General features: G+C 43.3%; 3 protein-coding genes across 4 annotated transcripts; all 3 read left to right on the top strand.

The window, feature by feature from the left end:
- Nucleotides 1-39,866: 39,866 nt before the first annotated feature.
- LOC139377409 (C2 calcium-dependent domain-containing protein 4C-like) lies at nt 39,867-41,303 on the top strand. Its single transcript, XM_071120437.1, has 2 exons — nt 39,867-40,604; nt 40,752-41,303. Exons 1-2 carry the CDS (start codon nt 39,867-39,869, stop codon nt 41,301-41,303), a joined length of 1,290 nt encoding a protein of 429 aa, XP_070976538.1.
- Nucleotides 41,304-60,420: 19,117 nt separating this feature from the next.
- Nucleotides 60,421-108,694, top strand: LOC139376289 (CUGBP Elav-like family member 5). Of its 2 annotated transcripts, none has more exons than XM_071118660.1 (12): nt 60,421-60,763; nt 61,502-61,584; nt 74,262-74,310; nt 92,705-92,833; nt 99,704-99,783; nt 99,879-100,028; nt 100,161-100,311; nt 102,753-102,959; nt 103,194-103,283; nt 103,471-103,614; nt 103,713-103,855; nt 104,099-108,694. In XM_071118660.1, the coding sequence occupies exons 1-11, from the start codon at nt 60,421-60,423 to the stop codon at nt 103,838-103,840; spliced, it is 1,554 nt and encodes a 517-aa protein (XP_070974761.1). In that variant the 3' UTR covers nt 103,841-103,855; nt 104,099-108,694. The 2 variants fall into 2 exon arrangements, with proteins under 2 accessions (XP_070974761.1, XP_070974762.1); XM_071118661.1 differs by having other exon boundaries at nt 103,194-103,277.
- A 1,030-nt stretch (nt 108,695-109,724) lies between these two features.
- LOC139376290 (protein fem-1 homolog A) lies at nt 109,725-113,505 on the top strand. The gene has a single exon (XM_071118662.1). It carries the CDS (start codon nt 109,893-109,895, stop codon nt 111,744-111,746), a length of 1,854 nt encoding a protein of 617 aa, XP_070974763.1. The 5' UTR covers nt 109,725-109,892; the 3' UTR covers nt 111,747-113,505.
- Nucleotides 113,506-123,867: the final 10,362 nt, after the last annotated feature.

Genomic DNA, 123,867 nt, shown 5'->3' on the forward strand with positions numbered 1-123,867 from the left:
ATGAAAAATGATCAGGCCTACTGTACATCTTACTGTATAAATTATTGTTGAAATAAAGTCTAGGCTGGAACTGTTGCTGTTAAAATACAATATCTATTTTTTTCTTTCTGAACTGGAATAAACTGATTGATCACATCACACAGATGTAGACCAGAAAACACACACAGTCCTAATGAGAGCATGTCTATTCTGGGCTCCGTTTTTGACAGTACCACACTGAGGTTATGCTCAGCCTTGAAACTGTTTCTGTACTTGTTTTTTAAGTATGTCAGGGTTGAGAACCCTTTCTCGCGTAGGTATGTGGTGCCAAACTGGATGAGAACATCTACTGCTTTCTCAGTCAGGCAGGAGACCGCTTCCTGCTGTAGATGAACAACCCAGACCTGTGTGAGTGTGTTTGCCTCAAAAAGCATCTTGCTTCAATCAGTTTATTCCAGTTCAGAATAAAAATGGTATTTTAGCAGCAACAGTTCAAACCTAGACTAGTTTTCAACAATAATTTCTACAGTAAGATGTACAGTGGGCCTGATCATTGTTCATCTTCATCTGTACTGCTACTGGGGTTGCACTGTCAGTAGGTAGTTTGCTTAGGCGAATGTTAACTATTAGCTGTGGTACAAGGCCAGGGGATTGTTTGAAAGAGAAACTCACATCTACTACTATGAGAGTTAGTTAATACTACCTTATTTCTGCTGATCATCACCTGTTATAAAATGACAACAATGCCTTGCTAGCTGACGTACTCTTCAACTGTCGAAACACTGTTTCCTGAAGCATTCTGCAGCGGTTCTGAAAGAACTCCCTGGGTTTACCATCATTTGTTCGTTATGAGAGACTCATTACTAAGCACATGCCCTTACAAAACACATTGTGGGCGCTCCTCGTTATAAGTTGGTATGAAAGAGAGAGAAACTCATCGCTCTATATGCATTTCATGACATTTGAGCTCAGTCAGAACTTGTTACTAACATGAGTCCATTTCATGACAGCGGTGAGTGAAGGCTAGTGGTCATGACAAGTCAGTGGCAGACAGAGCATCATCTGCTGCTGAACGACAGCGCTGCATCATGTGTGTTGCAGAGTGATCTTCAAGAAAACTGCAGAAAAAAGATCCGGTAAACCGCAAAGCACGAGGATATCCCCCTTCACTCGCGCAGCTGCCAAACTGAGCAGAGACCGCAGATGCACTTGGCCAAGTCAATTCCAGTAATTAACGGAAAAATTATAAATTTACTCGGACACGTCGCGACCCACCATTAACAGGTCCGCGACCCAATTTGGTAGTATTCATTAACTCTGTCTCTAATGCTTTTTCGGGTTGCATCAGTCATGGACAGAAACTTCTGAGGCACAGTATTAATGATGAACACTCTGAGGTTCACTGGTATGCCACATTTGCCTCATTTGCCATTTGGATTCTTCCCAGTTGGTATTCTGTGTCCGGTCGTGGTATCTCTCTTTGGTTTCACAACCTTGGAATAGCAGAACAGCATAATGATCTGGACGGCCCTTACTGTGCTTGGTGAGCAGGTGGTCAGTTTGCAGCAAATGCTTTGATCATCTCAGCAATGTTTAACCTGTGGTCGTCGAGCTGGGGGGGGGGGGGGGGGGGGTGCAACTACAATGTGGTTGAGATCTGATGCAGCGCTCCATCACTCTCCTTCTTGGTCAAATATCCCTTACCTGGATGTGTGTTGGGTGATAGTCCCACTAAGCGCAAAACAGATGGGATGGCGTATCACTGCAGAATGCTGTGGTAGCCATACTGATTAAGTTTACCTTGAATTCTAAATAAATCACACTGTCACCAGCAAAGCACCCCCACACCATCACAACTCCTCCACTATTCTTCACGATGGTAACCACACACACTGAGATCATCAGTTCACCTACTCTGCGTCTCACAACGACACAGGGGTTGGAACCAAAAACCTCAAATTTGGACACATCAGACCAATGGACAGATTTCCACTAGTCTAATGTCCATTGCTCGTGTTTTTTGAACCACCAAGTCTCTAATTTTTATTGGTGTCCTTTAGTAATGGTTTCTTTGCAGCAATTCGACCATGAAGGCCTGATTCACTCTGAACAGTTGATGTTGAGATGTGTCTCTTACTTGAACTCTGTGAAGCATTTATTTGTGCTGCAATTTCTGAGGCTAGTACTGTAACTCTAACGAACGTATCCTCTGCAGCAGAGGTATTTCTAGGTCTTCCTTTCCTGTGGCAATCCTCATGAGAGCCGGTGTCATCATAGCACTGGTTTTTGCACCTGCACTTGACACTTTCAAAGTTCTTGACATTTTCCAGATTGACTGACTGTCATGATTGACTGGCCGTTATGTTTTAAGGTGTAATGGACTGTCAATTCTTTTTGCTTATTTGAGCTGTTCTTGCCATAATATGGACTTGGTCTTGTACCATATAGGGCTGTATACCACCCTTACCTTTTCAGAACACAACCAATTGGCTCAAATGCATTAAGAAGGAAAGAAATTCCACAAATTCACTTTTAACAAGGCACGCCTGTTAATTGAAATGCATTCCAGTTTTTATTTAATAATTTTTTAAATTTTACCTTTAGGCAAGTCAGTTAAGAATAAATTCTTATTTTCAATGACGGCCTGTTCAGTGGCAGAACGACAGATTTGTCAGCTCGGGGGTTTGAACTTTCCGGTTACTAGTCCAACACTCTAACCACTAGGCTACCCTGCCGCCCATGACTACCTCATGAAGCTGGTTGAGAGAATGCCAAGAGTGTGCAAAGCTATCATCAAGGCAAAGGGTGGCTACTTTGAAGAAAAAATATATATTGTTGAACAATTTTGGTTACTACATGATTCCATATGTGTTATTTCACAGTTTTGATGTCTTCACTATTATTCTATAAATTGTCAAAATATAGAAAAACCCTTGAATCAGTAGATGTGTCCAAACTTTTCACTGGTACTGTATATGCATGTCCGTGTCCAGTTACTGATTTTTTTTAACAAGGTAGAAAAAAATGTTACTTTTTTGTGTGAAATTGCTTTATCCGAAATTTTGTAGGATATTAGTAGGATTTTAAACAAACACTCAAATAGGCAACAGAAGCAGGAACAGCATAGAGCCGAGTGACTAACTCATTCCTGGCTTTTGTTCAAAATAGGTTATATTATTAAACGAAGACTGGTGCTCTCTAATGTGTGGATAGGCCAATGGGAGTAAACGGATACCGCACTCTGGTCAAAGAGTGATGACGGACACAGAAGCCCAGTCTAGGAGTTTAATGATTACTTCCGGCGCCGACAGAGATGGCCGCCTCGCTTCACGTTCCTAGGAAACTATGCAGTATTTAGTTTTTTTACGTGTTATTTCTTACATTGGTACCCCAGGTAATCTTAGGTTTCATTACATGCAGTCGGGAGGAACTACTGAATATAAGAGCAACGTCAACTCACCATCATTACGACCAGGAATATGACTCTCCCGAAGCGGATCCTGTGTTTTGCCTTCCACCCAGGACAATGGATCGGTTCCCAGCCAGCGACCCTAAACAACTACGCTGTAAAAGGGGCAAGCGTAGCGGTCTTCTGGTCAGGCTCCGGAGATGGGCACATCGCACACTACTCCCTAGCATACTACTCGCCAATGTCCAGTCCTTTGACAACAAGGTTGATGAAATCCGAGTGAGGGTAGCATTCCAGAGAGACTTAAACCGTCATCTAGTTTAGCCCACTCAACCTTTCATGGTTTCAATGACATGCTTTTCTTCAGCAAATATCCTACTCGTGTCCGACATCTCTACATGAGCCACAAACCAAATCGAGCCTGTATTTCACTTACTCCAAAGTGCTTAGTATTCAGAGACTGTAACGTTCTTTGCTTCACGAAAACATGGCACACTCGAGAGACGCTAACGGAGTCGGTGCAGCCAGCTGGTTTCTCCACGCTTCGCGCCGACAGAAACAAGCATCATTAATGAGACGTGGTGTGATCATAACAACATACAGGAACTCAAGTCCTTCTGTTCACCTGACTTAGAATTCCTCATAATCAAATGTTGACCGCATTATCTACCAAGGGAATTCTCTTCGATTATAATCACAGCCGTATATATTCCCCCCCAAGCAGACACATCGCTGGCCCTGAACAAACTTTATTTGACTCTAGGTAAACTGGAATCCACATATCCTGAGGCTGCATTCATTGCAGCTGGGGATTTTAACAAGGCTAACATGAAAACAAGACTCCCTAAATTCTATCAGCATATCGATTGTGCTACCAGGGCTGGTAAAACCCTGGATCATAGTTATTCTAACTTCCGCGACGCATATAAGGCCCTCCCCCGCCCTCCTTTCGGAAAAGCTGACCACGACTCCATTTTGTTGCTTCCAGCCTACAGACAGAAACTAAAACAAGAAGCTCCCGCGCTCAGGTCTGTTCAACGCTGGTCTGACCAATCTGATTCCATGCTTCAAGACTGCTTCGATCACGTGGATTGGGATATGTTCCGCATTGCGTCCAACAACAACATTGACAAATACGCTGAGTCGGTGAGTGAGTTCATTAGATCACGTGGATTGGGATATGTTCCGTATTGCGTCCAACAACAACATTGACCAATACGCTGAGTCGGTGAGTGAGTTCATTAGAAAGTGCATCGGCGATGCTATACCCACAGCAACGATTAAAACATTCCCAAACCAGAAACCGTGGATTGATGGCAGCATTCGCGCAAAACTAAAAGCGCGAACCATTGCTTTTAACCAGGGCAAGGTGACCGGAAACATGACCGAATACAAACAGTGTAGCTATTCCCTCCGCAAGGCAATCAAACAAGCTAAGTGTCAGTATAGAGACAAAGTAGAGTTGCAATTCAACGGCTCATACACAAGAGGTATGTGGCAGGGTCTACAGTCAATCACGGATTACAAAAAGAAAACCAGCCCCGTCGCGGACCAGGATGTCTTGCTCCCGGATAGACTAAATAACTTTTTTGCTCGCTTTGAGGACAGACAATACAGTGCCACTGACACAGCCCGCTACCAAAAACTTGCGGGCTCTCCTTCATTGCAGCCAAAGTGAGCAAAACATTTAACCCTCGCAAGGCTGCAGGCCTAGACGGCATCCCCAGCAGCTTCTATCTCAAGGCCATCAGACTGTTAAACAGCCACCACTAACATTGAGTGACTGCTGCCAACATACTGACTCAACTCCAGCCACTTTAATAAGGGAATTGATGGAAATTGATGTAAAGATGTATTACTAGCCACTTTAAACAATGCCACTTAATATAATGTTTACATACCCTACATTACTCATCTCATATGTATATGTATATACTGTACTCATTTAAACTGCTGCATCTTGCTGCATCTACTGCATCTTGCCATCTTTGTGTAATACATGTATCACTGGCCACTTTAAACTATGCCACTTTATGTTTATATACCCTACAGTACTCATCTAATATGTATATACTGTACTCTATACCATCTACTGCATTGCCTATGCCGTTCTGTACCATCACTCATTCTTATATCTTTATGTACATATTCTTCATCCCTTTACACTTGTGTGTATAAGGTAGTAGTTGTGGAATTGTTAGGTTAGATTACTCGTTGGTTATTACTGCATTGTCGGAACTAGAAGCACAAGCATTTCGCTACACTCGCATTAACATCTGCTAACCATGTGTATGTGACAAATACAATCTGATTTGATTTGATTTGATGATGAAGCAGAGTATACATGCGGTCTGTGCACAGAGGACAACAGGATCAAATACATAGAACATTACTACAATGTAAATCTAATAAACAATATTACATTAAACAGTAGTGTCAACAATCTCTATATACAAAATAGAAAAAGAACACACCATTATTCCCCTCAAGAGAACTAACATTACAGTTACACCAACTGGTAGGCTAATTACACAATTGACAAAAGGGTAAGATAATTGGTGATGAAAGTTACCCCTCTACATACATATTTCTTGTATTTACATACAGCGGGAATAAAAGGTATGTGAACCCTTTAGAATTACCTGGAATTCTGCATAAATTGGTCATAAAATTGTATATGATCTTCATGTAAGTCACATCAATAGACAGGCTGCTTAAACTAATAACACAGAAACAATTATAATTGTTCATGTCTTTATTGAACACACTGTGTAAACATTCATAATGTTGGTTGGGAAAAGTATGTGAACCCTTGGATTTAATAACAGGTTGACCCTCCTTTTGGCAGCAATAACCTCAACCAAACATTTTCTGTAGTTGCGGATCAGAACTGCACAACGGTCAGGACGAATATCGGACCATTCCTCTTTACAAAACTGTTTCAGCTCCACAGTATTCTTGGGATGTGAACCACTCTCTTGAGGTCATGCCACAGCATCTCAATTGGGTTGAGGTCAGGACTGACTGGGTCACTCCAGAAGGGGTATTTTCTTCTGTTCAAGCCATTCTGTTGTTGATTTACTTCTGTCTTTTGGGTTCTTGTCCTGTTGCATCACCTTCTGTTGAGCTTCAATTGGAGGACAGATAGCCTTACATTCTCCTGCAAAATGTCTTGATAAAGTTGTGAATTCATTTTTCCGTCGATGATAGCAAGCTGTCCAGGACCTGAGGCAGCAAAGCAGCCCCAAACCATAATGCTCCCTCCACCATAGTTTACAGTTGGGATGAGGTTTTGATGTTGGTGTTGTGGTGGAATTATTGTAATCAAAAGGAGAGACTTTTAGATTTCTTCAAAACAATCAAACTTTATTATCTCATCAGTGCAGTAATGGAGCTGGTCGGTAATCACCCCTGGAGGTGATCACTGAGAACTCAACCAGCTGGTTTGAGCCACAGCATTTTATACCAAAGTCCATCCTCATTCAGTCTACATTACAAACAGGAATGGGTCACAAGGTTAAGATTTGTATGAAAGATACTAATAATTCACAGCAGACAGTAACTGCTGTAATAACTGTCCTCATTGTGTAGAGACCAGTGTCTACTCACCAACTCCATAATGGAGCCATCTCCACCTGGGACCCCAGTACAGAAAAATTAGCTCATGCTCTGGTATGCGGTATCACCCACAGACATCGTAAATCTCCTGTCAGTGTTAGAGACCAACTTTCAATTCACACAGACACAATAGAGTTATAAGAACCCTCTATTCTGTTGCATAAAACAACCATTTGATGGAATTACAGCATTATAACATAATCTTGCAATTTTGCTCTCACAGTGTGCTGTGCCTTCTTTCACCAAAACACATAGTGTTGAGTGCAGTGGTGGATTTATGTATAGATGAAAGCCCGAGGTAGGGGGAGTGGGGGAATCTATCAAATAGCACACCTCTAACTTTGAACAGTACTAATGCAATTAGTAACGTAATAGGTTGTGCAATTTAGTTTGTGTGTTTCTTGTTTGAAGTGCAATAGTGTAATAATCAGGTTCTCTTCTTTCTAAGTGTGTTATTCGATTTGTGTATTTGTGTGATGTAGGATTTGTGCAATTTAGTTTTATTTGTGTGTTTTTTGTTAGCAATAGGGTAATAGTGTAATAATTACATTCTCTTTTTTTGTTTGTATTTATATACTACAGTTTGTTTCTATTTGTCTTCTTCTTCTTTTTGATATTTCTGAGTCTTATTTTTTGTGTATATTGTTATATTTAAATAGTTTTAAATGTTATGATTATTTATTTGTGTTGTTCCAAATGTCTGAATAGAAATGCCAGTTAGTGCAGAATGGTGCTTTTTTATTTTTGGTGGGTGTGGATATCTGAAATCCGCTGTGGATATCCGATAGCCCAGGACATGAGAGACATGTTGCTTGCGTGTAGTGGAGTACACCAAGATGCCATCTATGTACACCACTACACAGCAACCCAACATGTCTCTAAACACCTCGTTAATGAAGGATTGAAACACTGAGGGGTTTACTTGTCAGGCCGTATGGCATTACCCTGTATTTGTAGTGCCTGGTGCTGGTGCTGAAGGTGGTCTTCCAAACAAACAGTGTAAATCCAATTTGGTAAAGTACTGAGCATCGTGCATCTGTTCGATCACAGTGGGTATGAGGGGCAGGGCATAACTGAATTTAGCGGTTACCTTGTTCAGTGTCCGGTAATTGATACAGGGGTGGAGACCTCCATCCTTCTTCTTCACAAAAAAAGAAGCTGGAGGAGGCCGGAGAGGTGGACAGACGGAGGAATCCATGGGCCAGCGCCTCGTGGATGTACACCTCCATGGCTTCGGTCTCTGCATGCAAGAGAGGGTAGATGTGCCTTCGCGGGAGGGCTGAACCAGGTAGTAGGACGATAGTGCAGTCCCAGAGACGATGAGGGGGCAGGCACGTGACACGAGTCTTCGAAAAAACTTGTAGGTCCCGGTATACCTCCGGGATAGGGACGTGGTTGACCTGGTCCGGACTTTCCACAGAGGTGGCACAGATAGAAACAGAGAGACACCTCCCCTGACACTCACAACCTCCTCTATGTCCATGATATCCTGTGGTTATGCAACTGGAACCAGGGGAAATCTAAAACTACGGGGTATACAGGAGAGTCTAAGATGAGGAAAGTGATGCGTTCATGGTGGCTGTGAGCAACTATGAGGGAAATGGGAATCATGGTCTAGAGCACCAGTCTGCTTCCTAGGGGACGGTTGTCTAGGGCATGGACGGGGATAGGGGCTTGTAAAGGGACTAGAGGTATGCGTAATGATAAGGCCACTGACTGGTCTACGAAATTGCCTGCAGAACTTGAGTCTACAAGAGCAGGACTCAGTAGGGTCCAGGATAGTCCGGGAAGGTGACAGGAAGGGCTGGGTGGACCAAGAGGAGCAAGGCACGTCCACGCCTACCTGGGAAGGTGCGGGAGTACTCCTCAACCTGTCGCTTCCTCGCCTGGTTCTCCTTCTGGGACAGGTGTTCCAGGGGTGGTCCATCTCTCAGCAGTAGGAGCAGAGACCCTGTTAATGGTGGCGGTGATGTTCCTCTGGGGGAAGTTGCGTCGTGCCCACCTCCATGGGCTCAGACTCACTGGGGGTTCGTGGGAGAGACCCGAACCCATGGGATGGGCGACAATGGGCACGCAGGAGATTATCCAGGCGCATGGCGATGAGCTGGTCCAGCGTGAGGTCCTCATCGCGACAGGCCAGCTCGGTCTGGACGTCTGCCTGTAACCCATTGTGGAAACCATCAACAGGGCCTGGTCGTTCCAGCCAGTGGACGCAGCCACGGTCCGGAAATCCAGAGCATACTCAGATGCTGTCCTGGACCCCTGGTGTAGACGGAGGAGATGCTCACCTCCCTCTCGGCCCTCTGTAGGGAGATCGAAAACGACACAGAAGAGTCGCTCATAGAACTGCACTCCCAGACGGCATGTGCCCACTCCAGAGCCTGGCCTGTCAGCACCGAGATCACCAAGGTCACCTTGTCCCTCTCGGAGGCCGTCCCTGTATGACGGCAAGGTGGAGGTCACACTGCAAAAGAAACCCCCTACATTGAGCTGGAGTGCCGTCAAACTGCTCCGGGGAGTGGCAGGTGGACGTTCCTGACCAGACCTGGCGATGTAGATGGTGGTGGGTTGGCTGGAATGACCGCAGGGAGCAGGGAAGGTGGTGGTGTAGCCTGCAGCTGGCGTACGGTCCGGAGCACCTCGTCCATGGCAGTCCCAAGGTGCTCCAGGCACGAGTCGTGGTGTAGGATCTCCGTTCCTATTGAGGAGAGGTTGGGATGTCCTTCTGCTTCCTGTTCTGTTGGCGTCGCCGGCCTTCTAGCTGCTGCTGAACCTGTTGCTGGCAAACACCCTTTGTCTCATCACCACTGCACACACCTGTTTCCAATCCCCACTCTATCACTGTATATATACTCCCTCTGTCATTTGTCTTTGTCGGTCATTGTAAATGCTGCTTGTTTCCTGAGAGGAATCTCTCCTACTATTTCCTGACTACTTTATTATTTTGCACTTTGGGTTTCGTCCAGCTTTTATATACAGTGCTTTAATAAATTCAGTAGGTCTAAACCTGAGACTGCCTCCTGCCTACTCCTCTCTACACTTGTGACAATAAGGAACAATGACAAGCTTGCAACACACATCTGATTACTCATTATGAATAGGATTTATTTTATTTGTTTACATTCTTCATTGCAAACACAATGTCACAAATAATTGAAAACACACAACATGAGTAGATTCACTTGGTCAAAACATTTCTTTATTAGAGACTATCAGAAAGACAGCCACGAATGAGTGAGTCACTCAGCTTTATGCTGACAAATCCTCACTGGACTCTCTTTCATTCAGTTTCTTCTTTACATCAGCAAAGAAGGACTCCATGTTTCAGAAACTCACTTTATATAGAGGAGCCATCACTTTTTCACACTGTGGTAAGTAAAGCCAGTGTGTTATTTTGAATTATTTCTTTCTGTTTTTAGCGGGAGAGAAACCAAAAGCCCACCGTGCCTATTTTTTGAAAAGTGTAATTGCGCCATTGCATTTACCTAAGTTTTCTCTCAACTCCAGGATCACCGGCAGCAAAAAAAAATCTATATCCCCTGTAAGTCCCCCGTCACCACCACACTGTTTGAAAGAGGTTGGTGTTACAGACATTTTGTTTTTACAGTGAACAATAACTTTTTGGCACAGTGTGCAAAAACAGTGCAATTACCATATTCGGACACTTTGGAGAGGTTGGAAGGACACTTGAATGTACCCTGGATACCCCATAACACCACCACAATGTTTGAGTGAGGTTGATATGGTAGACATTGTGTTTTTATACTGAACAAATTGCATTTAGGGATTGCTAATATGTAATACCACTGGAATGATCTAATTTACAGACATATGCCACTTTGGAGAGGTTTAGGGACACTTGGAATACCCAACAAAAATGTACGTTCCCAGAACAGGTGAATTTCTTTTGTTTAAAATAACTTTCAATTTTACTGGTCAGGAAATGTATGGCTAAGTTCCCACAACTAATGTGAAATTAAAAATATACATTCCCCCAACTTCCAAGGAACCAAATGTGCTAGATGGGACATTTCCATGTTCATATGTGGGAAGGAAAAAAGTGGAATTGGAATCTTTCAGAACATTTCTTTCATAAGTCTGGAATTTGAAAAACCAACTGCTTCGGAAATCCCTGCTCATCTGACACTGACTCACCCTCATCACTTCCCCACGTAAAGACGGGTTGATCCCAGACCTGCTCATCACAGAAACATGATGGGAATCATATTGAAGGATGGGAGGAGGAGAATAAGGTGAGAGAGAGGGCTAGTTGAGTGGGCGAAAGATGCAAACCTGAGTTGGAAATAAATACTGGAGATTAATCCGATGGATCATCAACAAACAAAAAAACTTTGGCCAAGAGTTAGACGGAGAGAAGAGATGATGGAGAAAATGGATGTCAGGGTAGGAAAAGATGGCAGGAGTATGTGCCACGGATGATTGAAGTATCAGGACAACAATGTAAGCCAACACTTCCACATTCCAGTGATGTCATTGATCATTAGCTAGCTCTTTGTTTCAATCCTCACGCTTTCCAATAAGAGCATTTAAATTGGAAAGCCACTCCACGGAGACAATGAGTGACAAAACACATGTGAAATAGAGGCCATCGTTTCCCCTTTGCAAGGGTAGATTACTTGATATGTGAGGGAGAGAACAACACTGTGCATTGATAACCACTCCACTACATGTGCGTCCACGTACTCCTATAAATACAGACAATCATCCACAAGCACTTATGTGCTGAAGCATGGCAGTGAGTCACACGCAAGGTGCCCTTATAATAGCCAAGCTAAGCACTGAGCAGGAAGGACTGAGAGAAGGAGAGAAGGATGGAAAAAAGGGTGTAGAAAAGAGCAAGTTGATTTTATTGTCATGAATCTTGCCATTCTGCTAGATGGGCCAGCTGCAAAGTCAAAATTGGCTATACTGTAAAAATGAATGAAAACAAAAATTTGCTTCTCGGTCTTATTTTACAGTTAGTACTAGGGTTAGCAGTGTGGTTAAGGTGAGAGTTAATATTAGGGTTATGTTTAAAATCAGATTGTATGGCTTTGTGGATGTGCCAGCTAGTGACCACTCTATAGAGCTGCCTCCAGGGCAAGACTCATGACAATAAATGCCAACCTGCTAGAAAAAAAGCCCTGAGGCTCCTCACTTTGTTGCACTCGTTTGATTGGAAAGATACTTCGCTCCTTCCATTTTCTCCTCTCCCTCTGGTCGATGTGTTGATGCCGTCAATCGAGCTCAAAACCAGCGGGAATCCTTCCTGCCGTCGGCGGCACTCTAAATAGACTTAAACTGCATCTATTAATGCATCAATTGGAAATGAAATTTGGGTTGTTAATGTGGGCTGCTGGGGAGAGAGAGTCAGTAGTCACTTAATTGAGATCCGGCTGTCTGGAACACTCCACAGAGGGCTGTGAGATTTTTTTAAATCTAACATGCACACCTTGTATATCAAGTGTTGAACAGCCTTTCCTTCTGGACTCTATGGTTTAAAGTCAGGTTTGAGTTGAAGCATATAAGTAGCCTATGTGAGTTGTATTTATTCATTCTTCAAGTGGAATTGTGATGGTTGATCTTCTCCCCCTCATCACCCTAAGTTCATATAGTATACATTTGCTGCACACCTGATTCCCTTCGATTGATTCTGTTCATTTCACTAGTTCGGCTTCTTCTCAACCGACGAACATTTTGGAAGGGGTAGTAGTTGATTGAGTTTGGTATGAGGGTTTTAGAGATTGTTTGAGAATTTTTCAGTACTGTACATCCAACTGGCCTCACAACCGCAGACCACGTGTATGGCGTCGTGTGGGCAAGCGGTTTGCTGATGTCAACGTTGTGAATAGAGTGCCCCATGGTGGCGGTAGGGTTATGGTATGGGCAGGCATAAGCTACGGAAAATGAACACAATTGCATTTTATCGATGGCAATTTGAATGCACAGTGACTAGATCCGGAGGCCCAATTCTTTTAAGGTTTCTGTGACCACTTTTAAGGGCCAGCTGTGCTGCCCTGTTCTGAGCCAACTGCAATTTTCCCTGACCATACTACTGAACCGTAGGACTAGGTGCGACAAAACCAGGGCCTGTAGGACCTGCCATGTTGATAGTGTTGTTGATGAATGAAAAGCAACGCTTTATTATGGACAGACTTCTCCCCATCTTAGCTACTGTTGTATCAATATGTTTTGACCATGACAGTTTACAATCCAGGGTAACTCCAAGCAGTTTAGTCACCTCAACTTGCTCAATTTCCACATTATTCATTACGAGATGTAATTGAGGTTTAGTGAATGATTTGTCCCAAATGCAATGCTTTAAGTTTTGGAAATATTTAGGACTAACTTATTCCTTTCTATCCATTCTGATACCAACTGCAGCTCTTTGTTAAGTGTTGCAGTCATTTCAGTTGCTGTAGTAGCTGACATGTATAGTGTTGAGTCATCCGCATACCGCACACACTGGCCTTACTCAAAGCCATGTCGTTAGTAAAGATTGAAAAAAGCAAGGGGCCTAAACAGCTACCCTGGGGAATTCCTGCTTTTACCTGGATTATGTTTGAGAGGCTTCCATTAAAGAACACCCTCTGTGTTCTGGTAGACAAGTAACTCTTTTTGTATATATTTTTTATTTATTTTAATTTTACCTCTTTTTCTCCCCAATTTCGTGGTATCCAATTGTTTTAGTAGCTACTATCTTGTCTCATCGCTACAACTCCCATACGGGCTCGGGAGAGACGAAGGTTGAAAGTCATGCGTCCTCCGATACACAACCCAACCAAGCCACACTGCTTCTTAACACAGCGCCATCCAACCCGGAAGCCAGCCACACCAATGTGTCGGAGGAAACACCGTGCATCTGGCAACCTTGGTTAGAGCTCACTGCGCCCGGCCCGCCACAGGAGTCGCTGGTGCGCGATGAGACAAGGATTTCCCTACCGGCCAAACCCTCCCTAACCCGGACGACGCTAGGCCAATTGTGCGTCGCCCCACGGACCTCCCGGTCGCGGTACAATTCTTGTCTTTCATAATTTGGTCAGATATACTTGGATGTGTAGTGTCAGTGTTTGTTGCTGGCATGTCATCCCTACGTTTGTTTATCTTGCTAATTGTAAAGTAATTAAAGTAGTTGGCAATATCAGTGGGTTTTGTAATAAATGAGCCATCTGATTCAATGAATGATTGAGCCGAGTTGGCTTTTTTCCCCAAAATTTCATTTCAGGTGCTCCAAATCTTTTTGCTATCATTCTTTATATCATGTATCTTTGTTTCATAGTATAGTTTATTTTTATTTAGCTTCGTCACATGATTTCTTAATTTGCCAATCAGTTGGGCTGCCAGACTTATTTGCCATACCTTTTGCCTCATCCCTCTCAACCATAACATTTTTCAATTCCTCATCAATCCAAGGGGATTTAACAGTGTTGAGTCATGTTCTTAATGGGTGCATGCTTATTAGGAACTGGAAGGAGACATTTCATAAATGTGTCAAGTGCAGCATCTGGTTGCTCCTCATTACACACCACAGAGCTGCAAATATTCTTTACATCATCAACATATGAATCATTACAAAACTTATTATAATGACCTCTTATACACTATATTAGGCTCAGCTATATTAGGCTATTATATTGTGATCACTACATCCTATGGATATGGATTCTGCATTAAAACACATTTCTGCAGCATTAGTAAAGTTGTGATCAATACATGTAGATGATTACATTCCTGTGTTGTTTGTGACTACCCTGGTAGGTTGAATGATAATCTGAACCAGGTTGCAGGCACTGGTTACAGTTTGAAGTTTTTTCTTGAGTGGGCAGCTTGATGAGAGCCTGTCAATATTTAAATCACCCAGAAAATATACTTCTCTGTTGATATCACATACATGATCAAGCATTTCACACACATTATCCAGATACTGACTGTTAGCACTTGGTGGTCTATAGCAGCTTCCCACAATAATGGTTTTTAGGTGAGGCAGATGAACCTGTAGCATATTACTTCAACAGTATTTAACATTAGATCGTCTCTAAGCTTTACAGGAATGTGGTTCTTTATATAGACCGCAACACCGCCCCCGTTGACATTTCTGTCTTTTCGGTAAATGCTATAAATGCCATCTATTTCTACCACTGTATCATAAAAGGTAAATGAGTTTCAGAGATTGTCAGAATATGAATGTCATCTCTTACAAGCAAGTCATTTACTTCATGGACCTTGTTTCTCAGGCTGCATGTGTTAATATGGGCATTTTTTGTTGCACTTTTCTGGGTTGCTCCATTGTTTTTAATGCTTTCCTGGGAAGCTTATCAGAAGTAGACTAGATAGTGCAGGGTACGCTGCACAAAGTGGTCTTCCTACTAGAGCACTCCGCCTCAGTGCTAACAGTGTAACTCTGGTTCATTGGCTCATTACTGCATCCAATAGCTGTAGGATTTAGAAAGGTATTCAGGGAAATTAGGGGGACATAAATTAAGTTACTTACATTGTGTCTGCCATTGCCTATAGGATAATGTACATTTGATGCAGCATTATGACAACTCATTGGCACAATGGTAGGGATTAACTGAGTTGGTCTTGGATCATTGATAAGTCATTGTTTCAACGCATCCTTGAAATGCGAGTCCAGGAGCCAAGATGATTTGGATGGACTCCATCATAACTGTAGAGTATCTTCTTTTTCCAGAAGGTGTCAAAGTTATCTATAAAAGTGACTCCAGCAGAGCTACAATAATATTTTAGCAGATGTGTAATGGCCAGTAGCCTGCTGAATCTTTCACACCCGTGACCCAATGTTGGTACTGGACCTGAAATGATTGGCCGTTTTTGCCTAGGGAACCGATATGTTTATCACCATAGAGCTGCCTATGAGGACAGCTGGCGATGTTAATGGGCCGGTCTCTCAGGCAGCCTCACGGTCTGATGGTGGGAGCTCCGAGGATCTGAACCCGATGTAGAAGCCACCGGAGAGGGAGACCGAACAAAGGAGGAAGACTCAGGTACCTCCGGATCTGATCTTGAATGGGAAGCCCCCAAGGAAGAAGGAGTTTGAACCTCTGGATCCTGGTTGGCAAAGCTGTTTCTGGTCTGTGTCCGGTCCGGGCTCAACATCTCCAAGGAGACACCCGTTGCCAGAAGATGCTTCAACCTCCACGGCGAGTGGCGTATCTCCATGGCTGGTTTGGTTGGGTTGAGAAACAGCTCCGTTCTCCAGGGTAGAGGAAGACCCCTTCGGGGATGGAACCCTGCTGAGCACCAGCTTGTCGGCTGTGGAGAGCCGACACGTCCGCAACACTTACACCAGACCAGAGCAGCGTCCGGCTGCTGGGGTGGAAGGAAAATAATAAGTAGGCGGGTGTGGATTCCCCAGTAGCTTTGCTGCTTGCTAGCCACTTCACTCATGTAGTCCTCTGCAAGCTTGCAGTTGCTGCATTGAAAGTCAGCGCGGTCCATAGACAACTCCTGCAGCGCTGGAAATGTTCAATAGCGACCTGCATTTGAGACCACCAAGCCAGCTGGGCTTCCGTGTCTCTCCCCCTCTGCAGAATCTGGAGGGTATACATATCTCCCTGGCATATTACATAATTTATGCAGGAGCATACAAGACATTTTTGGACTCACCTTGTTGTGCTGTGCTCACTTGAAAAGGAAGGTGGAAGGGCGGTCCTTCTTGTGGGCAAAAAGAAGGTCGAATCATGACGTCGGTGATCTTCAGAATGGAGCTCTAGAAAGAGGCCCGTTCCCGACTTGGAATGCTGAGTTGGATGACTGTTAAAAACATATTTTCCAAGTCAGAGGTACATTTTGAGTTCCCAGTTGTCTTGAACTCACTGAAGTCAGAGATTTCCCAGAGATTTCCCAGTTCTCGAGTTTCCAGTTGTTGTGAACGGCGGCTGATTGAGAGAAGGTGCATGCAGGAGCCTCAGTCCTGTCTCAGCGTAGGTGGGCTCATTTGCGGAAGGCCGTAGGAGGAGGCTCTGTCCAATCTCTGTGTGGAGAAGCCATACAATGGCTGTGGGGGGACGTGGGAACAGTGATGTAGTCAAGTCACTAAACCTCGAGTCGAATCCCAAGTCCCTGCTGTTTGAGTCCCAGTCCGATTCCTGTAAACTCTAGTCAAGTCGAGTCCCTTGGTAGTGCTAAAGCTGTGGTCTATTCATTTAAAGCTACATTTGGTCATGTGTTGCACATTATGAAGGCTAGCTAGGTAAAGCAGTAGCTACTGCTGAGCAATTAACCAAACAACTATTTGACCGACATTGGTTAAATTATTTGAATTACATGTCGTTTTTTTTCTCCTGTGAGCGCAATGCGCAGTTTTTCGAGAGATAAATCAGGACAAGCCCGAATTGTGCGATGTAGTAGGGAGTTGTAGTTTCCAACAGGCCATTATTCTACATACTGTAGTTTAGCACAGAACATGTGGTTATTAAAATACAACGACCATAATCCATTGTGAGTTTACTTGTCTGGTCTGAGACGGAGAGAAGAGACAGAAGAACACATTATTGAGAGCAGCTGCTTCGTGAGGTATCTCTACCTGAAAATACATGATCTAATATTGTTAGTTGGTATTCAGCAGTCATAAAAGTTTGCCTTATTTCTTTTGAAGAACTACTAAAATAGTGATTTTGTTAGGCATCATAGGCAGCAGCTCTTTAGAGATGAGATGACTTGGAATTAAATAAAGTAATCAAATAGGCCTAAAACAAAAATGATATACATAACTGAAATATTTTATTCAAGTAAAGTAATGTGAATAAATGGTTAATTCAAAAAAATTCACCTTTATTTAACCAGGTAGGCAAGTTGACACACACAACAACACAGTGTTCCACATGGAGTAAAGCAAACATACAGTCAATAATACAGTAGAAACAAGTCTATATACGATGTGAGCAAATGAGGTGAGATAAGGGAGGTAAAGGCAAAAAAAAAGACCATGGTGGCAAAGTAAATACAATATAACAAGTAAAAAACTGGAATGGTAGATTTGCAGTGGAAGAATGTGCAAAAAAAAAAATAATAATAATAATAATGGGATGCGAAGGAGCAAAATAAATAAATAAATACATTTTATAAATACAGTAGGGAAAGAGGTAGTTGTTTGGGCTAAATTATAGATGGGCTATGTACAGGTGCAGTAATATGTGAGCTGCTCTGACAGCTGGTGCTTAAAGCTAGTGAGGGAGATAAGTGTTTCCAGTTTCAGAGATTTTTGTAGTTCGTTCCAGTCATTGGCAGCAGAGAACTGGAAGGAGAGGTGGCCAAAGAAAGAATTGGTTTTGGGGGTGACCAGAGAGATATACCTGCTGGAGTGCGTACTACAGGTGGGTGATGCTATGGTGACCAGCAAGCTGAGATAAGGGGGGACTTTACCTAGCAGGGTCTTGTAGATGACCTGGAGCCAGTGGGTTTGGCGACAAGTATGAAGCGAGGGCCAGCCAACGAGAGTGTACAGGTCGCAATGGTGGGTAGTATATGGGGCTTTGGTGACAAAACGGATGGCACTGTGATAGACTGCATCCAATTTGTTGAGTAGGGTATTGGAGGCTATTTTGTAAATGACATCGCCGAAGTCGAGGATTGGTACGATGGTCAGTTTTACAAGGGTATGTTTGGCAGCATGAGTGAAGGATGCTTTGTTTTGCGAAATAGGAAGTCAATTCTAGATTTAACTTTGGATTGGAGATGTTTGATGTGGGTCTGGAAGGAGAGTTTACAGTCTAACCAGACACCTAGGTATTTGTAGTTGTCCACGTATTCTAAGTCAGAGCCGTTCAGAGTAGTGATGTTGGACGGGCGGGCAGGTGCAGGCAGCGATCGGTTGAAGAGCAATAAGTGATAAGCAGTAATGGGCAGTCACTACTATCATGGGACTTGTTGTTGTGTTACAGCATTCAAACCAATGCATAGTGCATTAATGTTTTTGTTGTTGTTGAAAACAGTGATTATTTTTTTTATAATCTAACAAACCGAACCAACCTCAAAAAGCACTAATCTCTCAGTACGAGCAATAGCTATCTGACATTTCCTGTTGTAACTAGCATATTGAATTATGCAGGAAAGAGAGACTTTCTGACAAGTCGTCACTGGTTCAAGGCCAAGTCCCCACTAGTCAGGTCTAAGTTGAGTCACTGCGTGGGAGCTTGGTCTTAACTGCTAGGGAAAAGATGGGCACATGCTGGACGTTCAGAGAAAAGATGGGAACATGCAGGTGGTTCAGCCCCATCCTGGGTTGGGACGTAACACGTGGGGAAGGCTGCCCTGGTGGAACGGGAGAATCTGTTCCATCTCGGCGTGGGCGAGAACCACGTGGGGTATGCCATGTGATGGCTATGAGGTAGAAGCGGGAGTCTCTGCTCAATCTCTGTGTTGCGAGACGTGTTAGGAAGGCCACGTGATGGCCGTACAGTGGAAGTGGGAGGCTCTGTCCTGTCTCAGCGTGGCGAGGCACGTGTGGGCAAAGAAATGTTATATCTGCTTTTCTTCTAATTAATTTCTGTGTTCTATTCATGTTCTGTTCTAATAACTAATTTATGTGTTCATGCATGTGACTGATTTAATGAATCCTCACTTATCAGTATCTGCAATTTGGCAGTACGCCCAGACCTTGTTTTGAGAACAAAGATATCTCAGTTTCAAGGTCACATGTTATGAACCAGTAATGATTAATTATGCTAAATCATGCAAATATAACTTGTCTGTGTATGGCCGAATATAAGACAACTGCTGGGACTGCACCCGCAGGGCTTCTGACAAACGTTCACTATGGTGCATCGAGTTTGACAATAAACAATGATTAATTAAAGATTGACTTTGAGTGTCCCTGTGGAAGAATTTCCACAACATGGTGGTCCATCTGGGCCTTTGTAGCAGGCTGCAAGAAGAGAACCTAGATGTGAGGAAGTTCAGGAGGTCCAGGGTTTGGTTCAGGCAAAGTGCCAGAGCTCCAGGAGGGTGCCAAGTTGGACTGGCCAAGTTGCACTGTGGTGAATAAGCTGAGTCATCCACTCGACCTGGTTGAAGTTTTTGCTTGTAGACTTGCACTAGGGTGGAGGACATCGATAGAGCATTTGGCACAGAGGAGGTGAAAAGAGCTGAAGGGGGTGGAAGAGGCAATAAGGTAGAGTAAGGAAGGCCAACTCCCCCAATCCTGGACTAAGGTTGTGCTGAACCCCACTTCCTGGCAGGGTAAACCCCCAAGGAATGGTAGAAGTGGAGAGAGAGGTATCTTAGTTATCCTATGGTAGTTCTTGCAGGAGCCAGTTAATATGCACAAAGTCTTTAACAAGGTTATCCTCTGGAACTAGCGCTCTGTCAAATCAAATCACATTTTATTGGACACATACACATATTTAGCAGATGTTATTGCGGGTGTTGCGAAATGCTTGTGTTCCTAGCTCCAACAGTGCAGTAGTATATAACAGTGCAAAAGTATCTAAAACGATTCACAACAATGCAAGTAAAATGGAATTAAGAAATGTATAAATATTAGATCTAGCAATGTGTTGGCCTCCCAAGTGGCACAGAGGTCTAAGGCACTGCATCTCAGTGCAAGAGGCTACACTACAGTCCTTGGATTGAATCCAGGCTGAATCACATCCGGCCGTGATTGGGAGTCCCATAGGTCAGCGCACAATTGGCCCAGCGTCGTCCGTGTTTGGCCGGGGTAGGCCGTCATTGTAAATAAGAATTTGTTCTTAACTGACTTGCCTAGTTAAATAAAAAAAATACAAATAATGTTGGAGTGGCATTGACTAAAATACAGGAGAATAAAATACAGTATACAGTATACATATGAGTAAAGAAGTATGTAAACATTATTAAAGTGACTAGTTCCATTATTAAAGTGGCCAGTGATTCCAAGTCTATGTACAATATATTGGCGGGAGCCTTTAAGGTTACTGGTGGCGTTACCGGGTAGTGATGGCTATTTAAGTCTGATGGCCTTGAAATGGAAGCTGTTTTTCAGTCTCTCTGTCCCAGCTTTGATGCACCTGTACTGACCTCACCTTCTGGATGATAGCAGGGTTAACAGGCTGTGGAATGGGTGGTTGATGTCCATGATGACCTTTTTGGCCTTCTGTGACATGGGGTGCTCTAGGTGTCCTGGAGGGCAGGTAGTTTGCTCCCGGTGATACGTTGTGCAGACCGCACCACCCTCTGGAGAGCCCTGTGGTTGCCGTACCAGGCAATGTTTCTTCAATTTCTTCAGCCTCCTGATGTTGAAGATGCAGTGTTGCGTCTTTGTCACCACACTGTCTGTGTGGGTGGACCATTTCAAATCTTCAGTGATGTGTATGCCAAGGAACTTGAACCTTTCCACCTTCTCCACTGCGGTCCCGTCGATGTGGATAGGGGCTTTCTCCCTCTGCTGTTTCCTGAATTACACAATCAGCTCCTTTGTTTTGTAGACATTGAGTGAGAGGGTATTTTCCTGGCACCACTCTCCCATTGCCCTCATCTCGTCATTGTTGGTCATCAGGCCTACTACTGTTGTCGTCTGCAAACTTCAGGATTGAGTTGGAGTCGTGCGTGGCCACACAGTCATGGGTGAACAGGGAGTACAGGAGGGATCTGAGCAAGCACCCTTGTGGGGCCCCTGTGTTAAGGATCAGTGAAGTGGAGGTGTTTCCTATATTCACCACCTGGGTGCGGCCCGTCAGGAAGTCCAGGACCCAGTCGCACAGGGCGGGGTTCAGACCCAGGGCCCCGATCTTAATGATGAGCTTGGAGGGTACTATGGTGTTGAATGCTGAACTATAGTCAATGACCAGCATTCTTACATAGGTATTCATCTTGTCCAGATGGGATAGGGCAGTGTGCAGTGCGATTGCAATTGCATCATCTGTGGATCTATTGGGGCGGTAAGCAAATTGAAGAGGGTCTAGGGTTTCAGGTACGGTAGAGGTGGTATGATCCTTGACTAGTCTCTCAAAGCACTTCATGATGACAGAAGTGAGGGCTAAGGGTCGATAGTCATTTACTTCAGTTGCCTTTACTTTCTTGGGTACAGGAACAGTAGTTGACATCTTTAAGCAAGTGGGGACAGCAGACTGGGATAGGGACAGATTGAATATGTCCGTAAACACTCCAGCCAGCTGGTCTATGCATGCTCTGAGGATGCAGCTAGGGATGCCGTCTGGGCTGGCAGCCTTGCGAGGGTTAACACGCTTAAATGTCTTACTCACGTCGGCCACGGAGAAGGAGAGCCCACAGTCCTTGATAGCAGACCACGTCGGTGGCACTGTGTTATCCTCAAAGCGGGCGAAGAAGGTGTTTAGCTTGTCCCGTAGCAAGACATAGGTGTCGCGACATAACTGGTTTTCCCTTTGTAATCCGGGATTGTCTGCCCATGATTTGCGACTCCACTTTGTCTCTGTACTGACATTTTGGCTAATTGATTACCTTACGGAGTGAATAACTACACTGTTTGTATTCTGCCATATTACCAGTCACTCGTGCTTTCAGTTTTGCGCGAATGCTGACATCTATCCACGGTTTCTGGTTTGGGAAGGTTTTAATAGTCACAGTGGGTACAACATATCCTATACACTTCCTGATGAACTCAGGCACCATATCAGTTTATTCGTCAATGTTATTCTGAGGCTACCCGGAACATATTCCAGTCCGCGTGATCAAAACAGTCTTGAAGCATGGATTGTGATTGGTCAGACCATCGTTGAATATTCCTTAGCACGGGTACTTCCTGTCTGAGTTTCTGCCTATAGGAAGTGAGGAGCAAAATGGAGTCGTGATCACATTGGCCGAAGGGAGGGCAGGTGAGGGCCTTGTTGGCACTTCGAAGTTGAGTAGCAGTGGACAATATTTTATCAGCGCGAGTACTACAGTCAATATGTTGGTAGAACTTCGGTAGCCTTTTCCTCAAATTTGCTTTGTTAAAATCCCCAGCTACAATAAATGCGGCCTGAAGATATGTGGTTTCCAGTTGGCATAAAGTCCAGTGTAGTTCCTTGAGGACCGTTGTGGTATTGCCTTGAGTGGGAATATACACGGCTGTTACTATAACCGAAGTGAATTCTCTTGAGAGGTAATACGGTCGGCATTTGATTGTGAGGTATTCTAGGTCAGGTGACAAAAATACTTGAGTTTCTGTATGTTATCACAATCACACCATGAGTAGTAAATCATGAAACAAACACCCCCGCATTTCTTCTTCCTAGAGAGTTCTTTATTCCTGTCTGCGCGATGTACTGAGAACCCAGTTGGCTGTGTGGACGGGGACAATATATCCCAAGAGAGCCATGTTTCCAGGAAAGAGTATTTTACAATCCCTGAAGTCTCTCTGGAAGGACATCCTCCCCCTGAGCTTGTCTACTTTATTATCTAGACTGAACATTAGCGAGTAATATACTCGGAAGTGGTGGACTAGAAGTCCACTCAAAATACCTCTTCTCCGCAGGCAGTGTTTTGGAACAGCCTCTGGAATAAAATAAATTGCCCTGGGGGGTACGAACAAAGGATCTAATTTGGGGAAAGTCGTATTCCTGGTTGTAATGCTGGTGAGTTACCGACGCTCTGATATCCAAAAGTTATTTCCGGCTGTATGTAATAACACAAGAAAAATTCTGGGCTAATAATGTAAGAAATAACAGACAAAAAAACAAAATACTGCAAAGTTGCTAAGGAGCAGAGCTGCCATATCTGTCAGCACCATCTTACACCATCTTTAGCATCATCTTGTTTGTGGGTTGCTTTCATGATTGTGGTTTTATTTCCCAGTTTGGTGCATCTTTCAAAGGATTACCATGTTGATCGAATGAGTGTTAAGACTTGCACAAAGGGCTAAAGTTGGTTCTGAATGGTTAAGGCAAACAAATGGTACAGGGTGTGGATGCCAGAATGGCTCATCTGGAGGAGCCAGGAACTGCCAGAAGGCAGCAGCGGCGAGAGAGGAAGAAGGGCCCTGGTTGAGCAGAGGCAGCCGGAGGTGAGGCCGGGCCGGTGAGGGAGGAAGAGGAGATAGTGGCCGAGAAGGCAAGAGGAGTGGCAAAGTGATGTTTTGTTTTGTCATTCATTTCTCCCATAGGAAGGGGAGAGAGGAAGAGTTCGCAGTAAATGGGGCAAAGCCCAGGAGCTCCACGTCGGGGGAACCCAAAGACGGAACCATGACAATGAACCCTGGCGGTGAGACATCATGACGGGTAGATCAGGTAGGTGAGGCGGGCTTGTGGCTAATGAAAATTTGATGCAGTTGAGCAAATTGGCATGATCACGGCTCTATGATCAAATATGGAGTTCCTTGCTAGTAGGCAACGTTCCAATATGGGACTTTCAACTCCAGGGCCGCGTTCCAATATGAATGTCGGTGCCCATGTATGGAGTTCTTGCTCTAAGGCTGCATTCCAATACAGAAGTCACGTTCCTTTTGTGGATTAGATGTGTTGTCTGAAGCTTAAAGCTCTCTACCCGAAATTGCGTTATAAACTACACTTAAATAACTGAAAATGAAAGACGCACTTCACTGTATTCTTTGTGTGAGAATGGTTTGAGATATTGAAGAGGGAACTGGTGTTGATTACAAATCCATAGCTACAATAGATGCAGTGTTCTGTCCTTACTCATTAGGGAAGCTTACACTGAACAGAGATAACTGGGAGAAACACACACCGTAACAGATGCCTAGAAGACGAAGGGGGAAGACGGACACTAACTAGACGACTTCATTATGTCTGTCAAATCAACACAGCGACTGGAGAGAGAGAAGTAGGTACAGGAGGATAGAGAGAGACAATTAGACAGGATATGGGAGAAAAAGATAATTATATTCATCTGAAACCTCGGATAAAGTATATGACAGGCAGAGAAGTTATATTTCCTCTGTACAGCTTTCGGGTTGGTATGAATGTGTTTAAATATTTGAGCTTCACAGGTTTTCTGCTTGAGATCTGGTTTGTCTGTGAATGAATTAAATAGATTTTTACAAGGATAAAGCAACTGCAGCAGGGGTTTTGTTCATGTAGATGTTGAGGGATCAGAATGGTTTATGGCGGGGATATTGTCTTCTCCCATTGCTCCAATGCAATATCCAGCCCTGTCAATGAGGAGTCTCTTATAGAGGGAAGGTATCACAGACTGTACTAAATTTACCTTTAATGAATAGTATTAATGGCATTGTTTCATGAGCATTGCTTAAGAGCATTCCTATGTTTTTTATTTTACCTTTATTTAACTAGGCAAGTCAGTTAAGAACACATTCTTATTTTCAATGACAGCCTAGGAACAGTGTTCAGGGGCAGAATGACAGATTTGTACCTTGTCAGCTCAGGGATTTGAACGTGCAACCTTTTGGTTACTAGTCCAACACTCTAACCATTAGACTACGCTGCCGCCCAGGGGTGTAGTATTTTCCAAGGCAATGAGAAGGGAGATATTGTATCAAATTATATTTGAAAGGGAATGGAAACATCCTTGACAGAGTTTATAGCTCCTTTATAGCCATGTGAAAACAAGTCCAGCTGGGAAGGGCCTGTAGGAAACAGAGGTGTATAACACACACACACACACACACACACACACACACACACACACACACACACACACACACACACACACACACTAGTAAATTAAGGATAGCTCAGTGCTGTGCTAGCAGAGCTGTGGTGATAAATCTGTACAGCCCAAAGCAAATACAGAAAACACACAGAATAAGTATGGACCCAGAGGAGATGTCTGGATGCGAGACAGTACTAAGGAGTCCGGAGTAGGGAAGGAACACTCAGTGTTCACCCATGTGGCAGCCTAAAGTCAAGACAACCCACTTGAAAAAGTAAACAGATCAGCATTCAATTGTGTCTGGTGTTCCAGTTGTCAACAAACTTTTAATTTTCTCTTTAAATAATCTACATGTTGAGCTCTTTTAGATTTTTGGGTGAAGCCTGAGATTAATTAAACAAGTCCAAGGTTGTCTGCGTCGATGGCATACAAACACACAGAATGAGACAGAGCTGATTGTTAATTAACTAACTATGTAAACGCCAATGACAAGAACAACTATGTTGGCATAAAGTGATTCAGCCAACAAGATGATGTGTTGTGTTTTCTCTTAAATCTGGAATCCTTACTTGGTGAAACTGCCACATCTGTTTTGTGATATTGCAACAACAAAGAAGTTCCTGCAAACAGCGAACAACTTTTTTTCCTCTCAGACATCATTGCACACGTGATAGAACAGCAGAATATGTACTGCGGGCTCTTCTCTTTCTCCTTAGTTTCAGCAACAAAACAATAACAAAAGTGCTGGGAGCGAACAGGAGTGCAGTTTCCTCTAAGGCCGATTCAATCTTTAAGGTATATAGCCTTAGATGTACACTACATGACCAAAAGTCTGTGGATGCCTGCTCGTCAAACATCTCATTCCAAAATCATGGGCATCAATATGGAGTTGGTCCCTCCTTTGCTGCTATAACAGCATCCACTCTTCTGGTAAGTGCCCAACAACTGTAGATGTTGGAACATTGCTGTGGGGACTTCCATTCAGACGCAATAGCATTAGTGAGGTCGGGCACTGATGTTGGGCGATTAAGGCCTGGCTCGCAGTCGGCATTACAATTCATCCCAAAGGTGTTTGATGGAGTTGAGGTGAGAGCTCTGTGCAGGCCAGTCAAGTTCTTCCACACTGATCACCACAAACCATTTCTGTATGGACCTCGCTTTGTGCACGGGGGCATTGTCATGCTGAAACCAGAAAGAGCCTTCCCCAAACTGTTGCCACAAAGTTGGAAGCACAGAATCATCCAGAATGTCATTGTATGCTGTAGCGTTAATATTTCCCTTCACTGGGACTAAGGGGCCCGAACCATGAAAAAACGCAGACCATTATTCTTCCTCCATCAAACTTTACAGTTGGCACAATGCATTGGGGCAGGTAGCGTTTTCCTGGTATCCGCCAAACCCAGATTTGTCTGTCGGACTGCCAGATGGTGAAGCGTGATTCATCACTCTAGAGAACACGTTTCATAGTACCGCCACTCCAGAGTCCAATGGCGGTGAGCTTTACACCTCTCCAGCCAACGCTTGGCAGAAATCTGACGAACTGACTTGTTCGAAAGGTGGCATCCTATGATGGTGTCATGTTGAAAGTCGCTGAGCTGTTCAGTAAGGCCATTCTACTGCAAATATTTGTCTATGGAGATTGCATGGCTGTGTGCTCGATTTTATAGACTTGTCAGCCACATGCGTGGCTGAAATGGCTGAATCCACTCATTTGAAGGGGTGTCCACATACTTTTGTGTGTATATATAGTGTAGATAGTAACCTATGGCCTGTGCTTCTGAAGTAAAAAGATAACTGGGTTGTTAATCTAAGGATTATGTTTATGCAGATACGGTGGACTGAATTTAGATGCTTTCTTATAAAGGCTGCACGGAGGAGTCCTGAAAGAAAATACCCCTGGAACATTTTGCCGGTCTTGTTTCACGAAGGAATGTAAATAAGCGCGTCTGTGTGTGCGCTTGCCTGCATGCCCAAATACAGGTATGCGTGCACGTTTGTGTGTAAACGCTCTGTATCTGTGTGGATCTTACAAGAGACAGAGAGATCTATGGATGTGGCCACTAAACAAATTATAGAATTTCATAGATCCATCTTCTCTTTTGTTCTTTATCAAGGCATTTTCTCTCATCTGTCCCCAGCTCCAGTCCATGGTGCTCAGTGGGAGGCAGCAGTCGCCTCACAAACCCCTGGACTTTACATAGCAACAGGAGGTGAAAAAACAGTCCCTAATTGGCCACTTGTCCTGTACCTATGAGATGTATTTTATTTTTCTTCATGGTGAGACAGTTATTTCTTTATTTTTCCACTGAGTGAGAAAAGAGTTAGACGAGAAAGAGAATAATGAATAATCAGATTTTGGGGGGGTGGAAGGATACAGCAAAGGGATACAGTTAGATGAAGAGGGAGACACACAGACAAGGGGGGAGAGGTACAGAGAGAAGGTGGCGTGAAACAGAGGGGAGGACATGAGTCAGAGAGAGAGGGGCAGAGATATGGAAGGAGTGAGAAAGGGACAGATTAAAAAAGGGGAGACATGAAGTTACAGTATACTTTGAGTGGTTGTGCAGACTGTTGGGTAAGAGGGAGGGAAATAAGGAGGTTGAGAGGTAGGTAGGGAAGGATAAAGAGGTAGGGGGTGGTGGGCGGAATGGGAACAGCAGAGCATTGGAGTTCTAGTCATAGAACTCATTATAAATAGAAACAGACTTGTTCCCTCTCGGCTTTTCCTCCAATTAAAACAGACCGTGTGCCTTTGGAGGGCATGCAGCAGTTTAGCTCTGTAACCATTACATTACCCTGTGTTCTAAACCCAGCTAAACGGTGTGTGTTTCTGTGTGCGCACGTGCGTGCAGTACAGGGATAGGGTTAACCTGCATGGATTGCTGTTGTACATTAGTCATGAGAGGCCTGAGCAATGCTCTAACTTCAACCAAAACATTTTTTTATTTTTTTTATTTGTATAGTATGATTCAAATATTCAGAACATTCTCAAATGTTCTTTCCTTCCTGTATTCGGCTCCCTATTAGCTGTTTCTTTAGCAACTGAGGGGGAGAAATACACAAAATACAGTCTGTTACAATGACATAACGTAGACACAGACAGTGCACATGACTGTGAACGACGATGATGAGACAGCCTATAGTGAAGAGGTCAGTGACGTCAACGTCAGCAAGACACAGGAGCTGATTGTGGATTACAGGAAACGGAGGGCTGAGCATGCCCCCATCCACATCGACGGGGCTGTAGTGGAGCGTGTCGAAATCTTCAAGTTCCTCGGTGTCCACATCACTAAAGAATTATCATGGCCTACACACACCAACACAGCCATGAGGAAGGCAGGAGGCTGAAAAGATTTGGCACGGGCCCTCAGATCGTCAAAAGGTTCTACAGCTGCACCATCGAGAGCATCCTGACTGGCTGCATCACTGCCTGGTATGGCAACTGCTCGGCATCCGATCGCAAGGCGCTTCAGAGGGTAGTGCGTACGGCCGAGTACATAACTGGAGCCGAGCTCCCTGCCATCCAGGACCTCTATACCAGGCAGTGTCAGAGGAAGGCCCTAAAAATTGACAAAGACTCCAGCTACAAAAGTTATAGAATCTTTGCTACTGCACAGCAAACGGTATCGATGCACCAAGTCTGGAACAAAAGGGACCCTGAAAAGATTCTACCCCCTATATAGCAGCCATACGACTGCTATATCGTTAAAACTCTGCGTTGACCCTTTTTGGTTCAGCTCTTTTGCTGCTACTGTTTATCTATCCTGTTGCCTGGTCACTTTATCCCTACCTAGACTACATGACCAAAAATATGTGGACACCCCTTGAAATGAGTGGATTCGACTATTTCAGTCACACCCGTTGCTGACGTGTATAAAATCAAGCATACATCTATGCAATCTCCATAGACAAACATTGGCAGTAAAATGGCCAGTACCGAAGAGCTAAGTGACTTTCAACATGGTACAGTCATTGGATTCCACCTTTCCAACAAGTCAGTTCGTCAAATTTCTGCCCTGCTAGAGCTCAACTATAAATGCTGTTATTGTAAAGTGGAAACGTCTAGGAGACTTTGTGGCAACAGTTTGGGGTAGGCCCTTTCCTGTTTCAGCATGACAATGCCCCCGTGCACAAAGCGAGGTCCAATTATTTGTTGAGATCGGTGTGGAAGAACTGGCCAGCACAAAGCCCTGACCTCAACCCCATCAAACACCTTTGGGATATAATTAGAACTCTGACTACGAGCCAGGCCTAGTCGCCCAATGTCATTTCCCAAACTCACTAATGCTCTTGTGGCTGAATGGAAGCAAGTCCCCTACAGTAATGTTCCAACATCTAGTGGAAAGCCTTTCCAGACGAGTGGAGGCTGTTATAACAGCAAAGGGGAGAACAACTCCATATTAATGCCCCTGATTTCGGAATTAGATGTTCGGCAAGCAGGTGTCCAAATACTTTTGGTCATTTTGTGTATATGTACATACAGTATCTACCTAAATTACCACATACCCCTGCACATCAACTTAGTGTTGGTGCCCTCTGTATATAGTTATTTTAACTCATTGTGTATTCATTCCTTGTGTTATTATTTTTATTTCACTTTTTTATCTCTGTATTGTAGAGAAGGGCCTGTAACAAAACATTTCACTATTAGTCTACGCCTTTTGTTTACAAAACATGTAACAAATAAGATTTTATTTTGACTTACCTCTAGTGAAACACAAAGCCATTATTAGTGACCTGCAAAAAAGAACAGCAATGCCCTACTGTTTATGTGACCATTCTCATACTTGGTAAGACCACTGTTGGTTTCACAACTGAAAGCCCCCCTGGTTGCATCAGGAGCCCTCCTCTGAATATCGGGGGGACCCCTCTGTGTATTGGCAGAGCACTGCTGACGTGGGCTATGTGAGTGACTGTCAGAGACTGACATAACAAGTGGAAAACTGCTGATGCACGACCCATTTTCCAAATTGCACCTTGTGTATTATGCTTTTCTAACTCTCAACAGTCAGTTGCGACACCAACTGGGTTCCCAAAAGTTTTGTTGTGGTTTTCATGGGAAGTTTTGTTATTGTTCTCTGAACAATTTGAGAACATGAATTTAAATAGAACCATGGGGAAACATGTAGGAAACATTATGCTGAAGTACTGAAATTCCCACAGAAGAACATTGTTTCTTAACATTCTTGGAAAAATTTGAGAACATGACTTCAAATAGAACCATGAGGAAATCTGTAGCAATCGTTATGCTGAATTACTGAAATTCCCACAGAAGAACGTTGTTTCTCAAAGGCCCAGTACAATAAAAAATATGGTTTCTCCTATGTTTTATATCATATTGTACAACAGCTGATGAAACTACCACTGTAAAAGTGTGAAAACATTTGATCAGTGTTATTTCCTGATAGTTGCTGGTTGAAAATGCAATCCACACAGGACCTTCTAATCAGCAGATTTGCATGAGCGGGAGTTTTTGGTTTCCATGGTGATATCATCATGTAGATTGGTTAATAGACCAATAACAAAGAGAGTTCCAAACCTCTCTGCCAAAAACAGCTAATTTTCAGTCTTCCCCTCCCCACTCAGACCACTCCTAGACAGTCTATAGCAAAATTCTTTATTGGGAACTAGTTTGCTAAAAAGGTACCATAGTTACAATCTGATGCCATTTTCAAAACAACTGGGAACTGGAAACTCGGAGATCTCAGACTTCAGTGGGTTCATTCCAACTCGGGAACTCTGGGTTCTTTCTAGAGCCCGAATTCTCTGAACTGAAGATCACTGACATCATGATTTGACATCAATGATCTTTGACCAGTTGTCTTGAAAAGCACAATAAGTGAGTCGAGTGAACTATCCCTTCACCTCATTTTCTTATAAGATCTTTGGTCTGCTAGACACTTACGTGATAACCAGAATGCATTGTATGATGTCAACAAACATAATGGCAAATAGCTTAGCATTAGCTTATCAACCTTGAAAAACCTTCAAAAAAGTATTTTACACACATCATATGTGTCCATTACAATCTATGTAAGAATTGGAATGTATGAATTGTTACCAGTACTTGAAAACGTGAATAAAACAGTAAATACATTATGCTCCATACAGTGCATGCGGTATGCTACAGTAGAAACGACAACACAATATACAGAAAATAAGGCACTTACTTTGATAGGAACACACACATGTTCAAAGTTATTATTTGTGCGGAAAACAACAATGAAGGCAATGCAGGTGCCAGCCAGAAAATGTGCCAGGCGGAAAAGGTTATTTCTTTGAAAACTCAGTTTCAAACTTCAGTTTTACACACATAATAAGACAACACAATATGAATAATATGATATGCTTTACTAGAATGTGTTTTAAAAATAAAGAATAAGTATAAAGAGACCATAATTTAGACAAGTTAAATACAGTGGGAAGAAGGGTACAGAGGTTAAAGAGCAATACTGGAACTGAGTGGTCACCTCGCCATTGTTCCTGTAAACAGCCGAGGGATAGGAGTGTAGAAATGCAACCACTCACACATTCAGTCAGTCATGGCCACAGACTGACCATCCACCAGACCAAAATTAAAGTTTACAATGCTTGTTTTCATTTTTTTCTTTCTTTTTTACAATTGCATTGTTTCCAAACAGAGCAAAACAAGTTATTTTTTAGTCTCTGACAGGGAAAGAGGAATAAGGCATCCACAAGTCAAATTCAATAAGAATCAATGGGCACCAATCTCAATGACCTCCCCGCAAAAAACACACAAAATAAATGCTCCTCCAACCAGCAAATCACAGGGGTGTTAAATACAGATTTATTTTGGTTTTAATAACAATGCCATCAGAGAGTGGATTTTATAAAGTAAAACTGGAATGGAGTCCAAGTCCAAAGTTTAGAGTATTTACATTTTGTTATATTTAACCTTTATTTAACTAGGCAAGTCCTTTAATTAAGAACAAATTTGTATTTACATTGACAGCCTACCCTGGCCAAATCCAGATTATGCTGGGCCAATTGTGTGCTGCCCTATGGAACTCTCAATCACAGCCAGATGTGATATAGCCTGGATTTGAACCAGGGACTGTAGTGACACCACTTGCACTGAGATGCAGTACCTTAGACCACTGCACCACTCGGGTATTGGATTTTAAGAAAAAATCTAATTTCTGAGAACACAACACATCTCCCACCCAATAGTTATAATATTGGGGAACCGCCATCTTCCAGTTCTGTAGTATTAGCCGTCTAGCTAAAAGAGTTAAGCAACAGTGTCCAACTGAACTCTTGACAGAGGGCTGCCTATGGGCAGTACTCCAAAAAGTGCTTTTCCTGTAGCTGAGCAAAAGAGGCAAATGTATCGTCAAAGAATAATTGGGCCAGTGAAGAGAGGCCTAGTGAGTGCCAGATGCCAAAAGCCCCATCATTTAAAGATGGAGGAAATCAAATGTTCTGATTGGACCTGATAGGGAAAGCCTCTAAGGCTAAACGGAACTGATTCCAAATTTGAAGAGAATGCTTTACAATTGGGTTGACACACCTTTTGCCTCGGGACAGTGGGGGAGACGAGCACAACACAGAGGAAAGTGCAACAGGTTTACGTGATTCAGACTCGATCTGGATCCAGAGTGGTCTTGGGCCAATAGTATCAGTCTATAGCCAGTACAAAAGGGCTCTGAAATTTGCAGCCCAATAGAATGTCTGAAATGTTGGTAGAGTTAAACCACCCAATGCCTTAGGCTTCTGTAAATTATTTTCTACAAATCCACGGTACCTTGCTATGCCAAATAAAATACATGAATGCTTGGTTCAGTGAATTGAAAAAAGATTATGGAATAAAAATAGGTAAACATTGAAGTAAATATAAACATTTGGGCCACACATTCATTTTAATGATGTTAACCTTTCCAATAAGAGAAAGAGAGAGACTTCCAAAAAGTGTAAATATTTTCTTAGAGCAACTTTTTCCTTAAACAAATTTGATTATTTCCTTTAAAATCCCAAGTAGGGGAATTGATCCTGGACAATCCTAAACTGAATGCTTGTAAAAGAGCACCCCTACAGTATCGGTGGGTCCCCCGCGGGACAGTTGAGCTAATGTAGGCTAATGTGATTAGCATGAGCATAAGTAACAAGAACATTTCCCAGGACATAGACATATCTGATATTGGCAGAAAGCTTACATTCTTGTTAATCTAACTGCACTGTCCAATTTACAGTAGCTATTAATAAACCAATTAGACACATTTGGCCAGTCTTGATACAAAATGTTTGAACAGAAATGCAATGATTCAATGGATCAGTCTAAAACGTTGCACACGCACTGCTGCCATCTAGTGGCCAAAATCTAAATTGCGCCTGGGATGGAATAATACTTGATGGCCTTTCTCTTGCATTTCGAAGATGATGGTACAAAATACACAAAAACATGTTTTTTTATTTGTATTATCTTTTACCAGACTAAATGTGTAACATTCTCCAATAATAATTTAACATTTCCACAAACAAGTGTTTCCTTTCAAATGTATATGCATATCCTCACTTCAGGTCCTGAGCTACAGGGAGTTTGCTCTCCTAGCTGTTGTTGAGGAACTAGAGCAAGCACACTTGTGGTTATTTTGTTTGGAACACAACCCTGCATCCCTGCAATCACACAATTACTGTTGTTTACTCAATCCAAAAATGGTCCATTTATAAATCGCAATCTGGGTGAGGTGGGCATCATTTGAAACCTTGTTCTATTGCCAACATGGCTAAGTTATAAAATATGATATCACAGTGTTAGGCATTCACAAAGCAATTCCGGGAAACACATCATTTTGGTGCGCACAGAAAGGAGTCATAAGTGCATTCAGTTGCGTGTGCCGCTGTGATAATATTTTTCTTCACAATATGCTCATTCTGTTCAGAAAAACCCAGGGTATGACGCCATGTCATCTGCTAACTGTACATCAAACATAGTGATCCTAAACACTGACACTGTATATGACATGAGTTTTATGATGTGAAGTGCATATTTGTACTCACAGGTTTTTGGCTTGCTTGTATGATATCAAAGGGGTATTTATTATAATCAACATCTCATAAGAAAACAATACAGTCTTCTTCATTTACAGCATTTTCCTCACTTCGACAACAAACACGTTCCCCAATTACTGGGAGGGATTGTCGCACGTGATCCTCAAGTTCACCACTCACGTTCCACACTAGTTGTTTACATTAAAGTAATAATTTAACATTTCAATAAATGTGTAATGTGTGATATGTCATTAAAAGTACAATGTTATTCAGTTGGAACATGAACATTTTAAGTAAGGTCAATATGAGGGTAAACATATTTCAAAAATGTACCTGCAGAAAAGGATGCTGTGTAATATGCAAATGTTTTTTGCATATACTTTTTGGAAAGTATATTTAAGTAAATTGTGTGGACATTTAAGTTAAATATGCCTTTTTGTTAAAGTATACTTGTGTATATTTTCTTGAGATGTGAAACAGTGGAAGCAGAATCATTATCGCTGTCATCTTTCTCTGTACTCTTCAGAGACCTCATTTAGAAACCGTGCATACACATTTGCATTTTTTTTGACGCATGCCCGCAAAGCCACGACAAAACATAACACTAAACAATACATTAATTGCACTATAACGGTGACAAACTATGCCCACAAACTGTTAGGGCCTACATAAAGCTGTCCCCGACAGCTGAGCTTTCCTTTCAGCACCATGGAGTGAATCAATACTACACCTGGCTCTCAGCAGAGCCTTGTCTGTCAGCGAAACAGTGCATTCAGCCTTATTTAGTGCTTCCTTTTTACAATCCATAGCTGATATGGCTGAATTGCTTGAATAAATATGGTTTTTAATTGACTTTTTTTTTTTTTTTTGCAAACATTTCTAGCATGATGTTTTTGCTTTGTCATCATGGGGCATTGTGTGTAGATTAATGGTGGGGGGGGGGGGGGGGGAGCAATTTTAGAATAAGTCTGTAACGTAGCAAAGGGTGGAAAAAGTCAAAGGGTCTGAAAACTTTCCGAATGCGTTGTATATCAACACTCTCCCACTGATCCTCCACATGCCATCGCAAACAATAGATTGGACTTATTTCCCCACAGCTCAAAGGGTCTACACCGCCAGGTACGTTCTCTCTATAACAGCCCCATCATTGCCCATTTACTTATTGATGCAGCAATGGAAGCTGAGCTACAGTCTGTCTCCTCAGAGCCCAGGGAAAGTCTTACAGCTCTCCACGGTGCAACTCTGCCCATATACCATCTCATCTCCTTCCCCCAATAGCCCAGCAATACAGAGTAATCTACTGTAACAGAGGAGCCAGAATGTCACTCTAACTCCACCAAGGGACTGATCCATCAAGTTATCACAGCCATAGACCACCACGAGCCCTGCTGGCAAAGAGGTGTCATCAACTCCAGGTTTTGCAGTAATTCTATTTCTATGGTCTATCTGCTCTGGGAGCCAAATGGAACACGACTTCCTCAGAAGCGAATGCAGCAAAGTATGGTGTGAATAAATGCCCGTCAATGTTGCTCCTCCAGGAGGATCTCTGATCTGATTCACTGATGGCAGGCCCCTTTGATTTAGTGGATAAACCCGTTAATGATAATGTTTGCAAATACAATGAGAACGTTTCTATAGACATATAGGAAGGAAACAACGATTTGCCCTTCGGTTAAAATCAAAACACGTAATTAGGCGTTAGATCCTATTTTGAGGAGGGTGCGTGGACAGCCTGGGATCCTCCCATTGGCTTGTCGTCACCATGGAGAGCGCGGCAGCGGGCAGGGTCCATATGTAAACCAGACGTGGACTCATCAGAGTCCCAATTATTGTTTGTTTCCCCCACAGTTACTCTGTCTGACGGAAGGTAGGTTAGTTAGGCAACCCATGTGAAGCGAATCACGGAAAGTATTAAGGGGACAGGGACAGACGCATGTGAGCGAAGTTGAACAATTTTCTATTTCTATCGGGAGGAGTGGTAGGGAAACACTTCAGCCCAACGGTGAGTTCCTGTGATCCAACAGGTCCTTCGTTTGTCTTGCAGCCTACCGGTCGGCTCATCGCCGCTTTTCGATCAGTGACACTGTGAGTCGGTCTGTGTCTATTTTACAAGTTGTTCTGCTGTCTGTGTCTATTTTACAATTTGTTCTGCTGTCAGGGACCGTCCCGCCTAAATCGAGGTATTATGTTTAGTGCGTAAAAGTTGTTCAACGGCGCATAATGTGAAATAGGCTACAAACTTAATGGTTACATTTCACTAGATATGCAAATGATTGCTTCCACCAAACAAAGAATCATTAAACAGATGCGCACAATACAGGCCATTACGCCGCTCTCGGATAGGTTATGCGCACTTACGCACACTTACTGGAAACTTCTCGTTAATGAAAGTCAGTGCCTGAAGGGGGAAAACATTCTAAACTAAACACTCTAAATGTACTTATTTTAAAACATGATTTGTTTAATGTTAAGGTATTTCAGAGACCTACACTATTTATAGCAAATAAACCTAAATGCTTAATTCTTTATTTTATTTTATTACTTATTGTTATTTAGGACCGGATAAAATCAATAAAGTCTTATCATGTTCTCATTAGTCCACCTGGACCTATTAGCCCGAAACATTTTAATTAGACTGCATGATTTGCCAACAGCTCGCAGATACAGTGCGGGTAGGCTACCTATATTATGAGATTATTACGGACAAGAGCGGAATTATTTGTAATTGTCAAACGGCAGCCAAGCGTCGATCACTAGAATAAGATCCTGGATATTTATTGGAAAGGAGCTTCAAGCTCGTCACCTTGCATATTCACCACCCTGTGAAGTTCCTAACTTATCTGTAGCCTAATAAAGTGCATGCTTTCTAGAGTCGTAGTAGGAAGACCACACAACATATCATCACTTGACTTCAAGTTAACTTCGATATGATGATTATTATATAAATATTTGCGCATAAAGGAGTTTCCACCGCCATTTCTCTCATAATTAATTTTATAGACACAGAAAGATCCCACCATGTCGAACGAACAAATTGTCTGTTTGCGTTTATAAAATTGTACCGACATTTCATGTTTCCATGAGCCCGGTCTTGACTTTTTTTCATGCGTCAGGTAATTCACCCGCATGAAATGGTTTTATGGAAACGTGGTTATTGATTACATTTTTTACACTATTTCAGCTGAAAAGCATCCCACTTAGCTTAAAAACAATGTTCCCCAGAGAATGTTCCCAGGGGACCATCATAAGACCTCCCAATGACTAGTAAAATGAAAGTACTGAGAATGTCCTAAAAAAGTTTTGACATGGTCCTCAGTGAAGTCCTGGTAACTTTTACAGGGAGCTACAAAAAGGTCCCCCAGGGAACGTTTACGTGACATCCCCTTGACTAGCATGAAACGTCCCATTGTGGGCATTGAATGTCCCAGGGGTAACGTCCTAACAGAACCAAATAGGAACCTATTTGTAATGTTACCTAATGGACATCAAAATGCCTTATTACTATATATGTAACGTTCTGAGTGTAGTGGGTGAGAAGTCAGGCGCAGGAAGCAGAGAGTTCAGGGTAGTGCTACTTTAAAACCAGTTGAGTCTATGGGGGCGCTATTTCATTATTGGATAAAAAAACGTGCCCGTTTTAAGCGCAATATTTTGTCACGAAAAGATGCTCGACTATGCATATAATTGACAGCTTTGGAAAGAAAACAGTCTAACGTTTCCAAAACTGCAAAGATATTATCTGTGAGTGCCACAGAACTCATGCTACAGGCGAAACCAAGATGAAACTTCAAACAGGAAATGAGCAGAATTTCTGAAGCTCTGTTTTCCAATGCCTCCTTATATGGCTGTGAATGCACCAGGAACGAGCCTGCACTTTCTGTCGTTTCTTCAAGATGTCTGCAGCATTGTGACGTATTTGTAGGCATATCATTGGAAGATTGGCCATAAGAGACTACATTTTCCAGGGGTCCGCCCGGTGTCCTTTGTCTAAATTGGTGCGTAATCTTCAGTTGCGGGCATTTTCTCCTGGGATTCAGGACAGAAAGCACACTTCCACGAACGATATATCATCGAAGAGATATGTGAAAAACACCTTGAGGATTGGTTCTAAACAACGTTTGCCATGTTTCAGTCGATATTATGGAGTTAATTTGGAAAAAAGTTAGGTGTTTTGATGACTGGATTTTCGGAGCGATTTCTCCTAAACAAATAATCTTTCAGGAAAAACTGAACATTTGCTATCTAACAGAGTCTCCTCATTGAAAATCTGAAGTTCTTCAAAGGTAAATTATTTTATTTGAATGCTTTTCTGGTTTTTGTGAAAATGTTGCCTGCTGAATGCTAACACTAATGCTAACGCTAAATGCTAGCTAGCTACTGTTACACAAATGATTGTTTTCCTATGGTTGAGAAGCATATTTTGAAAATCTGAGATGACAGTGTTGTTAACAAAAGGCTAAGCTTGAGAGCTAGCATATTTATTTCATTTCATTTGCGATTTTCATGAATAGTTAACGTTGCGTTATGGTAATGAGCTTGAGGCTGTATTCACGATCCCGGATCCGGGATGGCTAAGTGCTAGAGGTTAATGCACAAAACGGGGAACATAAGCCAACCCCACGAAAACACAGCGCGTATAACAAAACAAACGCCCCAAACACGGGGACTTAAACTGTCCAGCAAAACCCACGAAATGGGAAAACACGTAACTCACAGACGTGCACAAAAGTTACACAAAACAGAAGGTCACAATAATTAATCCCGCACAAAGAACCAGGCGGGCCGGCTGACAAATAAAGCCTCACTAATTATACCCAACTCAAAACAGGTGTACTCAATAAACACATAAGGAGGGAGAGGAAAGAATCAGTGGCAGCTAGTAGACCGGCGAGCGCCACCCGAACGGGAAGGGGAGCCACCTTCGGTTGGAGTCGTGACAATATAACGTTATACTGAGACCAAACCGTGACCTGTACTGAACATCGTCTAATGGTCCCGAGGTTAATGCATGTTTTACGGCTCCTAGAATGTTCTCAGAACGTCAGTGGGATAAGGTCTCGCCGAAACCCTTAAATGGACCTAATGAGAACGTTGCCTAATGTTGTTTTCGACTTACCCTGTTTGCTAGGTTCATACTATTGAGAACCACCCACTTTTCTACATTTGCCTTTATGAACTCTCCCACTCTTATCTTTCTGTATGCAGAGTTTGAATTACATGTTGACACAAGGGGATGTCGTTTCCTACCTACCTGTGACTGTATGACGTCATCACGTTTTGTCCTTCTGTGTCTGCAGCTAGCTAACTTCAGGCTCTGGGGGGAAGCATGTGGCTCCTGGAGAAGTTCCGTGGTTCTCATGGCTGTCACTCTGCGTCATCGGGGGACAAGCAGCAGAACCAGACAGACCCTGTCTCCATTCACACCAACATCATCACCCCCGGTAAGATCCCTGACTTCTTCATCCCCCACAAACTCATCTGCTGCCCCCCAGAGACAGAGTCCCTCACGCCGGAGCCCCAGCCCCACTCCACCTTGCGCCCCTACACCTCCGAGCACGCAATCTGCAGCCAGACCCAGGGCAGCTGCAACCTGAACCCCCGCAGCCCGCGCCTGCTCTCTCGTCTTGCCGAGGACACCCGCAACCTTTTGAGGGCCTCTAACCGCCACATCATCCAGATTAAGAGCACAGACGATCCAGGGAGCGAGGTAGGGGAGGGGGGAGACACCAACGCAGAGCCACAGTCCCAGACAGACATGTCCTTGCCTTACGTCCCCAAGGTCCAGACCTCGTATGGGTTCTCCACACTGGTGGAGAGCCCCCACAGCCACCGCAAGGAGTCCATCTTCCACAGAGACCCCAGCAGCCCCCATACCTCCCCGGGCTCCCAGAGACACAACCGGGGGGAGAACCACCTGACGCCCTCTGTCCCCAACCCCTACCGCTACTTCAGTGGGGGTGAGAGCGACACGTGCTCTTCGGCCGAGTCCTCCCCCATTACCTCCCCCCTCCTCACCCGCTCCGCCTCCCTCCTCCGATCCATCACACAGGAGACGCAGGCCAAGGTAAACAGTAAGGATGTTAACATCTAAGGATGATCACTTTAAGTACATGTTTTTAAAATACATTTAGCTCAGAATTTCGTGTATATGGCCCTATATGAAATATTATATAATCATCCCTTCCCTTCACAGATTTTTTCTCCCTCTCAGGTATCTCGTGCCAAGCATACCCTGGCACGCCGCAGATCCTTGTCCACAAACGAGTGCAGCTCGCCCGACACCAGCCCCAGTCTGCAGCGCCGCCGCCTGCGTTGCCCTCCCTCCCCTAACCTCCGGGGACGCAAGGGGACCGGCTCCGGGGGGGCGAGTTCAGACCTCCTCCAGCGTGAGCACTCGGTCAACCTCAACAAAGGTGGCACGCTGAGGCTCAGCACTCACTATGATGCCGAGGCGGCCCGGCTGAGGGTCCGAGTGCTCGCCGCCGAGGACCTGTACGAGAAACAGACGGACGTGAAGAGCATCAACTGCTGCGTGTCTCTTTACCTGAACCCAGGCAAGCAGCAGAAGCAGAGGAGCACCATCATCAATAACAGCAGGAACCCCATGTTCAACGAGGACTTCTTCTTTGACGCGGTGCCGGCCGCCCAGGTCAAGAGCCTGGCCATGAAGATGAAGGTGGTGAACAAGGGAACCAGTCTGAAGAGAGATGTGCTGCTGGGGGAGAGGGAGGTACTGCTGAGCGAGCTACTGCCAGGCATCTAGAGATTCAGGCTTTCTTTGGGTTCTGTTTGGATTGACTGAGATCGAAGCCTGAGGTGGAGCTCTTTTTTTGAAAGTGTGTCCCTTAGTGGAACTAGTTGGATTGGTCACCTTGGACACCCAGCACTGTAGCAAATCAGAGTGAGGAGGTGTGTGGTGTGTGTGTTTTAGGGTTGAATATTTTCCTGATGTTTTCCAAATGTTCAATCCCGAGAATAAATCCCTTTTCTACCAGGTAACCCAGTATTTCATGTCAAACCCGGAAGTGTCATTCAAAAGCATTATAAAGCATATAAATACAGTATGTCTGGATTTGATTATAGCTTTGATCAACATGAAAATTCAAACCTGATGCTACCTGAGCCTGATGGGCCATATATTAAATACATGTTATGAACCCTACATAAACAACATTTAAAATGCCCAAGCCCAAAAAGCCTAAATGATTGTGCCATTATCTAATACATACAGGCTACTGCACCTTATGCATGACCAAAAACCATAAAAGCCCATAGATATAGCTAGCTAAATGCTCTCTTAGGTAAATAAATGAAACTAGTTTCAGAAGCTAATCTTTTGGAGTTTGTACTGTATTATACTGTGTTATATGGACTTGAATTACGCACATCGTTCAAGACCATGATAAACCATGACATTGCTTTTTTTTAGGTTTTGTTTACTCGCACCAAAGAAAGTAAGTGAAAGTACAAATACATTTTAAAAAACTGTTGAAAACGGAAGAGTTTTGAAGCCCAAAAGTGGCTTATATGAAAACCACACCACGAATATAAGTACAAAACAAACTAAACGTTTGGTCAAACAGTTAAACAAAGCACGTTAATTATAATTGTGCAGCAAATGTAGACCTGTCAAAATAAAAAAAGTTACCATGATGAGATAGATGCTAGGTCTACATACATTGTGAACTACGCTCCATACTGAGATGGGCGGTACAGTATGTCCCTACCCAGAGCGTTGATTCGTCATGCAGAGGCCGTAGAGAAGCCAGATTTAGACATAGCATATACAATAATTTAACAATTCTATTTCACTGCATGCTGTTCATTTACAGTACCAGTCAAAACTTTGGATACACCAACTCATTCAAGGGTTTTTCTTTACTATTTTCTACATTGTAGAATAATAGTGAAGACATAACTATGACATAACACATATTTCATGTAGGAATCATGTAGTAACCAAACAAGTTGATCGTGTTTCTTGGCCCAAGCAAGTCTCTTCTTCTTCTTGGTGTTCTTTAGTAGTGGTTTCTTTTCAGCAATTCGACAATGAAGGCCTGATTCACGCTGTCTCTTCAGAACAGTTGATGTTGAGATGTGTCTTGACATTTTGCGGATTGACTGACCTTCATGTCTTAAAGTAACGATGGACAGTCATTTCTCTTTGCTTATATGGCAGAGTCTACAGGAAATCACGGACTACAAAAAGAAACCCAGCCACGTCACGGACACCGACGTCTTGCTTCAAGACAACCTAAATATATTTTCCCGCTTTGAGGATAATACAGTACCACCGACACGGCCCGCTACCAAGGACTGCGGGCTCTCCTTCTTCGAGGCTGACGTGAGTAAGACATTAACCACCGCAAGGCTGCCGGCCCTGTGCAATTGGCTCCTGGATTTCCTGATGGGCCGCCCCCAGGTGTTGAAGGTAGGAAACAACATCTCCACTTCGCTGATCCTCAACACTGGGGCCCCACAAGGGTGCGTGCTCAGCCCCCTCCTGTACTCCCTGTTCACCCATGACTGCGTGGCCATGCATGCCTCCAACTCAATCATGAAGTTTGCAGACAACACAACAGTAGTAGGCTTGATCACCATCAATGACGAGATCGCCTGTAGGGAGGAGGTGAGGGCACTCGGAGTGTGGTGTCAGGAAAACAACCGCTCAATCAAAGTCAACAAAACAAAGGAGATGATCGTGGACTTCAGGAAACCTCAGGAGGCTGAAGAAATTTGGCTTGTTACCTGAAACCCTCACAAACTTTTACAGATGTACAATTAAGAGCATCCTACCGGGCTCTCCAGAGGGTGGTGCGGTGTGCACAACGGATCACTGGGGGCAAACTACCTGCTCTCCAGGACACCATCAGCACCTGTTGTCACAGGAAGGCCAAAAGATCATCAAGAACAACAACCACCTGAGCCACAGCCTGTTCGCCCCGCTACTATCCAGAAGGTGAGGTTTCACAGGTGCATCAAAGCTGGGACAGAGAGACAAAAAATTGCTTTTATCTCGAGGCCAACAGGCAGTTAAACATCCGTCACTAACACAGAGAGGCTGCTGCCTACATACAGATTTGAAATCATTGGCCACAGTCACTTTAATAATGCCACTTTAATAATGTTTACATATCTTTCATTACTCATCCCAAATGTATACAGTGAGCACCATAATTCATTGGACAGTGACCATTTTTTTGTTATTTTGGTTCTGTATTCTAGAACTTTGAGTTTGAAAGGATACAATGACAATGAGGGTGAAGTGCAGACTGTCAGCTTTAATTTGAGGGTATTTTCATACATATCAGATGAACCGTTTAGAAATTATAGAAGCTTTTGTACATAGTCCCCCCTATTTTCGGGCATCAAAAAACATTGGACAGTTTAGCATAATGTAGAATAAAGTAATCATTGTTAATATTCGGTTGCATATCCTTTGCATGCAATTACTGCTTGAAATCTGAGATGCATCGACATCACCAGACGCTGGGTATCTTCCCTGGTGATGCTCTGCCAGGCTTGTACTGCAGCCATCTTCAGTTCCTGCTTGTTTTGGGAACTTATTGCCTTCAGTCTCCTCTTCAGCATGTAAAATGTATGTTCAATTGGATTCAGATCCGGTGATTGACTCGGCCAGTCAAGGATTTTCCACTTTTTGGCCATCAAAACCGCCTTCGTTGCTCTAGCAGTATGTTTAGGGTCATTGTCTTGTTGCATGATGATGTGCCATCCAATGAGTTTGGAGGCATTTGTTTTATCTGAGCAGGTAAAATATTTCTGTAGACTTCAAAATTCATTGTTCTACTTCTATCTGCAGTCACATCATCGATGAAGACAAGTGAGCCTGTTCCACTGGCAGCCATACAGGCCCAAGCCATTAACACCCCCTCCACCATGTTTCACAGATGAGGTGGTATGCTTTGGATCATGGGCATGTCTTTTTTTCTCTCCACACTTTCCTCTTTCCATCACTCTGGTACATGTTAATCTTTCTCATCTGTCCACAATACTTTTTTTCCAGAACTCTTGGGGCTCTTTTAGGTGCTTTTTAATCTGGCCTTTCTGTTCTTCAGGCTTATCAGTGGTTTGCATCTTGTAGTGTATCCTCTGTAGTCCTGCTGGTGTAGTCTTCTATGTATGGTAGACTTTGACACATCTACACCTGCATCCAGGAGAGTGTTTTTGATCTGTTGGGCTGTTGTCAGGGGGTTTTCTTCACCATAGAGAGTATTCTGTGGTCATCCACTGCAGTGGTCTTCCTCAGTCTACTGGGTCTTTTGACATAATTGAGTTCCAAATTGAAGATTTGACATAATTGAAGAACCAAATTGTTGACTTGGGCATGCCAAGGGTTTTTGCAATGTTCCTGATTGATTGATTTTCATTTCTGAGCCTTATGATGGCCAGCTTCATCTGCATCGACACTGCTGTCTTCCTCATGTTGTCACACCCCAACAACAACCTACAAAGGCAATAGCAAAGTCTAGAATCAATACTATTCACCAACAGCTCTCCTGCATTCACTAACGAGACAAATGAATACACCTGACTAACGAGACACATCTGTGAAGCCAATTCAACAAATACTTGTAGTACTTTAAAATGGGGGGACCATGTACAAAAGGTGCTGTCATTTCTAAATGGTTTATCCGATATGTATGAAAATACCCTCAAATTAAAGCTGACAGTCTGCACTTCACCCTCGTTGTCATTGTATCCTTTCAAACTCAGTGCTAAAGTACAGAACCAAAATAACAAAAAAATGGTCACTGTCCAATGAATTATGGTGCTCACTGTTGTACTGTATTTTTATACCATCTATTGCATCTTGCCTATGCCACTCTGTCATCGCTCATCCATATATTTATATATTCTTATTCCATCTCTTTACTTAGATTTGTGTGTAGTAGGTAGTTGTTGTGGAATTGTTAGATATTACTGCACTGCCGGAACTAGAAGCACAAGCATTTCACTACCATCGCAATAACATCTGCTAACCATGTGTATGTGACCAATAACATTTGATTTGATTTTGATTAGATTTTAGCTGTTTTTGCCATAATATGGACTTTGTCTTTTGCCAAATATGGCTATCTTCTGTATACCACCCCTACCTGCAGCAAACACTGAAACGGGAAAGTTTTTTATCTTCATTCAAAGACTCAATCATGGACACTCTTACTGATGTTTGTGGCTGTTTTGTGTGATGTAATGTTGTCTCTACCTTACCCTTTGTGCTGTTGTCTGTGTCCAATAATGTTTGTACCATGTTTTGTGCTGCCGCCATGTTGTGTTGCTACCATGTTGTCATGTTGTGTGCTACCATGCTGTGTTGTCATGGTTTTGCTGCAATGCTGTCTTAGGGCTCTCTCTATGTAATGTTGTCTCTCTTGTCGTGATGTGTGTTTTGTCCTATATATATTATAATTTTTAATTCCAATCTCCGTCCCCGCACGAGGCCTTTTGGTAGGCCGTCATTGTAAATAGGAATTTGTTCTTAACTGACCTGCCTAGTTAACCTTTATTGAAATACATTTTTTTAATGTAATAACTTGTCACAATACAACTGATTGGTTCAAGCGCATTAAGGAAAGAAATTCCACAAATGAACTTTTAAGAAGGCACCAGTTAATTGAAATGCATTCCAGGTGACTACCTCATGAAGCTTGTTGAGGGAATGCCAAGAGTGTGCAAAGCTGTCATCAAGGCAAGAGGAATGTCAAATCTAAAATATATTTTGATATGTTTTGCGCTTTTTGGGGTTACTACATGATTCCATATGAGTTATTTAATCATTTTGATGTCTTTACTATTGTTCCACAATGTAGAAAATAGTAAAAAAGAAAGAACCTTGAATGAGTAGGTGTGTCCTGACTGATACTGTAAATCTTTTATTATAATTGACTGATTTCTTAGTTATTTATCCCAGGAAACGGGAGTGGTTTTGGGCGGTAAATCTCTGTAAATCTCGGTAACCAGGTACCCTCCATTCAACCCGTGTGTGTTTTCCACAAAGTGGATTTGATTGAATTCTATCATCACCTTAGCTTTACTACTGCTGTCAGTAGGTAAGATATCTCCCTCTTTATGTTGTGTTGCTGAACTGTCATTTATCCTGATATCTTTATTGATTCACTTGATAATCATTGTATTATACAGTACATGTAGCTGTGTTACTACATCTGTATCATAGTGATATGTATCTTAATTGTATAACCTGTTTCGGGAGAAGTTCAGATTCCATAGTTCATTTTTGATTCATCCAAATGGAATGTTAATATGATTGGTGTTTGTGTGACATGTTGGAATGCCCATTAAAAAGCTTAAACTAATATTAACCCTTTCAGTGATACTGTAGCTAGATCCTGTTTTCTCTCAACATATTTTGTGACAATGAGCTCAGCAAACAAAGACCAACTGCTAAATGACCAGGGCCTGTATTCATAAAGCGTCTCAGTCAGAGTGCTAATCTAGGATCAGGTCCCCCCCCCTGTCTACATACTCATATTTATTATTATCTAAGAGGATAAACTGATCCTAGAGCAGCACTAGATGCTTTATTAGATGCATTATACTCAAAGATAGATGCACTATTGTTTAGATGCACTATACCATCTATCGGCGTTTTAATTTCACCATCTTTTGATCTTATCGAACAGTATCTAAATTGGTTCTAAGAAACGAGGCTTTTTGCAGCGTGTCTCATACGTGCTGCATTGTTTCTCAGTGCTTTCGAACATCCATTTATATTTTTTCAAACTTTTGTTTCCTTTTCACCAGCTCTCATTTGAAGGAGTCAAATAGCAGGTATTAACGGTCTCATCAGGGAGAGAGATGACAGTAGATCTTCTGTTATTATACCTACCCGAAATGGCTGAAATATTGCACTTGGGGAGGGGGAACTCTGCACGGGAATGGCTCAGTATCCTTCTCCGTCTCTCTAGCTCTGTTTCTTTCTCTGTCTGTCAGTCTGTCTCTTTGAGTCTGTCTGTATGTTTGTCTGCCTGCCTGCCTGTCGGCGTCTGTCTCAGACAGACACACAGACAGACTGATACAACTACCGGTTGGCGATGCTCATATCTGGATTGGTTCATACCAACTCACTTCTCCAGAGAGATGAATTATTATAGCTCTAAATCCAGCTGAGAATAGCAGAGCGAGATGAAATTACTATTGTTGCTTCCTCTAGTCTCTCCCGTTTCATATGCAAGTGGAGCTGTGACTTTCACAGGCACAGGAAATCGTTCCTTTGTCTGGATTGGCAAGAAAATGTGACACATCACGCCCTATGCAAATGTGGGGGCTGAAACCTGACACTTCAAGTCAGCTCTGCTAAGAGAGTGGGAGTGGAGAGACCACAAATAGGACTTTCTGGCATTATAAAGCACGGGACCCTATGACATTCACAGAGCGCTTTGTACATCAAAATGTCGGTCGGAACAGGTCCAGAACCACATCTAAGAGGTACTTGATGGTGAAATCAACCTAACGAAGTTGAAGCAATGTGAATGAAGCTCCATCTTCGAACAATGACTGATATTAGTTACACTTGTCTTTGATAAATTACTTTGTTGATAATAGTGGAGAATAAATAAAACTGTTTTTATACTATGATAGATTCTTGAGAGTTATCAAAAAATGACCCGCGGCTAGACAATGTACAGTATGCCTAATTTAAAGCTGAAAAATTCTCACGTTTCGAGTACCACCTCCGCAGGTCGCAGGCAAGACTGGCCTTAGTCACCCCCTCCAAGCAGTCAACAGAATTATCTTCAAACGAAATGCTCCTACAGTAAAAATCTTCATAGCAGTGCAATGTTTTTCGAAACAGATGAAATATTTAAGCATATTTTACATTGTATTATGTTTTTAGTCTGTGCTTAGTAGCATAGGCTATATGTTGCGAGTGCTCACATGTGGAACACATGGAATTGTGGTTGTTCTACAGTTTGGCAAATGTAGTTGTTCGAAATGTAGTTGCTGTTACATCATTTACGCAGCAGCATACAATACATTTTTGGACTCGCTGTTGTGCTGTGCTCACTACAACAGGGAGGTGGTGCGACGGTCCTCGTGGTCAAACTTTGTCGTCAAAGTCTGGCATTCTCTGAATGAAGTCATGTTGGATTGACAGCATAGCCATTGTATTCAAACGTTTCCGATCTGTTTCTGTTGCATGTGAACGTTTTTATTTTAAGCTTGGAAAAGTGACCCTTTCAGACAGATCTTTCAAATCCTTCAACTCAGATTTGGACCACACACCCTCTCCACCGTATGGCAGGCAGGGGAAGCAAAAATAGTGAATGCTTTGCGACACTCACAGTTAGCCACTGATTCCTTCCGAAAACCACTTATTGTGAAATTTGCGATCTCCGACTTGTTGTGTAATGTTTATGTCCAATGGCTGATGAGGACCGATACGTTTTATCTGTACATTTCTCTTCATATGAGAATGATTGAAAATGATTTGCCACGAGATTGTCTATGTGATTCATGATGATGACTGCTTAGCTAGCTAAGATTTGGAAAGTATGGCGTTGGCATGATCAGTGCAGTCAAAGCTACGCTAGACATAATGTGAATTGACCTAATTTTATCTGTGGCCAATGACCTTGAGCCTTCTTGGATGGGCACTTCTACTGTAATTCTATGGCATTACCCAAGGGGGATTGAACTGCCTAGCTCTCCCTGTAGATTCTGTGGTGATGTAATGTTCAGATAAGTGACTGAACACTGAGCCAATCACGGCGCAACTAGAGAAGATTACCAACGCCTAAGCTCTGTGCTTTCACTGGCTGCCCATCCACCACAGAAAGCACTGAGCTAGGCTGGAACACATGCATTTTGGAGTTGCCTCACTCAAGAAAGAGACCATGTTTGTATGCAGCTTTTCACAAACAATTGGGAAGTGCTTTGGGAATTTTGTCCTGGTCAGAAATGTCTAAGAAATTAATTGGTCCGCAAAAGTTAGTTACTACTTTTATGTGAATGAATGAGGCGTAACACACCTCAATTCAAACTGTTCTTAGAAAATAAAAAACTTGTTAGAATTTTTTTTGAAGTTGACAATTTGAAAACAGCCTATGAATAAAAACAGGTTTGTAGTGTTGCGTAACAATCACACTCTGGAACGGAGAGAACGCTCTAACATCACACACGTTAAAAAAACTCCCGCTGGTGCGACCGTTAGAGATATTTGGAACTCACACATGAAAGGGTTAACTCAAGGAAAATTATACATAGAATTTTTTACATTGTTTGCAAACTGATATGTGACACAAATGAATGCCAGAATAACATTCAAAACAGGCTTTTGCCCCACCTGCCCTGAATGAAGGGTCGCCACTGCACCAAACATACGCAGACCATGGTTACCAGTCTCCGTATAAGAAACTAATTTCCTATGCATGTTTCACATGAACATTGCAAGAACATTCCTGTGTCCAATTTTCTGAGGGTGAGGAGAATATTCCCTCAACATCACACCAAACATGGTTGCTATGTCGTCCGGATATAAGATATTCATGTTCTAGACATGTTTCATGGGGACATTGCAGGAACATTCCTGTGTATCTGTTGTCCGGACATCGCTTGATGGTCCCAATGAAACGTTCTCACCCCCAAAAAACGTTTAATTGTGCGTCACCCCTTGCCACTGTTGCTCTGATTGGTGAACCCCTGATCCAGTCACAGTTCTTTGTCTGTTGGCAAGGTCAGGGACACTCACAAAGTTTTCAACTTACGTTGTTCATATATAAAGTAAATATTATTCAACATGTCTTGGGATTCAAACTCACAACAATTTGGGTTACATCATTCCTGCTATGCCACCATGTAGAGTATGTGAGCATTATCAGAGAGAATAGTGAGTTTAATTTGATTTACTTATCTCAGCAATTTGTAGGGGACAAATTGCTGAGATAAGTAAATCAAATTAAACTCACTATTCTCTCTGATAATGCTCACATACTCTACATGGTGGCATAGCAGGAAGACCAGAATGCTGTGAACCAAGGGGTTGTGAGTTCAAATCCCAGGTGAGGACATGTTGAATAATAATAATAATTACTGTATGTGAAAAGCACTGTTTATATGTCTTTAACCTTGCCAACAGAGACACTTTTAAGGTCCAAACATACCAAGACAGTTGTGAAGAGGGCACAACATAACCTTTTCCCCCTCAGGATACTGAAAAGATGTGGCATGGGTCCCCAGATCCTCAAAAGGTTCTACAGCTGCACCATCGAGAGCATCCTGACCGGTTGCATCACCGCCTGGTATGGCAACTGCTCGGCATCTGACTGTAAGGCGCAACAGAGGCTAGTGCGAACGGCCCAGTACATCACTGGTGCCAAGCTCCCTGCTCTCCAGGACCTATATAATAGGACCTATATAATAATGTCAGATGAAAGCCCATAAAATTGTCAGAGACTCCAGACTGTTTTCTCTGCTGCAGTACCGGAGCGCCAAGTCTAGGACCAAAAGGCTCATCAACAGCTTCTACCCCCAAAAACAATTCATAAAATCGCTAATTCATAAAATCGCTATTCATAAAATCGTACACTGCTGCTACTCGCTGTTTGTTACCTATGCACAGTCACTTCGCCCCCACAGATTACAGATTACCTCAAAAGGGTAATAATTACAGATTACCTCAACTAGCCTGTGCCCCTGCACACTGACTCGATACCCCCTGTATATAACCTCGTTATTGTTATTCTTATTGTGTTACCTTTTATTACTTTTTATTTTAGTCCACTTCGTAAATATTTTCTTCTTCTTGAACTGCACTGTTGGTTAAAGGCTTGGTAGTAAGAATTTCACGGTTAAGTCTACACTTGTTGTACTCGGGGCATGTGACAAATAAAGTTTGATTTGATTTGATGACTGACACACAGGAATGTTCTTGCGACATGCCTAGAACATGAATATCTTGTATTCTGAGAACATGGCAACCATGTTCTGTGTGACGTTGATGGAACATTCGCCTAACCCTCAAAAAACTGGACAAAGGAACGTTCTTGCAACATTCCAATTAAAGGTGTCGAACATTAATATATAATGTTCTGAGAACATGGTAACCACGTTCTGGGTAAGTTCTTTGTGACATTAAAGGGAATTGTTTCTTGGAAACAGTCCTTGCACGTGACTGGAACGTTCCTATGAAAACTTTAGGTAATGACCAAATGAGACTCTTAAGGGAACATTCTCTAAAGGTGTGGGGAAAGTTTGTTAGCTGGGGTGGCCAGTAGTGTTCACACCAGTAGTGTTCACCTGGTATCAGTGAGGAGAACAAGGCTCTTAAGTGTTTTTAAAAATATATATACTGTATATAAATTTCACATTTATTTAACCAGGTAGGCCAGTTGAGAACAAATTCTCATTTACAACTGTGACCTGGCCAAGATAAAGCAAAGCAGTGCAACAAAAACAACACAGAGTTACACATAAACAAACGTACAGTCAATAACGCAATAGAAAAATCTATGTACAGCGTGTGCAAATGTAGAAAAGTAGGGAGGTAAGGCAATAAATAGGCCATAGAGGCAAAATAATTTACATTTAACATTAACACTGGCGTGACAGATGTGCAGATGATGATGTGCAAGTAGAGATACTGGGGTGCAAAAGAGCAAGAGGATAAATAACAAAATGGGGATGAGGTAGTTGGGTGTGCTTTTTACAGATTGGCTGTGCACAGGTACAGTGATCTGTAAGCTGCTCTGACAGCTGATGCTTAACGTTAGAGAGGGAGATATAAGACTCCAGCTTCAGTGATTTTTGCAATTCGTTCCAATCATTGGCAGCAGAGAACTGGAAGGAAAGGCGGCCAAATTAAGTGTTGGCTTTGGGGATGACCAGTGATATATACCTGCTGGAGTGCGTGCTATGGGTGGGTGTTGCTATGGTGACCAGTGAGCTGAGATAAGGTGGGGCTTTACCTAGCAAAGACTTATAGATGACCTAGAGCCAGTGGGTTTGGAGACGAATATGTAGTGAGGGCCAGCCAATGAAAGCATACAGGTCGCAGTGGTGGGTAGTATATGGGGCTTTGGTGACAAAACGGATTGCACTGTGATAGACTACATCCAGTTTGCTGAGTAGAGTGTTGGAGGCTATTTTGTAAATAACATCGCAGAAGTCAAGGATTGGTAGGACAGTCAGTTTTACAAGGGTATGTTTGGCTGCATGAGTCAAGGAGACTTTGTTGCGAAATAGGAAGCCGATTCTAGATTCAATTTTGGATTGGAGATGCTTAATGTAAGTCTGGAAGGAGAGTTTACAGTCTAACCAGACACCTAGGTATTTGTAATTGTCCACATATTCTAATTCAGAACCGTCCAGAGTAGTGATGCTAGCCGGGCGGGCGGGCGTGGGCAACAATTGGTTGAACAGCATGCATTTAGTTTTACTAGCATTTAAAATCAGTTGGAGGCCACGGAAGGAGAGTTGTATGGCACTGAAGCTTGTTTGGAAGTTAGTTAACACAGTGTCCAAATAAGGGCCAGAAGCATGCAGAACGGTGTCGTCTGCATAGAGGTGGATTAGAGAATTACCAGCAGCAAGAGCGACATCATTGATATATACAGAGAAAAGAGTTGGCCCGGGAATTGAACCCTGTGGCACCTCCATAGAGACTGCCAGAGGTCTGGACAACAGGCCCTCCAATTTGACACACTGAACTCTATCAGAGAAGTAGTTTGTGAACCAGGTGAGGCAGTCATTTGAGAAAACAAGGCTATTGAGTCTGCCGATAAGAATGCAGTGATTGCCAGAGTCAAAAGCATTGGCCAAGTTGATGAAGACGGCTGCACAGTACTGGCTTTTATCGATGGTGGTTATGATATCGTTTATGGCCTTGAGCATGGCTGAGGTGCGCTAATGACCAGCTCGGAAACCAGATTGCATTGTGGAGAAGGTACGGTGGGATTCGAAATGGTCGGTGATCTGTTTGTTAACTTGGCTTTCGAAGATTTTACAAAGGCAGGGCAAGATGGATATAGGTTTATAACAGTTTGGGTCTCGAGTATCTCCCCCTTTGAAGAGGGGAATGACCGCGGCAGCTTTCCAATCTTTGGGGATCTCAGACAATACGAAGGAGAGGTTGAACAGGCTATTAATAGGGGTTGCCACAATTTCGGCTAATAATTTTAGAAAGAGAGGGTCCAGATTGTCTAGCCCAGCTGATTTGTAGGGATCCAGATTTTGCAGCTCTTTCAGAACAGCAGCTGTCTGGATTTGGGTGAAGGAGAAGTGGGGGAGGCTTGGGCAATATGCTGCAGGGGGTGTTGAGCTGTTGGCCGGGGTAGGTAGGGTTAGCCAGGTGGAAAGCATGGCCAGCCGTAGAAAATGTATTGAAATAATAAATTATCGTAGATTTATTTCCTCAGTGCAGTAGGCAGCTGGTGGGAGGAGCTCTTATTCTCTATGGACTTTACAGTGTCCCAAAACGTTTTGGAGTTAGTGCTACAGGATGCAAATTTCTGTTTAAAAAAGCTAGCCTTAGCTTTCCTAACTGACTGAGTAAATTGGTTCCTGACTTCCCTGAAACGTTGCATATCGCGGGGGCTATTCGATGCTAATGGGGAATGCCACAAGATGTTTTTGGGCTGGTCAAGGGCAGTCAAGTCTGTGGTGAACCAAGGGCTATATCTGTTCTTAGTTCTACATCTTTTTTGAATGGGGCATGCTTATTTAAGATGGCGAGGAAACACTTTTGAAGAGCAATCATGCATCCTCTACTGACAGGATGAGGTCAATATCCTTCCAGGATACCCGGGCCAGGTCGATTAGAAAAGTCTGCTCGTTGAAGTGTTTTAGGGAGCGTTTGACAGTGATGAGGGGTGGTCGTTTGACCACGGACCCATCACGCACGCAGGCAATGAGGCAGTGATCACTGATATCCTGATTGAAGACAGCAGAGGTGTATTTAGAGGGCAAGTTGGTAAGGATGATATCTAAGAGGTGTGAGATTCTGAATGACAGACTTTCCAACCCACATGTCTGGTTTGGAACCAGAATGGATATGAACGCAAGTAGGAGCAAGGTGGTTGGAGAGTGGAGTATACATTTAAGGAATATTTCACTCCCAACAGTAAAGCTAGCTACATATTCAGACATCAGAAGTAGCTTTCACAGAACATTTTGGTAACTTTCTACAACATTGTATTAGGTTGCAAAATGTTACTAATTGGTAACATTGTCTCAACGTTGTAGTTTGGGGAAAACCAAACGATAACATTAACCAAAGTAGAAATTACAGTTTAGAATGTTTCTCACAAAACATTTTCAAATGGCTGTTTTTGAAACATTTTCCAACATTGTAAATGGCTGTGGTGTCATACCAACTGGCACAAAACCTTAATGCAACGTTATGCAACGTTGTAATCGGGTTGTATAATGTTTCAGCTGGCAACGTTTTATGCACAACCAAAACTAACCTTTGCCAACGTTCCAATACAGCTTAAAATAGTTTCTCTTGAAATGTTTTGATGTTTGAGTTTTCCAAAACATTCTCCAACATTGTATAAGGTTGTGGAATGGTACCAGCTTGCATGAAACCTTACTGCAATGTTTTGCGATATTGTACAAGGTTGTGAATTGATTTGATATTTTAGAATGTTCAAGGTACTTCAGTAAACTGACAATTATTAAGAAGACAAAAAAATTGCTGTCCAGCAAGCAAACCATTTGAATTTTATTACTTTGAAATGTACTTTTATTATGCAGACCTGCTAGCTAACTAACTAAACTGTCATTAGCAAGCACAGTGAAATATAGAACTGCGTATTGACTTTGTTTCAGGGGCTATGGATCAGAGAGAGGACCATGCCAAATATCTCAAAGTTACATGTACAATGATTTCATCCAGTACATTTTGTTGACCCATATTCATAATTTTTTTCTTAATTCAATAGTATCAATGCAACCTGGAACATTGCAAAATGTTTTGAAACGTTTATTGGTAGCCTACACACACAAAACAAAACTTTTCAGAATGTTTTCACAACCTTACAGCAGCCAGCTGGGCTCATGTCCAGATGTGTCCATTTCCCACACCATCTGTTGTGTAGTTCCATCAAGCTATGCTTCAACTGTCACTGAAACTATAGGGAGTGACTGTGTACCTTACTATCTGTAACTTGACTGACGGGAGGGAGGGAGGGAGGGAATGTGGGGAACGAGAGTGATTGAGGAAGGGTTGGAGGGTGGGACGATGGAAAGGTAAGGATACATGTGGAAGGGAACGTCTTATCAGACTCGTTCTTCCACAGAGCTGGACCGCTTGAACGATGATTGCTGTTGGTGAAAGAAGACATTTGTGTGTGCATCCGGAGCATAGAACACACATAACAAAACAATCATAACTAAAATATAGCCGTTCAGACCCTTTGTTTGAGCAAGCCTAAATTAGTTCATGAATAAAATGACTTAAACAAATCACATAATAAAATACATGGACTCATTCAATGTCTGATTTGTTATTGTTACCCATCTACCAATCACTGCCCTTTTTTTTTAATTAAGCTTTTGAAAACCTCCCTGGTCTTTGTAGTTTAATATGTGTTGAAATTCATTACTTGGCTGAAATACCTTATTGATGTTGTAAATATGGGGGACAGAGAAATGGTTAGTAATGAAAAAAAAACTATGATTTCACACCAAATATCTCTTTAAGCATGGTCGAGCTAATAAGTATGCTGTGGATTATGTATTTAACCACTCGGACACATCAAATATAGAGTTGACCTTCTGAACTGAGCTGCAGGACAGGAAGGAAACTGCTCAGGGATGTTGCTATGAGGCCATTGGTGATTTTAAAACAGCTACAGAGTTCAAGTTCAGTGATGGGAGAGAACTGAGGATGGATCAACAACATTCTAGTGACTCCACAATAATGAGTGAAAAGAAGAATACAAATATACAGAATAACATTTTTCCAAAACATGCACCTTGTTTGCAACAATTCACTAAAGTAATACTGAGAAGAAGACAAAAACAGCAAAGGAATACACTTTTTGGCCTGAATGCAAATCCAACACAACACATCACTAGAGTTACTGCCTCCTTATTTTCAAGGATGATGGTAGATGCATCATGGTATGGGTTTGCTTGACATCTGCAAATACTGGGGAGTTTTTCCAGGATAAAAAAATAAACTGAATGAAGCTAAGCAGAGGAAAAATCTTAGAGGAAAACCTGCTTCAGTCTGCTTTCCAACAGAGAATGAGAGAGGAATTCACATTTCAGCAGGACGATAACCTACAACATAACTCCAAATCTACTCTGGAGTTGCTTACCAAGAAGACAATTAATGCTCCTGAGTGGCCAAATAACAGTTTTGACTTAAATTTGCTTGACTTAAAGCTTTGGCAAGACATGAAAATAGCTGTAGCCATGATCCCCAACATCTTGAAATAGCTTTTGAGACATTTTGAGAAAAATACTGGGCAATGTTGGACAATCCCGGTGTGCAAAGCTCTTATAGACTTACCCAAGTAGACACAGCTGTAATTGAAGCCAAAGGTGTTTCTAACATGTATTGACTCAGGGCGAAAATACTTATGAATACTTATAATTTAATTTTTTGAACTTTTTTTGTTGTTGTAAATTTTTCTTCCTCTTTGACATTACAGAGTATTTTGTGTAGATTGTTGACAAAATGACTAAATAAATAACTAAATAAATCTTAATCCCACTTTGTAACACACAACATTTTTTGAAGAAATCCAAGGGGTCTGAATACTTTTGCAAGGCACTGTATTTACATTTGACATTTTTGTCAGCACACCCTCTTATCCAGAGCGACTTACAGTTAGTGCATTCATCTTAAGATAGTCTGTGAGAGTCAACCACATATCACAGTTTAGTAAGTACATTTTTCCTCAAAGTAGTTATCAACAAAGTCCGTGCAAGTAGGAAAAGACAAGTGTTAGTACAATGAAGGCAAGGATGTTTTTTTGTGTGTTGTATATTTACTATTATTGATTTATTTATCTTATTTGGGGGGGGGGGGGGGGGGGTGCTGTAGGATTAATCAAGAGACTCATATCTCGCAAGTCTTCTGAGATCAGTGGTGTTGAAGAAAATTAGGCAATGTAAGGACTGGCAGGTGGAAGCTCTGTATGCTGCATAGTTAGCAGAGTTATACCGCATAGTTTCAGTTAATATAGTATACTGTTACCGAATTGCCTTCGTATACTGTAGTCATTTTAATCACAAGTGCAACTCTAAATACCCACCTCAAAGTGTCACTCAATAACCACCAATTCTGGTTACTGCTTTGTAGCTATCGGACATATACTGCATGTACATACAGATCTTAATTTGAGCCAGTTTGCTACAGCGGGAAAATAATCATGCAGCAACAGGAAATGTGAATTATTATGTGGATTATAATTAATGGACATTTGTGTAGGGTTTGATACATTTTCATAATGGAAAATCAAGTCTGAAATTTCAAAGTGGGAATTACAAATGTCAGAAGACTTTTTAAACCAATTAAAAAAAAAAAAAATGTCCTGCAATGCAGAAAAGTTCTCCTGCAACAGAGTGATCAAACTAAGATCTCTAGAGTTTCCGTTCTCTCATTTCTTACCCCCCATTAAGCTACCAGTGATGGGTGAGGGTAACACTTCTTGGTATATTTCACACCGAAAAACAAAAGACTTAAATGAAACAAACAATAGATTAATATCAATAAAGTGTTTTTCTAAATAAGTCACAATAATGAAATGGGTAAAACTGTAAAACAGAGGCCATGCTGATCACAGGTGCAGTTCCAGACTGGTCTCATAGTCTAGACACATAGTAAACGTAAATCCAGGACACTTAAATTAGTATGATAAGTTACTGTACGTTTGGTGTGGTTACAAAAGACAGAACGCTACTCAAGGCAAAATTAAATCAGGGGTAGGTGTATAATGTGAATGTCTAGCAACCTAAAGGACAACTTGAGCATTTTAGCTAAATAGCAACTTGCAACTACTTACCACTTTTTAGCTACTTTGGAACTACTTAGCATGTTAGCTAACCCTTCCCCTAACACTAATAACTTAACTTAACTCCTAAACCTAAGCTTAACCCTAACCTTAACCCCTAAAACTAACCCTTAGACTAGCTAACCACCTAGCTAAAGTTGGCATTAGCCACAAGAAATTGAAATTCGTAACATATCATACAAAATGGATGATGTACATACACAAATTAATACATATCATACTACACTCAACAAAAATATGTGCTGAGGAGTATTTATGTCCTGTAATAAAGCCCTTTTTCAGGGAACAAGTCATTCTTATTGGCTGGGCCTGGCTCTCCAGAGGATGGGCCTGGCTGCCAAGTGGGTGGGCCTATGCCCTCCCAGGCCCACCAATGGCTGCTCCCCTGCCCAGTCATTTGAAATCCATAGGGCATAATTAATTTATTTTAATTGACTGGTTTCCTTATAGGAACTGTAACTCAGTAAAATCTTTGAAAATGTTGCATTTTGCGTTTATATTTTTGTTCAGTATAATTGTCCAGGATTTACGTTTACTATGCTACACTACATATACAAAAGTATGTAAACACCCCTTCAAATTAGTGTATTCGGCTATTTCAGCCACACCCTTTGCAATCTCCATAGACAAAGATTGGCAGTAGAATGGCCTAACTGAAGAGCTCAGTAACTTTCAACGTGGCACCGTCATAATATGCCACCTTTCCAACAAGTCAGTTCGGAAAATGTCTGCCATGCTAAAGCTGCTCGGGTCAACTCTGAGTGTTGTTATTGTGAAGTAGAAACGTCTAGGAGCAACAACGGCTCAGCATCGAAGTGGTAAGCCACACACGCTCACAGAATTGGCCCGCAGAGTTCTGAAGCACATAAAGCGTAAAAATTGTCTCTGGAAGCAACGTCAGCACAAGAACGGTCCATTGGGATCTTCATGAAATGGGTTTCCATGGCCAAGCAGACGCACACAAGCCTAATATCATATACAATGCCAAGCGTGGGCTGGAGTGGTGTAACGCCTGCCGTCATTGGACTCTGGATCAGTGGAAACATGTTCTCTGGACTGATGAATCACGCTTCACCATCTGGCAAGCCAACAGAAGAATCTGGGTTTGGCGGATGCCAGGAGGACGCAACACGCCCCAATGCATAGCGCCAACTGTAAAATTAGGTGGAGGGGGAATAGTTGTCTGCGGCTGTTTTTCATGGTATGGGCTAGACCCCTTAGTTCCAGTGAAGGGAAATTTTAATGCTACAGTATTCAATGACTTTGTAGATGATTCAAGGCTTCCAACTTTGTGGCAGTTTGGGGAAGGCCCTTTCCTGTTTCAGCATGACAATCCTGGGCTCCCGAGTGGCGCGGTCCATACAGAAATGGTTGTCGAGACTGGTGTGGAAGAACTTGACTGGCCTGCACAGAGCCCTGACCTCAACCCCATCTAACAACTTTGAATTGGAATGCCGACTGTGAGCCAGGCCTAATCACCCAACATCAGTGCCCAACTTCACTAATGCTCTTGTGGCTGAATGGAAGCAAGTCCCATCAGCAATGTTCCAACATCTAGTGGAAAACCTCCCCAGAGGAGTGGAGGCTGTTATAGCAGCAAAGGGGGGGGGGGGGGGGACCAACTCCATATTAATGTCCATGGTTTTGGAATGAGATGTTCGACGAGCAGGTGTCCACAAACTTTTGGTCGTGTAGTGTATATCTATCCTTGAGTCAGTAAATCATCATCTCCTGGAGGTGTCGCTCAAGAACCAACGATTATCTTCAAGCCCGTGTCGTTTCCATCTGAGTGCATCCTCTCTCCATCTCAGTACTAGTGTGTGTGTGTCTCAGTGTGTGTGTTGTCACTCTCCTCCAACCTGCTCCCCGCTCAGCATGGCCAGATTTACGCAAAGTGAAAGCAGAAGGGATCAGCAGCAGCATCATCCCCAGCCGACTCATCCCGCCCCCGTCAACCTGCTTCTACAGCAGCCGCTCCTACTTATCCCTCATCAGAATCAGCTCGCGCACATCCCGGTTCCGAAACCCATGAACGGACCAGAATCTGTCTCCATGCACACGGACTGCGGCGCCATGAAAGACCAGGACGCCATCAAGCTCTTCATTGGACAGATTCCGCGGAACCTCGAGGAAAAAGACCTGAAACCTCTCTTTGAACAGTTTGGGAAAATCCACGAACTGTCTGTTCTGAAGGACCGATACACAGGCATGCATAAAGGTAGCGTTTTATGTCGGGTCTGCGCCTCCTCTTAGGCTACAGTTGGTCGTTACATTGTAATTACTGTAATTATCATCTGTATGAAACGCAATAGTCATTCCATGTTTGTACCTTTTTGTGATAGATAGTGTCTCTCATCATCTATTATCTCTTGTGGTGTCTGTTCTAGCAGTAGTGTGTTAGCCTAGGTACCTTGTAGGCTCCTACTAAAAACCCCATGTGACTTGTGGGATATTCGGTAAATATCAGGTACATTTTTTTGCTATAAGGGCTACTGTAGCATCCCAACTCTTTTTTTCTTGCCCTAATTATTACACACCTATCTTCACCGTTTTGCGCCAGGTGCGCGCATAGCCTACAGTTTATCCTCTCGCCATCCTAGTGTGTCGTGATGCAAACAAACATTTAGAATATCTGGCAAAAAATCAAAAAGATCTCAATGTTTATTGTCGAAATGTTCGGTATTTTTTAACAACGCTCATGTCTTTGCATCACATTGGCAAGCTATACATATATGATCAACAGGATTAGGCTATGTGTCCTTCATGTGTGTGTGTGTGTGTGTGTGCGTGTGCGTGTGCGTGTGTGTGTGCGTGTGTGTGTGTGTGTGTATACCAGTGTGTGCGAGTGAGCAAGCATGTGTGTGTGTGCATAGTTAAATAAAGGTTAAATAAAATAAAATAAAATAAAAAAATGTGTGTGTGTGACTAACCCTTGTTGATCTGTTTTGATTGACAGGTTGTGCGTTTCTCACCTACTGTGCCCGGGATTCTGCCATCAAAGCCCAGAATGCATTGCATGAGCAGAAAACCCTACCTGGGGTGAGTACTCCGCCGCCTACATGCTGCCAGGGTTTTGTACAGAATGAAAGATGGTATAAAAGCTTTTTCCCAAAGACATCTGGGGAAGAGTTGCCAATTCCTTTAGGATTGGGGAGAATGAGAGAGAGGAGAGTGAGAGAGAGACCGAAAAGAGGGAGGGAGAGGGTGGAGTGAAAGAGAGAAAGAGAAGGTACTGTACAAACAGCAGTAAACAGAGCCATGTAGATAGCTTGAGACTGTTCACTCTGTGAGCCATGTATGAGCAGGAATAGCAGGGGCAGGAATGGCAGAGAGAGAGAGAGAGAAGGGAAACTGAAAAGTGAGGCAGATAGAGACAGAAAGAGAGAGAAAGCAGATGAGAAAGAAAGATCTGAAGGGAGAGGCAGAAAGGAAAGAGAGAGAGAGTGAGATGAAAAGGAGGGATATGGGTGTGCGTTTTGTTTGTGTGTGTGTGTGTGTGTGTGTGTGTGTGCGTGCGTGTGTGTGTGTGTGCGTGCGTGTGTCTGTGTCTGTGTGTGTGTGTGTGTGTGTGTGTGTGTGTGTGTGTGTGTGTGTGTGTGTGTGTGTGTGTTTGTTTGTTTGTCTAGATTTATTGTAGGTCAATGCCAAGTGGCAGCAGTGTAGGGAGCAGCATTCCGTTACATAAAATAATCGAATTCTGCTCCTCTTTTTTCCAGCCCACTACACATACAGAGAGAGAGAGAGAGAGAGAGAGAGAGAGAGAGAGAGAGAGAGAGAGTGTGTTTGGAGACTATGGAGCGATTTCAGAGCCAATAGAAATTTCATTTGAATTCCAAAATGTTGAATTTCCATTAGGATCTAGAATTTTTATTTAATATTTTAAAATGTGTAATGCACATATTGAATTACTTAATTCATAAATTGAACTTGTATTTCATGTTTTGAAACTGTGTTGAATTGATATTACATTCAGTTTAACAATTCAATATCAATTGAATTAAATATTCATAAGTCAACATTTATATATTCATTTTCAATATGGTAGATATTGCATTCATGTCTGTGTATCACGTTTAAAAACCTTAATTTTAAGTTTACCAAATCCAAAGTTTTGGATATTCAACTTCTCAGATGAATTCAGATTCAGTTTTCAATTGCAGTTCTCTAAATTCAGATTCAAAACATCAGATGGTGGTACATTGCCAGCCAGGTAAAGTAGAGGAGAACAGATAGAATCAAACACTCACTGTGGTAAACAGAAGCGTCTAGCAGTTTCTAAAGCCAATGTGACATGTTGAATATATTTTCTTCCTATTTGGCTCTAGCATTTGAACCATGTTGGGTATAAGTTATTATTCAAGAAAGCTAAGACTCTCTGCAACATGGACTTGTCTTCGGTTCCCCTAATATTTCACAGGCCAGGCCTGTTAGATGGGGGTGTCACAAAAAAACAAAAATAATTTGGCCTCTATAAGGTTTGAACCAGGTCTCCTGCATGTCACAAGACTGTGTTAGCCTACTTAGACAAAGCATAGGGATAAGTTCAGGTAAAGGACGACACGATGTCACAGCGACCCCAATGGTTGAACAAGATCTCAGTCCAGTGGCACTATTGCAAAGGATGCCACGCTGCCCGCTTAGCGAGTACCGCTTCCCCCTGATTCAGCTCATTTGGAGACTAGAACTCGGGATTTCTCCCTCAAAAACACATGTGACCACACTCCTGAAACATTCCAACCCCTCGTGCTATTAAAAAAGGCCTTCTTCAATTACGGGGCGACACATCAGGCTGAGGAGTGAGTTTTACACCATCCCCATCCGCTACACTAATACAAGTCTTCAAGCTCCTGCAAGGTTACTCATCAGAAGAGCGCGGTTCGGTGAGCCATGCTTATGTGATGAGGAACCTGAAGACCTGTTCCTTGGACACGCCTTAGTTTTATGGTGAACGTGTTCGTTTCAAGTGTCCAGGTGTTGTGATACCGATGGTTTCTCAGGACTGATGGCTTCTACAGTGTGGTTGTGGTTAGATGGATTAGAGCTCCATGTAGTTGTCACGTCAGGGACAGCATTTCAGCTAAGCCTAACCCTTTTTCTAACCTTAACATAATTCTCCTAACCTGCTATGTTAATTCTCCTCACCTGATGTGTTAGTTATCCTAACCTGCTACCTTAGTTTCGCCTAACCTGCTGGTTTAGTTCTGCTAACCTGCTGCGTTAGTTCTCCTAACCTGCTGCGTTAGTTCTCCTAACCTGCTGCGTTAGTTCTCCTAACCTGCTGCATTAGTTCTCCTAACCTGCTGCGTTAGTTCTCCTAACCTGCTGCATTAGTTATCCTAACCTGCTGTGTTAGTTCTCCTAACCTGCAGCATTAGTTCTCCTAACCTGCTGCATTAGTTCTCCTAACCTGCTATGTAAAATCACTTCTGTCTGTAGCTGTACTCCATCTAGCCACAACTGTAAAAGCCATCAATTCCAAGAAACGGTCAGTATCTAAACACTGGCAATGGTAGTCATTATAAGGGTAACGTGACTGACTGAATTAAGACTTTTCATTTTTGTTTAAAAAAAAGTTGTCATTTAGCAGACACTATTATCCAGATCAGCTAGGGTTAAGTGCCTTGCTCAAGGACTCAACAACAGATTTTTCACCTAGTCGGTGAGTCGAACCAGCGACCTTTCAATTACTGGTCCAACACTCTTAACCGCTAGTCTACCTTCCGCCCCTATGTTAGCTAGCTGAACTAAAGCCTAGGCATTGGTCCTCTGACTTGGATAAATATTTTCAAGGAGGTCAAATGGGGGTAAAGTGTAACACAAGTCGTTTGGTGACCACGCTCGCGTGACGAGTATCTTGTCTGAGACCTGAAAAGTTGCATTGTCTGGCACACAGGAGACCTGGGTTAGAACCCCAACAGTCAAACTAATACGTCTTCAGGTCTCAGGCAAGGTTGCTCATCCCATGCATGGATCACTAAACCACCTCTGTTGCACTTAAATGGGAAAATATATTCAGCATGCCACATTGGATTCAGAAACCGCCATAAGCTTCTGTTTAGAGAGTTTGATTCTCTCTGTTCTCAAGATTTTTTTGTTTTTTTTCTCTGGTTTTGAATTTCAATTTAGAGAATGAATTTGAAAACTGAATCTGAATGCATCTGAGAAGTTGAATACAGTATATGAAACTTTGATGAACTTGAAATTATAGTTTGTAAACTTGATACACGGACAATGATTGCAATATATACCATATTGAAACTGAATATACAAATATTGAATTTTAAATTCAATTCAAATTTTAAAACTGAATGTAATATGCATTCAATTCAGTTTCATATTATGAAATACAAGTTTTATTTATGAATTAAGTGATACAAATGTTGCATTACAAATTAAAACATATAATGTTCAAATTCTGTATCCTAATACAAATTATAAATGAAAGAATTCAAATACACTGAAATCGATCCATAGTGAGAGAGAGCGAAAGAGAGAGAGGGAGAGGGAGGTGGAGAAGCAAAGGAAGGATACAGAGAGACAGCGCACTCTGTGGCTGAATCCTTATTCACCTCTTCCCCTTGCCCCTCGGCCCTCCGTTTGCGTTCACACACGCCTCTGCCAGTTGCACAAGTGTCCCAAAGCACAGGGAGTGAAAATTATTGAGGGTGTTGGGGCTAATTAGACCCTCAGATAGCCACTTCGACTGAGCCAGCAAGGCATCAGGCTTTAGGGCGAAGTGCTATCCCGACACGCACAGCGATATGTTAGGAGTTTGCCCCATTTTATACACAAGAATGGAGGTGTGCCTTATTATATTCACGTGCATTTATTTAGGTCCGATTTCGAGACTTGACACATGTAACAGATATAACATCCCCCATATTAAATGTTTAACTGTGACTATATATGGTAAAACTACAGCGGGGATTTGTTCATTTGAATTTCATGCTAGTTTTATTATTTAAAAAGTGAATCTTACAAGTCAGGAGTGTGTCCCGAAGTTGATGGGTTTCTTGATCCCATTTCCCCTCTCTGTAAGTCACCGTCGGAGGTTCGTCAGAAACACTTGACAATGGAAGGCACTCAGAGCGAGTTGGTAGGGGCAAGGTGGTGGTTTGGGATTCACAGACTCACTCACTCACTGAGTTTCAGACACATAGCCGACATGCAAGATGGGAAGCTCGAATGTGTCGTATAAAATACTATAACAGGGCCAACCCCCCAAAGCAGTGTGAAATGGAAAATAACAGCTTGCTCTTCTCATGCCCACTAACCCATATTAATGCCACTCTCCTCTCCCCTTGTCGCTCTCTCTTTCCCCTGTCTCTCACTCTGTCTCTTCCTCTCTCTTTCTGTCTTACTGTCTCTTTCTCTCCCTCTCTCTCTCTCTCTCTCTCTCTCTCTCTTTCTCGTTATCTTTCTCACAGTCTCTCTCCCTCCCTCTAATGGTTTATCTAGTTATTTCTCACCCCCCTCTTTCTTTTGAATCCTAGCTCTCTCTTTCGTGTTTGTGTGTGTGTGTGTGTGTGTATGTGGGTGTGTGTGGGTGTGTGTGTGTGTGTGTGTGGGTGTGTGTGGGTGTGTGTGGGTGTGTGTGTGTGTGTGTGTGTGTGTGCGCAGAGGAGGTTTTCACTCGTCTCTAATTGCCGTTTCCCTTCCTCTCACATCCCTCTCTTTCTTTCTCACCCTTCTCTCCTTTTACTGGAGGAGTGACAGCTTCATCAGAAATAATTGGCTGCTTGCACTGTGCAGCTGCATGTCTCTCTGCATGTCTCTCCCTCTCCCCCTCCCCTCTCTCTCTTATCCCTCACTTCTGATCTATTATTCATCTGCGATGTTGTAATGCAAAATTAATTAGGCTTAATAATAGATTTGGTGGGGTGTAGGTTAGACAGACAGACTGCCATTAAAACAAGTGTTTAGTGTGACGATTGACGTCCATGTTTAGCCAATGAAAAGGCGTGAAGTTTTTTTTTTATAGATTTTTATTTTATGGCATAGATAGACTAGGGGAGGTATCATTTCAAATAGCCTTCTCAAAACAGCGGATAAGGTTTCGAAATGAAGATTAACACACGCACATGCACAGACACACAAACACACATGCAGTACACACAGATTCCTTTGAACAATGTACCACCAGAAATTCTATGTCTGTGTCTTAGCGAATGCTTGTGTATTGTTGATGCATTGTTCACAATCTATTATGCGCTTGGCCGTGACATTTCTGCCTCACATTGATGGATTCACAACCTGAGCCAGGCCACTAGGCTATAGTAGAGCCCCATGAGCGGTACCATTGTGGTTTACGCTCCCCTTGCGACTTGTGCTCTCATTAATCCAGTGCACAGAAACGGATTAGATAGTGTTGTTCCACATGGTGATCCTCACTGTGACGGAATCATTCTCAAAAGACACAGGTGATGACACAGGGATATGCTGTGTGTGTGTGTGTGTGTGTGTGTGTGTGTGTGTGTGTGTGTGTGTGTGTGTGTGTGTGTGTGTGTGTGTGTGTGTGTGTGTGCGTGTGCATGTGCGTGTGCGTGTGTGTGTGTGTTCTACCTCAGAATCCCTCTGTTACTCTGCGCTTTTACAGCACAGTAAACTCATGATAAGTGCACAACATTGTATATGTACAGTACCAGTCAAAAGTTTGGGCACACCTACTCATTCAAGGGTTTTTCTTTATGCTTACTATTTTCTACATTGTAGAATAATAGTGAAGATATCAAAACTATGTGTGTGTGTGTGTGTGTGTGTGTGTGTGTGTGTGTGTGTGTGTGTGTGTGTGTGTGTGTGTGTGTGAGCGCGTGCGTGCGGTGACAGAGGCACTCTTCCCTCAGGTTGATGACCATGACCTTCTCTGTCACTGCTGAGTCTCTCATTAACTCACATGTTTGGCCCTCCTCTCTGTTTCTCTCTTACTCGTTCTCTCTGTCACTCCCCTATGCCTCTCTTTCTCATCCTTCTTTCTCCCTCTGACCGTGTCCAACTGCAGTATATGGCTGTCTACACTGCCTGTCTTCGTTGGTTTTAATTGCCACAGTGCTTCGCTGAGATGCAACACATTATTCATCTAGTCCATGTTTCCTTGTAGAGAGAGGTGCCTGCCAAGAACACATGAAGACGTCATAGTAGGACACACTTACACACAGGCATGTTTAGTCTTTCTCAGAGAGCCTGTGTATTAATGTGCTCTATATTTTTCTGTGAGAGCGTTTTATCTCGCTACGAGAACACTCCCCGAAGTCCGGCAGCAGCAGAACCTTCGGTGGAAGAGTCAGCCCACATCTATTATTTAACAAAGTTAAACCAGAAGTATTAAGACCCCAGAGGGCTTTAGATCAGCCTCACAACAACTGTGTTTGCAATAGGCTGCTCACAGTTAAACAAACTGCTAATACATGCAGCCTGAGATGCAGAAATATGTTGAATTCCAGGTTTCTTTACCTGCATGGGTTCCCCATTTGTTTTAGTTACCCTTTTTGGGAGTCAACACATAGAAGACAATACAAAGTGTGTGTATGTGCGTTCATGTGTGTGTTCGTGTGTATGTTCATGTGTGTGTCGTAACCTGAGGCTCGTTGGTATCTAAGGGCTGTGCTGTGTGTGTCTGTATGGTGTAACGTGCGTGATGCGTGTGTGTCTACCAGTCGAGGCTGCTGAGGGGAGGACGGCTCATAATAATGGCTGGAACGGGGTAAATGGAATGTGTTTGATGCATTTGATATCGTTCCACCTATAACACTCTAGCCATTACCATGAGCCCGTCCTCACCAATGAAGGTGCCACCAAACTCTTGCGGTGTCTGTATGTACGGTTTTACAACCGCTGTTTCCATTTGTAGGGCTGTATAAAATCGCGGTCGGAATCACTGAATCCAGACATTAAGACAGAATTCATTTTGTTTTTATTGAAGTTAGTAGGAAATCAACTAAAAGTATTGAACTTGCATTAATTTGACCTGGCAGAATGATATCATGATTATTTGCATCAATCCAGCGGCCATTTGTTTTGCAAACTCTGCAACCACACGAGCGCTACAGAAGCATAGCTAACCAAACAACGGTCTCTGGCTGGTGCACACCCAAAAATCTACATTTCCTGTTTTTTTCCCAGTCCTCAAAAGTTGTCTCCTGATGTGATTTAAGCATGATTATGGACTTAAAGATCAAATGTTGTTGTTTTTCTAGTAATAAAGTGTGATTTTGAGGGCGAACGACTGAAACAGAAATGAAAACTGAAACCTGGATTAACAAAACAGAGAAAAGGGAATTTGGGAAAAGAGTAAACGGAATCAGGAAAAAACTGATTTTATATGGCTCTAGTGGAGGGGTAGTGAGCTGTGTTATGAAAGGGTGAATGGGTAGTGAGCTGTGTTATGGGAGGGTGGAGGGGTAGTGAGCTGTGTTATGAAAGGGTGGAGGGGTAGTGAGCTGTGTTATGGGAGGGTGGAGGGGTAGTGAGCTGTGTTATGAAAGGGTGGAGGGGTAGTGTGCTGTGTTATGAAAGGGTGGAGTGGTAGTGTGCTGTGTTATGGAAGGGTGGAGGTGGAGTGTGCTGTGTTATGGAAGGGTGGTGTGGTAGTGTGCTGTGTTATGGAAGGGTGGAGTGGTAGTGTGCTGTGTTATGGAAGGGTGGAGGGGTAGTGAGCTGTGTTATGGAAGGGTGGAGTGGTAGTGAGCTGTGTTATAAAAGGATGGAGGGGTAGTGTGCTGTGTTATGAAAGGGTGGAGGGGTAGTGAGCTGTGTTATGAAAGGGTGGAGGGGTAGTGAGCTGTGTTATGGAAGGGTGGAGGGATAGTGAGCTGTGTTATGAAAGGGTGGAGGGGTAGTGTGCTGTGTTATGGAAGTGTGGAGGGGTAGTGTTCTGTGTTATGAAAGGGTGGAGTGGTAGTGTGCTGTGTTATGGAAGGGTGGAGGTGGAGTGTGCTGTGTTATGGGAGGGTGGAGGGGTAGTGAGCTGTGTTATGGAAGGGTGGAGGGGTAGTGTGCTGTGTTATGGAAGGGTGGAGTGGTAGTGTGCTGTGTTATGGAAGGGTGGTGTGGTAGTGTGCTGTGTTATGGAAGGGTGGAGGGGTAGTGTGCTGTGTTATGGAAGGGTGGTGTGGTAGTGTGCTGTGTTATGGAAGGGTGGAGTGGTAGTGTGCTGTGTTATGGAAGGGTGGAGGGGTAGTGAGCTGTGTTATGGAAGGGTGGAGTGGTAGTGAGCTGTGTTATGAAAGGGTGGAGGGGTAGTGTGCTGTGTTATGGAAGGGTGGAGGGGTAGTGAGCTGTGTTATGGAAGGGTGGAGGGGTAGTGTGCTGTGTTATGGAAGGGTGGAGTGGTAGTGTGCTGTGTTATGGAAGGGTGGTGTGGTAGTGTGCTGTGTTATGGAAGGGTGGAGGGGTAGTGTGCTGTGTTATGAAAGGGTGGAGGGGTAGTGAGCTGTGTTATGGAAGGGTGGAGGGATAGTGAGCTGTGTTATGAAAGGGTGGAGGGGTAGTGTGCTGTGTTATGGAAGTGTGGAGGGGTAGTGTTCTGTGTTATGAAAGGGTGGAGTGGTAGTGTGCTGTGTTATGGAAGGGTGGAGGTGGAGTGTGCTGTGTTATGGGAGGGTGGAGGGGTAGTGAGCTGTGTTATGGAAGGGTGGAGGGGTAGTGTGCTGTGTTATGGAAGGGTGGAGTGGTAGTGTGCTGTGTTATGGAAGGGTGGTGTGGTAGTGTGCTGTGTTATGGAAGGGTGGAGGGGTAGTGTGCTGTGTTATGGAAGGGTGGTGTGGTAGTGTGCTGTGTTATGGAAGGGTGGAGTGGTAGTGTGCTGTGTTATGGAAGGGTGGAGGGGTAGTGAGCTGTGTTATGGAAGGGTGGAGTGGTAGTGAGCTGTGTTATGAAAGGGTGGAGGGGTAGTGTGCTGTGTTATGGGAGGGTGGAGGGGTAGTGAGCTGTGTTATGGAAGGGTGGAGGGGTAGTGTGCTGTGTTATGGAAGGGTGGAGTGGTAGTGTGCTGTGTTATGGAAGGGTGGTGTGGTAGTGTGCTGTGTTATGGAAGGGTGGAGGGGTAGTGTGCTGTGTTATGGAAGGGTGGAGGGGTAGTGTGCTGTGTTATGGAAGGGTGGAGGGGTAGTGTGCTGTGTTATGGAAGGGTGGAGGGGTAGTGTGCTGTGTTATGGAAGGGTGGAGGTGTACTGAGCTGTGTTATGGAAGGGTGGAGGTGGAGTGTGCTGTGTTATGGAAGGGTGGAGTGGTAGTGTGCTGTGTTATGGGAGGGTGGAGGGGTAGTGTGCTGTGTTATGGAAGGGTGGAGTGGTAGTGTGCTGTGTTATGGAAGGGTGGAGTGGTAGTGTGCTGTGTTATGGAAGGGTGGAGTGGTAGTGTGCTGTGTTATAGAAGGGTGGAGTGGTAGTGAGCTGTGTTATGGAAGGGTGGAGGGGTAGTGTGCTGTGTTATGGAAGGGTGGAGTGGTAGTGTGCTGTGTTATAGAAGGGTGGAGGTGGAGTGTGCTGTGTTATAGAAGGGTGGAGTGGTAGTGTGCTGTGTTATGGAAGGGTGGAGTGGTAGTGTGCTGTGTTATAGAAGGGTGGAGGTGGAGTGTGCTGTGTTATGGAAGGGTGGAGGTGGAGTGTGCTGTGTTATGGAAGGGTGGAGTGGTAGTGTGCTGTGTTATGGAAGGGTGGAGTGGTAGTGTGCTGTGTTATGGAAGGGTGGAGTGGTAGTGTGCTGTGTTATAGAAGGGTGGAGGTGGAGTGTGCTGTGTTATGGAAGGGTGGAGTGGTAGTGTGCTGTGTTATAGAAGGGTGGAGTGGTAGTGTGCTGTGTTATAGAAGGGTGGAGGTGGAGTGTGCTGTGTTATGGAAGGGTGGAGGTGGAGTGTGCTGTGTTATGGAAGGGTGGAGTGGTAGTGTGCTGTGTTATGGAAGGGTGGAGTGGTATTGTGCTGTGTTATGGAAGGGTGGAGTGGTAGTGTGCTGTGTTATGGAAGGGTGGAGTGGTAGTGTGCTGTGTTATAGAAGGGTGGAGTGGTAGTGTGCTGTGTTATGGAAGGGTGGAGTGGTAGTGTGCTGTGTTATAGAAGGGTGGAGTGGAGTGTGCTGTGTTATGGAAGGGTGGAGTGGTAGTGTGCTGTGTTATGGAAGGGTGGAGTGGTAGTGAGCTGTGTTATGGAAGGGTGGAGTGGTAGTGTGCTGTGTTATAGAAGGGTAGAGTGGTAGTGTGCTGTGTTATGGAAGGGTGGAGTGGTAGTGTGCTGTGTTATAGAAGGGTGGAGTGGTAGTGTGCTGTGTTATAGAAGGGTGGAGGTGGAGTGTGCTGTGTTATGGAAGGGTGGAGGTGGAGTGTGATGTGTTATGGAAGGGTGGAGTGGTAGTGTGCTGTGTTATAGAAGGGTGGAGTGGTAGTGTGCTGTGTTATGGAAGGGTGGAGTGGTAGTGTGCTGTGTTATAGAAGGGTGGAGTGGAGTGTGCTGTGTTATGGAAGGGTGGAGTGGTAGTGTGCTGTGTTATGGAAGGGTGGAGTGGTAGTGAGCTGTGTTATGGAAGGGTGGAGTGGTAGTGTGCTGTGTTATAGAAGGGTAGAGTGGTAGTGTGCTGTGTTATGGAAGGGTGGAGTGGTAGTGTGCTGTGTTATAGAAGGGTGGAGTGGTAGTGTGCTGTGTTATAGAAGGGTGGAGGTGGAGTGTGCTGTGTTATGGAAGGGTGGAGGTGGAGTGTGCTGTGTTATGGAAGGGTGGAGTGGTAGTGTGCTGTGTTATGGAAGGGTGGAGTGGTAGTCAAATCAAATCAAAGTTTATTTGTCATGTGCGCCGAATACAACAGGTGTACAGTGAAATGCTTACTTACAGGCTCTAACCAATAGTGCAAAAAAGGTTTTAGATGAACAATAGGTAGGTAAAGAAATAAAGCAACAGTAAAAAGACAGGCTATATACGGTAGCGAGGCTATAAAAGTAGATATGTAGATATGGTTAAAGTAACCGTATAGTGTGCTGTGTTATGGAAGGGTGGAGGGGTAGTGTGCTGTGTTATGGAAGGGTGGAGGGGTAGTGTGCTGTGTTATGGAAGGGTGGAGGGGTAGTGTGCTGTGTTATGGAAGGGTGGAGGGGTAGTGTGCTGTGTTATGGAAGGGTGGAGGGGTAGTGTGCTGTGTTATGGAAGGGTGGAGTGGTAGTGTGCTGTGTTATGGAAGGGTGGAGGGGTAGTGTGCTGTGTTATGGAAGGGTGGAGGGGTAGTGAGCTGTGTTATGGAAGGGTGGAGGGGTAGTGAGCTGTGTTATGGAAGGGTGGAGTGGTAGTGTGCTGTGTTATGGAAGGGTGGAGGGGTAGTGTGCTGTGTTATGGAAGGGTGGAGTAGGCCCCAATAAAATCAGTGTTGCAGAGAACATGGACGGAATCACGGAATCCAGACATTAAAACGGAATTGAACAATATTCAAAAATGTAATGAATTTAGCAGGAAATCAACCAAATGTATTTATTTGAAAATTCAGTATTCTGCCCAAGATTATCATTAAACATTGATTCACAGGAATGTCCCTGTCTGTGTGCGTGTTTGTCTACCACTTTATGTAGCCGTTAGCGATGATGCTTATGTTATGACAATAAAGTGTAATTCTGAGAGGGAAACCCTCCCCCCCCAAAAAAAAATTGGGAAAAACTGAAACCTGGAATAACAAAAACGAAGAAAATGGAATTAGGGGGGGAAAATGTAAGGAATCAGGCAAAAAATAAAACCGATTATATAAGGCTCCACTTTTTCCTCAGTTCGGAGCTTTCACTGCATATCACGGCTTGGCATGTTCTTATGGCAGAGATGCCTGACTGTGGAATCTCTTGTGACAGCCGTGTCATATTCATGCCAACACACACACACAGACATGCGCACAAGTGATTTTTCATGCACACACAAGATCACACCCACACACAGACACAGAGACACACACACACTCTCTCACACACTCTCTCTCTCTCTCTCTCTCACTCACTCTCTCTCTCTCTTTCTCTCTCTCTCACTCTCTCTCTCTCTCTCTCACACTCTCTCTCTCTCACACACACACTCTCTCTCTCTCTCTCTCTCTCTCTCTCTCTCTCTCACACACACACTCTCTCTCTCACTCTCTCTCTCACACTCTCTCTCTCTCACACACTCTCTATCTCTCTCTCTCTCTCTCTCTCTCTCTCTCTCTCTTTCTCTCGGTCAGCAGACAGGGTTCTCTCCCCACACTACCGGTTCTCTCAGAAACCTGACAGTATTCTGTATGAGGACGTACAATCCACTTAACCCTACTTGACTCCATGTGACTGTAACTAGGAAGAATAACATGGTTATGTGTGATTTAGCAGTGTGAAAGATGTTCTGCAGGGAAACCTTCATGGCCCGGGGTCCTCCTGCGTTTTACAACGTCAACATTTCCTCCGTGCTCAGTTCCAAGTCTATGAATCTGAGCTACGTTAGGGGAAGGTTTATAGCGAGGTGGTGATTGGTCCCCATCAATCTAGTGGATGAATGGAGAGATGAATGAAAGGGAGAAAAAGACAGAAAGGATGTTATCTCCACCGACACAGGCTGTCATTGTAAATAAGAATTTGTTCTTAAATGACTTGCCCAGTTAAATAAAGTTACAAAATATAATGATAATAATGCATGAGATTAACCATCTCGCTCTGCATCTCTTTCGTTCTTTCTCCCCTCACTCTGCCCTCTCTCTCTCTCTCTCTCTCTCTCTCTCTCTCTCTCTCTGCAGATGACTCGTCCCATCCAAGTGAAACCAGCTGACAGTGAGTGTCGTGGAGGTACTTATATTTTGTTTTCCTTATCTCTCTTTCTCTCTCTCTCTCATTTCTCTCTTATTACATGAGCTTCCATTTCTGTCTCTTTCCACTTCATGTTCTATCTGTGTAGCTTATTCTTATTCTTTCTCTTCCTCATTCTACCCTGGCTTTAGTGTTCCTGTGAAGTGTGTGTGTGTGTGTGTGTGTGTTGTCAGGAGGCAAGGTTGTAACTATGTAAATGTTCTCTAACCCAGTCCACCACATTAGCTGATAATAGTGTCTCTGTCTCTGCTGTTCTTGGCCCCTACCCAACAGTCGATTTTCTGCCCTAGTTTCACTTACAGCAGGCCTTTCTTTCTGCTGGGTTGTGTGTGTGTGCGTGCGTGTGCGTACGTGTGTGTTACCGCCCGCAGCGCTGTTTTTGTTTGTTGAAAGAGATATTACCGAACCTACAGTACACTATGTCCTATAGTCTCTCTTTCAATGGTACATATTCATTATAAAGGAATCACCACACCGCGGTCATTAGTGGTCTCTGTGGATGAACTGGCATTTTATTACGATCATAAAACGAACCCTGATTTTCTCTGAAATTGATTCATGTCTCTGTTCTGTGTGCACTCCCACCACACAATACTATGCAATCCAGAGCTTGTATTTATGCACAACGTGTCTCAGAGTAGGAGTGATATAGGATCAGGTCCACCCTGTCTATATAAGCATTTTCATTATTGTCTTAAAGGCAAAACGGATCCTAGATCAGTGCTCCTACTCTGAGACACTTTGTGAATACGGGCCAGCAGTGAGTGGAACACAGTTGCTATGCTAGCCTGATTCAGGTCTGTATCTGTATATTTATGGCATAACAATGATAGTCAGAGGAGTAGACTGTTAGAAGATGATAGGTCGTTCAGCATCATGGACAGCTCCACAGCCACAGCTCCACATCCCATCAGAGCCCAGAGACAGGTTGTCAGGGGCAACAGCTGCTTCCCTCAGCCGAGAGAGAGAGTTTCAGAATAACTGTAGCTAAACACTCAGTATCAACAGCTTACCACAGTGGTCACCGGAACTGGTCCTACAGAGCTACAAGATGTCCAGGTTCCTGCATTTAGAATAGTTCATGTGAATCCCAACCAACCGCAGTCGGCTGTTTTTATGAAGAGGTTTGTCACCCCGAAATAAATTCCATTAGCATGTAAATCCTATCTGGAAATAAACACACACACACATGCATGCACGCATACACACACTCGCACACACAATGCGGCTTAGGATCGAGAAGCTTCAGGAAAGAGGGGAAGATGAAAGAGAAGAATTAGAAGGAGATAATCAACCTCTCCTGGATTTATGAAGAGAGCAGACCTCAAGCAATCAAGCTAGCTAATTAACTCTGCCTCCGACAATCCCTATGAACTGCTATTGGTGTCTAGACACTGTTATGTAACCTATACCCTCTCCTCCGTCCATCTCTCCCTTCTCTCTTCGTCTTACATTCTGTCTCTGACTCTCTCTCTTTGTCGCTTGTTGCGTATCTCCGTCTCTTCTTACTCTCTCTCTCTCTCTCTCTATGTTGCTGTGTATTGATATTTTTTTCTTTGTCTCTGCCTCTCCTCTCTTTTGCTTTCTCTCCATTGTGCTCTCTCTCTCTCTCTCTCTCTCCCTCTCTCTCTCTCTCTCTCCTAACCCTCCCTCGCTCGTTCCATCCGACAATTATCCAGCATTACAACATCACTTCTGCTTTCCCAAATAAGAGAGGCTATTCTGGGCAAGGGGGCCTTGCGAATCCCAGCTTATGTTAGACACACACACAAGCACACACATACACACACATGCATCATTTTGTGCCGATTTCCAAGATGTAATGGCAATTGGTATTGTACTAAGCGAAATGGAATGGATGGATTTTCCCCATGGGAATTGAACCCACAACCTTGGCATTGCAAGCACCACGATCTACCAACTGAGCCAAATGGGACATAGCATTTATAGTAACTATAGTATGAATACTGTAGTACATGAAAACTGTAGTTTAATACTATAGTAATTAAGGTAGTGTGTTTGTAGACATTACTGTAGTATTTGCTATCATTTATTATTTTGTATTATCTTTGACATAGAAGTGGAGGCTTTTTCATTCAGGAAACATACTGGAGAAATACTCAAATACCAAATGTTCCATAACCTGTAGGCAGTGGTGTGTATTCATGGATGCCAAGGGAAGTCAGGCTTTTCAAAAAAAAAGTACCAATATATATAGATATTTTAAATAGTAATTCATCTTAAACAGTCATTTAGTCTCTCTGAGTTTCATGAATCTCCTTCAATTCGCAAGAGGCTTAATGTATCAATTAAGGAGAAAGCATCCAAGAGAGCGAAACAGTGCCTCTCTGTCTCTCTACATGTAGCCCATCTATCTGATGCTGTCTGGTCCAAACGAGTGACGAGTGACATTGTTGCCGCCCATAGCGTTGAAGGCAAGGGAAGCCAGCGAGCATCTGGCCTGCATTGACAAAAAAGTATACAACATTTTCCAAACAGCTTTGAACTAAACTGAGTGAGCTCAACTGTGAATGGTCCTGGCCCACCAAACAAAAGTGTCAAGGGAAGCCAGCTTGGATTTGGCTTCACTCCTATCAAATCCTATTGAGAGCATATGTCATTGACAGAATTTTTTTTTGAATTGTTGCATCTCGTTGTGTTGTTGTCCTCCGGCAGCCAGCTAGTTAAAATTTGCCCTTTCCTAAATTAGACATTTTTCCAACCATTAATTCATACATTGTTGTGCCCCTGACCTGAGTGGTTGGAAGGTCAAATATGTACGATAGCCAGATGTAGAAGGCTAATGTTAACTAGCTAACATTGCCCATGAATGGAAATTAGGCTAGCGAACAAGCATTTTAGCTAGGTAGCCTAGGACAACAAAAAATAAAAGTGTGTACTGTATGATAGAGTGGTGAAAGAGAGGAGGATGGCATTGGTGTTTCTCTACAAGTAGGGTGAGTCAACATGTTTGTCTACTTGCATGAACAGGCACACATGCATCCAGAAATCAGAACCATGGACAGAGACATCATATTTAGCTTAAGTTGATTGGACTAAATTGTTTTTGGTTATCTTTAAGTTGTCACTGTATCAGACCAAGCAGAGGTGATTCGATTATGTTGAAATGTTGAAGTTGAAATGGTGCTGGAATAGTGGCAGCACCTGTTTTCTTTTGCGACCTGCAATAACACTCGTTGGTTCTAAAATCAAAAGTTGTTTAGTGGTCCGAACATAGGAAACATTAACCTGCTTGACCATGCTGCGGGTCATGTAACTGTCTGTTACTGGACATGCAAAATGCTTTGTGAACTTCACTGGACAGATGTTGCTATCCGGTTTTGTGATAAAACATAGGTTTGGTTGGATTTATTCTGCCACTGTGCCTTATTATTTTCTTTGCCTTTAGGCCTGTATATCACGGTCGCAAGGCATATGCATTAACAGGTTATAGAGCAAACAACGCAATTACTGGCTCCCCCGGTGATTTTACCCACGCACCGCTACTGCCTGTATGTAAGGTAGGACTGGGGTCTGAACGGATAGGAAACACAATATTTAGTCAATACTTGGCATGTAAGTCTCTCAATTACGGGTGGCACAAATTGCGAGTGTTTTAGCGGACTGTAGTGTTTTTTCTGACATTACTGTAGTATTTACTACAGTGTTTTAGCGGTATACTGCAACATTCTATAGAAAGTACCACACATGATCAAGGATTACTACAGTGTGTAGTATAGTATTCCCCGGTAGACTACAGTTAATTCTAGAATTCTGCAGTAAGTACTGTTGTATTCTTTAGTAAACGGTCATCTTTTTTTTCATGTGGGCATGGACACACACATGGTGTGTGGCACAAACCTTGTAGCTGAAGGTGTGGGTGTGTGTGGGTTTGTGCATGCATGCTTGCGTGTGTGCACATGCGTGTGTGTGTATTCATTCACTTCTGCCTTGTGCTTCAGTATGTCCTATTCTGTGTATATGTGCATGTATTTGTCATTCTCTCTCTCTCTCTCTCTGTGTGTGTGTGAGGGGGGGGGGGGGCTGTCTCTTCTCTCTTTGGTGCTGGAACATCGAGTCCACAGTAGCAGGGCTTAGGGGGAGAGAGGAGCAGAACAGATGAATATAGGTCGATGCACTGAGCTGTTCTCCTCTCCTCTGAGCTCTTAGACTGTGATTATCTATACCTGAACACTGGAGAGACCCTGGGGAGGCAGCAGGATACATACACTGTCTAGATGCTTCCAGAGGTTACTGTAATGCAGCAACCATTCAGCCATCATGGGTCTTTATCTATGAACACCAATGGTGGATATGCACACAAATGCATCCATTAGACTGCTGCTATGAGATTAATCTAAAGAAATATCTCCCCCACAGGACCTTTGTATTTCAAGTTGGATTACATCTCCACACTGTCGGGGAACCTCACATTTCTTGTTTGCTTGACGACTCAATTCTTCCAATCCGTTGCTCTGACGTTTGAAGAAACTCACAACCGCGGGCGTGGCATAGCGTTTGGCCGGACCAAGGAGTCTGGGTAGCCAGGCAAATTTATTGTAGCTCTTTGGGCCAAATTCTAATTTGCTGTAGTCTCGTTTTCATGTTACAATCATGTTGCCCATATTCTCATTCATCTCTATGTGTGGGTTACACATTCCCATTGTTCTGTGTACTACAGCCTACCCTTTCCCTGACAATGCGTGCCTGCACAAGTGAGTGCTTGAATGTGTGCGAGTGTGCGTGTGCGCACAAAGACACACATTGCTTCATTTGTAACCTCACCCTATACTCCCTCACCCTCTATCGCTCAAATCAAATAAAAGTTTATTTGTCACATGCCCCAAATACAACAGGTGTAAACCTTACAGTAAAATGCTTACTTACAGGCTCTAACCAATGGTGCGAAGGAAAAAAAAGCTATGTGTGTGTGTGTGTGTATGTGTGTGTGTGTGTGTGTGTCTGTGTGTGTGTGTGTGTGTGTAGGTAAGTAAAGAAATAAAACAACAGTAAAAAGACATTTGAAAAAAGAGTAGCAAGGCTATATACAGACACCTGTTAGTCAGGCATATTGAGGTAGTATGTACATGTGGGTATCGTTAAAGTGACTGTGCATATATGATGAACAGAGAGTAGCAGAAGCGTAAAAAGAGGGGTTGGCGGGTGGTGGGACACAATGCAGATAGCCTGGTTAGCCAATGTGCGGGAGCACTGGTTGGTCTGGCCAATTTAGGTAGTATATACATGAATGTATAGTTAAAGTTACTATGCATATAAGATAAACAGAGAGTAGCAGCAGTGTAAAAAGAGGGGCTGGGGGGTGGCACACAATGCAAACAGTCCGGGTAACCATTTGGTTGCCTGTTCAGGAGACTTATGGCTTGGGGGTAAAAACTGTTGAGAAGCCTTTTTGTCCTAGACTTGGCACTCCGGTACCACTTGCCATGCGGTAGAGAGAACAGTCTATGACTGGGGTGGCTGGGGTCTTTGACAATTTTTAGGGCCTTCCTCTGACACCGCCTGGTGTAGAGGTCGTGGATGGCAGGCAGCTTTGCCCCAGTGATGTACTGGGCCGTACGCACTACCCTCTGAAGTACCTTGCGGTCGGAGGCCGAGCAATTGCCGTACCAGGCAGTGATGCAACCTGTCAGGATGCTCTCGATGTTGCAGCTGTAGAACCTTTTGAGGATCTCAGGACCCATGCCAAATCTTTTTAGTTTCCTGAGGGGGAATAGGCTTTGTCGTGCCCTCTTCACGACTGTCGTTTGTCGTGCCCTCTTCTGCGTCGCTTCCTATTGTGAGTAATTGGGATGTCTGACCTGTGGGGTGTTTGGAGACTATCGTGTGAGTCCTGCTTGCTGCTGTTGTTGTTGTTGAAGAAATCTTTGTCTAATCCGAGGTGAGTGATCGCTGTCCTGATATCCAGGATATGATATTCCCCCTCAGGACAGATATTCATATGAACACAGATACAGTATATTCCTAACCCTGGGAGTGTATACACCGGGTGGAACCTTTGATCGTAGTGAGGGGTTCTCCAGGTGTCAGGGGGAATAAGTAGGAGATGCACACCTGTGGTTGAGAGGTAAATTACCTCATCCACCGTCCAAGGTGCTCCCTCACTTTTTACAATTTGAGAAAACACAGATAAATTCAAAATAAATTATATTTAAGTACCACTAAAATTCCATTAAAATTATAAAATGACAAACTAAATACATATGTAAGCTATAGCAGCCTGGTGGTTTCTTCCCTGTCGTTCTCTTTGGCGGTGGGAGGAATGATGAATAACTTGTCTGTTGGCATGTGTGCAGAGGCCCATTGGTCGGAGGCTTGACCACTTTGCCGACCACTTTGAGTGGGCCAAATCCGACGTAACAAGAACAGACAGACAGTACTCTACTAGGGATTGCTAAAACATGTGTCCTCAAAACATTTTTTTATGGACTTGGGGCTCTTGTAATACGCATTTGAACTCGCCCTACTGTCTGAGTGCTTAGTTTACAAAAACGTACCGCCTCTATTGCGTATGCAGACAAACTGATCACGCCAACGAGATCTAGCATCCAAATTCACCGTGTCTGCCTTGATGTTCATAAAACTCCACGGAGGCCTCTTGCGCAGTTGAACCCAGAATGATATGTGACCACCTGGTTACGGTGTTGTCCTTTCAGCAACATGATTCAAAGGGCGCTTAAATCTCTTAAAATACTCCACATCCAGATGTTGTATCTGCCTAATAATCCTACTCATCACTTACTAGTATTATTACAAATAGAAGATTAGCACTTCACAATTATCACAATGGTGCTCGTTTAGTAAAGTTTAGTAAAGTTAAGAGCAAAGCGGAAATCAATGTCTCGCAAGATACGTAGGCATATAGGCTAATGAATAATTCGTATTTTACATAACAGACCCGGATATAATAGCATATAAGCCTACTGTAGCATAGTATGACTATAATATGTTACACCAAAAACACCATCGCAGTCATTTCTTATCTGATGCTGAATAATCACATTTATTTCGTCATGCGGCCACAAGTCAACAGTGCGCACTGCAGGCTATATGCTTTGATTGAAACAAAATAGACCTATAAGAAAGGCTATTAGTCCGCATACAGTTTGGACATTTCACGGGTAAAACGTGAAGAATTGTCATTTATGATTGAAAGTGATAATGGCCCATTTTGGTGTTTGAGGGTATTAAAAATAGAACGTTTAAGATGTTAAAAATAGAACACAGAATACGCGTGGGCATAGGCAGACGTTGCAATTGGATGATGCATTTGATGCACCTATTTTATAATGATATTTAATCTGTCAGCACAAACTTTGATTGAGTAATGATAACATCATTTTATAAAAAAAAAAATTGCACTCCCTCACCTAAAAAAATAGCACCACACCACTGACACCATCCATATCAAATATGATGAGATGTGTGTGTGTGAACGCAGCTATCTCTGTGTTGAATATAGTTGTACTTGATTCATTCGCTTGGGGAAATGATTGGTTACCATGTGACATTAAAAACAGGGCCTTCAGAAAGTATTCACACCTGTTGACTGTTTACCCATTTTGTTGTGTTACAGCCTGAATTTAAAATGGATTAAACTGAGATGCTGTGTCACTGATCTACACACAATATCCCATCATGTCAACGTGGAATTATATTTTTTAGAAATGATTACAAATTAATAAAAAATGAAATGTTTAAATGTCTTGAGTCAATAAGTATTACAGCTCTTCTTTTTTTATTTTTTTTTACAATCGCTAGGACCCATTTCTCAATACTTAGGTCACTTTTTCAAAACTCTTCACACAGTGAGCACAACAGCAGTCTATGTGGGCTAAACTGTGGATCATTTTTCATTGCTTTGGCACAAAATGCATTCAATGACTACATCAAATCAAATTGTATTAGTCACATGCGCTGAATACAACAGTGAAATGATTACTTACGAGCCTTACAGTGAAATGATTACTTACGAGCCCTACAGTGAAATGATTACTTACGAGCCTTACAGTGAAATGATTACTTACAAGCCTTACAGTGAAATGATTACTTACGAGCCCTACAGTGAAATGATTACTTACGAGCCTTACAGTGAAATGATTACTTACGAGCCTTACAGTGAAATGATTACTTACGAGCCCCCAAACAACAATGCAGTTTCAAGAAAATACGGACAAGAATAAGAGATAAAAGTAACAAGTAATTAAAGAGCAGCAGTAAAACAACATTAGCGAGACTATATACAGGGGGGTACCGGTACAGAGTCAATGTGCGGGTGCACCGGTTAGTTGAGGTAATATGTGCATGTAGGTAGAGTTATTGAAGTGAATATGCATACACAACAACAGACATCTGTCAAATTTCATGAATTATTTTCTCACTCAGACACAACCACCACCAAAACTCTATGTACCTACAGGCCAATTTGCACATACTCTTTTCAAAACTGTTAAACTTAAGGTCAAAACCTAACATAACACAAAATTGAATAAGACAGCAATTTGCTACATTTCTATAGTAATATGTATTGAAATATATTCCAAATCTAAAAAATGTAATTTTATCAAAACAATTAGACCAACCACAGCTGATTCCCATTGTAGCTGAACACCTACTCAGGTGTTAGTCTTTCAAATTCATTGCCATCTACACAAAAGGGGACATCTTAGGAATAATGCTGTACAGTAATGTAAACATGGACCCAGCCAGAGATAGAGAAGTGGCTGACAGAGGAAGAAGAGTGGCTGGGAGAGGGAGAGGGAGAGGAGTATGAATGCGTGGTGGAAGAAGACTGAGAGGAAGATCAAGAGCTGTCGTCTCAGATGAGACTAGGGTCACTATGATTGATCATGTAATAAATCATGGTCTATCAATGAGAGAGGCTGGTCTAAGAGTGCAGACAAATCTGCAACGCTCAACAGTGGCATCTATTGTGAGAAATTTCCAGCAAAACAGGTAAGATGTGCATTCTGCAAGGGCATCTGACTGAACTGCACATTACAGAAGTCAATTGAGCAAAGCCTCCAAACCCATTGTTAATTGTTTTTGTATTTCTGCTTAGGACCCAATGGTTACCTCCCACATGCGGGAGAGGTAGGAGTTTCACTGCTGTGCAGGAAACTGCAATCGTTGATATGGTCATCAGAAACAATGGCATAAAACTCACAGAGATTTGGGACAGAGTGTTGGCAGACAACATTACATTTTGAAATATTCACAATAGGGCAAAGGCACACTGCGGCATGTTTTTAGGTATAATGTAAACTACCGTAATAGCCTAACTCTTATGTTTCCTTGTGGATTTATTTGAGAGAATCGTGGAGATTGAAGCCAGGCAAACACCCCACATATTCATCTTTGTGGATGAGGCTGGTTTCAACTTGGCCAAAACACGGCATCGAGGAAGGAATGTGATTGGGAAAAGAGCCACAGTGGATGTCCCGGGCCAGAGGGGTGCCAACATCACAATATGTGAAGCAATGTCCTCTGATGGATGGCTGTTACACAAACCTCTAATTGGGCCATACAACACCGAGCGTCTCATTTCATTCCTGGATGACCTCTATGGAAGGGTTGTGCCAGGTCAGGAAAGGGTTGTAGTGGGACAATATGGCATTTCACCACTCCCGTGCAGTCCATCCCAGGACGGTGTCAATTTTCTTCCCACCTTACTCTCCATTCCTCAACCCTATAGAGGAATTATTTTCCTCGTGGAGGTGGAAGGTTTATGACCACCATCCACATCAAATGTCCCTCCTGGACGCAATGAGCGCTGGATGCCTGGACGTATCTGCAGAAGATTGCCAGGGATGGACCAGGCATGCCAAAAGGTTATTTTCTAGGTGTATTGCCCAAGATAAGATGTGATGTGGATGAGAACCTGTGGCCAAATGCAGAAGACAGGGTTGACTAGCATTGCTACTGTATCTGTATCGGTAGATTGTGTATATACAAATTATTGTATTTTGGAATCACTCCATACCAAAAAATGACAAAAATATTGAAGCATCTTGCATCATGTCATCAAGTCATTCCTGTAACATATACTGCAGTGAATTCTAAACAGTAGAGAGGTATCATTCTTGTTTTGTAAAGACATTTTACATTAGAAAACATTGTGTAATGCTACCTGTTAGTGTTTTTTAGGTCCTTGTTTGAGTGACAAAGTGTGCTTGTTGGGTGACAACCTTTGCTAGTGTTATGAAAGAATGAGTTGATTTGAGACATGTAAAAGTGTTTGTAGTTTTAGTACATTTTGGATGTGAAATTAACTGCTGTTCCAAGCGGAAAGTTTAAGGATAACTGTGAAGAGTTTTTAAAAAGTGACCTAAGTATTGAGAAATGGGTCCTAGCGATTATATAAAAAAAAAAACTGTAAACCCCTTTGTTGAGGCAAGTTCAGGAGTACGTTTTATTAACGAGTCACATAAGTTGTATGAAATCACTGTGTGCAATAATAGTATTTAACATTATTTTTTAATGTCTACCTCATCTCTGTACCCAATGCATACAATTATCTATAATGTCCCTCAGTCTAGCAGTGAATCTCAAACCCAGATTCAACCACAAAGACCAAGTTGGTTTTTCAATGCCTCGTAAAGGGCACCTATTGGTAGACGAGTATAAAAAAAAACAGACGTTGAATATCCCTTTGAGCATGGTAAAGTTATTAATTACACTTTGGATGGTGCATCAATACACCCAGTCACTACGAAGATACTGGCGTCCTTCCAACTCAGTTGCCGGAGAGGAAGGAAATCGCTAATGGTTACTTTAAAACGGTTACAGAGTTAAATGGCTGTGATAGGAGAAAATTGAGGATGGATCAACAACATTGTAGTTACTCCACAATACTGAACTAAATGACAGAGGGAAAAGGAGGATGTAAGGAGTGCGTACTGGCGGCAGGGAAGTCAGACGCAGGAGAGCAAAAACTGTGTTTCAGGTGCAGTTTAATAACAAAAAACCCACCAGAAAACAGAACAATCAAATAATGGGTACATAACCCGACGCACACCAGGACAGACGACCACAAGCACTTACAATAAACAATCACCGACAAGGACATGAGGGGGTACAGAGGGTTAAATACACAACATGTAATTGATGGGATTGGAACCAGGTGTGATGGAAGACAAGACAAAACCAAAGGAAAATGAAAAGAGGATCAGCGATGGCCGCCCGAACAAGGAGAGGGACCAACTTCGGCGGAAGTCGTGACAGTAGTACACCCCCCCCCCAGCGTGTCGTGACACCAGCCCCTGGGACGACCCGGAGGGCGAGGCGCAGGGCGATCCGGACAAAGACGGTGTAACTTCTGCAGCATAGATGGGTCCAACACGTCCTCGACCGGAACCCAGCACCTCTCCTCCAGGCCGTACCCCTCCCACTCCACAAGATACTGAAGGCCCCTCGCCTCGAATCCAGTATGGAGCGAACGGAGTACAGAGAGGGCGGAGGAACCTCCCGCACCTCAGACACCTGGAGCGGGCCAGCCACCACCGGCCTGAGGAGAGACACATGGAACGAGGGGTTAATACGGTAATCGAGTGGAAGCTGTAACCAAAAACAAACCTCGTTCACTCTCCTTAGGACTTTAAATGGCCCCACAAACCGTGGACCCAGCTTCCAGCAGGGCAGGTGGAGGGGCAGGTTTCGGGTCGAGGGCCAGACCCCGTCCCCCGGTGCGAACACCGGGTCTCACTGTGGTGGCGATCTGCATTCCTCTTTTGGCGCGTCATGGCCTGCTGAAGGTGGACACGGATGGCTTCCCATGTCTCCTCCGCGCGCCTGAACCAGTTGTCCACCGCAGGAACCTCGGTCTGACCCTGATGCCAAGGAACCAGAACCGGCTGGTACCCGAGTACACACTGGAAGGGAGAGAGGTTAGTGGAGAAGTGGCGGAGCGAGTTCTGTGCCATCTCAGCCCAGGGCACGAACGCCAGCCAGTCCTGGCAATAGGACCGCAGAAGCCTACCCACATCCTGGAGACTGTCGCTGGAGGCTCCGGACTGGAGGCCGTCGCTGGAGGCTTTGTGCCATGACTCCTCACTGGAGGCTTCGTGCCATGGATCACCACTGGAGGCTTCTTGCCATGGATCACCACTGGAGGCTTCTTGCCATGGATCACCACTGGAGGCTTCTTGCCATGGATCACCACTGGAGGCTTCTTGCCATGGATCACCACTGGAGGCTTCTTGCCATGGATCACCACTGGAGGCTTCTTGCCATGGATCATCACTGGGGGCTTCTTGCCATGGATCATCACTGGGGGCTTCGTGCCATGGATCATCACTGGAGGCTTCGTGCCATAGATCATCATTGGAGGCTTCGTGCCATGGATCATCACTGGAGGCTTCGTGCCATGGATCATCACTGGAGTGGAGAGACACACAGAAGGCCTGGCTCTGGGAGCAGGCATAGGACTCACCAGGCTGGGGAGACATACAGGAGGCTTCTTCCTTGGCCGAGGCACCGGATACACTGGGCTGTGGAGGCGCACTAGTGGTCTCAAGCGCAGAGCTAGCACAACCCGTTCTGGCTGGATGCCCGCTTCCACCCGGCAAATGCCCACTTCCACCGCCCTGTGAATGCTCAACCGAGACACGTGCGCATCACCCCATAGCACGGTGCCTGACCAGTTGCATGCTCGCCACGGTAAGCACGGGAGTTGGCTCAGGTCTGAATCCTGACTCTGCCACACTCCCCATGTGACCCCCCCAATTTTTGGTGGAGTGGCCTCCCGGTCTTTAGTGCCAGCCGTGACCCTGTGTAAACATGGGCCCTCTTTCGCGCTGCCTCCACCTTTCTCTCTGCTTCCAGCTGCTCCCACGGCAGGCGATCCTTTCCCGCCAGGATCTCCTCCCATGTCCAGGATCCTTTGCCATTTAGGATACACTCCCATGTCCAGTCCTCCTGAACACGCTGCTCCTCCTTACCACGCTGCTTGGTCCGTTTGTGGTGGGAAGTTCTGTCACGGCCGTTAAAAGAAGAGGACCAAGGTGCAGCGTGGTCAGTGTACATTTTCACTTTATTTGGAAAATGACGCCGAACAAAACAATCAACACTACAAAAACAAAACTGTGAAGCTAAAGGCTATGTGCCCTAAACAAAGTCAACTTCCCACAAAGACAGGTGGGAAAAAGGGCTACCTAAGTATGGTTCTCAATCAGAGACAACGATAGACAGCTGTCCCTGATTGAGAACCCTACCTGGCCAAAACATAGAAATACAAATAATAGAATATAGAATACCCACCCCAACTCACACCCTGACCAAACTAAAATAGAGACATAAACAGGACCTCTAAAGTCAGGGTGTGACACCCAGTTCCACAATAAATGTTTGATTTGTTCGATAATGTCCATCATTTATGTCCAAACAGCTACTTTTGTTAGCGCGTTTGGTAAACAAATCAAAACTCACGAAGCGCGTTCACTAGTTGCAGACAAAATGGCAAAAAGTTCCGTGACAGTCTGTAGAAACTTGTCAAACGATGTATGGAATCAATCTTTAGGATGTTTTTAACATAAATCTTCAATAATATTCCAACTGGAGAATTTCTTTGTCTTCATTAAAGCAAAGGAACGGGAGATACCTGATGTGAATGCGCGTGACCAGTGTGTGACTGCTGCCAGACCTCTGACTCATTCCCCTCTCATTCAGCCCCCCTTCATAGTAGAAGCATCAAACAAGTTTCTAAAGACGGTTGACATCTAGTGGAAGCCTTAGGAAGTGCGACATGACCAATATCCCACTGTATATTCAATAGGAGCTGAGTTGAAAGTTGACCAACCTCAGATTTCCCACTTCCTGGTTGGATTATTTTCTCAGGTTTTTGCCTGCCATATGAGTTCTGTTATACTCACAGATATCATTCAAACAGTTTTAGAAACTTCAGAGTGTTTTCTATCCAAATATAATATGCATATATTAGCAACTAGGACTGAGGAGCAGGCAGTTTAATCTGGGCACCTCTGGGCACCTTATTCATCCAAGCTTCTCAATAAATAAAATAACAATTAAAAATTACAAAATTTAAATGTAAAAATAACAAATAATTAAGGAGCAACAATAAAATAACAGTAGCGTGGGGGTACCGGGGGGTACCGGTACAGAGTCAATGTGCGGGGGCACCGGTTTGTCAAGATAATTGAGGTAATATGTACATGTAGGTAGAGGTAAAGTGACAATGCATGGATAATAAACAGAGAGTAGCAGCAGTGTAAAAATGTGGGTGGGTGGGGGGGCAATGGATAGTGTTATGTTTGGGGTAAATCCAACACAACACACCACTGAGTACCACTCATCGTATTTCCAAGCATGGTGGTGGCTGCATCAATGTTGTGGGTATGCTTGTCATTGGCAAGGACTAGGGAGTTTTTTGTATAAAAATAAATGGAATAGAACTAAGCACAGTCAAATTCCTAGAGGAGAACCTGGTTCAGTCTGCTTACCAACAGATACTGGGAGACAAATTCACCTTTCAGCAGGACAATAACCTAAAAGACAAGGCCAAATCTACACTGGAGTTGTCTACCAAGACGACGTTGAATGTTCCTAAGTGGCCTACTTACAGTTTTGACATAAATCATCTTGAAGATCTATGGCAAGACATAGAAATGGCTGTCTAGCAATGATCAACAACCAACTTAGTTTAAAAAAGAATGATGTGCAAATATTGTACAATCCAGGTGTGTACAGCTCTTAGAGACGTACCCAGAAAAACTCACAGCTGTTAATCGCTGATTAAGGTGATTCTAACATGTATTGACTCAGGGGTATGATTATTATGCAAATGAGATATTTCTGTATTTCATTTTCAATAAATTAGCAAAAATGTCTTAAAACATGTTTTCACTTCATCATTATGGGATGTTGGGTGAGAAGAAGAAAACGATTGAATCCATTTTGAATTCAGGCTGTAATACAACAAAGTGTGGAGTAAGTGGAAGGGTACGAATACTTTCCGAAGGCACTGTACTGTACATGTAAAGTGCTAGTATGCATTCAAATGTGAGCATAACACCAGATGGAAGGGGAATAGGAAATTCCATAGGATTCGGCTGTGTATCAGTACCGCATAGGCCTTTGATGGTTGTTTTCCATCATGTGTGCCTATATTTTCAGCTCATCCAGAGAACTACTTACAATAGTGATATGAACATTATCACAACAAAGGCACCTGTTTTGCATGTACAAACTGTCCCCCGCCAACACAAAGTCACTTTTAACTTGTCTCATAGCTTTCTAACTTATTTTACCCCAAGAAGTTCAAATGTTATGATAATACCCGAAGGCAGCAGACAGACTGCTGTTGCTCCACACCGTCAGAGAGATGGAGGGCAAGGTGTTTACTGCTACACCACCGTCCTTAGATACCAACCAGCCTAAGGCCACAACACACATACTTACACACATATGCATGTGCGTGCACACGCGCAAACACACACACACACAAACACACACACACACACAGCATCCCCATCTCTCTTTGATGTCTTCCCCACACCCCATACACACTTCAAACACCAAAACACCTTTGAACCTAGGATACATTTATGGAAATGGTCAGTAATGGCATTTGGAGTGGGAGGGAAGTTTGTTGCTTTTAAGACATCTAAGCAAGCACTGTCTGCAGCTCAAATTGCTGATGTTTTTCGTTACTTTTCAGAATGATTTTTCAGATGTTTTGCTTGATTTTGTTTGGCAGAGAATTTGACGCATAGGTTCTGATTTAGCACAAGCTAGTCCTTAATTATTCAGTACATGAGTATCCATGTCCATCATGACAGCACCTAACTGCCTTGCCCGCCTGTACTGAACGCATGCATTAGTCCACTGAGCAGAAGCCTAGGCGTTTGCTCTGGGAGCTAACATAGACAGATCTCAGACAAGGGGAGAATCTCAACTGCATTTCCTTGTTCCTCTCCTGATTCCGATTAGACGAAAAGGTCAGAGGGGAGGGACCTTTGACCTTATCATCCAATGGATTTTGAGAAGGAGGTGAGGATAGAGGACGCAAGGAATCAAGGAAATGCAGTTGAGATTCTCCCAAGCTTACTCATCACACTAGTTTGGCCAATAGTTACACTTAATACCAGACCCAGATATTGTAGGAGAGATGAGAGAGATGAGAGATTCATGGTGGTTAGGCCTTTGGAAGCTCCTCTACTCCTCTCTTCTGCTCCGGTTACGTTCCCTCTCTGCTCCATCGCTATCAGTTTCTCCCAGGCCTTTGGAACAGGGACTCATCTCCCTGGCCTCTGCACTGATACCAGATGGCCCTAAGCCCTGTGTGGAGATGAAAGCACACATGCATGCACACACACATACACACGCACAGACACACACACACACACACACACACACACACACACACACACACACACACACACACACACACACACACACACACACACACACACACACACATATACACAAACATACACAGTCACACGCTGAGACCGAATGTGCCAACACTAAATGAGATGCTAGAGTCTGAGATGGGAGATTGGAGTTAGCTAAGTGTGCACTGCTACTGCGGGGGTGGGGGAGGATAAAAAGAGGTTGGGGGAGAGAGAGCGGTGTGTGTGTGGGAAGGGGGAGGCTTTGTAAGGAAAAGGAAGAGGGGTGATGTGAATATGAGCGAGACTGGAAAATGGAAGATCTCACTCGAATTGTGTTTTTGGGGTCAGCAGTGGGTGTGTGTGTTTGTGTGTGTTTGTGTGTGTGTATGTGTGTGTGTGTGTGTGTGTGTTTGTGTGTGTGTGTGTGTGTGTGTGTGTGTGTGTGTTTGGATAGGGGGAGGGGTGAGTGGATGATCTGACTTGAATTGTGCGTATGAATCTTTAATCCTGTTCTCTACACTCGTCTGATGCTCTCTGATGCGCTCTGAGCTCTGGTGGGGGAGAGGAGCATTTCACAGTCTGTTTTTAGTTTCTAGGACAGAGCAGGCGAGAACACAGACACACTTGCCTACACACACACACACACACACACACACACGGCCCTGAGCCCCTAGGGCCTGGATTTACTAGTAAAGCGTTTAATGAATGAATTGATGAGAAGCAGCTAATGATTGCAGTGGAGTGTTGAGGGGCATTATCCTATCTACCGCATATGTTTATGATAGAGAGAGAGAAAGGGATGCAGGGAAATAGAGAAAGTCAGGGACAGAGGAAGAGAGAGAGAGAGAGAAAGAGAGAGAGAGAGAGAGAGAGAGAGACGCTTACAGAGAGAGATAGAGAGTGAAAGTGGAAGAGAGAGAAACTAATTCTCCTAAAGAGTTGGTAATAACGATGTAGAAGAGTCTAGGCTCCAATAGCTCTCTACTCTCATCTAATCACTCTTGCCCCCATAGACCCCCCCCCGTGTGATTTACTTTACTGATGCAACGCCTTGCACTGGGTGTATTTGTGTGTTCCACACTCCTGATGCAACACTTGCCACAACCAGCGTATGTGTGTAAATTTCTCTCTCTATCTTCGGTTTGTGAATAGTCTGATTTATGTGTTCAGTGAATTCAGCAGGCGTGCTGATAGCAGCAGTGGAGTGAGGGGGCGGATGATGTCACACTATTGTGTGTGTGTGTGTGTGTGTGTGTGTGTGTGTGTGTGTGTGTGTGTGTGTGTGTGTGTGTGTGTGTGTGTGTGTGTGTGTGTGTGTGTGTGTGTGTGTGTGTGTGTGTGTGTGTGTGTGTGTGTGAGCTTGTTCGCGCTTCAAACTTTAATGTGCCAGCCCATCACTTTCTGTTGGTCTGATAACACGGATCCCTGAAGTCATCAAAAAAACACAAAGCACAGCAGGCCTCCGCTTTCATGTCGCCTTATTCAAAACCCTACCACACACACATACACCAACTCCCACCGCCCCCTTTTACCACACACAAATAACCCCCTCCCTCACCCCTTCCGACCCCCAAAACACATGCACACAAACGTGTCTGCCACCCCGCACATGACCAAGGCTCTAGGCCTAATGTTGGGTTTATCCACTGATTAAATATGAAAGTAAATTCATGTATGTGTGCCTAGTCCTCTGCATTGTGTGTTTGCATATGTGGGGTTAGTATGTGTGTATCAAAGCAGGCTATGGTACAGCCCTCTTGCTTATACCCCAGTTACGGTATGAACCTTTACAGAGAGCTGTCTTGGCAGAGACAACTCTGGGTGCTGCTGGGATAGAGCAAACAAACACTCACACCTTCTCCTTCACTCTGGTAGTTTCCTCTCCTTCCTTCACCGAGGCTCATTTCCTTCTCTCTCTTAATTTCTCATCCCCTTGTTGACAGTACAGACTACAGTATTTTTGGGCTGTGCCTCTGACCATACGGCTCTTCCTCTTGTCCCTCCAGAGGACAGGAAGCTGTTTGTGGGGATGCTGAACAAGCAGCAGACAGAGGAGGATGTGTACCGCCTATTTGAGCCCTACGGCGCCATCGATGAGTGTACCGTACTAAGAGGTCCTGACGGAAACAGCAAAGGTATATGAAGCTTTCTTTCTTATACTCTATTACTTTATCGCTTTCAAACACACTTGTAGGGGATACTCTAGTAGATTCCATGGCATTAGCTAGGGTTGTTGGGTCGAATATGCAAAAAAGGACTAACTACTTTCTCTTCATCCATCATTCTAGCAACATCTTGTAGTCAGTCTAACACCAATCTTATTGATAGACTAGGATGATCTGCCGATGTATTCCAGGACAGAAACGTTTGACATATTCAATTTTCTGCCTGTCTCATACCTGTCTCTCTCATGTCACAATGATGTTGTTCTGCCTGTACACACACACACACACACACACACACACACACACACACACACACACACACACACACACACACACACACACATTCTCCCGATGTGTCATACCTGCATCTCCCAGGTCAGAGTGATGTTCCGTCTGCGTGACAGCTGACACAATGGCTTGACTCTGCAGTGACAGAAGTCATTTCACACACCACACTGAGATATATACCTGACAGGCATCGCATGAGAGCACACGTACACACACACAGACACACACACACACACACACACACACACACACACTGGTTACATACCACAGCAATATTCTAGTCAGGACTGTGTGAAGACACTATCGCTCAAAGAAGCAAAACATGTGAGTGAGGAAAAGAAAAGAGTGTGAATACTACATCTATACAGACTCTCTCAACTTTATTCTCTCTCAATTCAATTCAATTCAAGGGGCTTTATTGGCATGGGAAACATATTGCCACAGCAAGTGAAGTAGATAATATACAAAAGTGAAATAAACAATAAAAATTAACAGTAAACATTACACTCACAGAAGTTCCAAAATAATAAAGATGTATATATTATTTATATAATATGTAGATATACAGTGTTGTAATGATGTGCAATTTCTCCACCCCATCTCTCTCCCTCCCACTAACCCCTCTGTCTTTCTCTGTCTCTCTCTCTCTCTCCCTCCCACTAACCCCTCTGTCTCTCTCTCTCTCTCTCTCTCTCTCTCTCCGTCCCATTAACCCCTCTGTCTTTCTCTGTCTCTCTCTCTCTCTCACTCACTCACTCACTCACTCACTCACTCACTCACTCACTCACTCACTCACTCACTCACTCACTCACTCACACTCTCTCTCTCTCTCTCTCTCTCTCTCTCTCTCTCGCTCTCTCACTCTCTCTCTCTCTCTCTTTCTTTCTTTCTCTCTCTCGCTCTCTCGCTCTCTCTTTCTCTCTCAATTTATTGGCATTGGAAACATATGTTTACATTGCCAAAGCAAGTTAAATGTAAAATAAACCAAAGTGAAAAGTTACAAAGGAATAGAGATATTTCAAATGTCGTATTATGGCTATATACTGTACAGTGTTATAATGATGTGCAAATAGTTAAAGTACAAAAGGGCAATAGGTCATAAATCTAGCTGCTGTTGATGACACGGTGGTATTTCACTCAATAGATATGGGAGTTAAACAAACAAAAACCTCCGGATTTGTTTTCGAATTCTTTGTGGGTCTGTGTAATCTGATGGAAATGTGTCTCCAATATGGTCATACAGTGCCTGGCAAAAGTATTCACCCTCCTTGGCGTTTTCCTATTTTGTTGCGTTACAACCTGTAATTTAAATTACAGGCTGCCTAAGGATGATTCCCAATCAGAGACAATGATAGACAGCTGCCTCTGATTGGGAATCATACTTAGGCAGCCTTTTTTCCCACCTGTGTTTTGTGGGTAGTTGTTTTCTGTATATTTGATTTGCCTTACAGAACTGTTCGTTTTTCTCTTTGTTATTTTGTTCGAGTGTTTTGAGTAATAAATTATCATGAACACTTACCACGCCGCGCTTTGGTCCAATCCTCATTCTGACGAAAGACGTTACAGAACTACCCACCACCAAAGGACCAAGCAGCGTGGCCAGGAGGAGCAGGGATCCTGGGCCCGGAAGAAGAGTGAGTAGAGGACCTCATGGACATGGGAGAAGGTTATGGCAGGGGACAAGACCCTGCCATGGAAACAGGCGGAAACAGCAAGGGAGGAACGGCGGCGATACCAGGAGTCACGGCAACGAGGCAAGCACGAGAGGCAGCCCCAAAACATTTTTTGGGGGGGGCACACGGGGAGAGTGGCAGAGTCAGGGTTCAGACCTGAGCCAACTCCTTGTGCTTACCGTGGGGAGCGAGTGACCGGTCAAGCACCATGCTATCCGGTTCTGCGCACCATGCCTTCAGTGCGCATCCACAGCCCAGTGCGCTCTGTGCAAGCTCCCCGCAGTGGCCGTGCTAAAGTGGGCATTCAGCCAGGACGGATTGTGCCGGCTCAGCGTTCCAGGCCTCCGGTGCATCTCTTCGGCCCAGGTTATCCTGCGCCAGCTCTTCGCACGGTGTCCCCGGTTCACCAGCAAAGCCCAGTGTGGCCTGTTCCAGCTCCCCGCACTTGCCAGGCTGAGGGGGTATCCAGCCAGGACGAGTTATGCCAGCTCTGCGCTCCAGACCTCCGGTGCACCTTCACGTTCCATTGTGTCCTGCGCTGACTCTACGCACTATGCCTCCAGTGCGCGTTATAGTCCAGTGCGTCCTGTGCCAGCTCTCCACACTCACCGAGCTAAAGTGGGTATCCAGCCAGGGCGCGTTGTGGCAGCTCCACGTACCAGGCTTCTAGTACGTCTCCTCAGGCCAGTGAGACCTGTCCGGTGAGACCTGATTCACGTACGAAGCCTCCAGTGATGATCCATGGCACAAATTCTCCAGCGATGATCCATCCCGCACTGGAGACACATCTACGTCCCGCACTGGAGCCGCCACCGTGAAGGGATGCCCACCAGGACCCTCCCCTTTAGAGTCAGGTTTTGCATCCGGAGTCCTCTCTTTTGGGGGGGTACTGTCACGCCATGGCCATAGAGAGGCTTTAATTCTCTATTTTGGTTAGGCCAGGGTGTGACTAGGGTGGGCATTCTAGTTTCTTTATTTCTATGTTTTGGCCGAGTGTGGTTTCCAATCAGAGGCAGCTGTCTATTGTTGTCTCTGATTGGGAATCATACTTAGGCAGCCTTTTTCCCACCTGTGTTTTGTGGGTAGTTATTTTCTGTTTTGTGTCTGCACCAGACAGAACTGTTTTGTTTTTTCACTTTGTTTTGTTGTTCTTTGTTGTTTGTGTTTTTGAGTAATAAATTATCATGAACACTTACCACGCTGCGTTTTGGTCCATGCCTTCTGCGAGAGATGTTACAGCGTGCATATGTATTCACCCCCTTTGCTATGAAGCCCCTAAATAAGATCTGGTGAAAGCAATTACTTTCAGAAGTCACATAATTAGATAAATAAAGTCCATCTGTGTGCAATCTAAGTGTCACATGATCTGTCACATTATCTCAGTATATATACACCTTTTTTGAAAGACCCAGAGTCTGAAACACCGCTAAGCAAGGGGCACCACCAAGCAAGCGGCCTATGAAGACCAAGGAGCTCTCCAAACAGGTCAGAGAAAAAGTTGTGGAGAAGTACAGATCAGGGTTTGAACATCCCATGGAGCAACATTAAATCCATTATTAAAAAAATTGAAAGACTATGGCACCACATTAAACCTGTCAAGAGAGGGCCGCCCACCAAAACTCACTGACCAGGCAAAGAGGCAACAAAAAGACCAAAGATAACCCTGAAGGAGCTGCAAAGCTCCACATATGAGATTTGAGTATCTGTCCATAGGACCACTGAAAGCCATACACTTCACAGGGCTGGGCTTTACGGAAGAGTGGCCAGAAAAAAGCCTTTGCTTAAAGAAAAAAAGAAGCAAACATGTTTGGTGTTCCCCAACATGCATGTGGGGGACTCCCCAAACATATGGAAGAAGGTACTCTGGTCATATGAGACTAAAATTTAGCTTTTTGGCCATCAAGGAAAACACTATGTCTGGCGCAAACCCAACACCTCTCATCACCCCGAAAATACCATCCCTGCATCATGCTGTGGGGATGTTTTTCATTGGCAGGAACTGGGGAACTGGTCAGAATTGAAGGAATCATGGATTGTGCTAAATACAGGGACATTTTTGAGGGAAACCTGTTTCAGTGTTCCAGAGATTTGAGACTGGGACGGAGGTTCACCTTCCAGCAGGACAATGACCCTAAGCATACTGCTAAAGCAACACTTGAGTGGTTTCAGGGGAAACATTTACATGTCTTGGAATGGCCTAGTCATAGCCCAGACCTCAATCCAATTGAGAATCTGTGGTATGACTTAAATGTTGCTGTACACCAGCGGAACCCATCCAACTTGAGGGAGCTGGAGCAGTTTTGCCTTGAAGAATGGGCAAAAATCCAAGTGGCTAGATGTGCCAAGCTTATAGAGACATACCCCAAGAGACTTAAAGCTGTAATTGCTACAAAAGTGGCTCTACAAAGTATTGGCTTTGGGGGAATGAATAGTTATGCATGCTCAAGTTTTCTGTTTTTTTTGTCTTATTTCATGTTTGTTTCACAATAAAAATATTTTGCATCTTCAAAGTGGCAGGCATGTTGTGTAAATCAAATGATACAAATCCCCCCCAAAAAAATCAATTTTAATTTGAGGGTTTAAGGTGACAAATTAGGAAAAATGTGAAGGGGGGTGAATACTTTCACAACCCACTGTATATTTGTCAGGAGGTTAGGAAGTGCAGGCTTAGATTCCACCTCATTTTGTGGGCAGTGTGCACATAACCTGTCTTCTCTTGAGAGCCAGGTCTGTCTACGGTGGCCTCTCTCAATAGCAAGACTATGCTCACTGAGTCTGTACATAGTCAAAGCTTTCCTTACTTTTTTTTCAGTCACAGTGGTCAGGTTTTCTGCCACTGTGTACTCTCTGTTTAGGGACAAATAGCATTTTAGTTTGCTCAGATTTTTGTTAATACTTTCCAATGTGTCAAATAATTATATTTTAGTTTTCTCATGATTTGGTTGGGTCTAATTATGTTGCTGTCCTGGGGCTCTGTTTGTGTTTGTGAACAGAGCCCCAAGACTAGCTTGCTTAGGGGACTCTTGTCCAGGTTCATCTCTTTGTAGGTGATGGCTTTGCTATGGAAGGTTTGGGAATCGCTTCCTTTTATGTGGTTGTAGAATTTATTGGCTCTTTTGTGGATTTTGATAATTAGCAAGTATCGGCCTAATTTTGCTCTGTATGCATTATTTGGTGTTTTACTTTGTACACAGATTATATTTTTGCAGAATTCTGCATGCAGTCTCAATTTGGTGTTTGTCCCATTTTGTTAATTCTTGGTTGGTAAGCAGACCCCAGAAAAACCATAAAGGGCAATACGTTCTATAACTGATTTAATTATTTTTAGCCAGATCCTAATTGGTATGTCAAATTTGATGTTCCTTTTGATGGCATAGATGGCCCTTCTTGCCTTGTATCTCAGATCGTTCACAGCTTTGTGGAAGTTACCTGTGGCCTTGACGTTTAAGCCGAGGTATGTATAGTTTTTTGTGTGCTCTAGGGCAACAGTGTCTAGATGGAATTTGTATTTGCCATCCTGGCAGCTGGACGTTTTTTGGAAAACAATTATTTTGTCTTACTGAGATTTACTGTCAGGGCCCAGGTCTGACAGAATTTGTGCAGAAGATCTAGGTGCTGCTGTAGGCTGTACTTGGTTGGGGACAAAAGCACCAGATCATCAGAAAACAGTAGACATTTGACTTCAGATTCTAGTAGGATGAGGCCGGGTGCTACAGACTGTTCTAGTGTCCTGCCAATTAGTTGATATATACATTATGTTGAAGAGGGTGGGGCTCAAGCTGCATCCCTGTCTCACCCCACGGCCCTGTGGAAAGAAATGGTGTGTTTTTTTGCCAATTTTAACTGCAAACTTGTAGTTTTTGTACATGTCATATGTTTTTGCCCCAACACCGCTTTCCATCAATTTGTATAGCAGACTCTCATGCCAAATTGAGTCAAAAGCTTTTTTGAAATTTACAAAGCATGAGAAGACTTTGCCTTTGTTTTATTTTCTTTGTTTGTCAATTAAGGAGCGCAGGGTGAATATGAGGTCTGTCATATGGCCATTTGGTAAAAAGCCAATTTGACATTTGCTCAGTACATTGTTGTCACTGAGGAAATGTACGAGTCTGCTGTTAATGATAATGCAGAGGATTTTCCCAAGGTTGCTGTTGACGCTTATCCCACGGTAGTTATCTGGGTCAAATTTGTCTCCACTTTTATGGATTGGGTTGATCACTCCTTAGTTCCAAATATTGGGGAAGATGCCAGAGTTGAGGATGAAAAAAGTTTTTAAAAAGTAGAGCCAATTGGAATTTGTGGTCTGTATATTTTATCATTTAATTTAGGATACCATCAATACCACACGCCTTTTTGGGTTGGAGGGTTTGTATTTTTCCTGTAGTTCATTCAATGTAATTGGAGAATCCAGTGAGTTGTGGTAGTCTTTTAATAGTCGGTTCTAAGATTTGCATTTGATCATGTATATGTTTTTGCTGTTTGTTCTTTGTTCTTTGTTATAGAGCCAAACCGATCGGAGAAGTGACTTATCCATAGATCTCTGTTTTGGATAGATAAGTCTTCGTGTTGTTGTTGTTTGTTTAGTGTGTTCCAATTTTCCCAGAAGTGGTTTGATTCTATGGAATCTTCAATTACATTGAGCAGATTTCTGACCTGCTGTTCCTTCTTTTTCCATAGTGTATTTCTGTATTGTTTTAGTGATTCACCATAATGAAGGCGTAAGGCTGGGTCTGGGTCTCTATGTTTTTGGTTAGACAGGTTTCTCAATTTCTTTCTTAGGTTTTTGCATTCTTCATCAAACCATTTGTCATTGTTGTTCATTTTCTTAGGTTGTCTGCTTGCAATTATTGGATTTATCTTGCTCTCTCTCTCTCTCTAGGTTGTGCATTTGTGAAGTTCTCTACTCATTCTGAAGCGCAGTCTGCCATCAGTTCCCTTCATGGGAGTCAGACCATGCCGGTAAGTACAATACACGAAAACAGACACACACACACACACACACACACAGACACACACACACACACACATCCATGCTGTGTTCCTCTCCTCTCTAGGGAGCGTCGTCCAGCCTCGTCGTGAAGTTTGCAGACACAGATAAGGAGAGGACCATACGGCGCATGCAGCAGATGGCTGGACAGTTTGGCATCTTCAACCCCTCTGTCGCCCTACCTACGTTCAGCAGCTACAGTAGCTATGCACACGCCGTAAGCACATACACACACATACACGCAATTTGGTATCTGTCACTCTGACGCCTCACTGACAGCTTGCTCTCATTCCACTTCTCCCTCCCTCTCCCCCCCTTCCTCCCCCGATCCACCTCCTCTCCCTATCAGTTGATGCAGCAGCAGCAGCATGCAGCGGTGATGGCCATGTCTCAGGGGGGCTACCTGGCCCCCAGCCTCTCCTTCCCCTCCGCCCAGATCCACCAGGTGGGGGCGCTAGCAATGAACGGTCTGCCGCCCAACCCCCTCAATCTCGTGTCAGGTCAGTCATGTCGGATAAATCAGCAATATTCGTGATGAGTAAGGTGGGAGACCTGGAAACTCATGTTAGCTACCAGAGCTAGTGCTAGGCTGTAGCTCGGTGGTCTAACAGTCTCGAGGTGCTCAGACAACCTGGGTTCAATACCTGGTCAGTTACATATGAGTCTTGGAAATGTGTGATATCACATTTCACTGCACAGTCCTGGGATCTATCGCTCTGACTGGGGGTAGTTTTTAGGCTTGGGAGATATACCGTTTATACAGTATATTTCAAAATATATAATACAAAATTAGGGGTTGGGGGGTGCGTGCTATGCTACTGCTTATAACTATAAGAAATCTAAGATGTATCAAATAACTGATATCCAGCTCAGGGGTCCAGCTATGCATGTGGTTTGCTAACTGGCTAGCTAAGTGGCTCGATGTCAAGATCAAGCTTCTTGGTTACAGCAGAGAAATTCAATCCCCTCCTGAATCAAGATCCCTGTTGCTTTAAAAAAAATGGCCCCTTTGTGTGCACTTCCAGTAACACCGTAAACCCTAGTAAGGCACAGAAACGGTATAAAAATCTAGATACCGTCAAACCCTAGTAGTTTTACAATTCCCCATTGATCCCACAGAATCAATACAGTGTAATTCTGCACTGGAGACACATTATAGACAAACTGCTTTTTTATTCCTACTTAGTGTACTGTAGATGTTTGTATCATGGCACAAGGTGAGACCCAGATGCAGATGGTTGGAGTCTTACAATGTTTATTCATCCAAAAGGGGTAGGCAAGAGAATGGTCGTGGACAGGTGAAAGGTCAAAACCAGATCAGAGTCCAGGAGGTACAGAGTGGCAGACAGGCTTGTGATCAAGGCAGGCAGAATGGTCAGGTAGGCGGGTACAGAGTCCAGAAACAGGCAAGGGTCAAAACCGGGAGGACTAGAAAAATGAGAATAGAAAAAAGCAGGAGAATGGGGGGAAAAACGCTGGTTGACTTGGAACATACAAGACAAACTGGCACAGAAAGACAGGAAACACAGGGATAAATACACTGGGGAAACAAGCGACATCTGTAGGGGGTGGAGAATAACAATGAGGACAGGTGAAACAGACCAGGGTGTGACCGTTTGAGATTTCTCCCTCAAGTCAGTTGTGATCAATTAATTGCTTGAGAGAGTGTTCACACCTGGTTTCTAGGTTTTAATCAGTTTCTGAGAACCAGCAGACAATGTGGTCTATAAACTATGTCCAGGAAAAGACCTTTAGTAAAATGTATTCTACTATGGTTGTTACAGCCTACTCTCTCTCTCTCTCTCTCTCTCTCTCTCTCTCTCTCTGTCTCTCTCTCTCTGTCTCTCTCTCTCTCTCTCTCTCTGTCTCTCTGTTTCTCTCTCTCTCTCTCTCTCTCTCTCTCTCTATCTGTCTCTCTCTCTCTCTCTCTCTCTCTCTCTGTCTCTCTCTCTCTCTCTCTCTCTCTCTCTCTCTCTCTCTCTCTCTCTGTCTCTCTCTCTCTGTCTCTCTCTCTCTCTCTCTCTCTCTCTCTCTCCCTGTCTCTCTCTCTCTCTCTCTCTCTCTCTCTCTCTCTCTCTCTCTCTCTCTCTCTCTCTCTCTCTCTCTCTCTCTCTCTCTCTCTCTCTCTCTCTCTCTCTCTCTCTCTCTCTCTCTCTCTCTCTCTCTCTCTCTCTCTCTCTCTCTCTCTCTCTCTCTCTCTCTCTCTCTCTCTCTCTCTCTCTCTGTGTATTGACTGTGGGGGAATCTCTGTGGTCCTTGAAAGTGTATCATGTTTTATAGTCCATTAATGAACAGATACTGTATCTCGTTAACGCTTCCTATTATTCTCTCTCTCTCTGTCCCTTCCTCCCTATACTCTACTGTATTGCTTTCACTCTGTCTTTCCCTCTCTCTTACACACACATCGCTAAAGACTATCCTATCACTAATACAGTATTTGGGATGCCTACACAGTACACACAGAATCGTGCAGGCGAATTACAATGCAAATTGTAGGCCCTATCTCCCTCCCGAGGCTGTATCAGTTTAGGACAGACAAACATCCAATCCCCTTCACTGTGGGAGAATGTCTTTATTTGTCCCAGCTGTAGATAAGGCAGTGAGCAGTGAGCACAGTAAAATGCCCCTGCTGCTGCCTTAGTGAGCAGAGCTGGGTTGCTCTGTCTTACAGCAGCATATCATTGTGTTGCTATTCTGACATCGCAGAGTGAGTTTATCACCATGTGAGCTTTGAGATGCCTGCTGTTACACACACACACACCCGCGCGCACACACACACACATACTGTACATGAGACACACATGCACACTCTCTTTCTCTCTATTCTGTCTATCCCTCTCTCTCTCTCCCTTCCTCTCTCATAGAAATTAAGTCCAATCCCTGTGCGGTGCAGTGAACATTTCCGTCTCCGGTGTAGTGAATTTTAATTTCCCCCCTGCAGGTCTGAGCTCTCCTCCAGCCGCCCTGCCCTCCTCCCTGACCAGCCTGGTGGCCCCAATGATGAACGGGTACACCGGCCTCACCCACCAGGCTAACGGGCACCCTCTAGAGACCCTCTACACCAATGGCCTGCCGACCTACTCCACCCAGAGCCCTACTGCTGCGGACACACTGCAACAGGCCTTTACTGGGGTACAGCAATACACAGGTACAGTACACTACACATCTCTGATCTCTAACCCTGACCTTGATACCTCCAGGTCTTCACCAGAGTCTGTTGAATGTGACTCATAAAATATCAACTCAATCCCCACTCTCTTTTCTTTTTCACTTCATCCCCCCTTCATGCCTCTCTATCTCTCTCTCCTCTTTTGTCATTTACTTCTCTCTCTTCTCTCTCTCTCTCGGTCTCTGTCTCTCTCACACTTTCTCTCCTCTGTAGCCATCTACCCAGCAACTACACTGACCCCTCTAGGTCAGTCACTTTCACAGCACCCTCAGGTCATTGGCCAACAGCAGAGGGAAGGTGAGGGTGAGGAACTATATTTACTAATTCTTTATCATCATGATCATCATTGTCAACAACGTCATGAGTGTCGTCATCATTGTGATTTTGTGTGTATTAAAAATGTACTGCACCATCATGATTCTAGCGTATGTGCCTCCAACAGTGTGTGTCTGTGTGCCTGTGTGTCTGTCTGTGTGTGTCTGTATTCCAGGACCAGAGGGCTGTAATCTGTTCATCTACCACCTGCCCCAGGAGTTTGGCGATAACGAACTGATGCAGATGTTCCTGCCCTTCGGCAATGTTATCTCCTCCAAGGTATTCATGGACAGAGCGACCAATCAGAGCAAGTGTTTCGGTGAGTGACACTACTTCTAAACAGTCGCAGCAAGCACCTGGCTGATTGACACTACCACTGACCATTCAGAGCATCTGTCTGTGTCTGTATGTATGCAGGCTTTGTGAGCTTTGATAACCCGGGTAGTGCCCAGGCTGCCATCCAAGCCATGAATGGTTTCCAGATTGGTATGAAGAGACTCAAGGTGCAACTCAAACGTCCCAAAGACGCCAGCCGCCCCTACTGACACCCCCCAGTACAGGTAAGATACTGTCCACAGTTATACATAATGTAATGAAGTTCTTAGTGTTGTTATCGATGCTGTTTCACCCTGATTTTATATTGATCAAAAACTATATAGCAAAGTTGTACTCCACAGTAGTCTCTCGAGTCAGATTCAAGTGTTTCCATTTCCCTCTCTTCCCTTCCCCTCCCTTTCTCAGTATCTGTATTTCTCTTCCCTCTTCTTTCCACTTTCTCCCTCTTCCTTTCTCTTCCTCCATAGGTTTAATCAGAGGTATGGAGGACGTCTTTGATTGAATAAGGCATTTTGTGTTGAATAAGACATTTTGTGACAGGAAAAAAGGAAAAAGTTCTTCTGTTTTTAAGACAATGGAAAATAGACTTCATATGGGAGTTGGGAAGAGATCTCTTTTTTATCTTCAATCATATCTGACTGGCAGAGGGAGGACTCACAGCTCTGCACCAGTGAAGGTTTAACATCACAGATGAGAGAGCAATGGGATGATGCATAAGGATAGAACAAGACTTTCAAAACAAACAGAAAACTTTTTTTTAAAGATACAAACACAAAAAAAAACACAATTTAGAATCTTTGGAGACTTGAGAGTGAAGAAGAACACCACAGACAGACTGAGAAACAGTGTTAAAAATAATATGGATTTATGATGAACTCAGAGGAGTCTAGTGAACAAAAAGAGACTTCAGGTTTTTCCTACCGTGAAATGGACAAATGAGGGTTCAAACTTGATCTGAGGATTCTAAGTATATCTGGGGAAAAAAATATTTCTTTCTCTGTGAGTCCTGAACCTGCTCTTTCTCAAGTTTCCATAGCAACCGAACAAACTGCACCCCCTTGGGATCTGAGGACCAAATGTTTTTCTCTTTAACAGTCTTGTACAAAATACTAACAATCATATAATACAATACAGTATAATGTTTAGTCTAGTACAAATTAACAATCATTAAATACTTAAATGCAGTATTCTACCTTTAGTTTAGTACACATAATAGTGACAGAGAAGTACTTCAGGTCGGCATTGGATTTATTCACCATCAGTGTACTGCTGACTACTAAGGAGTATGTAAATGTAAAATGGGATCATTTAGAATTCAGTTGGAGAGGTTAGTGAAGAAGAATGTTGCCCCGAGCTCTTTCTGTGGGATGGAATACATTATGAAGTGTTTGTTTGTTTGTTTGTTTGAAAGCCACCTTTTATCATCCTTTTACTGATAGGCTACACTTCCTCTTTGGGCACTCAGTTTGACCCTTGAACTTTTAGTTTTGTCTCCCTCTGTGCAGCAACCACTCTGAGCCTCCATTCTATTCAAAGTTGCCCATAGGCACAGATGTAGGATCAGCTCACTTTGCCCAAATACTAACCTTAAAGCATTAGGAAGAAAATGCTAAACTGTACTTAGATCAGTCTGAAGGGGCTATGTCATCCTACTTCATTCTATTCTGCCTATAAAGCAAAGGCCATTGGCTCACATTCCGTTTCAGAAGCTTACTACAGTTCTCGGCTCAGGGGTTAAAAGGTCTCGAGTCAGGTGTGCCTAATGTTCAGATGAGATTGTCCATAGAAACTGATCTTAAGTCAGTTTTCTGGTTAAGGTGGTTAATGGTTAAAGTTAGGATTTGGGGAGGGCCAGCTGATCCAAGATCTGTGTGTCCACTTTGATTAGCCAGTAGATTTAGCAGGATGCATTGCTTCGTTCATTGGGTCTGTTTTGTGACAAAGAAAGTATTTGTGTATTTACATTTCAGGGATTATTTTAACGAGGGCCAGGAGATTTTTCTGGTCAGGTCACATGCTCCGGAAAAACTCCTTTACCTTACCATAACACAAAAAACCACTTAGTACAGATGTAGGATCTTAATTTGAGCCAGTTTTCTACAGCAGGAAAATAGTCCTGGAGCAACAGGACATTTTAATCATTATGTGGATTATACTGTAATTAATGGACATTTTTGTAGGGGTTGATAACATTTGTAGTAAGGGAAAATCAAGTCTGAAATTTCAAAGTGGAAATGACAAACTTCAGAAACCTTTTTAAACCTCAAATGTACCGCATTGTAGGAAAGTTCTCCTGCAACAGGGTGATGAAATTAAGATCCTACATCTGTATGGCACAGGTTAGAATTTGTTTATGGCACAAGCTATTTTATCATTGTATAACGCTACTGTGACTTTTTCTTTTCAACATATATAACTGTATGGCTCATATCAATTTGAGTCCGCACTGCAGTACTATTCACACACATAAAACAGGACTAGCTTTTCTCAAGTAACTCAGACTCCTCTCACATAGATGCTCATGCTAGAAAGCCTCCCCTCACGTAGATGTGTGCCGTTTTGATGGAGAAGACTGGTTGAATATCAGCCAGTTATCTTGTGAGGGGAGGCGTCAGCAGCACAGAGCGGTGCAGCTTTAGAGTAGAAAGCCTTCTGATCCATTTGAGTCTGACTCCATTACATTTTAAGGAGGTGCCTGCAGTTCCCTCTCACTTGCATTTGGGTGAATGTTTTATTCAGTATGGAGAGAGGGAGCGGAGACTACTTTACTGGGAGTAGACTTCAAATCTGCTTTTAAATAGCTATACAAGGTCAAATGTTGAGCACAAGTCATTCTTTGTGCTGTGCAGGACAGGTTGGGAATGCTGTCACAGTACCTCCCTCAGGGAACACAAGAAACCAATGGAGGAACATCAAAACACACTCTAGAATACATTGGAGGATGATTCCAAGAGACACTCTAGAATGCAGGGATGGAGGGAGGGAAGGAAGGGATGTTTTCTCTCTTTTTTCCTTCATTTTTTTAGTCATCATCACATATTCTCCTAGTGAATGTTACTGCCTATTTTACTTACAGACCATTCCTGACCCTCATATAAGTGAATTTGCCAAGTAATGTTTAATCGTTCTATGAATTCTAATATGTACATTTAATTATCTTGTAACATTCCAGGCCAGTTGGCAGCCGAGCGATAAATATGAAGTAGCTATTTTAGTTTTATCGACATTAGTTTATTCACTGTGCACAGAATCCTAAACCAACCAAGCATATGGATATACCAATGCACATTTGTATTTATTTTCATGGATTTTAATCATTGCCTAAATTTAGCCTACTTCTCATTAGCTAACTGCCAGCCTATTTGTTTTTATCTGCATGTTGTTTCCCCTCACACAGATGTATTCAAAGGAAGAAACGGCCATTTTGATTAGAGTCAAGGGTCAACTCCATTTCAATCACTTGTCAGTTGAACTGGACATTATCATTTCTCTATAGGAATGTAGTTCAAATTCCTATATTGACTGTAAAGACACCAATGTTGTTTTGATGATGCCTCTGTGAAATGTTTACTGACCAGCAGCCTCTCACCACTGTCAGCAGCATCGAAATCGAGAGTTTGTCATTTGTCAAATTGCTATGGTCTGACAGGCTTTGACCCTTCTCGGGATTATATTTCTACGGTAAGCAGAGTTTGGCCTGCGACTGATGCAGGAAGACAGTCAGTCTAATGTTTGATCTAGATCCTTAGGTAACAGCAATAGTCCTAGTTGCACTAAGAGACAAGCCGTGCACTACAGTAACCCTGACAAGTCCTTTGACCTTTGCTTGTCCTATAAACATAAAGCAGTAGCCTAAAGGCTAAAACGAATGCTATTGTTGCCAAGCAGCTGGTTGGAAATGTACTTGTATATTTCTATGTTCTATTCAGGTTCTGGTGTTATGTGCTTTTTCAGGGGTTGGGGGACATAAAGATAGTTTACTGTGCTTTTTCTATATACATTTATTAACAACTACCTGAATGAAGCCATGTTACTTTCTATCAAATGACTACCCACTGGGCAAAAACTGGTTGAATCAACGTTGTTTCCACGTCATTTCACCCCCCAAAAAATCAATGTGATGAGGTTGAATCAACGTGAAAATCTGATTGGATTTGGAAAAAGTCGTCAAAGTAAGGGAATCTTGTCTTTTTTTCATCCAACCTTTATCCTAAATCCAATGACATGGTGACATTTTTTGTTGATTTCAGGTTGAATTCATGTTAGTTGACAACTCAACTAAATGTAAATCCAAACTTGACGTTTAACTGATGTCTGTTCTCAGTGGGTACATGTATACTTAACATTCCTACTGCACTACCTCTATAAGGTGATGTGTATAAATCTTTTAAAAAAACAAGACCTCAATTTTCATTTTAAGATGATGGATTTTCATGTGTTTACTGCCAAAATCCACCTACGTCCATTCTTACTGCTCAACTGGAGGCTTGGATGACAGGAGGGAGTAGGGGGTCATGACATTCTTATGAATGGCACTGTATGATCATGTATTATGTTTTGAATGCAGTGGGAAAATACAATATAGCTTGATGTAAATAGGAGATGTGTTTAATTTCATAATCTTGTCAGCACACAAATCTTTTCAGGTAATGGGGCGAGGCGTGGAAGAGGGATGGAGAGGGGCTGGGGTGTTTAAGGAGATACTGTCTGTGGGTGGGGTTGACATTTGAAGATGGTGTCTAGCTTCAGTGGTTTCTTAGCACAATATACAAAATGTATAGATGATTGAGAGACAGGGACAAGGACACTTGTGGGTAATGCTGAGGGTAGAAAAGGTGGACATGATGATGTCTGAGAAACCACAGCTCTCTTATCTTGCCCATGTCTCTTCTATACTTGCTGCTTTGACAATTACAATTTTCATATGGTTTAATTTATTTACTTATTTATTAGGTCATATTTAATTAAATGTGTCCTTCTATTTATTATTACCTATCATTATTATGATATTTATTTTTATTTCATGTTTTTTTTTCTTCAGATATGAATGATACAGATTGCTTACTGGGACTTTTTTTCTCTTTCTCCTTTTTCAATTTTACAATAAAATATTCTAATAGTACCTTAATATCTCATCTCAAAATCCTTTCTGCAGTGACCATTAACCCCAGCAGTGAATAAATGTGTTTTTGCTGCCCTCTGCTGTTTACTATCTACCAGTTTACAATGCATTACATTACAACGGGCCAGTGACATCAATTTCTCAACATAAAATAAAGTATGTTATGGGATTATTATGGCACAGTTATAGCACAACTTGGAAAACACAAGAACATGTTTTTTTCCATAACTTGTTTTGGACTACATGCGCAGACTGGATAAGTAGCCTATGGTAATAGCCAACAACCTATTGTATATCTGTCATACATGCACCAGTTATTTGATTTAAATGGACTATAGTGCCGCCTAGGGATCTACTACCCACACATCATTAAATTAGAGCCAAGCTATGCCACGCTGCTTTTCATTAGTGTCGTGAATTGATGGCATATATATAAATATACATTTTTTTGTATTTGCATGTCATGGTTAATTAACAAAAACAAGTATTTGGGAATGATCTGTGGGGGCCTAATGCACACCCACATACTCGCTGACAGACGGAACAAGATACTATTTTCACTCTATTGAAACATGTTTTGTATTAGTGTAGATATGGGAAGGGTGTTATGCTTAAAAGCCAGGCAACAGAAATACAGTATCATTAATATTTCTGTAAGATTATAAGTGATGCCACTTTCATTTTGAGGTTTGCGTTGATCCTGCGCATTGTGTTTCGGGGTGGTTGGGGATTGTAGTTTAAATACGTTTAACTACAAGCTAGTAATGCATTCCAGTGAATGGAACACACGTTCGCCTAAAAACTACTCTTCCCGTTTCAACTATTGCTGAGTTCACGTGTTCGAAATGCCTCATGGGAATTATATTTATAATCAGAAGGAAAGTGCAATTTCATCTTAGTGAAATGATTTATTAAAGACTACAATAACCAAGATGCTAAGCGTAAATTGTCAACATAGAGCTGTCAAGCAACACAAACGCCATCTTGACAGCAGCCTTAAAATGGCAGAAAAATGCCAGGGAGAAACCGAACTACGGACAGGGTTTATTTTCTTATTTTGAAAAGACTGTCCCTTCCCTGTTTTTCTAAAAACGTAGCTAGGGAGTTGATGGCCAGTGAGGGAGACGAAATACGTTAAAATGGATATCACGACGGCGGTTTTCAACGCGGCCAGAGATGGTAAGCTGAAACTTATCCAGAAGTTGCTGAGCAACAAAAGTCCGGAGGAGTTGGAAGCTCTCGCCGAGGAGAAAACGCAGGGAGGCACACCTCTCCTCATTGCTTCTCGACACGGACACTTAGAGGTTGTGGACTATTTGCTTGAACATTGCAAAGCTAACGTGGAACTAGGAGGCTCGGTGAACTTTGACGGCGAGACGATTGAAGGGGCTCCCCCGCTATGGGCGGCTTCGGCGGCTGGTCACCTCCCTGTCGTCCGCACACTCCTCAAACACGGTGCCTCTGTCAACAACACTACGCTGACCAACTCAACGCCCTTACGCGCTGCCTGCTTCGATGGTCACCTGGAGATTGTCCGTTACCTGGTGGAGCACCGAGCCGATATGGAGGTAGCCAACCGCCACGGCCATACCTGCCTGATGATCTCCTGCTACAAGGGCCACAAAGAGATAGCAAAGTTCCTCCTGGAGCGTGGTGCCGATGTCAACCGTAAGAGTGTGAAAGGCAACACCGCTCTCCACGACTGCGCTGAGTCCGGTAGCCTGGACATCATGAAGATGCTGCTGAAATGTAATGCCCGCATGGAGAGGGATGGATACGGCATGACCCCTCTTCTAGCTGCCAGCGTCACGGGGCACACCAACATCGTGGAGTACCTCGCCCACCAGCCCCGCTCTTCACGAGAAGAACGCATTGATGCACTCGAACTCCTGGGGGCCACCTTTGTAGATAAGAAGAGAGACCTCCTGGGGTCCATGAGATACTGGAGGAGAGCCATGGAGCTGAGACAACCAGCTGACAAGGTGGGACTCCTGGCCAAGCCCCCTCCGGGTCCCCCTGTCCCTGCCTACGACTGTGCCCGAGAGGTGAGCACAGCCGAGGAGCTGGAGGCTCTGATCACAGACCCTGACGAGATGCGGATGCAGGCCCTGCTGGTCCGTGAGAGAATCCTGGGGCCCTCGCACCCCGACACCTCCTACTATATCCGCTACAGAGGGGCCGTCTACGCCGACTCTGGTAACTTTGAACGCTGCATCAGCCTGTGGAAGTACGCCCTGGACATGCAGCAGAGTAACCTGGACCCCCTCAGCCCCATGACGGCCAGCAGTTTCCTGTCCTTCGCTGAGCTCTTCTCCTTCGTGCTGCAGGACCGGGCCAAAGGTACCCTGGCCACTCGCGTCACCTTTCACGACCTGATGGGGGTGTTGGGGAAGAGTGTGAGGGAGGTGGAGAGGGCGGTGGCCCAGAGGGACAGCCCCCCCGAAGCCCCCCAGTTCACTAAAGCCCTGTCCATCATCCTCCACCTGGTGTTCCTGCTGGAGAAGCTGGAGTGCACCACGGAGCAGGAGCACCAGAAGAAGCAGACGGTGTACCGCCTCCTGAAGTTGAACCCGCGGGCACGGAGTGGCTTCACCCCCCTGCATATGTCTGTGGACAAGGATACCACGTCGGTGGGCCGCTACCCTGTGGGTCGCTTCCCCTCTCAGACCGTGGCCTCGCTGCTGCTGGAGTGCGGAGCGGACGTGGACTCCCGGGACTGCGACAACAACACGCCCCTGCACGTCGCTGCTAGCAACGGTTGCCCGGAGATCATGGCGCTGCTGGTGAGGGCAGGGGCACACTTCGATGCCACCAATGCACAGAGGAAAACTGCGTACGAGCTGCTGGAGGATCAGAGCAGTGGACACCCGGCCCTCTACCCCCTCAACTACGTCACTCTGCAGTGCCTGGCAGCGCGCACCATTGAGAGGCACAGACTGCCCTACAAGGGCCTCATCTCAGAGGAGATGGAGACCTTCATTGAGCTGCACTGACACGCCCCTCCCCCTTAAAATCCCCACCCTGTCCCCACACTCTCCCTCAGACCCCTCTAAACCACCCAACAATGACCCCCTTCACCCCACCTCACCCATGTCCCACCCGACTCCCCCTCATTGTCACCATACCCCAGCCCACCCCCTTTCCCCATGGCCTTTTCCCTCTCAGTACCCCTTCTAACACCAGACTATTAGCTCTGTCTCAGACCAAATCGCAGCAATAATCCTCCTGGCTTCTAAACGTTACACTAACAACAGACTGGGAGCATTTTAGCTGTGGCTAGATGCCTCCGGTCAGTGCTCTCTCTTTAGGTTATGGGCAATTCCACGGTAACAGAGTGATGCTGAGATTCAGATTTTTCACTTTTAAAATGTATGTCAAACAAAAAACTATGATAGCAAAGTTAAACAATAACGCAATTGCACAAGGAATACTTTTAACAATTTCCACAGAACATTTTACAAGATCATATTCACTCTTAAGAACAGTGAAGAATCTTGAGTCTCAGCATTGCTCTTGTATTGTGGATTTGCCCTTATCTGTTATTAAGACATGGACACTTTCTAAGTGCTAGGTTGCTATTTGTTTGCAGGTGGGGAAAAAAATACCTTTGGACTTGATTTTAGGATTTGATGCTTTCTTTTTCTTCTCCCGTTTCTCTTGATAAGCAAGGAAGACTCCTAACAGAAAGGAAAGAATGGCAGTGCCTATATATGTATTGGGTGGTGGCTTGTTTTAAGGTGGGAATGGAAGCTGTATTACTTGATAGTACATGATCAAATACTGACAGTTAACTGCATGAGAGGCTTAAGAGTGAATAGGATAGCTTGTTTGTTAAATCGGTCTTGTTTTGCAAGGTTATCCAGAAGCATCCTTTGAACAAACAAGGTACACATTGTATGCTTGGCTGCCTGGTATCAATGGATTTTATTTTTTGTTACAATTCATTTAGCGTTATTTAATCCTCCGCCCCATACTTTGACATTTTAAGGAGTGTTTGAAAACCCATTTGTGCCAAAACTCAGCCTTATATCGTTTCTCTACACGTGTAATCTCGCAGGTTAGCCTGAACCTACTGAACTAGCTTACTACAAATGGAGCAACTCGCAACTGTAGAGCGCAGACTAGCATGGGAACTCTCATAAGGATACAGTTTGTTTTAGCCTAGCCTACATCTCTTCGTTTACTCTGTATTTTTAGACTGTGTGTGTGTTTTACAACCTGGTCAATGTCGTGAAGTTTCCCTCTGGACAACTTGGACAAAGTGGGAAAGGAAAGATGGAGATTTCTCTTCATCTCCTCTTGAGTAAAAGTTTATGTTGATCCCAGTATCAGATCATCTATTCTAGTCTATCTACAGTCCATGCAGAACAATTGGAATCTATGCAGTCACTCAGTGTGACAATATCAAAACCCACGGGTGACCCGATTATTAAGCACAGATGCAGGTGATAAGGATGTGGAACAAATCGCACACTGCATTTTTTTTTTTTTTTTTTTACAATTTCAGTTTTGTGTTTTCATACATGCTCTCTTTTATTTTTTTCTGTTTGTCTGTCCCTATGTAACAAACAAAAAAACACCTGATTGAATGCACTTTGAAAAACCTCCCTGAATCCTAAAGTGTCACTGTACAACATCCAGGCTATGGACTCTCGCAGCCTCTCTCTCAACGGATTGATTAATTTAACTGATGATGATAACTTCAGAACAAAACTGTGTTGAGATACTTGAATAAAATTCAGTGTCCCTGCAGCAAGTGGGTTTGTGTGTTGCCTAGAGAAGGCTTTGAATCTCTCTTGTGTCTCTCTTCCCTCTCCTTTTCTCTCTGTCACTGTGTTGTTGTTGAGCCTTTGAGAAAATATATTTATTTTTCATAGGTGTCTTTTAGATGTTAGGCTAATGTTACAAACTCTGACGTGAGTGCAAAATCTCAGTGCGATACAGTACTCCAGTCCCAATTCAATTACAGTATTTTTAATTGCTTCTGATAACTGCTTAGTTCACACTGTTAGAACAATCCCAAGCCGCTGTTCATTAGCAGTGGACTGTAATCACCTCTCACCTTTAGCCCTCGCTGTGTTCCTGTCTCTACTGTGTACAGCATGTACAGGGCTGGCTAGGCTAGCACCACCCCAGTGCTCTGCTGTGAGAGGGCTGGGCAGAGTGTATATGAAGGTGTAATAGACAGCTGGACTAACTCATAACACTGACTCATATTACGGAGGCCCTTAGATGGATTGAAATAGGTGTGATGGAAGAACACACTATCCCTCCCTGCTCACCGGGTTCCCACGCAGCTTGCCTATTAAAACTTGATCTACCTGTGTTTTCTATATATTTCCCACACTATGTGGTTGGAATAATATTATGAAAAGGATAATGCCCTTTCAGTGTAAGAGCTGTTTGAAAAGACCGCCTGAAATGTCTTCCTATTTTGATGGGATGGAGTTTTGGTTACTAGACTAATAAGAAAGATTTCCAAACCTCTCTGCCAATAATTGCTCATTTTCAGTTTTCCCCTCCCTACTCCCAGACAGTCCTAGCTAAATTCTTGCTTGAGAAATTGCTTTTTGCTAAGAAGCTATTTTTGTTAATTTTTGAAATGATTTGATATCGAGTTAAAAATGGCTGCATTGGGCCTTTCACTGATGCGGGTTTGAGCTCTGGGCCTTCCGTGCTCGTTCCTGCCCAGGAAAAACGTAGGGCCCTAGTTATAGTCTATTGCCAGGTGCCCTAGGCATTTCCCCTTGGTTAGGTCACATGGTAGGGAATAACACCTGACTCTATATACCCCCCCCCCCCCCCCCCATCCTTTTCCACAGCACTTTGCAAATAACCGGAGTGTCATATTTGGGTTGTCATCGCAGTCCAATGCCTGTGGTTTTTAGGCGTTGAAGTATCTCTATATTTTTATTATGTTTCTAAAATTCCAGTAAAAACGAGTGTATCCCTTAAACCGTTTATTACTCATATTTGTTTTCCTACAGTGACAAACAGAACATACTCTTTGTTCTCCCTTTCTTACTCTCTGTGGTTATAGAACGTGAGGTGTAAAAATCTTGATCTTCCAGTGGGCCAAGCTCTTAAAAGTATAAATAGAGTGCAATCGACATCACCGCGGGGCAGCGGGGGAGACAGGGCTATTTCCCCTGCTATTTTAGGGTCCTTTCACCCCAGTCTCTGCCCTGTAAACAGGCTTACACTAAGGTAATACACACAGTCAGTCAGGTCACTGGACGACTGGCAGGGACAATGTCCCGGAACCAGTCCAATGAGTTTGGTCCTTTGTTGAACCAATTTTGTAAAATATCTATTTTTGACTCTACTGTACATTAGCCTATTGAAAATTATGATTATTGATCATCACATTTATGACACTGCCATATTTTACTCTGCGCTTCCACTGCCTACAGTGTAATCGCTATGGGGCTATCCCTCATGTTAGTGATTTATTATTGTTATTCAGTGTTAAACCGTTGTTGTTGTTGTTGTTAAATTCACAGTTAGTATCTGTTTTCTTTGAAAGGTCAGAGGCCATGGAGTTGAACTTTAGAGAGGTCACAGGAGTGTCAATAAACCCCAGCCTGAAACAACAACCCCCAGTCCCTGACTCCCTGCTCCCCTGTGGCGTCTGCAGATCTAGTGGAACTGGACAGGATACTGTAGCTGATGGTCTTCTCTGCCCATAGACCTACCTGGTCCAGTCAACCCCTAGAAATCAGAGAAAGAAAATGAATCTGAGGCAAACAATATGCTAATTACTCCTGCAGCTAGCTCTCTGGTATGCAAGGTGTTTCCACCATAGGCCTATTTCTGACACCTGGGGTTACAATATATTCAAGTTAAATTCAGTCAGTAAGGACTTATTGAATTGGGAATTTGCATTCACCTCCTGAGTTGAGTTGATCTGGAATGGAATTCCCCCCGAGCCTGCTGACTCCCTTATGGCTTAGGAGAAGGGCTAGGGTTTCCATTTATGACTGGACACACTATATCTGCTCAGACCGCGTTTAGGAAACAGCAGTAGCCTGGAAGGTTACTGTTATAGGTAGTCTCACTTGCCTGACTGACTCTCCACCAGTGGCTGTGGGACGGGACTGTTTTGTAGAGGGCCTTCGTCTTGAGTAAAAAATACGAGGCTGATATTTTGTGATACATTCCATCAAGTCTAGGTATATGAGTCCCTTTTGAGTATAGTGTAACTCATTTTAACATTCTGTCTTGAAGAGCTAATGTTTAGCTTATTAAAAAACATGTTCCCATCTCAAGAGGTTAATTCAAAAATGACTAGTAATTGTCTAAATGAAGTAACATGGTTGATTGTGACAGGGTTGATCTGTCTGTTATGGGTAACAGGGTTGATTTGTCTGTTATGGGTAACAGGGTTGATCTGTCTGTTATGGGTAACAGGGTTGATCTGTCTGTTATGGGTAACAGGGTTGATCTGTCTGTTATGGGTAACAGGGTTGATCTGTCTGTTATGGGTAACAGGGTTGACTTGTTCTGCTTGAACCCATTCAGTTTTCCACCACAAAACACCTGAAAATTTTTTAAAAAAAATCAAATTCAACCAGCTCACCTGATTTTACAATGATTTGACTATTAGATATTCAATGTTCCGTTTGAAAAACACGTTTTAAAAAGGAAGTTTTGCCATGTTGAATCGAGAAGTTAGTTCACGTTACAGGGTTGACTTTAAAATGAGGGACAGTTTTTTTGTTTTCCTTCAAATGAATCACTAATCACATGAAATAATCTTCAGAAAATACTTTTTTTAAGCAAAACAAATTAACTAGGGCTTTTTTTTTATACAGTAGCTAGGTTTTCATCCATTGGCAATAGATTTTAATGTGAATATTCTACAATCCGCATAAAAGTAAATATGCACATTTTCCCACCAGTGGTGTGTTTCCACGAAACGAAGACTTGTTGCGGATAAAAATCAGTGCGTGATGATGTAGTACACACAAAATGTACTTTTTCGGGACATTTTTTCATGTAACTAATACAAATCTAAAGTTCAATATGTTTCCATCACATTTTCAACTCTACCTATAGTTTTTCATAAAAAATCTAATAAATAGCAAATGTGCCTACTCTGGTCTTGTCACCTGCACTCTAGCAGCTTGCAGACACCGTGTGGGTAGACTGTGCAGATTGTCTAGCCCAGTGCTTCCCAACCAGTGGTACTGGGAGTCATGGGGGTACTTGGTCAATCCACAGGGGGTACTTGAGAAGACTTATGAGACCATAGGCTTACTGGTCAAATGGGACATGAAGGGTACTTCGGGGGTACTCCGGGAAGAGCAAAATTCAGTTGGTGGTACTGTAACCAAAAAAGGTTGCGAACAACTGGTCTAGTCTACATGATGAGTTTATTATGGATAAGTGAGAATATTTGTTTTTGTCAAATGGCAGTCAAGCATTGATCATCATGTCACCAGAACGCTCCATATTTATTGGAAAGCAGCATCAAGCTCACCACTGTGTACTCTCTACCCTGTGAAGTTCATAACTTGTTTAATCTGTAGCTTAATAACAACAAGGTTTCCTGAGTCGTATTGGGAGGACCACTCACCATATCATCGCGTGACTCCAAATTTACTTCGATATGATGGTTATTTTATCAATATTTGTGCATGAAGATGTTTCCACCACCATTTCCCTCATAATTAATTTTACCGAAATAGAAAGATCCCACCATGTTGAACCAACAAATTATCTGTCGGCATTTCTAAAATTGCACCGAAACTTCCAATTTCCATCACAGCTGTTGTGATTTTTTTGTTTTGATACAATATGACTTTGATGGCAATCTAAGCCCACAGGAAAGTTTGTGTCCTCAGGCCTGGAGGGAAGCAAAAGTCCTTCTGCTACCCAAGAATAGCAAAGCACAGCTCAAATAGCTGACCAATCAGTCTGTTACCAACCCTTACTAAACTTTTGGAAAAAATTATGTTTGACCAGATACAATGCTATTTCACAGTAACTAAATTAACAACAGACTTTCAACATGCTTATAGGGAAAGGCGTTCCAAATGTAGGCCTGAGGCACTTGGCCTACACAAATGACTGATGATTGGCTGAGAGAAATTGCTAAGCTTGTGGGAGCTGTGTTGTTAGACTTCGGTGCAGCTTTTGACATTATCGATCAGAATCTGCTGCTGGAAAAATATATGTATTATGGCTTTCTATCCCTTCCTATATTGTGGATCGAGAGTTGCCTGTCTAACAGAACACAGAGGGTGTTCTTTATTGGAAGTCTCTCCAACATAAGTCAGGTAGAATCAGGCATTCCCTAGGACCCTTTACTTCATTCCAACTTCACCTGCCACTGGCACTGAGTAAAGCCTGTCTGTCTATGTACTGTATGCTGATGACTCAACACTGTACACATCAGCTACCACAGCAAGTGAAATCATTGCAACACTTAACAAAGAGTTGCAGTCAGTTTCAGAATGGCAATAAATAAGTTGTTCCTAAATAAATAAATAAATAAAAAATAAAAGCATTGTATTTGGGAAAAATCATTCACTAAACCCTAAACCTCAACTAAATCATGTTATGAATAATGAGGAAAAGTATCAAGTTGAGGAGACTGTACTGCTTGGAATAACCCTGGATTGTAAACTTTAATGGTCAAAACATATTGCTGCAACGGTAGCTAAGATGGGGAGAAGTCTGTCCATAATAAAGTGCAGCTCTGCTTTCTCGACATTGCTATGAAAAAAAGGTACTTCTGCCCCTAGTTTTGTCGCACCTGGACTACTGTCCAATCATATGGTCAAGTGCCACAAAGAGGGACACATGCAAATTACAATTGGCCCATAACAGAACAGTACAGCTGGCCCTTAGATGTACACGGAGAGCCAGCAACTCTCCTGGCTCAGGGTGGAGCCAGCTTGTCTTTGTGAGAGTTATTGACATGTTAAAATCACCGATCTGTCTGTTGAAGCGACCAGCGCACAGCTCAGACACCCATACATACCCCACAAGACATGCCACCAGAGGTTTCTTCACAGTCCAGAACAGACTACGGGAAATGCAAAGTACTACATAAAGCCATGAATTCATGGAACTCTATTCCAAATCATGTAGCTTCGTCAAGCAGTAAAATCAGATTTCAAAAACTGATAAAACTACAATTTATGGAACAGCGTGGACTGTGAAGAGACACACGCAGGCACACACACACACACACACACACACACACACACACACACACACACACACACACACAGCATTCACAAACACATGCTAGCACACACTCTACACGCCCACGGCGGTGTAAAGTACTACTTAAGTCATTTTTGGGGGGTATCTGTACTTTACTTAAGCATTTATATTTTTGACAACTTGTACTTTTACTCCACTACATTCCTAATGAAAATAATGTACTTTTTATTCCTTACATTTTCCCTGACATCCAAAAGTACTTGTTACATTTTGAATGCTTAGCAGGACAGGACAATTGTCAAATTCACGCACTTATAAAGAGAACAAGTGGTCATCCCTACTGCCTCTTATATGGTGGACTCACTAAACACAAATGCATCTTCTGTAAAGTATGTTATTATGAGTATTGGAGTGTGCCCGTGGCTATCCGTACATTTTCAAAACATGAAAATGGTGCCGTCTGCTTTGCTTAGTATAAGGAATTTGAAATGATTTATACTTTTACTTTTGATACTTAAGTATATTTAGAAACAAATACTTTTAGACTTTTACTCAAGTACTATTTTACTGGGTGACTTTCACTTTTACCTGAGTAACTTTCTATTAAGGTACCTATACTTTTACTCAAGTATGTCAATTGGGTACTTTTTCCTCCACTGCACACACGTACATTTTAAATATTGTTATTTTGCTGTATTGATTTTGTATTGTAGATATGTTATGGTAGAGTAGTGTGTAATAATGTGTCATGTAATGTTTTATTGTTTGTAATTGTGATTGGACTGCATGAAGAGTAGCTTCTGCCTTGGCAGCAGCATATGGGGATGTGAAATAAAATACCAGAAAACACTTTACTCGTATAACAACTGTGCATAGAAATGTGGTTAGTGATGGTGAAAACTTGGAGAAATCTTGAGGTTAATTGGGCTAAAGTATTCCTAGTCGTGTAGAGCGCACAGACCACTTTTGTCTATGCCACAATAATCAGAAATATAGAATTTTCCTTGTGGTCTATATTAAATATGACTTAATTTAATATAACAGGCTTTTAAAATTAATATTGGTGCACAATTTCTACTTAAAATATGGATGCAAAAGGGACTCATTTCGTGGAAATACCCATATAAGACCTCTGATGAAACCTTTCTGTTTATAGGCGATATGTATACACTTCGTACATTATATATAGAGCAGACTCGTTTCTCCATTACATGTGTTAGAATGACATTTGTTTGATTCATTATACGTTATGAACGTACAGCACTACTGACTAATGTAAGACAATATGGAAAGCTGAAGTAACTACAGTGGTACTTCTCTTTTCACCCACAAGGTGTCAGCAGTAACAAAGGAAATACAGCTTAGCCTCCTTTGTTCGAGAACAGCTCAGATGGTCATATTCAGTCATGCCAGACAAGAGACCTGGTCCAAAAACCAACCCGGTACCACCTGCCCTAGCCCCTACCATCTTCACTAGCCCCCAAGCTTGCTGTGTTAGCAGACCTGAAGGAACTGGATAGATAGCAATATGGCATTGAAGGGCTCCCCTAAACCCCTCTTCATCTAATTACCTTCTGTCCCTGACATTAAGGAGACTACATGGATAAATGATGGTTAGGTGAAGAGATAAACACATATAAAGAATTGGTCTTGTGAAAGCAGATTATGCCTAGATGATGGAGAAAAGACAATGTGTGTTTTAGTTGGGTTGATTCTGTGTCAGGGCATACAGGTTTGAATATGTGTGTGTGCTCCGCATCTCACTCATATCATGAATTGAAAGGTTGTGTGCGTGTTTGTATGCGTGTAAACAGCTAAAGTCGGGAAAGGTTTGCGCTACCTCTAGTGGATATATCTACATTAACAAGCCTGGTATCGTATAATCTGTCGGGAAGGAATGGGATGCGTGGGCTAACGAGCAGCAGTCAATTCCGGTGTTTGGGTTTTTCGTCTCTGGTTATTTGGACAAATCACAATTTCGCAGGTGTTAGCGTCTCTCGAATTTCGGAAGAGGAGGGGACATTCAGCCCATAATTTGCAAGGATAGAGAGGGTGGAGCTCCTCGTTCCGGTTCCAGTTCCGCATCTCTTGATCCCCTTTCTCAACAAGTATGGACCCAGAACTTAATCGAGCAGCTGACCAATTACACGAGACTTTATTTCTGGGTTAACGAGATTCGCCTCCCTCACGAGCTTCAACATCCACCTGGTTCTCTGCATCTCCTCCGGCCGAGTGTCAAGACAAGACAACACTTATTCTCTCTTTTTTTATGAAGGCAATATGTTTATAGGTTTGAGTGTTATATATTTGACTCTGAATGTTCGATTCTATAAAAACACTTAGGCTACTTCTATGCATATTTTCATAGTTCAAAAGGACCTACTTTTGCAACAAAAAAAGAAACGAGCTGCGGATGATTTGCAGTGGAGAGGTGAGTTGTTCTAATGAGACAGTTTAAATGCTACTCCAGTGAATGTAACCCTAATGATTCTTAAATTAAAGTTCTGAATATTCTCCCTTGTTCTTATTGTTCTATAACCTCATCTAGTCCATCGTGACATGTAAGAGCTCACTCTAACATACGAGTTACAGTAGACAGGCTACCTCAGCACCAGCACCATCTTTTCAGCACCAGTCAGCGGTCCACTGAGATGACAAAAAACGGTTTGGGTGATGAGGGGGATGCGGTTGCTATTGGAGATCTTGACTCCATCACGTCATGATGGGAGGGAGGGGGAGCTCATCCGTGTGTGAGAGAGCGAACAGGAGAGAGAGAGGGGGGGGGGGGGGGTATAGAGAGGGAGGGAGGAAGGGCATTGAGGAGGAAGACAGTGAGTATCAATTGACAACCAGCAGTGTCTAAAGGCGCTCGACCGGAGATGGTCCCCCCAAACACGGGCGCAGAATAGTGGTCGTGCAAGGCTTCTGAGGAGGCGAGAGGACAGCCGAGGACGCCGGCGATGCATGCGTTCACTTCAAAAATCTAACCTTTCAGAGGATCTCTCCTGTCAAATGGGATTATTATTTCTGTCGGGGGTTAAAGGGAAGCTGCCAGCTGCAAGTCCATGCACATTAATTTATCCGATCAAATACAAGACGGAGCACTCACTTTCTCCATAAAGGTAAATATGAAATCGATTAAAAATAGGTTGTTTTGCCATATGCACGAGGGATTCATTTCCTTTATTTATTATTAAACACCGCGCCCTGATCGGTGTAGCTCGGTAGGCAGTTTGGCTGTCGTGTGCTCGGCTGCTGTTTACCGACTCGATTTTAAAACATATGGGTCAATTTGGATAATTTCTCCTTCAAACAATAATACTATGTTTTGTGTTGTTTTGGGTTACTTTAGACTTTGCATGCAACTGTTGAGCTTGGGTTTTCTGGTTGAGAATAATATAATTTGCAGGTTGTCGACGGCGGTACCAAGCATTCTTGCAACCCAGCTTCTCTTCTGCGCCTCATTGTTCACCGGAGAGGCTTTATAAGGGACCCCTCGCTGGTTGGCGATATGTCGCCCCTTTGTTCCTCATCAGTTTGTTTTGACACCAGCCGGTGCTTTCGGCACGTCTGTCATCATACTTATTCTTCATTTATTCTTAATAACCAATCGCGCCTATATTATGCAAGTTTTTTTTGTTTCCTTTATAGGCATATATCGAGCGTCAATTCACCCAATTGCCATAAATCGGGCGATGACTTGACACCAGGTGGCGGGGCGGATAGTCTATTTAGATTACTCTACAGACTATTGGGTCGCTTCGCCTATTAGGCACCTGCTTTTCCCATTAGCATTGTTGGATTTTTTTTTTTTTTTTAACACACATATGATGTGTTGACCCATTTAAAAAATCCTATAAGGCCAGAAAAATGCGACCACACTTTCAGGAAGCGTCTATGCTTCTGAAATATAATGCTGGCATCGATTTACCTTGACACATTTTCGCAGGCTGTGCTTGCATTGACAAAATAAAAAGCGCACCTTGAATACTTAAACTAGCCACCATGCTTTTCTTGGTGTTTTAATTCTTTGCAGACAATGCAACCACCAGGCCTTCAGGCAGCAGTTTGGATAGATCCTATCATATCAAATCCAAGTTTAGGCTTAATTGTTCCCCCCCTTCTCTTTAAACAGATGGTCTCTTCATCCCTTGAGGGGCATCATATGTAGGCTGGTGTTCATTCCAACCACTTTCCACGTCTCTAATTGGTTCAAATTCACACCCATGCACCCATTCATATTCTGAATTAGATTTGAATTTTAAACTGATAGATGTTTACTAAATATTTACATCTGGCAAATGAGACACTATGACCAGCTATATTTAGGCGTTTTTTTTCTCAATTTCCCTGTAAAGAGATGAAGATATCATCAGCCGCACAAAGTGAACCTACTCAGACAGTAATACAGAGAAGTGTTTTTACAGTTACAGTGAGATTACATGTTAGAACTCTGTGTACTGCACTTCTAGTAGGAGCTTTCTCCCATGAACCATCTCTCTCCCAGATTGGTTTTTGGTGACTTTTTTTATGGGTAGACAGATACAGCTGGTGAAACCGAAACCAATGCCTCTGGGTAGGCCTAGGTCTTAGATTGGTTCTGAAGAACGTGGACCTGGTTCTCAGTAGTCTTCAGTATAAAATATTAACCAATCCTGTGCAAGAAACCTGAGAAGCAACACGCTACATACCAAACAGATAGGATTGGATTTGCAGTAATCCATTTCCAATCTGAGTTTTCTTTCCATCACTTGCCTTCAATCTCTTTCACGTCATCAGCTCCATCAGACACGCATCAAAATCATGTCAACATTGAAGTGATGACTGAGCCCTGTGGAAAGTTGGATTTCAGGTCAGAATGCACTTCCTGCTGCTGTGTCTCCCCAGGTCCTGGGCGGGAAGCATTGATTTACAACAGCTGATCACACGCTTCTATTT

The sequence above is a fragment of the Oncorhynchus clarkii genome, chromosome 20 (assembly GCF_045791955.1).
Source record: "Oncorhynchus clarkii lewisi isolate Uvic-CL-2024 chromosome 20, UVic_Ocla_1.0, whole genome shotgun sequence".
Taxonomy (NCBI): domain Eukaryota; kingdom Metazoa; phylum Chordata; class Actinopteri; order Salmoniformes; family Salmonidae; genus Oncorhynchus; species Oncorhynchus clarkii.

Excerpts from the sequence above, each read along its gene's own strand:
- LOC139377409 (XM_071120437.1), top strand. The coding sequence starts at position 39,867 with ATGTGGCTCCTGGAGAAGTTCCGTGGTTCTCATGGCTGTCACTCTGCG. Across the intron at positions 40,605-40,751 it reads CACAGGAGACGCAGGCCAAG|GTATCTCGTGCCAAGCATAC; the intron begins GTAAACAGTAAG and ends TCTCCCTCTCAG.
- LOC139376290 (XM_071118662.1), top strand. The coding sequence starts at position 109,893 with ATGGATATCACGACGGCGGTTTTCAACGCGGCCAGAGATGGTAAGCTG.
- LOC139376289 (XM_071118660.1), top strand. The coding sequence starts at position 60,421 with ATGGCCAGATTTACGCAAAGTGAAAGCAGAAGGGATCAGCAGCAGCAT. Across the intron at positions 99,784-99,878 it reads ATGGGAGTCAGACCATGCCG|GGAGCGTCGTCCAGCCTCGT; the intron begins GTAAGTACAATA and ends TCTCCTCTCTAG. Across the intron at positions 102,960-103,193 it reads TGGGGTACAGCAATACACAG|CCATCTACCCAGCAACTACA; the intron begins GTACAGTACACT and ends TCTCCTCTGTAG.